Here is a 144,179-nt window from a genome sequence, read left to right on the forward strand (position 1 = left end):
TCTTGCACAAGATCTAACCACAGTCTTTCCCATCCTGGAAATTTCTCTCGACCATTGACAGAGTCCTGATAGGAATGCCAACTCTTAGGACGGTCAAGGAGTGATAGACTCACCATCCTCATCCGACAGTCACCCCCACATTTCCCAGCTCATCCTGGCATTGCGTGAACCTCGTGAGATACTGGGGCATACTGTCTCCATTCTTATACTTAATGTTTCTATGTTTTATCTCCTGCTTTGGAATTAAATACGAATTCCACCAGCACAAAAACTCAACCGCTTCCGATCTAAAATTCGTGAGAACAAAGTATTTCTTGTACAAAGATCGATTGTATGGGCATTCACCGGATATCTCACCTTACAAAAGAAGGATGAATCCAGAGGCTACCTGGCCCGATTACAGACTCTGCCTGAAGAAATAGAATTTAAACACTTCCTGAATAGTAGATCTGATGATCAATCCTTGCTTGATATCCTGTAAAAATCTCTTCTACAAATCAAGCAGCTGCGATACCATGTAGAAATTTTGAATAATATGACACATATTCAATGGAGATTATCTTGATCATGTACTATTGCAGAGTACATACACAATACATAAGCTCCTCTACATTGATCATCAATTTACAGAAGCAGAAAAATTCACAGGCGCACATAGAAGCATCAATCAAACTCATTAACACAGTATGTATCCCGGGGAAAGCATCTCGCTAAAAACCCCAACTATCAGTATATTATATTGATTGAATCATGTAACATTACAAAGTACAATTCTTATCACAAGCAATCCAGTACTAGCTCCACCTGTTACACACAATACAGCTAAGATCTGATCTCCAAATCTATTCCACTGCTTGCCTGCCTCCACTGCTCAATACCTGCTCAAGAACTGTTGAGAATGGCTCACCAAACTCGTATTTCACCTCCTAATAATCACTCACACTTTACTGAACGTGAGCAAAGGCTACAATACTAGGCAAATACGTGAGCAAACTCATTGGCACACTCAATCCCTTGATTATGCAAGATCTGGTGCACAACTATAGTCACAACTGATAGCAATCTGATTCTCTAACACCTGTCCCTGCTGAACTGAACATGCACTGACATGCAACTCAGTTCAATGATGTATTCTATAGTTGCATTATGAGTTAATAACTTGTGAATTAATTAATAACTAATTCACCCAACTCATCTCTAGTCTATTGATCAGTTAGACTAAATACAACCAGTTTAACAAAGCTAAATTGAACACAACTCCATCAACTGCACCTCCAGTCCACTAAACTCAACTCACTTGAGTTCTAACTGAAGTCCTGCATGCAAATATTAGTCATCCCATAGGTAACCACGTATTTCCCTCTGGGATCTGCATGTACCACATCCGTAGCTCATCCTAAAGTGCTCCAAGAGAATAAGATCAAGTTTATATTCCAAATATTATTATGAGACAATAATATTTGACTTTTCTATTTTTGACAGACAGTCTAAAAATAGACTTTGATCACTCAAACTGTGATCACTCACACTTTGATAAAAAATAGAAGTCCATCTATTTTTCCCAACTTGACCAATCATCCATAAACAACAACCTGCAATCCATAGACATGATCCATATGTCTAAAAATAGACATAGTCTAAAAATAGACTTGCATCAAAAATAGCCTGCGGGCCCACTTAGTGAAGGCGACTCTTTTCACTAAGCTCCATCATCTTGTTTCACTCTCAACAAGCATTTCTTGTTGCACACTTTTCAACACTCCCTCTCAACAGGAAAGGCTTCCTCTCAAACCCGATCGTGTAAATCTGGAATGTTCTCCATGCAACACATCTGGCCAGTCCACTTGCTCTGTCATCAAAGTCTCTGACTGCTATTGCCTCTGTCAACTCAAACTCTGCATCTCTGTGCTCTTTAGTATCTGACTGCTCTAGCCTCTGTCACTTTGATCTCTGACTGCATCCGTGCTGCTGCTGGTTCTATCTCCCAGCATTGCATCCGCACTGCACCTCCCAACTGACCTCCCTGTTGGGATATAAACACCCTATGATGCTGAAGCTCTACCTACCGCTGACAAGTGCTCCCTCTCTGACATCTGCGCTACTGCAACATCTCCATGCATCTTGCACCATTGCACACCTCTCTATGCCACCTAGCACTATGCAAAACACTTGTGCCTCTTGCATTGCTACAGCCTACTAGCTCAGCGTTGTCCTGGGATTCCCTGCACTGTCGCTCTCTCTGCCGCTCCATCCGCATCTGTCTCTACCCATTCAGTCAGTTCCTGCTACTACACATCAGGGCTCCCATAGCAAGGTCTCATCCAAGAGGTTGGGTACCTCAAGGATCCTACCCCTCCTCCTTGGGACAATCAATCCACATCACCCCACCTCCTACCTAGAGGTATGGCTGCATGTGATCCGTCAACCCACCTGGCTTGAAGTTTCCCCCTACTGGAGGTCTCTGGATGAGTAGATGTCTCTACCCGATCTTCTCTCAGCTTCCCCTGTTGTGGCTCCTCCACAATCTCCTTAAGCTGCTACACCAATCGTGGCTCCTCCACAACCGTCTGAGACTTCTTCTGGCTCTGCATGTTGAGAGGTAGTATACGCTCCCTCTCAACCACCAAGTCTCCATCAGTTGCCTCGCTGCTTAAGGCTTTGCATGCATCTTGAACCTGAAGAGCATACAGGTTCTTGACCCGTGAACCAATCTGCTTCACCTGTCTAGTGATGATGTGTCTAAGGAAAACCTTTGCCTTACTAAAGACCACATCATAGCCTCTGTCTTCCAACATCGTGATCGACACCAAGTTTCTCTTCAGTCCTGGTACATACTTGACATCGTTCAAGGTAAGGCGAGCTCCATGCTCCCTCTGAAAAATAACCATGCCTACACCTAAGACACTATACTTCTCATCATTACCCATCCCTATGAGTATCTGGAGATCTTTCTCCTCCAAAGTACTGAACAAACTTTTGTCACCGGTCATGTGGAAAGAAGCTCCACTGTCAAGAAACCAACCACTTCCCACCATGGATGAAACCATGCATGCGAAGAGTCTGAAGTCCAACTCAAACTGTGACGCAAGTGAGGCTGCCTCACCTTCAGATCCTTCCCCGGATCCCTTCTTGGACTTCTTCTTTGGGCAATTAGTAGCATAATGACCCAACTCATGACAACAAAAGCATCTCACCTTCGCCTTGTCAACCTTCTTCCCATCATTGGAAGAACTGTATTCGGAAGGAGAAACCTTCGCCTTTCCCTTCTTCGCCGTACTCGCTAAGGCACAGTTCTCCTCATCCTGCATGGATGAAGAACCATCTCTGGTGCTCCGTCTAATCTCCTCTTGCACAAGATTTGACCACAGTCTTTCCCATCCTGGCAAATTCTCCCGACCATTGATAGAGTCCTGATAGGAATGCCAACTCTTAGGAAGGTCAAGGAGTGCTAGACTCACCATCCTCATCCGAAAGTCACCCCCACACTTCCCAGCTCATCCCGGCATTGGTTGAACTTCGTTAGATACTGGGGCATACTATCTCCATTCTTACACTTAATGTTTCTAAGTTTTATCTCCTACTTTGGAATTAAATTTGAATTCCACCAGCACAAAAACTCAACTGCTTCCGATCTAAAATTCGTTGGAACAAAGTATTTCTTGTACAGAGATCGACTGTATGGGCATTCACCAGATATCTCACCTTACAAAAGAAGGATGAATCCAGAGGCTACCTGGCCTGATTACAGACTCTGCCTGAAGAAATAGAATGTAAACACTTCCTGAATAGTAGATCTGATGATCAATCCTCGCTTGATATCCTGTAAAAATATCTTCTACAAATCAAGCAGCTCCGATACCATGTAGAAATTTTGAATAATATGACACATATTCAATGGCGATTATCCTGATCATGTTCTATTGTGGAATACATACACAATACATAAGCTCCTCTACGTTGATCATCAATTTACAGAAGCAGAAACATTCACTGGCGCACATAGAAGCATCAATCAAACTCATTAACACAGTATGTATCCCGGGGAAAGCATCTCGCTAAAAACCCCAACTATCTGTATATTATATTGATTGAATCATGTAACATTACAAAGTACAATGCTTATCAGAAGCAATCTAGTACCAGCTCCACCTGTTACACACAATACAGCTAAGATCTGATCTCCAAATCTATTCCACTGCTTGCCTGCCTCCACTGCTCAATACCTGCTCAAGAATTGATGAGAATGGCTCACCAAACTCGTATTTCACCTAAAAATAATCACTCACACTTTGTTGGACGTGAGCAAAGGCTACAATACTAGGCAAATACGTGAGCAACCTCATTGGCACACTCAATCCCTTGATTGTGCAAGATCTGGTGCACAACTATAGTCACAACTGATAGCAATCTGATTCTCTAACACCTGTCCCTGCTGAACTGAACATGCACTGACATGCAACTGAGTTAGCTGATGTATTCTATAGTTGCATTATGAGTTAATAACTTGCGAATTAATTAATAACTAATTCACCCAACTCATCTCTAGTCTATTGATCAGTTAGACTAAATACAACCAGTTTAACAAAGCTAAACTAAACACAACTCCATCAACTGCACCTCTAGTCCACTAAACTCAACTCACTTGAGTTCTAACTGAAGTCCTACATGCAAATATTAGTCATCCCATAGGTAACCACGTATTTCCCTCTGGGATCTGCATGTACCAAATCCGTAGCTCATCCTGAAGTGCTCCAAGAGAATAAGATCAAGTTTATAGTCCAAATATTATTATGAGACAATAATCTTTGACTTTTCTATTTTTGACAGCCAGTCTAAAAATAGACTTTGATCACTCACACTGTGATCACTCACACTTTGATCAAAAATAGAAGTCCATCTATTTTTCCCAACTTGACCAATCATCCATAAACAGCAACTTGCAATCCATAGACCTGATCCATATGTCTAAAAATAGACTTGCGCCAAAAATAGCCTGCGGGCCCACTTAGTGAAGGCGACTCTTTTCACTAAGCTCCATCATCTTGTTGCACTCTCAACAAGCATTTCTTGTTGCACACTTTTCAACAGAAAGAATGAGTGTCAGTGAAGCAGATGATCTAGTTCCTGGGATTAGAACAATCCTATGCTCAATGAAGGGAGGCAAAAATTGGTCAAAGACACTAAAAGGTATGTTCCTTCGATAGGTTATTGTGTGTCAAATTGTAGAAGTAAAGGGGGTGCAGCTTTGATTTTGCAGATGTCATGGTCAAAAGTTGGCTTAAACATGAGCTCAGGTGAATCTGACTCAAGGCCAAAAGGTGAAAATGGTAAAAATGCATTGCAATAGTACAACTCAACATGAAGGAGCCTCTAGGGTATACAACCAAAATGAAGCGAAGAAGAAAAGAGGAATGAGTCTTCAGTGCATAAGTCATGGTGGAACTAAAGAGGACTCCTGAGCCTATTCAAATGAAGCAGCATGGGCAACAAATGTCAATGAGGTGCTAAATATTATGCCCATGAAAAAGATGGTTCTACCATCATGTCAAAGTTTAAAAAATCACTGAGTGAAGTTGGTTTACTAACGATGACATGATGGGATCAACCTTATGACAAATATATTGGTAGATGGAGGCTATTTATGTAAAATGCAATGGAAGAATGGCTTCCCTAATGTATATGCCAATAAGTAAATGATACGTGCCATGAAGGGTTAGCAGTCATGGAACCGACTTGAAATCTTCCAAGAAGCATCGAAAATGTCCTAAAAAACTACCTATCCTCGACAATTTGAGCTCCCAAGTTAAAAGATACATGAGAGGGAAAAAATCAAATCTTGAATTTTTTTTTGACATTTTCAAAGTCTATAAAATAGTTTTTTGACTCACCATTGTTACCATTTGAGTTGAGAGCACAAGGAGTGGAGAAAAAGAAGCAAGCTTGCCTTTTGCCAAATCTGACCCTTCAAATCTTCCCAAAATCACTAGGTAACCCCCAAACTTGTCTTGCATCAATTTGTGATTGTTTTGAAGAATTTTAATTAAAGTTTCACCGTTGAATTTATGTCAAAAGAATTTTCACAGTGTATATGCGGGTTGGCTATATGCAACCTGCATATACGCAGGCCCTAGATGTGACTGTGTATAAAATAGACTCGCGTATACGCCGTTTTGATTTCACAACAAAAAACTAATGGTCCAAACTTGTTTTTTTCTCAAGATGACGATCAGCTAGAGGGAAAGGGAACAAGCCACTATTGATGATGAGGTTATGAATGATCAACAACCTTGGATGCCTTAAGAGGATTCAGTTTGCTTAAATTTTTAAAAATGCCAAATATGAAGGAAAATACTTGCTTGCTTGAAATGCTCATTCACTACTGGAGCGTCGAGGATGACTCATTCATGATCATTGATCAAATGCCATTGAGGATAGAGATTGAAGATGTCTATTTCATCATAGGCCTTTCTCGGAGGGGAGAGATAGTACATTTTACGGGCCGATCATGAGGTAGCCTTTCTATTGAGGACTATGTGCATATATACTACCTAGACCATCCATAAAAGATTGGAAGCCAAATTACAATCAAACACGTAGAGAGTTTGTCATTGAGGATCATCCTGTTCACTGTAGCTAGAGTGAATGAATCAACCTCCTTACACCAGGCTTCATGACTCGCCATGAGCTTGGTTGTAGACTGTCTCACCACAGTATCTGATTGGTGTATGCCTCTTCTCACTAACTTGAAGAGCCAACTATCATCTATCGAAAAGGGCCAGACCAACAACTTTTAGTATGGAACTATTTTGTGCTCCTTCTATTTTGAGAAGGTCCTAGTGCTATGCCCTAGAGTATCAGTTCTAATCAGTAGCCCGCGAGATCCATAGATGGGCAGGTGGGTCGATCCGATGAAATGTCTAGGAGGTGGGGACATACTGCAGACAGCTTTTGATGATGATTTCTTCTCCTGGTGGGAGCAACAAATCATCACAGTGGATGATTACCCCTATGTCGGCTTGGACTTCCGGGGAGATCCTGATCTGGCATTACCACCAGGCACGACATGGGGAGATATAGGTAACAAATATTTTTGATTTTATGATTTTATGATTTTTATGATTTTTTTAAAATATGAAAATGAACTTAAAAATATTTTTGATGGGATTCAAATGACTAATGTAATGATCATATTCCAGATATTGGGCCAGTACGACCAGATGGATTCCCATGTCATGGATGTCACAGCCGAGGTGCTAAAGAGGCGGTTGTTGATATAGAGCGGGTCCTATATGCAATTCAGCAGAACTTGGTGAGATTGACTCATCAAGTACCGATGGTGGCGATAAAGGATTTCCCTGAGGATATGTAGTGTCCCGTGCCTAGAATGCCACGGGACTGGGTTCAGACTCTTAGACATGTGGCTAATGTTGTAGTCACATACTTGGTTGCTCATCCTCAGCTGGGTCATAGATAGTCTGGACATGATTATGGGCATTTGAGTCCCAATTTTTTTTATATTATTTTGGACACACCTATGTACACTCGAGATGTTTTATGAGATATATATACATATAGTTTCACTTTTTGATGTTTGATTTTATGTTGATGAATGAATGATGTGCCATCTAAAGCTTGATTAACAATAGAATCTGCTAACCAATTATGAGATCTCGGAATGCACAAATAAGTAATATAAACAAATGATCTTTACAACAACCGCACTCTTAAATATTGGTGATATATACATGGATCTCTAACCTGATAAATGTTATTTAAATGAGACACTATCAGCTGCAAATCAAGATATACTACTAATGAATCAATTCCATAAGAAATAGCTTTAGATAGTAGATTAATAACGACGGTATACTTAGCCATATTATTTGATGCATGACCAATGCATACTCCGCTTGACACCATCAACTGAGCTGATGGATGGTAGATCACCCAAGTTGTGGAAGCAAGGTTCTGAGTGTGCTGACGATCACCATCAGTGAATCCAAAATAGACCAAGTCATCCATCAACACCTGCCACAACAAATCAAAAAGTGTTGATATCAAAACTCTCGATGAGATATGTACAAAAAATACAAAATATACAAAGAAGTGATCTGAATTAGATCCATGAAGATTGTCAAAGTGCCATGACTGTATTAAGACAGGATAGACTTCAAATTTATGAACATAGAGCAATCAGGAAGACCTCTAAATAGTAGCAGATTGCAACCAACAAGGAGCAACGAGGACCTCAGTAAAAGCACGTTGACCGAGGCCCATGGAGTCTGTGTAAGAGGAAAAACTGGCCATTGGGAAGCCCAAATCAGAAAACAGAGGGCATTTATGATGTGCGATTAGCACTTAGCACTAATCGTGCATCACTGGCAAAACCCCTCGAGAAGGAAAAATCCCCAAAGCTCTCAATCGCATGGAAGCCGGGAAACCATGGGAAAGCGCTAAGGCGAAAGTCGGGTCCCATGCTCGAAAACTAGTGGTATATCAGGGGCACCCTTGGGCGGTAAATAGATTTGGAGGAAATGAGTGATTCCATTCAGCACCCAACACGTTACAGGCGGATGAGAGAGAAAACCACCACTCATCATGCGCTAACATTCGAGCGAGTCAACCACGCGAAAAGAGGGAATAATGTCGAATCTAGGGGCTCCAGATCTAACGGCGGAGATCGCGCCCGATGGAGGAACCAGATTTGAAAGGGGATTGAGCTATGGCATAAAAGAGTTTGAAGTTTGATTTGACGCTGAGATGGTGGGTGAGTCATACCACAGCGTAACTAGAAAACCAAACCGATGAGGAAGAGCTGGCGCAGTTCGTGAGAGGACAAGTGGCCACTCCCTGTGAGTCGTTGACAATGACGCAGAGACAGGGAACTCCAAGCAGGCAGCAATAGGTGATCCGACAGGGGTGGAAGAGGAAATGAACAGTCCAAGATAGATTGGCTTTAAAGCCATGAATAGACAGAGAATAGAGGACATCGAGAGGGGAAGAGAACGAAGATAGAGAAAAGAAGAGATTGTAAAGCAAGAAGCAGAAAGACAGAAGGTCGAGCTAACCTATAACATAAGGCAGCATCGAGTAGACAAAAAGCTTGAGAGGTTCAAGCAATCCCTGAGAGGATCTGTCAGGAATTGAGCATCACATTGGGCTTCTCCCATTAAAGACCAGAGAAGTCAAGATATGGTAAGGAAAAGATTCTATGCACTCTAAGTGGCTTGGGGGATCCAAGAACCACCCTACCAAATATTATCTATTTTAGGAGACTCAAATTGAGTTCCTCACTGTAAAAACTCTGCTCTTAAGACACAATAAAAGAAGGCCACCACCGAAAGTTGGACCAGAGACGTAGCCATGGAGGATAGGGTGAACTCCTTATTAAATTTGTTGTTTTCTTGCATTTTCTTACTGTGTTCCTCTTGCTATTTTCCATTCTTCCAATCTCTGTGTGTTTTGCAATCTAATTGATCCGTTGCCTAAAATAACATAGACACACACCAGCACATGAGTCTATAATACCTTCATTCAATAATTCTCTAACTGAGATCACTCAAGAGTGATTTTCAGATCAAGTGGTATCGGAGCTTTACGCTATTAAGGTTAGACAAGTTTGTGTTGATTTAGTTGTTGAATGCTAACTAGATCAAAGCTAAAATTAGGAGAAGGAGAGTTGGTCGAAACTAATCCTAGAATTGGGAGAGTCTATCCTCGGAAGACAATGTTAGAGGAAGGTTCTATAGGGCCAGACCCTCAATTCATATATATTTTCCTGGCCATAAAGTCCATGGTAGAGGAAATGTCTAAAGACTTTAGAAAACATAAGGATGAAGATTCATAAAGCTCTAAACAAGACAAAGGAGAAGATGAACCACATTTCCATGACCACTCGAAAAGCAAAGGGAAAGAGGAAAGCTTTATCACACCTCCTAATAGCTCTGTACGTAATAAAAAGTCATCTTTGATTAAGCTGGATGTTAAATTTGATTTACCTATATAAGATTGAGAGTTGAAGGCAGAAAAGCTAGACAATTGGATTATACAAAATGATGTTTATTGCAAAGTGCAGAATATCGACTCAGACAAGAGCAAGATTCAGCTGGCAAGCCTATGCCTTGGAGGCACTGCCTTGGTTTGGTGGGAAGGCAGAACCCAAGTTGACATCAAAACACATGGTAAGTCTATCTCTGTCTGGAGTGAATTTGTTTCTGCAATCAAAAAACAATTCTATCCATTGGCCTACATGCAGCAGGCTATGATGACTTTGAAAACTCTTCAATAGTTGAAAGGGAAAAGTGTGCAAGGGTACACTCAGGAATTTAGAAAGAGAGCATTGATTCTCGGAATCTCATTAGACTCACCTAAGACTCTGTTGAAGTACAATGGTGGTCTACATAGCTACATGAGGCACACCATCCTCATGTTTAATCCCACTAGTATAGATGAGGTATCTGTACAAGCTACTCATCTAGAAGCTAGAGGAAAGAATGGAAATCCAGAAGTTGGGGGATCATCCCAACCCACTGCAAGCAAGAAAAAGGAGAAAAGAAAGCAGAAGTGGAAAGCAGGGAAGGCTAACACTACATAGAAAAGAAAGGCTTCATGCATTCACTGTAAAAAGGATGGGCATTATGATGGAAATTGTTGGATTCTACATCCAAATTTGATACCTAAGAAGTTCGAGGGCAAGAAGAAGAAGATTGCTACAAATATTCAGAAAAAATTGGGGTTAGACTAAGGAGATGAAAGAACAATTGCAGCCACAGTTATAAAAGGTAAGAATTCTAAAGCATCTACTACCAATTCTGCACAATCTGTTATTGATGAAGAAAACGAGAGAAAAAGACATGAGCTTTTCCATATTCAAGTTGTTTCCAAACATCAAAAGATAGATACTTTGTTTGATAGTAGCTCACAAGTAAATTTAATTTTTGAAAAAATTGTGAAGAAGTTGGGATTAGAAACTACACCTCACAAGAAACCATACCCATTAGGATGGTTGAATGATAAAGCACAACTACAAGTGACTAGACAATGCAAACTCAAGTTTTCTTTTGGGTCAGCATTTGTGGATGAGGTTGAGTTAGACATAATTCCTTTGGATATATGTGGAATTGTTTTAGGAAGTCCTTACTTGTATGATAGGGAAGCTCTTTTCTATAGAGGTGAGAACATGTATCTACTTGTTAAAGATGCAATCAAATACTTTGTAAGATCTCATAACCTCAAGAACAATTATACTCTCATAAACTTAGGGCAGATGAAAAGAATGATAAATTCATGCAAACAATTCTTACTGATGGTTGTAAAGGAAAATAAACCTAATAGAACCAATGTATTTGAGGGTTGTAATGCTAAATAGCAAGCTGATTTAGAAAAGGTTGTTTCAGAGTATGATATCTTGTTTCAAAAACCTAAAGGTCTGCCACCCAAAAAGGAAATAGTACATGATATTATTTTGTATCAAGATGCTCCATTGCCTAACATTGGAATGTACAGGTTGTCTGATTTAGAGAATGCTGAAATCAAGAAGCAGGTCCAGGAGTTGCTCGAGAAAGGGTTCATTAGACCTAGCACATCACCATGTGGGTCACTAATCATTTTGGTGAGAAGAAAGATAGCGCATGGAGAATGTGCATCGATTACCAAGCAATGAATAAGATAACAATAAAAAATTGCTATCCCCTTCCTCGCATAGATGATATTTTAGATCAATTGAAAGAAGTTGTTTATTTCTCCAAGATAGACTTGCACAGTGGATACCATCAGGTCAGAGTTACAGAATAGGATGCATGGAAGACTGCTTTCAAAACAAAGTAGGGATTGTATGGGTGGCTGGTTATGCCTTTTGGTTTAACTAATGCTCTTGCTACTTTCATGAGATTAATGAATGATGTACTCAGACATTTTCTTGATGATTTTGTTATTATGTATCTGGATGACATTCTGATTTTTAGCAAAACATAGGAAGAACACTTAAAGCATGTTAAGCAGACACTAGATGTTTTGAAAAGAGAAAAAAATTATGTTAAACTCTCAAAATGTGAATTTGGAAAAACATCTCTGAATTATTTGGGTCACATAGTAGGGGTGGTGAATTGAAGATAGGTCCCTCTAAGGTGGAAGTCATTGTAAACTAACCTAAACCCAAATCTGCTATGGAAGTTAGAAGCTTCTTAGGAGTAGCACAATATTGGAGGAAGTTCATTTCTAACATTTCCTTAATTTCAACTCCCTTACATGCTTTAATAAGATTAAGCAAGGTGTTTCAGTGGGGAGGCAAACAACAATATGCCTTTGACACCTTGAAAGAAAAGATTAGTACAACACCTATACTAGCATTGCCTGATCTTCAAAGACTATTTGAGATCTAAATAGATGCCAGTGACTATTCCATGGGATCAGTGTTGACACAACACGGTAAACCTATATGTTATCATTCTGAGACTTTTAATCCTGCAGTAGTTAACTATCCAACATATGATAAAGAATTGTATGCATTAGTTCAGAGTGTGAAAAAGTGGAAACATTACTTATTGGGCAAAGAGACAGTAATACATACTGATCATCAGCCACTTCAATATCTACACTCCCAAACTAAGTTGCAGCAATCAAGACATTATAGATGGATGGGTTTTCTACAACAGTTTCATTTAGTCATCAGATATAAAAAGGGCATACACAATAAATTTGTAGACATGCTATCTAGACCGATTATAAATGCATCTACTATACTTAAGCATAATTCTATGCTACATGAGAGCTACATTGAACAATATGCTAAAGATATAGACTTTAAGGATGTATATGCAACTTTAAGTCAAGACACATGAGTAGAAGAATTAGATTATGATGTAAAGGACCGACTCTTATACAATTGTGGGAAGTTATGTATTCCACAAACTGAGAGAGTAAAGATAATTAGAGAAGCACACACTTCTTTGATATCAGGTCACTTCGGGGTAAGTAAAACAGTTACACAGCTGCAAATATTTTGTTATTGGCAAAAAATAAACAAGACAGTTTCTAGATATGTGAGAAGGTGTACTATGTGTGCTAAAAGCAAGCCCAACAATAGAAAACTAGGCTTGTACACTCCATTACCAGTTCCTTCTCACCCCTGGGAAAGTGTTTCCATGGATTTTGTTGGAGGATTGCCTAAATTTAGGAAAGGTCATGATTATCTATATGTTCTTGTGGATAGATTCAACAAAATGTGTATTTTGATACCTTGTAATAAACATATTACAGCTGACCAAACTACAAAACTATTTTTTGAACATGTATGGGTTCATTTTGGATTACCACTTCCATTGTATCTGATCGAGACACCCGATTTGTGGGGATGTTTTGGTCAAGTCTGTGGGAACTGATGGACACCAAATTGAAGAAAATAACATCTTTTCATCCACAAACTGATGGCCAAACAAAAGTACTCAACAAGACAGTGATCCAGTTGCTTAGAGGATATTGCTGCAAACATCCTAATCTTTGGGATGAACATTTGTGTTATGTGCAGAATGCTTACAATAGAGCAAAACATTCTTCTACCCAGAGATCTCCTTTTGAGACCTGTTTTGGTTTCACACCAAGGTCTCCTTTGGATTTTGTCTTTGGTAAAGATACCATAGTTGATGGACACAGTGACGTGGACAGGGAAACCAGCTTCATTGAACAGATCCAAGAGATCCACCAGGAAGTACAGGAACAACTGGAAAAGAGCTAAGCCAAATACAAGGCAAGGCATGACAAGCATCGGATGGAGCATAGTTTTCAAGTTGGTGACCAAGTCTGGCTGTATATCAGCAAAGACAAGATGCAAGGTGAACATAAAAACCTAAAGCCTATCAAGTATGGAGCTTTCAAGATACTTGAGAAGATTGGTGAAAATGCTTTTTTCCTTGATCTACCAACTTACATGCACATCTACTCAATTGTAAATGCATATTACTTGAGATTGTTTGAACCCTCTTTGATTGAGGATCCCGAAGAGTAGAGTCAATTGCCTTCTATTGATGACCTGCTACCTAAATATCTTAATGAATTATAGGAAGACATAGTTTTGGACAAGAAGGTGAGGATGACATGAAGAGGAGATGTTGAGTACCTCAGAGTAGGGCTAAAGGGTTCAAAGCTGAGCAGCGCAAAGTGGATAGAGATTGGGCAGGTGAGACAATTGTACGCTCACTTAGTCGATGCTTGAAAACCAATTTTTGGTTGTACAAAAGCTTTTTTAGTGGGAAGGCTGCGATCCGAATTGGATCTATGAAGATTATCAAAGTGCCATGACTATATTAAGATAGGACAGACTTCGAATTTATGAACACAGAGTGATCAGGAAGACCTCTGGATAGTGGCAGATTGCAGCAAGCAAGGAGCAATGACGACGTCAGTCAAAGCGCGCTGACCAAGGCCCATGGAGTCCACGCAGGAGGAAAAATTGGCCATTGGGAAGCTTGGATCAGGAAACAGAGGGCATTTCTGATGCACGATTAGTGCTTAGCACTAATCCCGCATCGCTAGGCAAAACCCCTCGAGAAGGAAAATGTCCCAAAACGCTTGGTCGCATGGAAGCCGGGAAACCGTGGGAAAGCGCTAAGGTGAAAGGTGGGTCCCGTGCTCCAAAACCAGTGGTATATCAGGGGCACCCTTGGGTGGTAAGCAGATTTGGAGAAAAACGAGCGATTCCATTCAAGGCCCGACGTGTGGCAGGAAGATGAGAGAGAAAACCACCACTCATCATGCGCTAATGGTTGAGCAAGTCAACCACATGAAATGAGAAAATAACATCGGATTTGGGTGCCCCAGATCTAATGGCGGAGATCATGCCTTATGAAGGAACCAAATTTGACAAGGGATTGAGCTGCGGAAAAAAGGAGTTTGAAGTCCAATTTGACGCTGAGATGGCGGGTGAGTCGTACCACGATGTAACTGTAAAATCGAACCGACGAGGAAGAGATGGCGTAGTTCATGAGATGACAAGTGGCCACTCCCTGTGAGCTGTTGACGATGACGGAGAGATAGGGAACTCCAAGCGAGCAGTAGTAGGCAATCCGACGAGGGCAGAAGAGGAAGTGAATAGTTAAAGAAAGATTGGCTTTAAAGCCATGAACAGAGAGAGAACAGAGGACAGTGAGAGGACAAGAGAACGAAGACAGAGAAAAGAAGAGACAGTAAAGCAAGAAGCAGAAAGACAAAAGGTCAAGCTGACTTGTAGCATAAGGCAGCATCGAGCAGACAGAAAGCTTGAGAGGTTCAAGCAATCCTTGAGAGGATCTATCGGGAATTGAGCACCACATTGGGATTTTCCCATTAAAGACCAAAGAGGTCAAGATCTGGTAAGGAAAAGAGTCTGTGCACTCTAAGTGGCTTGGGGGATCCAAGAACCACCCTACCAAATATTATCTATTTTAGGAGACTCAAATTGAGTTCCTCATTGTAAAAACTCTGCTTTAAAAAGACAATAAAAGAATGCCACCATTGAAAGCTGGACCAGAGACATAGCTCTGGAGGATAGGGCGAACACCTTATTAAATCTGTTATGTTCTTGCATTTACTTACTGTGTTCCTCTTACTGTTTTTCATTCTTCCAATGTCTGTGTATTTTGCAATTTGAGATCCGTTGCCTAAAATAACATAGACACACACTAGCACATGAGTCTGTAATACCTTCATTCAATAATTATTTAACTAAGATCACTCAAGAGTGATTTTCATATTAAGAAGCCATTTCATAATTGCTAAACAAAGTACTTCTTAAGGTAGATCCCATTTCGGGGCTCTGCCAACTTGTTCCCTTCGAAATCGACTAACTGATAAGCCCCTATCTAATGTCGTTAGTCTACGGCCACTATAATGTACTTGTGATTCGCTACTGAAGGCAGATTACAAGTAGTCAAATCAATACCCCACTAAGTAAAAGGATTGACAGTGATAACAGGGAAAAGAGAAGTTGGATGAATGCACATCTTCTGAGTATAGACTTGATAAGGATTGCAACGTTTGACCGCTTCAACATAATCTTTGAAGAGCGAAGGCCAAAATTAGTTGGCACGTAGGATACATTGGGTTGTAGCAAGCCTTGAAAGATGACCACCACAAGCTCCATTGTGGCAATCATTGAGTACAGACTCTACTTCCTCTAAGGTTAAACAATGCCTAAGGATTGAATCAACCCCTCAGTGATATAGCATATTACCAATGATGACATAGTTCTTAGCCAAGTGACGTAATTTTTGACATTCATCCTTAGAGAAAGTAGAGGGAAACTTCGAAGTCTGGAGATAGAAAATGATATCTCCATACCAGGGGTCTTGTGAAGAGATGAGGAATAGATGTTCATCAGGAAAACTTTCCTCATAAATGCTATCCTCCCCACAAGGCAGCTTGGAAATTAACTCCACAAAAACCAAATATTTCTTAGACTTGGGAGACAAGAACTCAAGATCGAATTCTTGTAAAATGATGATCCATCGATTGTATTTTCCCCAATCACTTGCCGACTAAGGAGAAAATGGAATGGATTGACTACCGCTAAGACAAAAGTTTTGCGTAGCAAGATATGATGGTGGAGCCACTGGATAGCATGGACAGTTGCCAAGGCTAACTTCTGAACAAGAGAATAGTGAATTTCAGGACCTACCAAGCCTCGGCTCAAGTAATAAACCACATTCTCAATGAGAGCATCATCTTCCTAAGTGAGAACCATACCAATGGTTGATTCTGCAGCTGTGAGATATAAAAGGAAATCCCTACCATAATCTAGTGGACTCAAAAGCGGGGCAGAGACCAATGCCTTTTCAAGGCATCAAAAAACCGTTGCGCAAAGTCATCCCATACAAATGGAACTCCTTTCCGTAGAAAATGTATAAACCCCTTAGTGATCTAGGCATAATTTTCTATAAACCTTCTTAAGAAATTAGCCTTCCCCTGAAGATTTTGAACTTGTCAAATAGAGGACGGGGGGGGCAACTGAATTATTGCCTCTACATTGAAGGGATCAACTTGAATCCCTTCAGTTGACACAATGAACCCTAATAACCAACCTGATGTAACCACGAAAGTGCGCTTATTGGGATTCAACCGGATCTTGTAGAATCGACATCATTCAAAGACTGATCAAAGATGACCAGGTTGATCGATTCTCTTTCGAGAATGAGCAACTAGATCGTCCATGTATGCTTCGATAATATGCTTGATGTCGTGGAAACCATATGACATGGCCCGTTGGAAGGTAGCTCCAAAATTTCTAAGACCAAAAGGCATATTTTTGTATGCAAAGGTACCCCATGGACATATAAAATCCATCTTATGTTGATCTTCAAGACGGATAGAGATCTGGTTATAGCTGGAAAATCTGTCCATGAAGGAGAAAATCTCATTACCCGCACATTCATCAATTATCTAATCAATAAATGGCATGGGGTGATTATCTTTGGGACAAGCTTTGTTTAGGTCTCTAAAATCAATGCATACACAGATTGTTCCTTACTTTTTATCAACTATAACTGGATTAGAAACCCAATCCGTAAGAGGAACATCGTATATAAAACTCACCTTGAGCAGCTTCTCTACTTCTGCTTTAATAGTTGCTGCATTCCTAGGATTGACCGAGCGAAGCTTCTGAAGAATTAGCCTGATGTTTTCATATGTCTTGATCTTATGTTGAACTATGGATGTATCAATACCAGGCATTTATTCATAAGACCAAGCGGATACATCTCGAAACTCTTTAAAAAGGTCAGTGTAAATCTGAGTTTCTTCAGGGGAACATTTGGCTTCAATGAAGAGAATCTTGATCACATTAGGGTTCCTAGAGATGTTTATAGGTATCATTTTTGAAATCACCGACATGTTATCTTCGACACGAATGTGTGCTGGAGCCAAATGATTCGATACCTTACAAACATCACTAGTAAACTACTCAGAAAACCTAGATTCAACTTCCTGCAATGGAGGAAGAAAATATGAATGATGGTGTAAGTCTTCCCAAGGTCAATCTACACTAGTCATTGCTTCTAAGATCGCTTCCTTTGATGGTAAAACTATATCTAAGTAGTTCATAGTGGAGGTAGAATCAAGGGTCCAAGCTGGGACCACATCACCATCTAACTCCTCCTCTGAGAAAGTAGTAGAATCGTTGTCTGAAGAGTTTTAAACTGATATCTAAGCTCTGCTATAGACATATGAAATTCCATTCCACCGACTTGTCCTTCGTCTAATGTGGTCGTAGGCAAAGGCAAGGTCCATGGGTCTGAAAAATAATGAGTTTAGAGGAACTCTTCCCGTGAAGACTCCTTGGATGATGAAATGACATTGATTCTAGCAATAGGAGAGGGAAAATCAAATGTACCCATCAATGAGGAATACATCCCAGCTCCCAGATTCTCAATAGGTAGACGAGGGTTATCCACGAAGGGAACAGTATAATTCGAAGTTGCTCGAGGATCAACTGGAGAATAATCCAATTGATCAACCTTAACAATTTCCCCTCATGAGGAAAGCAAATGACACAAAACAGAGTCGAAAAAACGACATCCATTTCATAGATCCAGTTCCATCCTAAGAGGATATTGTAATCTAGGTTAGCATCAATGACTTCTAATTCAACATTAATGACCTTTCCCCCAACACATATAGGAAAGGCTAGGATAATCCCATGTAGCCTATGAGAATGGCCATCAAATGTTGTCAGGAGGGTAGGTGAAGGAACAGCCGAAGGTGACCCAATGGCCTTCCAACATGACATCGACATTACACATGTGGAAGCTCCTTCATCCGCAACTCTTCTAAAAGTATTAATCTTTCGATAAGTAAACTTAATTTGAAAATCCGTATGATGAGGAAGTCGCTTTTTGACATTAAACATGTCAAAAGTGAGCATTAAAAAATTATTTGGATCAACTTCCCCTATAGCCGAAAGCAAAGCACTTCATTGAGCTAGACACAAGTAGAGGACCTCTAAAGCAGACATAGCACATGGGGTCTAGAAGCCAAATCCTCAACAGTGGAGTAATTCTGGGCAGCGCTAGCATTAGGGTTGATAGTCACATGTTTAGTGGAACCTTTTGGTATCCGAGGTATAGTCTCGACAGAGGGTCGCTCAATATGAAGTGGGTCGGTAGTTCCTGGAGTAGATTTGTCCTTGGGTGTTTCAGTTTCACCATAATCATGTGACCGAGTCACCACATTAACATGAAAACCCATCATGAAAACATTTGATGATTTATCCCCTTCCTGGTTTCCCCCTGCAGAGGTACCGGGATTTGAATTTGCGCCAGCAAGAAACTGCTGCCCTTGGGGAAAAGGGTTGGTTAATACATCTTGAGAGATAGAATACCCTTGGTACACTAACAAGCACTGGGCATCTTAAATTTTGGAGCAGAGATGAGTCAAATGTTCTCCTTTGCATAATTTTCATGGAAACTTAACTTGCTTTTTGGACTTCTTTCCACCCTCACCAACACTATTGCTAGGTTTGTTTGTGTTAGCCTTCCCATCTTGACTCTTCTTCTTGCCTCGTCCATTCTTCTTCCCATTGGAATTTTGATTTTCTTTGCGGTTAGAAGATTGGACACCATTAATGGAAGAGGGTTGAGAAGGTGAAGGGTTAGACAATGTGACCTAATTGGAAGGAGAAGTTTCTAAAGACAATTGCTGCAATTGGCTCAACAGGTTCACTGCATTGGTGTCTATCGATCCAATGATACCATCCACATGAGGACCTAGCTTCGATTTAGCTATATCAACCTTAGTCCTAGGAGCATCAGGCAAGATTTTCTAAAGGATCCCAGGCTAAGAGTAAATCAATTCTAACTGCTGGGCCTGAAAAATAGCTTGCTCTTCAGAGTAGACTCCGGACAGAGAGACAACCTTGGAGATGTCAGGTTGTAACAATTTCAAATATCATTCCAGATGGTATACAGGAGGAATTTCAACTTTAATGATCGTCTTTCTTTGTCTCCATTCTCGAATATGATATGAGATGTGAGTTGTCGTATCCTAATGGAAATTGGCCAGAAGATCAGTTCCGACATCATAACGGATGGACAACTAGAAGTGGTTCAGAAAAATGTTAGCCAAATTGGAAAAATATGTAAAGCTACCCCTTTGCAAATCTATATACCACTTGGCCAGATTACTAGTTAAGGTGCATTGAAAATGTCTTAACCTAATCAAGACATCGATAAGGGAGTTCAATGAGCACCATAAAGGAATGTGGTTACATGGTCACCAGGGTCTTCACCGCCCTTCCCCTCAAACTTAGGAATATCCAATGAGATTTTGGTTGGAATAGGGGGCCAAGCCGGAATGTATCTAATTAGATCATTGGTCAATTTCGTGAGATCTGGAAAATTCAGTGTTGCTAGAAAAGGAAGCCTAGGAGGATGTTAGGGATTCCACCCAGGTTGGGCGGAGTTCCCAAAGTTCTAAGAATATTGGTCTGGATTTTGAAAGTCACCGGGCTACCTGAAGTAACCAGCAGAACCCACTGAACCAAAAGGTGACCCTTGTGATCCAGGAAAACTCAGATTTCGACCAACTCTAGCCGAAAAACATCCAAAACGAGTGAAATTCCCTCCTAAAGCATTATAAGGAGTCGATAACCCCTGATAAGGATTCCAAGTGGTAGCTAAGGGAGGAATACTTCAGAATGAACTAACTTTGGAGTATGGCCTATTACCTTGTTGGTCGAAAAATGGACTCCGAGTTCCTATGCCACTAATCGCAGGGTTAGTCCAACCTTGAAAAGGTTTACTGCCTTGACATGTAGAACAGAAAGGCATAGATCCTATCGTTAGGTTGGAATGTGGTATATGACCACTTCCAAAAGTAAAACCATGAAATGAAGTCGATCCACTCATCATGGATGTGAAGGCACTGAATGGAATTGAAGGAATACCTTGTGAATGGATGCCAAATGGGAAAAATCGAGAAGTAGATGAAAAGGCTTGGGAACTTCCACTCATAGACGGAACAGAGGTAGACCCAACTAAAGATGTGCTAGCAATAGACCCAAATAAAGATGTAGAGGGGATGGAGATAGTACCTCCCCCTTGTATTGATGTTGGAGTCTGCATGGCTGTAGCACTCGTGGTAGATGCCATGCTCCCAACAGTGGCTAGCAAAGGGATGTGTATGTAATAACCTGGACTTGACAGTCTATGCATCAGATTCCCATCGTATAATAATACGTCTAGATGATCTGACAATAGAGGAGAATTCGTAGCCGCTAATGACTCTAGGAGTTCTTCTACCTCAATGTTATCTTCTGATTGAAAGAGAACTCGAGAAAGAATTGGGGTCTTCCTCTCTAGTTCTGTGAAAGTACCAGGCCTATCCTGAACACTAATGCCCCCAAGCGGAGGATCAATCCTCGATGCATTGGCTGCCACAGGGTGAAACCCACTGGAAATATTGTCTCTACGCCTTCTAGGAGAAGGCTCTAAACTTGGTGGTGAAATACCATGAAGTCTTCGAGACTATCTAAGTGATCGGTCAGCCACATTGAATTCTTATTAAGATATAATTAAAGAATCAAGAAAAATGAAAGCTAGGCCAACTAAGAGCACAAAACACATGCTAAAAAATGTCCCTAAAAGATATTAGTCAGTCAAACAGCTTTCAAGTATTTCCACTCCAGGTGATGACGACCAGACACCAAAATACAAGGAAGTGAAGTAGGGGCCTTCTAAAGATAGTTTGGGATACTGATGGCCCAGGCCTACCAGCAAAGGTATCAGAGGAAGCTACGCTGAAATCCAAACAACAGCGTGTGCCGGTGCAAGCCCCCCAGCTTCGCAAGGGTGCACTCCAGAAGTACTGCTAAGGGTGATACAACATTGACATCAGGTGCCATGCGATTCTCCTCCCCAACCACCTGTGTAGATCCATAGGAGAAGCAACTAAGGTTGCCAACTCATGTCAGAAGCCAGGTCGAACAGTCTTGAGGTAAGATCCGACAAGTAGGAGAGGGTGTATCTCTCTTCCTTATATTCAAAAACCCTTGTGCTTAACTCCCAGATCCAAAGATTTTCTCATCTCCCTAACACTATTGCATTTGCACTCCTTATTCAGACATCTATGTTTGACAGTTTAAAGTGGCCTTGCAGAGTTTTCTCTCCACTTGCCTAATCCAAGGCCCTAAATATCCTGAAACTTGTTGTGTCTAAACTGACAATATAAAAAAATTCTATTATATTTTATTTAGTGCTTGTTTTTAAATGGGCTATTCTTAAGTCAAGGGATAAATGAAAGTGAAACTTGTGGTGTTTATCGGCACAAAAGAAATTAATGAAAACCAAACTATATGCGAATGCGCTTGTTTCATTCTTCGATGAAAAGAAATTTCTACCAGGTTCTAAGAAACTTCTAAGAAAGTAATGAATTTCTCTTTTATTTTCATTCAAAAAGCTTCACACTCACAAAAACTAACAAAAACTATTAGATGCCCTAAGATATGCACAAACTATCCTAATGCAATTAGTATATGCTGATTCAAAGAACTTAGGATTACTCTAAAGCAAATAATGAAAGCAAATTGTTTATCACTTCTAATTAGCCACTTTGATGTTTAGATAGAATATAAGTTCCTAATGCTCATTTTCATCCAAACGATAAAAGAAAATCTTAAGACAAACAAAATGCACTTTCACTTGAAAAAAGAAACCAAATCAAAACAAGGCAAAATAAACAAAAAATAAAGTTTTTCAAGGAGTTTTCTTTTTCATAAAAGCAAAAACAACTTTTGAAAAGTGCTCCAAATACTATTGAAGAATTTGAGACTGAAAAATAGGCAACAAAACACTTTGCAAGTTATCAACTCCAAATGGGTGATAACTCAACAAAATAGGTGTTTCAAGATGTCCTCGAACGACCAAAAAGCAGCAAAAAAAAAACTTGGAGACAATGATCAAGAGACCAAGAAAGTCAACTTCAAAATCATCAATCAACAACTTTCAAAAAGTGAGAAAATCAAATGGCCACAAGATGCAGTTTTGACACAAAGCAAGAAGATCGCAAAGATAAAGTTTGTCACAAAGATTGAAACCAATCCTTTTTCTCTGGAAGACCAGAACAACCAAGATTACCAAAAAGAAATCTCGTGTGCTTAAACACAAATGATGACACTTGCTACAAAACAATACAAGACCAAAACTTTCTACAAGAGGAGAGAATTTGAAACCATAAACTTGCTGCAAAACGAAAGACTGATACCAAAACTTGACTGCTCACAAAACACTCAGACTATCAAACAAATCCTCTGAGACAGAAATACTTGAAAAAATCTTGGAAAATTAGGGTATACGCAACTCTGTCAATACACACTTTCATGTATACATGATTCAACCCAAAGAAACCTATGTATACACGAGTTCATATGGGGAAACTTATGTACATATGCTACTGTAACCTGGCAAACTGTGTATATAATAGTTCACAAGAAAAAGCAAAAAAGAGGTCTAAAGAAACTATTTAGACTTAAAGTCTAAGTTCCTACAGGAACAGACAAATTAGTTACACCAAGAAAATAAATGGTTGAGCCCTGATTAGCTTAAATTAACCCAAACTAAGAACAACAATATTGTTGTCCCCAGTGGAGTCGCTAATTCTGTTGAGGGATTATATGCCCTAGGGTTTTGCATCAACACCCCAGTAGAGTAGGGGTTATCAATAGTAAAAAACAAGCATTCCACACAACCATGATACATAAATAAGCAAACTATGTGAAGAGAGGTGCACCTGGGGGTCCTTCGTTTGGGTAGATTCATCCAGGGTCCAAACCGTCTAGGAGTTCCTCTCGATCCTTGAACTTGCAAAATAGACAATTCAAAGAACCATAGCCATATATAGACAAAGTATCATATAGAAACCAACTTCATAACTTATTGAAAAATGGTTAGTTATACATTGAAAGAATTATTCATATGTAAACCATAACAATAACATCATATGCATAAAGAATATTGATTTCGGGAACAAGACAAATGTTTCTTTATTGCAGATAACTAAAACAAAGCAAGGAATGATATCACCTGAATCTTCCTCTTGCTGGCTCCAAGAGGAACCATCCTCCAGGTCTATCCAATCCCAAGTCTTCAAAAGGCTTCTTCCATGACTCACAAAAGGATATCTCAACTAGTGAAATGACATCATAACTCAAGGGAACAAGGGTTTCCTATAGTGGGGGAAGTTCTAGAAGCATAGGGATCTTTAGACTAGATCAGGGATAATCTCAGCAGAGTAATTCTCTCTTTTCTCTCCTCCCTTAGGCCTTCCCATTGAAGCCTTTTTATGCTTCTCCCAAACTAGCTTTTTAGTTGGCAATTCATTAAGAACAGTTGGGCCACGGGCACTAATACATAATCAACAAGTAAAACGTGTAATCTCTGCCCGAAATTAAGGATATTTAACTTTTTTAAGTGTTTTAATATATATACGCGGGTTGGGTATACATGGACCCGCGTACAGATGCGTTTAGCTCAGGGCAATGTCACGTACATGGAGTAAAACATTTTTTTTTAAGTATTTGGACCAAGTCTGGAAGGACGGGTTTCCCTAGGCTAGAAATGCAGCATCACAAATATCAAGAGTGTGATTTGGAGTTATAACACCCAGTTTCCTTAGGATTGTAGTTACCATTAATCTGAATGCTTTCCACAATACTTGCTTTGACGAAGATAATGATGGGCATAGTATTTTAAAGATTTCCCAAGTTCCCTTTTGAATCCATAGCTTGGACAGTCATATGAATTGAGGGAACAATCTCAGGTGGTGCAAAAGCAAGTTTTTTACAGATGTCACGTCAGAATCAGATATCAAAACTAGATGGTGATAGTTTTCCCAAGGTCACTCTTTTAAACACATGATCTCTTGAGTAACTTCATTCGTAGGTAGGAATTTCATTGAGGAGATCGCTAGAAGGAGATGTGATGGGAGAGGTGTTGGAACCCTTGGCCATGACCAAAGTGATAGGAGAATTAGATGTAGATTGAATGGCTTGATAGGCAAATTTTACTCATGATAGCAGCATTTGTTCTCCATAAGATTTAATGTCTGAAGCAGCCACAAGTATCCCGAGATTGGTTGGGTCATGAGGAATAGTGGATACCATAGAAACTTTATGTGGAACCATGGGTGGTGGGAGAGGAAAAAAACCCATCAAGGAAGAACCCTTCAAAACACCATTGTTGATACTGACATAAGAGCTAGGTATGACATCCACTAAAGGTATGGTGTCGCTAGGTAGTAGGGAGTAATCTGGGGTGCAAAAGGACAGCTGCTCCACCATGACTATCCTTCCATCCAGTAGAAATAGGATGATGCGAAAGATAGTAGACACGATGGTAGTCATGGAATAAGTCCAAATATGACCCAAAGGAAGATTATAGTCGAGTTTTTGATCTATGACTTCAATGTCCATTATTACCATTTTCCCACTCCAAGTGATGGGGTATTCAGCAAGGTAACCTTTTGGAATGAATCTATGGCTATCAAATGGTTCAAGGGAATTCGATGGTAGAGAGAGGGTTGGAGAACCCAAGGCCAACTAACATGAAGTAGACATGATGCAGGTCGAAGTGCCTTTGTTAATGATAGTTCTATGTACCCCTCGTCCTTTCAAAAAAAATTTGCTTGAAATGCAAGCTGGTGTGAGAGGGGAGGTTTACACTTCTCCATGTTGAATATTGCAAGCATGGAATCCTGAAGGTCAACCGCACTAATAGTTGAAAGAAGATCTTTCCTTTGTTTTGGACAAGTTTTCAATACTTCAAGTGGAGACATAGTTGACGGTGCTTGTGCCAAATGTTCTACAATACTATAGTTCTTGGCAGCACATGCTAATACATTATGTGCTATGCGAAAAAGTTAATCTTTTGGAGGGTGAATTACCTGATCAGAAACTAGCCTTTCGATATCTAGATCATTGGGCGGAGGTGGGTTTGAACTCACCACCAAACACATTGTTTGCCATTAGCACTTGACTGATGTATGGAGGATTCATATCAATCAACGACTATCTTGTTTGTCCTATAAATGAAGAGGGAACCGTAATGCGCCTTACCAATATGTACATGTTGGGAACAGTGCCCCTAGAAATTTGAACATGGGGGTTGGAACTAAATAAAGGATTCCAACCAAAGGGGTTGTTGAAGGGAGCCATGCCAATAAAGCTATTTGGAGCGCTTGCTGAAGGTCCGAAAACATACACAGAAGGTGAATAAATTGGTATGTATCAGGTTCTGGTCATGTTGGGTGTAACTACGTTGCTCAAACTTGGAACAATTTGGATAGCAAGGTTTACCATTAGTGGTGTAGTATTAACTGTCGACTAGTGAAGTGAGGGTGGACTAAAATAGTCCACAAAAGCCCATGATCTGGTAGTCATTGATGGGATGGTGGGTGTAGGTAGAGTGCAAGACATATTAGGTACAAGTGCAACTTGAGTCAATGGTGGTCCCAATGGATTAGTGATAGGAGGATTATAAGGAGGTACAAAAGCTTTAGTAGAGAAATATTCTAGAAGTATTGAGTCTTGGGATGTATAGACTGATTTAATGTTAGATACTGGAGACTGATAACCTGAAGATGGGTAATCTAGCTCACCAAGGCTCGACGGATCCTCCACATTCAACGAAGGAAGACATTGTTTTCACCATGATTGACCACGAGGGCCATATGTAGCCACAGTGACTAATATATTTTGTCAAAAAGGTTTTATACTGATATTGATTATAGTCCTAGTGATTACCAAATCGCACCAATAAAAAAATTACTCTGAAAATTCAATCAACAAGAAGGGGATATGACAATGTCTGATAATCACCATTTCCTAGAGATGAAACCCAGTATCACAATGGATAAAAGAGAGAGTTGGCCAAATGTACATTTACGATTAGTCTTGAGCTTCACTTGAACCTCATATTAAGGGGCCAAGTACTCTTGTGAAGATGAGCACCCTCCCAAAAACCGAAGACAAAGTAGGTTCGTTTGTTTAGGTACATGGGTAGCCCGCCCAAGTCAACCTGTGTTCATCACTAAAAAGTATCTCCACTATGGTACATCAAATCATACACACTACTAAGGGGGACATGGTCACAGACAATACATTGTGTGGTTAGCATACCTGAGTCCCAACTCAGCTCTGATATCCCTAAAGCGATCCGCAATACATAGGATACCCAAAGTATATGTAATCAAAGGTGGCCTACCTTATTTCATATTCCAATGTTGTCTCGCATTTAGCTCCACTTTGACTAGAGTAGTCCTAGATAGTATGAGTGCAACATGATTTTCCCTATTTAACGACACTAGTCTCAATTTTATGATCTTGGGTAGTTAACTCACAAATTCCTATCCCAAGATCCTAGCCTAGACTAATATGTGTGTTTACTCAAAAAAGAGTTGTTGAATTATTTTATTACAAAATAAATTTTAAATGTACTTTGTTAATGTCTTCATAAGGGGTGTTGACGTATGGAGTTATCTGGGACTCTGACACAAACCATGCATAAAATGCTTTTAATTTCACTTCGATGAATGAGTTGTTTCTACAAGGAGAGGATCTTTTATACATCAATATGTACCATTTATGTAGTACAGTACAACACAAGCACAACTTGCAGACATGCAATGTTATCTAACAAGTTTTAAAACCAAATAAATGCAAAATCTAACAAACTAAGAAAAAAAGTATAAAAAATTGTCTCTTCTTTTTCTTGAAAAACATAAACATCTAAGATATTTTCCTAAAAAGATAAAATGCTCAAGAAATAGGAAGCCAAACAAAAATTCACAATTGCAGATCCTTGATCAAACTACATGCAGCTTCCCCAACCCATGAGTTCATAGAACTCGTTGTTTATCAAAATTTGGCTAGCAAACGCACTTCAGAAGAGGACATAGAGAGTTAGCGATTTCACTAATTCTCCGTCTGCAATCTAGCAGAGTGTCATAAAGCTCTAGTTACATTGTTGGGGTGCATTAGGGAGGAAAAAGCTCTAAAAGAGGTATTTTAGTGTAGAAATTTCACATGTAGAACAAACCGATATATGCAATGTCCTTAAGCATAATACTTGTTCTACTTCTACAAAAAATTAAGCGAAAGCATAATCAAATTCATGAGCAACATCAAGTAAAAACAAGAATAACTGATCAAGACAAATAATCACAGATAACACAAGATATATCCAAGGGAAAGCACCAGCATAAAACCCCAACCATGTATTATCAATCAAGTGGAAATACTCTTCACAATACAAAAAGAATCAACTCTCAAGCTATCCAATTCTCAATGAACTATGAAGATATGAAGATCTATCTCATGAACCAACCAAGCCCTATTTATATAGGCTTTACCTATTGTCCTTACACAATTTGCTTAGGAAATAATAACAAAAGCATATGCTATTAATTCCAAATGTACAAAATTAACCAATGGTCCAACTACGCAATTCTTGAGGACACTAGTTCCTCAACCATGCAAAAACTACTTACTAGAAATAGTTAAGCATCTGATAGTACATTGTCCCACATCTAATCTCAACTGGGTCTCTGATAGAACTGAAATTCAACAGTTATCCATGAGTGAATCCTCCATTATCTAAAATAATAGTTGTCACATGCATGCAAGCATTAACAAACTATATTTTATTATTTTAACAACTTGTTAAAATAATCTAATTGGACTTGACTAGTTAGAACTAAGTCAATTAATTCTCTCATTATAGAACTCATACTCATTCCCTCCATCAATGGAAGAAACTAAAGATAAATTCCTCAATCAGTGGGACAACTCATGTGCATGCTCACGAAGACTTTAAGTTCGAATTTCATCAACTAATTAACTCAACTGAATTAATTAATCAATAATTCCAACTGCTATTAAGACCAAAATTAATTTTACTTCCTATAGATAAACTAGGGACTACTATAAATAAGAAGGGACCTAGAAATGCTATTTTTAGAACTTTCTATTTTTAGCAGTTTCACCTCTCACCTAATGTGGCCAATGACCTCACTGGCCAAACTGCTATTTTTAGACATGCTATTTTTAGTAGGTCTAGTTTTAGCACATTCTAAATTTAACATTTCTTGTTGCAAATTTTTCAATACTCCCTCTCAACAAGAAAGGCTTTCTCTAGAACCCGATCCTATAACTCTGGAATGTTCTGCATGCAATACTTCTACCCGATCCACTTGCTCCAACAACACTTGGAACAAAAACACTCCCAACTGACCACTCTGTTGGGCTAGGAACATACTCTGATGTTGAAGCTCTACCTACTACTGACAAGTGCTCCCTCTCTGACATCTCCGCTACTGTAACATCTCCATGTGTCTCGTACCATTGCACACCTCTTTGTGCCACCTAGCACTATGCAAAACACTTGTGCTTCTCGCATTGCTATAGCCTCGTAGCTATGCGCTGTCTTTGGATTCTTTGCACTGTCACTCTCTCTGCTCCTCCATCCACATCTGTCTCTACCCAATTAGTTAGTTCCTACTACTGCACATCAGGGCTCCCGTAGCAACGTCTCATCCAAGAGGTTGGGTACCTTAAGGATCATGTCCCTCCTCCTTGGGATGATCAATCCACATCACCACACCTCCTACCTGGAGGTATGGCTTCATGCGATCCCTTTGCTCGCCTGGCTAGATGTTTCCCCCTACTGGAGGTCTCTGCATGAGTAGATGTCTCTACTCTATCTCCTCTCAACTTCCCCTATTGTGGCTACTCCACAACCTCCTGAAGTTACTGCACCAATCATGGCTCCTCCATAATCGTCTAAGACTTCTTCTGGCTCTGCATGTTGAGAGGTAATATACCCTCCCTCTCAACCACCAAGTCTCCATCAGTTGCCTTACTACTCAGGGCTTTGCATGCATCTTGAACCTCAAGACCATATAGGTTTTTGAATCATGAACCAATCTACTCCACCTGTCTAGTGATGATGTGTCTAAGGAAAAACTTTCCCTTAGTGAAGACTACATCATAGCCTTTGTCTTCCAACATCGCGATTGACACCAAGTTTCTCTTCATTCCTGGTACATACTTGACATTGGTCAAGGTAATTTGAGCACCATGCTCCCTCTGAAAAATAACTGTGCCTACACCTGAGACACTGTGCTTCTCATCATTACCCATCACTATGAGTATCTGGAGATCTTTCTCCTCCAAAGTATTGAACAAACTCTTATCGCCGGTCATGTGGAAAGAAGCTCCACTGTTAAGAAACCAATGACTTCCCACCATCGATGAAACCATGCATGCGAAGAGTGTGAAATCGAACTCAAACTGTGAAGTAAGTGCCTCACCTTCAGATCCTTCCCCAGATCCCTTCTTAGATTTCCTCCGTGGATAATTTGCAGCATAATGGCCCACCTCATGATAATGAAAGCATTGCACTTTCGATTTGTCAACCTTCTTCCCATCATTAGAAGAACTGGATTCAGAAAGAGAAACCTTCTCCTTCCCATTCTTCACCTTACTCACTAAGGCACAATTCTCCTCATCATGCATGGATGAAGAACTGTCTCTAGTGCTCCATCTGATCTCCTCCTGCATCAAATCCAACCATAGTCATTCCCAATCTGGTAGTTTCTCCCTTCCATTCACCAAGTCCTGGTAGCTATGCCAGCTCTTAGGAAGGCCAAGGAGTGCTAGACTCACCATATCCTCATCCGATGTCATGACCCCTACACTTGCAAGCTCATCCCTACATGTGATGAGCTTGGTCAGATACATAGAGATCGTCTCATCCCTTTCACACTTGATCTTTCGAAGTTTGTCCTTCAGTGCTAGCTTCCTCTGATCACTGCTATTCTGACATAAATCTTTCAATTTTTTCCATTTTGCATGTGGAGTCTCCTTCCCACAGAGGCTCGAGACAATGTGATCTCGCGCTCCCTCCAAGGGAATTCTCCTAGCTCTAGCCACACACTTCCTCCATTCCACCTGCTCAGTCTTGTCAGTAGGCTTAGGGATTTCTTGATCAATGAAATCCTTAAGGCCATTATCTTCCAAAAATACCTCCATGCGATCCTTCTAAGCTATATAGTTTGAGCTTCCATCAAGGGCATACTCAAGCCTCAAACCATAGAACGTCATTAATGAAATAGATGTGAAAAGAACTTGAGATCTATATGGACCGAATAATAAACTTTGAATTTCTCCTGCTAATATATTGTTCTTGCTTGATCACCTGTGCTATGATACCATGTATAAATTTCACCTGTAGAACAAACCGATATATGCAATGTCCTAAAGCATAATACTTGTTCTACTTCTACAAAACATTAAGGGAAAGCATAATCAAATTCATGAGCAACATGAAGTAGAAACAGGCATAGCTGATCAAGATAAATAATCACACATAATAGAAGATATATCTAGGGGAAAGCACCAGCATAAAACACCAACCATTTATTATCATTCAAGTGGAAATCCTCTTCACAATACAAAAACAATCAACTCTCAAGCTATCCTGTTCTTAATGAACTATGAAGATATGAAGATCTATCTCATGAACCAACCAAGCCCTATTTATATAGGCTTTAACTACGGTCCTTACGTATTTTTCTTAGGAAATAATAGCAAAAGCATATTCTATTAATTCCAAACATACCAAATTAACCAATGGTCCAACTATGCAATCCTTGAGGACACTAGTTCCTCAACCATGCAAAAACTACTTACTAGAAATAGTCAAGCATTTGATAGTACACTGTCCCACATCTGATCTCAACTAGGTCTCTGACAGAAATCACATGCAATAGATATCCATGAGTGAAATCTCAGTTATCTAAAATAATAGTTGTCACATGCATGCAAGCATTAACAAACTATATTTTATTATTTTAACAACATGTTAAAATAATCTAATTGGACTTGACTAGTTAGAACTAAGTCAATTGATTCTCTCATTATAGAACTCATACTCATTCCCTCAATCAGTGGAGAAAATTTAGGATAAATTCCTCAATCAGTGGGACAACTCATGTGCATGCTCACAAAGAATTCAAATTCGAATTTCCTTAACTAATTAACTCAACTGAATTAATTAATTAATATTTCCAACTGCTATTAATACCAAAATTAATTTTACTTCCTATAGAAAGACTAGGGATTGCTATAAATAGGAAGGGACCCAGAAATGCTATTTTTAGAACTTTCTATTTTTATAAGTTTCAACTCTCACTCAATGTGGCCAATGACCTCACTGGCCAAACTGCTATTTTTAGACATGCTATTTTTAGCAGGTCTATTTTTATCACATTCTAAATTTAATGTTTCTTGTTGCACATTTTTCAACATTTAGGATCAGATCAAAAGTTGAGCACTGTGAGTAGGGCATTGAATAGCCTTGAGTGGCCAGAAAGGGAACCAAGAAGTAAAAGAGGGCATGGAAGAAAGATAGATTTGGGAACTTGGAAGGAGAAAATTGGGAACTAAGTATAGTCCCTTACGAAGTTTCCAATTCTGATATACGGATTAATGCACAGGTGATTGTGGTGGAAATACCCTCAAGGATCTTCATAGGATCCTTGAGAGATAGATTAGATTAGCTGCAACTGGCACAAAGAGACATGTACATACCCATATAAATGAAATGATAATAAAAATAGGAAGGAAGAGTTTTACCTCAGATCTTGGTGTGATGTTGCTAGAAAAACCAAAGTAACAGAGTGGAAGACCTCTTAGCTACCTCCTCGATCAATACCTCCACATAGACAAGATGAGAAGTGTTACTTCATCATATAACCTTGATAATCAAAACAAGAATACATAATGATATCTAACTACACATATCAAGCTACTCATAATCAATGGTATTGCATAAGCATGTAAATAAGTCACAACATCAACACCATGGAGTAGACAACACAACTGCAGGTCTATATTAATGATAGGAAAGAGTGATTACAACCATTAGTTACATTAGTCTTCCCTTATTCCTCCATCTCCTCTCTCTCTCTCTCTCTTATTAACCTCCTGGTGACCAATTTCTAATGTAAAGCTTCAACAGTCAATAGGAAATGCTTTCAATTCTTACGACCTCCTTCACAACGCACCAAGCCTCAAATATATAGAATGAGAGGCTAAACCTCTCTAACCCTTGCATGCTTTCCCTTTGGAAAAATATGGGACATTAGACTCTGTTAGGAATAACAATATCCTCAAATAGGTCAAATCTGGATGTTTCCTACTTTTTGGGCTGACATATGAGTAAATAGTGGGATATTATTTAGTCAAACCACTGCTTTGACCTCAATAAAATCACCAAAGCTAACTAACACTACTCCTAAGGCAACAAAAGTCATTACCCTAGGGACTAACGCACCTGGTTCATGGTTCCAAAAACTTACTAAGCTCCTTGCTAGTTCATGGGGAGCATTACCGTGGGAAGAAAGACTGTGGACTTGGTCAATGTTTGAGCCAAACTACAGTTTTCCTCTAAGCTGATGAGGAGGTCATTTTCATGTATAACAATTATTGGGAACTATTAACTCCCTCTTAATCCCCACTTCTTTACAAAAGGAAATATGTTGATAATATGTTGTCATTGAAGGCAAAAAATAATAATTGATGAAGTTACCATTCATGGCAGAGAATAATAATTTATCGAAAATGAAACAAAGATTATGAGAGGTTTCAATGGATTTTTATCTAGATCAAAGGTACTACAATCAAAAAAGTAGTGAAGACTGCAATAAGAAGGAATATCAACACATGTATGGCCAAGGTAAATCTCAGATGTTTTCAAGGAGAATGGTGAATAAGGTAGAGGATATTTGGAGCCATTTATTGTATGGAATATCAATTCAATTGTATTTGAAACCAAAAATTGGCCTTCTGGATCACAAGTTAGAGCCAGTCAAAGAAGGGACTTCCAACGTCAAAGTTTCAGTGTTAAAGTGCTAGAGAAAGCTATGTTTTGTGGCAATGCTAAATGTGGTGGAACTACTTCCTAGAGAAGCTATCGAAATCGGAAAAATGGTAGACAATGAAGCAGCGATAAGCATTGTTATTTTCTCATGGTGGAGCCCTTACATAACACGTAATCCTAGCAACACTCCTCCCTGGAAGGTTCAAAGTTGAGCACATAAGAGAGTTGATCTGGATTTAAACATTAATGCAACAAATTACCGATATAACCATCAATACAAATATGTAGTATAAATAACACTTCATTTCATTAATATCTAATACTGAAATATGCTTACAAACATAATGGAAATAAGACTAGCTCAGGCGATGGTAGCTTATCTCTCAGAAGAGATGTGGCAACTACATGCCTGTGAACTATATTAAGATGAGGCTCAAAAGCCTATTTATTATTTATAAACAATTGAAAACTGTAAACATCCAAAAACCCAACCCTAGGAGATGAAGCACCAAACTATGGGCCCTATTTGGGTAGATTGGTACATCAAATTCTATGGGTCGTAGCTTTGGCATACGACCTCCATTTGATGTGTATAATACCTCGTCAGAAATTTATATACGATGAATACAAATTTTGAATGACCAACATCATTCATACAATAATGCTAGTCCTGCTTTTCCAAAAAAACATTGTTTAGGGCCTCAAAACGGCTCGAGAAGTTTAGGACCCGAAAAATTGCCAAAAATAGTAAATTGTATTTCGAACAAGGAAACTAAAAAAATGACAAAAATAATGGTGGGGGTTAAAGTGGAATACACGGGTGGCTACCACTATCCATATGGATCATTCCCCCCTCCTTAGGAAGAAATGGTCCTGATTGCATGAAGTTCCTCCAAGAGGTGAGGAAAATTCTGTTGAACTTGGTCCCTACTGAGCCACTTTCCGTGGTGAAGGAGTTGGCCAAATTTGAAAAATTGATGTAGTTGGATCCTTTGATTTAAGGTGTTCTTTATCTATGTGTCCATGACCCGATAATTTGTGGCTTGTTCCATTCAATTTGGATTTTACTCTGTAGGTGTGATTTGTTCTGCAATGTCTGATGTGTCTTGCAATGGTGGGAACTATGGTCTAGGGCGGTCCACATTGAACACTAGGCACAGGCCAAGGAAAGGGGGAATGTTGTGATCAAATACATTGTCTCCCACAATCTTGGTAATGGTGTAAGGACCATATCAAAGTGGGTTGAGTTTGTGACAGGCTCCGTTAAGGCGTTCCTTCAGCAATTGCAACCAGACATTGTCGCCCACCTGAAACTTGTGTGGCACTTGATGTTGATCATGTTGCTGCTTCTACTTGGCATTTGATTCTCTAGAATGTCATAGAACTACTAGTGTATATGTTGGATGTGATCAATGACTATGTTTTCCTGATCGGCTTTAGACTAGACATGATCCAAATCTTCCTGAGTAGTTGCAACTAGTATGGCCACAACAATAGGCCATAGAGGCTAGAATCTCAAACCCACCTAAAAAGGGTTGTTGCCAATCAAGCTATGGAGAGCCTGATTATATCTATGTTAGACATAGGGGAGGCTATCATCCCATGTGTGTGGATGCTTTGAGTTGTACATGCACAAAATGTGTATGATCATCTTGTTGACGACTTTTGTCTGGCCATGAGTTTGGGGATGGAAAGTTATGGAATTAGCTAATTTGCTGTCCAACATTGACCAGAGAGTGGACCAAAATGTTATGAGGAACTTGATGTCCTGATCTGTTACGATAGACTATGGGATCCAAACGTGTACCCTCACTTGTTCAAAGAATAATGTAGTAGTGGTTTCTACTATGATATTCTTCTTGCAGGCCACCATAATGGCCATTTTCAAGAATCTGTCAACAACCACAAAAACACAGTCATTTCCATGCTTAGTAGAAGGAATTCCCAACATGTAATCCATGGATATGGATTCCCAAGGTTTATTAGTGCTAGTAAACTAAGTATAGAGGACTTTCTTCTTGATGGTTGGTTTAGCAATGGCACAGGTAGTCCAGGATCTGATGTAATTCATGATATTGTGTCAAATATTTGGCCAATAGAAATATTTCTATTGTACTAACACCATTATCTCGACCCTGAAATGCCCAGCGGCCTGATGGTAGTCCACTTCGCAAATCATCTTCACATGCTCGCTTGAAGGAACACAAAGGTGTCTCAGGTGGAATAATAGGGCATCTTGGAGGTGAAAATATGGAACTTGCTGACCCTCCAAGAGTGTCGGGTATGTGTGGCTGAATTATGGTTTGATTTTGTAGAGAAGTGGCCAATCAGAAGTCTGGTGCCCACAAGAGTTGAGCATAGTGGTTAACACCATCATCGGTGGTTGGTTGAGGCAGTCTACAACATTATCGGTGTTTCCTTTCTTATACTTGATATTCGAATGGAACTGTTGCAGGTATGTGGACCACTTATGATAACAATCGTTATGATGACCATTTCCTTCCCCAAAATGTAATACCTCCATTGTCGATAGACATGCACAATGGAATACATCTCTTTGTCATAAGTGGGATACTTATGGACTGTTTGTAAAGGTGTCCCACTGTGATATGCCACTGGATGCCCCCATTGTGTAAGGATTGCCCCAATAGCATAGTCAGATACATCTGCCTCAATCTCAAATGACTGTTGCAAGTTTGATAATGTGAGGACTGGTGTAGAGCAGAGGTGATGTTTTAACTCTGTGAAGGCCTTCTGTTTTAGATTCAGACAAAAATAATTTTTCTTTCGCTCCTCCCTTGGTGAATTTACTCCAAGGCTAAATGATATGAGAGAATCCCAACACGAACGTGCAATAGAAATTGGTAAGACCCAGAACGATATGGAGCTCTGTTAGAGTGGCTGGGGCTAGCCAATCCTGAATGACTTGGATCTTAGCTGGATCCACAGGCACCCCCCATTCACCAATAATGTATGCATATACTAAACCATGGTCATGCCAAAAGTGCATTTCTCGAAATTGGCACACAACTTGTGTTGCTGCAGTGTTCGAAGAACCTGTTGGATGTGGTGGAGGTGCTCTTCCCAACTCTCGCTGAATATAACGATGTCATCCAAGTATACCACTACAAATGAGTTGGTGAATTTTTGTAATATATCATTCATCAACCTTGTTACATATCCATTTTGGCACATCACTCCCATCAGTACTATTGGGGCTCATCAAACCCCAATTCAGTTGCTACATGCCCTAGACAAGTCATCACTTTGAATGCCTCCTTCCTTAAGAGTTTCTTGGCATGAATCCCTCTAGAAATGCCTCCTTGAGGGACCAGCATAACCTCGGTCAGGGGAAAGTGCAGTTCAATGCAGGTAGGCCCATGTCAGGGTGCTTTTCAAAGCACTTAGACCCACTTTGACCTGCGCTAGGCGAGATTGAGTGAATTCCACATAGGGTTTTGGGAATATTCTTATCTTTTGGAACCATCTAGAAGATTCCCACACTTATCATCTCCTATGAGCTCGAAATTGGATAGGGAATGAGTTAAGTAACCTCTTATCCTCTCATCCCTTCCTCCATGGAAACTAACTCTAGGTTTGGAAGGCCATTCAATACCCTCATTTATGACCAAACCACCATCATTTTCCTATAAATTGAGCACTCATCTAAGTGATCAGGGGCTGGAATTTGAGAATTTGTAAGGAGATGTTATTAGTGTGGGGCTTGATATTGTAAACAAGTATTGTTATGCTACCAAACTATTGTGCTTTTCATGTGATTTGGTTGGATCCCAAGCTGGAAGAGTGACAATGGATCAGACTTCATGGTTGTAATTCTTCCTTCTACTTAACAAAGTTGTTTACACCTTTTCCCATATTCTTGTATTTATGTACGATGATTATATGTGTAAATGCTTCCGATTCCATTTGCTTATAGTAAATAGATCTCTTTATTTGATTGGTTTTCGTCCTTTGTTTATGATTGTAGGTACTTGTTGAGTGGATTAAGTTCGAGAAGGAGCGACGAGAGCCAAACAAAGGAGACAAAGGGAAAGTGAAATATAAAAAGTAGGTCCCTTCTCTTATTTATCTTCTATAGAGAAAGTTTAACTGCTTTAAATCTATTGTTCTAGGTGCATCTACCCACTTAGGGAAATTCTATTTATCCATAGATGTAAAATTCCACATAAAAATTGGCGACTCCGTTAGGGAATGATCATTGTGTCGGGTAGTTTAACTTCATCGTAGTACACCCCAGTATTTTTTACTTTCTTCCATTGGTCTTGCTTCAGCCTTTTTGAAGTGTTTTTTGGTAAAATGTGTGCTTGTAATCCCCTAGGATGGCCTCTCTGGAACCAACACAGGTCTAGTCAAGAGACAAAGCTCTGCAGAGCACCCCTGGCTTGAGGATAGTGCTCTGAGGTGCACTGTCTCCCACTCAAGCCTGCGTTGATCCTCCTTAGGTAAAAAATTCCTCCTTTGACTTGATTTTTCCCAAACTGCCTTCTGTTTCTACTTGCTCAATGACCAACGATGTTTGTCTCTCTGAAATGAGTTTGTGTTTCCTTTACCTGCCCTACTTTGGTCTTGATTGTTTAGTGTTTCTTAAATGATTTCTTTATCAATATCAATTCATTGTCAAAGTTAGTTTATAGTCGATTAGTCTTTGTTCAAATGAAAGTGTCGTAAAAGTCTTCATTTCATTCGAAACAAAACTGTCGTGAAGTCTTCATTCTTACAAAAACATTGTTTGATTGTATGTTCACTAGTTTCCATTTGTTCATCACAACATTAACGGAATTGAAAATAAAAAATTCCATTGTGCATTAAAAGAGTTTGTGTGTGCTCATAGGAATAGTTTAGGGAAATTGCATTAGATTTTTTCCTTGTTCTTTGATTACAAGGATCTGATTGCTCTATCCCTACTAGCTAAGGTTTTCATTATCAAAGTTGAATGAAAAGGATGCTTATCAGTTTAGTTTCATTCTAGGAATTAATAAAATACATCACATGGTGAACCTTTAAAGGAAAATTCTTAATCAATATCAACTTAAAATTAAAATCAATTAACATAATGGAGCATTTCCACCTAACACAAAGCATTTAAAGGTTCTAGGCTACAGATGTGTTCGAGAGTTGTAAAACATAGAATTTGTCACTAACTTGTATGCGATACATTCCAAGTGTGATACATCACTCCAAGTATGTGAGTATATCTTAGCTCATCCATGTACCTTCAAGTATATAGGGTGGTGTTACACTATGTAAAGTATAAAGGAATGCTCTCACTGTTTTGTTTCACATTAGACAACTCTAATAAGAATTTTTTGGTATATAAGGGAGGAAAACACTAGTTTCTATCCATGCTTAGGTAACCAAGTTAGCTTCCTTGTACACTGTGATATATCAAACACATCATTTAGACAGATTTCCTGCCCATACATCTCGGTTCACTGGGGGTATTCTGTAGTTCACAGCTGCTTGGTAAACCTTTTTGCCTAGCTTACACCTTTTTGTTTATTTCTTTTTTGTAATGAAATGAATCAGAAATCATGGAGGAAAATCAACCCTTACCTTGTCGTTCATGGAGAGTATTGAGTAAACCGCCTTTACCACCCCAAGCTACACCCATCCAGTCGAAGCAGCCTCATTTGATTGAATCTGGTACTTCACAAGAGTCTGGTTCTTCATTTGAATTACTAGAAACACCTATACGAGTAAGTACTGTGACCCCAGTTACTCCTACAATTACTGGTACATCTGTTACTGAAGTGGAATCTCCACATTGACCTAAGGAAACTAGAACTGAATCTAGTGAAACGGTAACCCAAGTTGTTCAACAACAAGGTGATTCTTAACCTGAAGTTGTTCAACAAAAAATTACTTCTGAACCTGAATTTGTTGAACCAGAAGTTAATACTGAACCTATCATTGTTACATCAGAAGTTACTTTTGAACGAGAAGTTGTTGAAGAAGTCCAACCTGAACTTATTCTTTTACTAGAACATTTGGATCTTGATGTTGAATAATCAGAAGTGGTTACCTTACAAGGAGAAGATCTATGGGTACATCCTCAAACATACGTAACTATCGAGACTTCCTCTTTATCTCAGGAACAAATACCAAAAATCTATTACAAACCTGATGGTGAAATTCTTCCACCTGGTTTGATTTCGATAGAAGAGGAACTTGACGTAGAATCACCCAAAGCTCCATTCCATTTTGGAACTAGAATTTATATGTATCCTTATACTCCTCATTTAATGCTCCTTTCGATCTTGATTACTTTCATACACTTGTCGATTCATTAGGAAATTTATTTGGACATTTGACTATGGCAAAGTCAACATCCCAGACTGTAGCATCTATTACGGCTATGGTAGAATCTTCTATCATGACCTCTTGATGTTTACTATGACTCCTGAGTCACACTTGTATGGTGTCCTATCCATCCCATTAGGTTACAAATCTTTATTAGGAACCCACTCAGGTGTTGCTTCTAGCCCTTGGTCTTCACCAATGTCCTCTATTGGAATTTTATTTGGTTCTTCATTAACGATTATCGAATAGCTAGACCCATCAATTTCACATCAATCTAGTTCATTTTGTTACCATCCTATGTATCTGCTTTAGACTAGACTACCCCCATACAAAGAACAATATGCACATTCTCCTTATCCTCCATTTTTTGGGGGGCAACCATATGTCGGTATCCTGTCATCCTGAGGTTAGCGTGGAATGATTGTCTGTATGTGGCAAACAACAATTCCCATTCAGCTGATGCTTGTGTATCCATCACAACCTATGCAATTTGTCTCATCCATACCTACAACATCTGTTGTTACATCTTTACCACAGTCACAAGGTCAGATTATTGTATCTCAACCTGTGAAAGCTGGCCCTTCAACCTCAGACCCCCAAGTTTGAGTTGTACTGATTCAGCGTTCTCAAGCATTTTTATAACAACCACTTGTGTCTGCAGTCCAACAACTTTAGGCTAGTTTACCTTTTACTCGAATGACTCAAACTTACATTGGTTTAGTGTATTCACAACCTGGTCAAGCTTACATTGGTGGGCAGCAACTGTTAAATCAACAACTGTTGTATCAAAAACAACAACAGTTGCTTCAACAACCTTGGCAACCCCAATATCAACAACAGCAATTCCAGCAATACCAACCTCAACTTGGACTTGTTCAACAAGCCTATGCTAGGTTTGGTCATAAACAAGTTTACCCAGGTCATGTTCAGCAAGCTTATGTTGGGTTTGGACAATAGAAAATGTATCCTGGTGCTCATCAACAACCATATGTCAGATTCACTCAACAAACTTACCCTTATCAAGGTTACCAACAAAATATGCCTTATGCTAGTATGCAAAGGCCTATTTCCCAGGAAATCCCATCTTACCCTAGACACGCTCAACCTGACGTCAATAGAAAATTTCCTTTCGTTGCGACACTTGAATTACCAGATCTAAACCAGCTCACCAATGACCCAATTCTTTATGCACCTTGGTGGCCAGTGATTCCTCATAAATTACCTTCTGATATTCCAAAATTCAATGGAAAACCTGGAGAAGATCCTTCAAGCCATGTCATGACTTTTCATTTATGGTGTTCATCAAACAACTTGAATGATGATTCAGTTAGACTATGTCTTTTCCAGAGAACGCTTACTAGTCCTGTTGTGAAGTGGCACATTGAGTTACCATGAGCTTATTTTGATAACTTCATTACCTTAGCTACCACGTTTTTAACCCACTTCCAGTTACCCATACAATATGAGACTAGAATGGAACTATTAAGCAACTTTAAACAAACTACTGCTACTCATATCTCTGATCATATTCATGGGTGGCATCGTCATCGTCAAATGGTTAAAACTTATGCTCCTTATTAGCTTTCAGTTGAGTGGTTTATAAAATCCTTTCTGCCATCTATCATTGATGATGTGGTGAAAGGTAGAGTTGTCACTAAAGAGCAATTAATTGCTTGTGCCTAATATTTGGACTTGATTTATACAAAGTCTGGAACACTCTATGACAAGATCCGGAATGCACCCCGACCAACTTTCACTATTACTCCTCCACCATAAAGTAAGGAATCGCATTCCAGTGATGGTGTGATTGGTTCTTTGAGCACACAAATGGCAAGTAGACCATATGGTCAAACACTTTCCATTTCCAATCAAACTACAAATGCACCTCATAACATTATTGCTTCTGAAATCAATGTCGTGTCATTTGCCAAAGGAAAGAATGAAAAGAAACCAGGAAGTAAGAAGAAGGAGAAGAACAAGAAGAAACAAATAATTTCCCTCAAGAGAAATAATCTGATTCCTCTCCTTCAGCTAGGAAACCTCGTTACCCATGTTTGATCTGTTATGGTGAGCATTTTATGTGAGATTGTCCTTAAGGCTCCGAAGTCTCAAAGCTTCTGAAGACTTCTTATACATCTGCGGTATTGACTGGTCCTTTTCCAAAACTGGAGACAAATATTCTTCCTACAAACCATGCTTCCACTTCCCACATGCTTTTGATATCCGCCTCTAACCCTAAAATTGAAGTTTTGGAGTCAGCACGAAGTTAATATTATGGAAGTCAATTGTTGTCATCGAATGACCTGGCTAATCAACCTAACTCTTCGACTGTGACTTTGACTGATCCTATTTCACCACCTATTGCACCAGAGTTAACAATAAAACCACCTAAGGGAGTTGTACATAAATAACATTTAACCCTCCAGCTCGAGTTGCACAGAATTATAACATAGTACAAGATTTGGCTCAGTCACCTTCTGTTATGTCGACAATCAAGGTGCTTCAAAACTATCCCTCCCAAAAGCAGGCTTTGTTCTCAATAATTGGTGGAATCAATCCAACTGATTCCAATCTTGTGGTTTCCAACCATGTGGGTTATATGCCATAGTTACCAGTGCAATTATCATTCTTGATTCAAGTAAATGCCTTGAATAAACTTGTTCATCAAACCATTATTGACGAGGGGGCATCTACTTGGATTATGTCTATGAATTACTAGAAAAAAATTGGCTCACTACCTTTGTCATGTTCACCAAAAACATTAAAATCTTTTGATAATCACACCCATATGCCTTGTGGAATATTGAGTAATCTGTAAATTGAACTAGGAGGCAAAACAGTCACTGCTGAAGTTGAGGTTGTTGACAGACCCCTTGACTACAACATTTTGCTAGGAAGACCATGGGTTTATGCTCTAGCTACTATCACTTCAACGTACTTTTGTACAATTGCATTCCGTCATAAGGGTGGAATCACAGTTATTGACCAACTAGCTTTCTTCGCCTCTAGTGCACAGGCTACTGGAAGCGTTCCCTTAGTACATGGACCCCTACTATCTTTTCAAAACATTGGTGTAGGTCTCTTCAAGGATCCTTCACTAATGGGTACTTTTTCACTACCATCACTATCCAATTTGATGGAAGTGGAAAAAGTTGAGACTTGCAACATGATATCTTCCACTCCATCTCACTTTTAAAGGAATATTACCAATATTTCTGAAGTTGATAGTAATAGTGAAATCATGCTACTAAGCCTTATTGAGCTTGTATAGCAATCAATCCTTCTGGCTTGTGCAGTGAACACAAATCCATATTCACCAATTGTATGGGTAGATAATTCATTAGAATATAGTACTTCCTCTGATCCATTTTCACGTATATTTTCTACTGTTGAAGGAATCATCCAATCAATGGTGATTGAAGAAGAACGATGGGAAGATTAACATCATCATTCCCATCTTCCAAATTACATAAAAGATTAGTCAAATGAGCTTAACCACTCTTTAGTTGTTGATTTCCTTTTGAATTTCGTTTTCATAGATACAATAGATTCCGAGTGAAACCTGTCAAATATCGAAGAAAGAATTTCTATCAATATTTCGACCAACCCTAACATTGTAGAAAACATTCATGTTGGAAAATCTTGTTTTCCATCAGAGCTTGATAATTACAGTGCCCTCTTTCGTGAATTTTGAGATATATTTGCATGGTCATATGAGCATATTCCAGGGATTGAAACTAGTATAGTTGAACATGAAATCAAATGGTATCTTGATGTTAAAACAGTACGAGAGCACCTCCAACCTGTTCATCCAAAGAATGTTGTTGCTATTAAAATAGAAGTTGAAAAACTTTTGCATGCTGGTTTCATTTACCTTGCTCCTCTCACTGATTGGGTTTCGAATATTGTTCCTGTCATGAAGAAACAAGGGACAATATGAGTGTGCGTTGATTATAGGGATGTTAATCAGGCTTGTCTAAAAGACAATTATCCCACTCCCTTTATTGACCAGATTATTGATGAATGTGCCAGATGTGAAATATTCTTATTCATGGATGGTTTTTCCAGCTATCATTAGATCGATATCCACCCAGAGGACCAATCTAAAACTTCTTTTATTTGTCCATGGGGCACATTCGCTTACATGAAACTGCCTTTTGGTTTGAAGAACGCAAGGAAACTTTTCAGAGGGAAATGAATGATGCCTTCCATGACATCAAATATATTGTTCAACCATACCTTGACAATTTACCTTCTCATTCATGAAAGCAGACTAATCACTCGAACATTTGAGAGCTAACAATGCCGACACTACAAAATACGACTCAATCCACACAAATGTGTGTTGTGTGTTGGCTCTGATCGTTTTGTTGTATTCGTAGTGTCTAAAGAAGGAATTCAACTCGACCCACTTAAGGTTTAGGGAATTCTTGAATTGCCTCCACCTTCAAATCTACTTCAGTTACAGAGACTCCAAGAGACGGCTAACATTCTCAGGAGGTTCATTCCCAATTATGTTGAAATGGCTAAAGGATTTACCCGTTTATTGAAAAGGGGATACACTTCCATTGGGATTAGGTTGTGCAAGCTTCAATTGATGCTCTTAAAGAGATCTTGATTAGAGCCTCATTAATGTATTCCCTGAATTATAAAAATGACTACTTCCTATATCGTACCACTTCAGATACAGCCATTGGAATGGTTTTAGTCCAAGAAGAACATGGGATTAAACATCTGATATATTATTTGAACTGCAATGTTAATGATACAGAAGTTAGGTCTAACTGTTTTTCAAGTTGTATAGAGATTTCACCACTATTTCTTACTCCGAAAGACCATTGTCATTTTGTATTGAAACCCTATGACATATATTTTGTCACGTTAGTTGCTGGGGGGAAAATACTTGAAATGGATAGTCATTTTACAGGAATTTAATTTGGAATTCATCAAATCCAATTCAAAGGAATCTCTTATTTTCGCTGAGCTTCTTTGCAGCCTTTCCTTAACTACCATTGATTCAACTTCAGAACCATGATTTTTAGATGAGTCTTCATTTCTGATTTCATAATCTGACCAATGGTATGGAGATGTACTGATTTATCTTGAGACCCAAAATTTCCAGCCTGATACCTCTCACTCGCAACAGTGATGTATCTGATACCAAACGAAAAATTATCTGATCATTGGCAAAACTCTTTATCATCGTGGTATCGATACAATTTTATGAAGGTGCCTCACTCATGAGGAAGCTGAGAAAGTTTTGAATCATTTCCATTCAAGTGCTTCTAGTGGACACTTATCTGGTTATGCTACTGCACGGAGAATTCTTCGTGCTAGTTACTTCTAGCCTTCCATATTCAAATATTGTATTGTTTCCGTTAGAAGCTATCATCCATGCCAGATCCATGACTGTAAAGATAGAATACCACCTGTACCATTGCATCCTATCATCGTTGTTGGACCATTCGCAAAATGGGGCATTGACTTCATGACATGTAACCCCACCTCAGTTGGGGGGCATGGGTATATTATAGTCATCATTGACTATTTCAGAAAATGGGCTAAGGCAATGCTGACATTAAACAATAGTGGCGAGATGGCTGCACTTTTCTTTTTCAACACGTGCTTGCCTTGTTTGGTGTACCACGTGCTATAGTTACAGATCATGGGTCACTTTTTCGTAATCACATGATGAGTGAGTTAACTACCAATTTAGGACTTTCACATGATAGTTCTACTCCTTATTATCCACAAGTGAATGGACAAGTTCAGGCCGTCAACAAAGTCCTGAAGAAAATGATTTAAAGAATGATAGAGGTTCATAAATGAAACTCGCATTTAATTGTGTACTCTACTTTGTGGACATATCGAACCTCGGTGAGGAATGTAACTGGATTCACACCTTTTCAATTGGTGTATGGTCTAGAGGAAATCTTTTTGATACAATGTGAAATTTCAACTCTCAAACTCGTGATTGATGTGTTACCCTACACTTCTGATGAAGAAACGTGTTTTTTAGATTCAACCTTCTGGATGAAACCTATAGTGAAGCCACATTGGCTAATGAAGCACATATGAAATGAATCAAGGCACAATACTATAGAAATTTCAAGCCTCGCATTTTCTCAGAAGGAGACCTGTTCTTGCTTTATGATTAAGAAGGTGATAAACTAGGAGCAGGGAAATTTGAACCACTATGGATGTGCCCTTACATTTTCAAGCATGTTCTCGCAAAAGGTGCCTACGAGTTGGTGGATTATGATGGAATTCTATTGTTGCAACCCTGAAATGGACTGTACTTCAAACATTACTATGCTTAATTGAGTGTAGTAAAATCACTGTATATATGCTTTAATTGCATGTGTCTCTCTTAGTGTGTCTTTTATAATTTTTTATGTGGTTAGGTAATCTGCTTTGCATTTGCTACAGATGTTGGAATCTTTTGAACCATTTGTTGGTTACGTTGGTGCTAGTCGTAGTATGCAGAACCTATCTTTTGTACCATGGGCCATTTTCTCTCCAAGTAGCGAGTTAGTGAGTTTCAAGGGATTTGTATTGGTCGCTCTATCAACAATATCGCTGAGGATAACACGTTGATTGACCTTCTCTTTGATGCCATTTCACTTGGCATTCACCGAATCATTGTCAGGCTGGACTCACAACTCGTCATACTTCAACTAACGAACATTTATACAATCTCAAACCCAAAAATTATTTGTATGTTCCTTAGAGTTCATATTTTGGAAAGACATTTTTAGTACATTCAATATCAACATATTTCCACAAACCTTAACACATTAACCAATTCATTAGTGAACTATGTGTTAAACAGACATTTGCAACACATGTAAAAGTAAATTTTCAATTCACATCATTAGTGGAATAGGATTGCACATAACCATATATAAAAAACTCTAAAAGTAAAATAGATAGATCTTCTAAAGTTTTAACAAAATTTTTGTCCAAGATATGTTTCGTCATTTGACCTAAAAACTCAAAATGCATGCAAAAATCATCCTATGTACATCTAATGATGCTCGTGATCACAGGTCATAGCCTGAGCTATCATGCACAAGAGCCGTATCCAATGGCAAGGAACACCAATATTATGGCATTGTAGCCTCATAGCTAACTCCTCAATCTAGACATCTAGAATACTGAGGGTCAATCCCTCTACATGATCCTGCAACTCTGCCAGTGTCTCAGCCAAATCCAAATCCTGGAGAACTACTCTACCAACATTTCTCTGTGCTGGTCCACCTTCCTCCTGTTGGTGTCTCATAAGTCGAACAGTACCAACATCTGCATGCATGAGAATCATTTTAGTTTAGTCTTAGAAACATAAAAACACCAAAACATGTATAAACTTAAAAATAAAAAAACATTTGGTCAAAAAACAATTTAACTATAGCATGCCATTAAGCACCTGCTGGTAGACTCAACTATGGATCTCCACAAAAATACATCCTTATGTATGGATGATCCTTGATGGAAATGTGTTGTCTATTGAACTAACTGAAGAATATAGTGGAAAATGTAATTGATGACTGACTAGCATGTCTAGCCATCAATTCGACCCACCTCTGCATCCATGGATCTCTAGGACCACCTACACCCAATGTTACATGGTGGACTTTCATCAATGCAATTATATCTAAGGTAAAAGAGATTAAGAGCGATCCATAGCTAAAATTATTGGTATTACCACTATTTCCCTTCGTTATCTTCTCTTTTAGTGAAGAAATTACTGCCTCACACCAGTTGAATAAAGCTCCCTCAAGACACTCAAGTGCATACTACATGTATGATCTATTCACCAGATGGAGCATCACACTACCTTCCAAGTTTGCAATGGTGAAAAGGATTGTTCCTAAAGGCAAATCACAAATATCTTTGATGATTATATTTCTGTCCTTCCCAGGCTATGTACTGGGCTGACAAAATTATCTAACATAGTCCCTCATTGATTCCCCTCCATGGGAGGAACGTGAAAGAGATATGGGGAACCACGTCTCGACAACCCTGTATGAAAGTAAACATCATCGATCATAATATGGACCACTTTGTCCCTTACGTGAAAAGCCTGATCTATTGGATCCAATGCATGAACTAGGAACTGCAATAGTTCTGATTGTTAACTCATTTTGGACAACCTGAAGTATTTGAGCAACCCATAGCTTTTGAGGGCCTCAAATATACTCGGATTATTTAGGGAAACCATGTATATTCTTCATGCTATCTTTCTCACCAGGTAATCGACATTCTGATCCGACGAAAGCCTTAAATCAAACCATAAGCTTAGTTAGGATCCTTTTCATGCAAAAAACTGGAGAAATTTTGGGCCAAATTGGTGAAACAAGTTTGTGAAACTCATGCAACGTAGCCCAGGCAAGGACATAGTGTCCTACAGTGTAGTTAGCCCTATGTCTAGGTCCTCCCCAACATAGTTTTCGACATGTGTTGATCCTAGCGTGATATTTCCTAACCCCAGGGGCCCTAAAAGCCCTAAAAAACTTACATGAAACTGTAAAATAATGACATGAAAGGAAAGAGGAGAGGTAGGTATCCTACCTGGTACGGATGGCATGAGAAATGATCCTAAGAATCTCTTGCAATCAGCTACTGAAGATTGAGGTAAAAAACAAGGTTAGAGCACAAATTGGATGGTAAATATCAAATGGTGAAAATAACATGGTAAATTCTTGTTTTATGTTTATTTCATGATCATTACATGAGTAAACTTTGGTATTTACCTATTTTTACCAATGAAATAGGCATGTTTAATCCATTTAGTGTTTGTTTGAGAAAATTTACAGCTGACTTAAATAATTTGACGTGCATGATCCTGAATTGTACATTGAACACAAAGCATACTTTTATCTCTTTTTCGAGCGTTTTTAAACATCAAAAAAGGAACCCCCTTGGAGTGATATTTAAGCTCTTTTCACACTCTCAAAATATGAAAATATTGTTGAGCACTTGTCCTTTTGAGCTTGTTAAAATATTGGAAACGACATCTACTGAATATAAGTTTAACCCTTTTCTCGACTGAGATAGATTATTTACAAAAAAGGAAGAGGTTGATCGAACATGGTCAATAGGTTCTCTCTTGTATTGCTTTATGCTTTTTTGGAATAGAGAGACAAATATACAAAAAAGAACTTGTGGAGTTTTCTTTTTGTCCCTTTTCAAACTCTCTAAACATGAAAAGGACCGAGTTATCATTGTTTTTAGACTCGTTAAAAAATCAAATAGCAACAAACGTGTCCATCATGACAAGACCAAGTTTCACCTCCTCTAGGCTTTTTGAAACATCACATAGTGATGGATTCACCTGAAGGGTGGAATTATACAACAAGCATATGTTATCCTCCTCAATCTTGATAAAAAATGAAGAGGTACTCTCTAGCAATAATTGGGGAAAATGAGAAAAGCGGTAAACCACTTTATGGCACCAAGTCACTCTTGAACATGACACTTTCACTTCATCACTATGACTATTTGGGTTGGGTTATTTGCTTGATGGTCATCATACCTCGGTCTATCATACCATCCATTACTTTGTTTTGGGTCAATGTTACCAACCCATTTAGTGTTGCTGACATGTTCAAGAGAATTCACTAAGTTAAATTCATTGTTTGCAATACTGATAACCCTTCATTTTCATGGCCACCATTTCTAAACCTTGTGTCGTCAGTAACATTCTGTCTCTGAAATCATTACGCTCGTTTCGTGTCATTAATGTGGGATACATAAAGGCCCTCCTGTGATGAGTTACCTCTTGTCAACATCAGCACATTATCCAAAAAGTTGAATTAGAAACACCCTTCTAGTACCTTGAGGCTTGCATACATCACTGGTAGGTTTTTCACTTCCAGCGATAGGTTGACATCACGTGGCTTCGACCGAAAGACTTTGTATGGTGTCTGACATCAAAAAATCCATTAACACAATGCAGAATGTACTATAGTACCTTGAGGATCATTATCATTATCAATGATTTCTCTCATGTATGTTAATGACTTAGATCATTGGTTGGTAATCAGATGATGTCTTCCCATGTTTGACTTTAGATCACATATTTGCATGGTTAGACTCGTATTTGAGTGAATGATTGAACGAGTTAGAAGACCCCAAATCTAGTTTCATCCATTCGGGTTGCGATTTCAGGAAATGTACCAAATCATCCGTACAATGGATTTACATTGATGGTCATCCTATTGTAGGTCTATATCTGTAGATGACCATCTATGTACTTGTAATGAAAGTTTATATGATGAGAATGGGTATGCCTTCCCTCAAAAATTCATGAAAAAAATTAAATATCATGATATTATGTATTGTAATTAATGTAGGTCACCATCCACTTTGGAACCTCCTCATCAAATCATAAAGAATAGAACTCAACACTAACATTTCTGACTTCATGCTTTAGGGGGAAACTATTATAGATACATTTGGGCACATCACTCCCATCATGTATATCAGTACTATTGGGGCTCATCAAACCCTAATTTAGTTGCTACATGCCCTAGACAAGTCATCACTTCGAATGCCCCCTTCCCTGAGAGTTTCTTGGCCTGAATCCATCTAGAAATTCCTACTTGATGGATTAGTGCAACATTGGTGAGGGGAAAGTGTGCTTCAGTATAGGTTGGCCCATGTCAAGGTGATTTTCAGAGCACTTAGGCCCACTTTGACCTGCACTGGGCGAGATTGAACAAAATCCACATAGGGTTCTCGAAATATTCTTATCTTTTGGAGCCATGTAGATGATTCCCACACTTATGATCTCCTATGAGCTCAAAATTGGATAGGGAATGAGTTAAGTAACCTCCTATCCTCTCATCCCCTCCTCCATGGAAACTAACTCTATGTTTGGAAGGCCATTCAATAGCCACATTTATGAACAAACCACGATCATTTGCCTTATAAATTGAGCACTCATCTAAATGATTAGGGGCTGGACTTTGAGAATTTGTAAGGAGATACTATTGGTGTGAGGTTTGAGATTGTAAACAAGTATTGTTATGTTGTCGAAGTATTTTTCTTTTGACGTGATGTTGGTTGGAACACATGCTGAAAGAGTAACAATGGATCGGACTTCATGGTTGTAATTCTTCCTTCTACTTAATAAAGTTGTTGACACCTTTTCCCATATTCTTGTCTTTATGTATGATGATTATATGTGTGAATGATTTTGATTCCATTTCCTTATAGTAGATAGGTATCATTCTTTGATTGGTTTTTGTCATCTGTTTATGATTGCAGGTACTTGTCGAGCAAGTTAAGATCGATAAGGAGTGACGAGAGCCAACCAAAGGAGACAGAGGGAAGGCAAAAGATAACAAGTTGGTCCCTTGTCTTATTTATTTTCAATAGAGAAAGGTTAAGTGCTTTAAATTTTTTGTTCTAGGTGTAGCTACCTACCTAGGGAAGTTGTGTTTATCCATAGGTGCAAAATTCCACATAACAAACCTCATGAGGGCTACAAGAGCATTCGTCAACCCGAAAGGCATAATAAACCATTCAAAAAGGCCCTCCTTGGCTTTGAAGGAAGTCCTCCACACATCAAAGGGTTCAATTGGTACCTGGTGATATATGGACTTTAAGTCCATCATGCTGAAATATTCCCCCCCTTCAGTTAGTCCAGAAGGTCATCAATCTGTAAGATTGGGTACCTATTTTAGAAAATGATCTTGTTCAAAGCCCAATAGTCAATACAGAGTCTTGAAGTCCCATCCTTCTTCTGTATGAACACAATCGGGCTCCCAGAGGGTAATCAAATCGGTTGTATGTGACCTTTCTACAGTAGCTCCTAAATTTTCCTCTTGATTTTGTCATTCTCTAGAATGGAGCACTGATAAATTGGTTCATTGGGAAATGATGCACCTTGGGTTAAATCGATGGAGTGCTTAACCTAATAGTGTAGAGGCACTCCTGTGTGGGAGGTGAATATGTTCTGGTACTCCTTCACGACCCTATCCATCTGTTGTTGTCGTGAGGAGGGGGATTGTCTAGTGGTCGTGGCCACCATATTCTTCTTTCCTTGAGGGCATATCATGAGGAAACAATTTTCCCGGTTTCAGAAATAAGCTTACTGCATTGGTTTGCAGTAACCAAAGAGATGGTGGTAGGTGGTGCTACCTTTAGTATCCTCGACAAATTATTTCCCAAAGTAACAATAACAGCGCGAGGCCTTGACTCATACACATCATGTTGCTTCTACAAGTATGGTTGGCCTAATAACACATCACAAACATCAAGAGGAGAAATGGCACATAATACCTCTCCATGAAGGGCTTGATGGTGTACGGAAGGTGACACTGTTGGCTTATGTGAAGATCTTTTCCTTGGTGGAGCCACCCAATGGTGTACGGTTGTGGGTGTGATGTGGTCAGTAAGCCCAGCCACTTCAATACCTCTACCGAAATGAGGTTCTTTTGGCTCTCGCTGTCAATAATGAACTGTAGCATGGAACCCTTTACCCACATCTTAGAGTGGAAGAGGCACTTCTCGTACTTTGGATCTTCAAAGTCCTCCTTTTGGATCATCCTAGTGGCAAGAGTGGCATCGGCCTCCACATCAATAATCTGCTTCCCTTTGTAATTCCCCTTGTCAGGTCCTGACTCAGAGTTGGAACATGCATCTGATTCCGAAGCCCTCAGCTCGACCACAAGTGACTGTTTCACTTGACACTCACTTGTGTTGTGAGTGGAGCTATTATGGAACTCACACCACTTTTTTGTGTCCTTCTTTAGCTTCGGTTTTGTTCTTAGCTTATGACTTTGGTGGGTTTTCCTAGACCACCCCACCTTAGCCTTTTCCTTTGTTCTGTGATTTGGGGGCACCTTTCCCTTAATTTGGATTCACAGATACAAAGCTTTGCTTCTTCTGTTTAAAATTCTTCTCGATCTTGATGGCATATCGATATGCCATACCTAGTGAGGATATGTCTTGGAACTCCATCTTGTCTTGGATGTACCTGTGCAGGCAACTTCAGTACTTTAGTACCAAATGTTTCTCAGAATCCTTGATACCCAACTTCGTGTGAAGGGTATGAAAAACATTGGTGAACTCGAGCACCTATTGGTCCCTTCCCTACCACAACGTTTTCAACTTTATGTATTTATCCTCATATCTCTCGAAAGGGTAGTACTACTGCTTGATGGCTTCCCAGAATGAATTATGAGTGGGTGTGGCTGAAAAAAGTGAGTTCCTACTTTTAGCCTTCTGCTCACACTATCTTTTCCACCAGTCCTTGACGTGGGGATGGATTTGAGAAGAGAACAATATAAGTGTGCGGATGTCAAAGTTTACTTGTAACTCAAAAGGAGTGGAGCCAGTAGAGTGGTTGTTGGATGTGGATCGTCGGTGGGCAACCGTTGAAAGATCTAGGAAAAGTTATCCATCTTCGCATTCCTTTGTTTCTTGAGGGCCTCCTATGTAATATTTTGATACGATCTCCTACCCCCTCATCTTTCCTTTCTTCCCCCATGGGTAGCCATTGGGTTTTGCAAGGTTGATCGTGCAAAGGTTCAACCAGATCCAACCCTAACTCCTTATATCCTGACCTTGTTAGGGACATGCAAAAAAAAATAGAGAAAGGGAAGACCTCTCTGATACCACTGATCCATATTTAAATAGGAACAAAAAATATTACAAATATAACCATACATACAAAGATGCATTAGAAATAACACTTCTTTTCAATAATATGAAATACTGAAATGTTGTTACAAACAGAATGGAAATATGACTAGCTCGGATGATGGTACCTTATCTCTTAGAACAAATGTGGTGTTTACATGCTTCTGAGCTATGTTACAATGAGCCTCAAAGGCCTATTTATTATTGAGAAATTATGGAAAACCCTAAACATCCAAAACCCTAACCCTAGGAGATGAAGCGCCAAACTGTGGTCCGTGTTTGGGTAAATTGCTACATCAATTTCCTGGGGTCGTAACTTTGGCATATGATCTATGTTTGATGCATACAATACTTCGTCAGAAATATCTATTCAAGGAATACAAATTTTGAATGGACAACATGAGCTAAGGACCCATTTTGGTGCTGGTTTTTCCAAGAAACTTCATTTAGGGCCTCAAAACGACTTCAGAAGTTCAAGAACCAAAAAACTGCCAGAACTAGTCAATTGTTCTACAAATAAGGAAACTGAAAAACTGACAAAAATAATGGTGGTGGTCCAAGTGGAATAGGTGTGTGGCTGCCAATGTCCTCCTGGATCAAGAAGACCTGTCATGGCATAGGCACCGAGAAGACGTGGCCCGACTACACGTAATGGAACGATTTATTATTGGCATAGTATATTAAAGTCGGAGGTCCCATTGCCAACTCATCCTAGTAGGTAGAACCCCAGAAGTCTGAAAAATGTGTGCAGGTGTTGATGCTTGGGATGAGGTAAGCTGGCCTTGGGAAGTCCTTCCAAGAAAGTAAATGTGTAGTGCAATTTATAATGGCCAGAGACAAGTAAGAGTTATCCATTTGTGGAAGACATTGAGGTATAAAAGGGCTTGAACTATGTTGTTTTTATTAAAAAAATTAACAAAGAAATTAGTTGCGAAACATAAAGGCCTCAGACCCCTTTTCTCTCTCCTCACTAAAAGACAGATGGTGAAACATGACTAGTTCATTGATGCCAAGGTCGATCATGACATAAACATGACATTGCAATATAGAATGAGGACATGTGGCAGGAAGACCTACTATCTTTGGGTACCCTAGAGGGCCATTTATAAGCGACATGTGTCACCACTTAGATGGCACCATGTAGTGTTGGTGACATCAACATGAAGGAAACTTAAAAGGTATTTCCTGGAAGAAAAAGCCCCAAATTGATTATCTGTAAGACAAAACCTAGAAGGTAAATCCGAAAAGGGAAAACTCAGAAGGGAACCCGTGGAAGGTAAATCTCGGAGGGAAAATCATGGATGACCCAGAAGGAAAATTATAGAAGGTAAATCTTGGATTCCCTAGAAGGAAAAAAAAAAGGTTTAAAGAGAGAAGTAGCTCAGATGATGGGCCAAAGAGAGAAGAAAAGTGTCGATAAGTAATGGAATGTAGACTTGGGGCAAGGTTTTGCAGTAGTTTCCTGTGTATTTTGAATGTGAATCTATAGTCCTTAATTCAAAGGATTTAGGCCTATGTTGAAGTTCTTTGGGCATATGAATGAATGAGTTGTTAACTAATTTTGGTGTTATCCACAATATTTCACTTGGGTGAGTTGACAACTTAAAACTTTCCATTTATACCAAATACACATTCAACACTAAAAATACAAAATCAAAGGAATGAATGAGTTGGTAGTTTAGATAAATCTATAGATTCTCTAAAAATAGAAGACATCTTCTAAAACTTGTAAAAATTCCATAGTAGCAAATTTAACTAGTTAAATTAAGGTTATCAAGAAAAAACATGTAAGGTGAGTTAGAATAATTGAAGATGAGATGCATATGACTCAATTGAATAGGAAAAAGGAAAAAAATAAGATAATCATGAAAGCAATGAAAGTGCAAGATAACTAAGTTAAATTACCAAAAATATTACTAGAATTATTTGTAAGCCAAATTCGAGCATCTAAGGAAAGACTATGGAAGGTTTTTGGTGCAACAAGATGCATAGTGTGGGTATGCATTAGAGGTGAATGAGAGACCAACATTGGTGTCTTAGAGGTGTTTTAGAAGGCAAAGAATCAATTGGTGATTGGTGTTTTGGTCAAAGGTTATTTTATGGTAAGGGTTAGGGTTTATGGTGTGAATGGTTGGTGATTTGATCAGTGATCAATGATTGTTGAAGGTGTTTAATGGTGGGTTTAGTGAGTAGTTGAGGTAAGATATTTATTTATTTGTGGAAGCTAATTGTCTATTGGTTTGAGTTTGAAATGGAGGAAATATGGATAAAAAAGGCTAGAAAGTGGTATCTTGCATTCCATGGGCAAGAAGCATTTTCAACAGTAGCTGATAAACGAACAGGTGAAAGAGTCCTTTTCAACAATAGCTGATAAATGAGCAGGGGTAGGTTTCCCTTTCAATGAAAACTAATAAAGAAGAAGGGGAAATAATCCATTCCTATGAAAATTGATAAATCTCATCTACTTCTTTATTAATAAATAACTATTTACATAATTAATTCAATATTATTCTTTGACTTTTATTCCATTTTTCCTCACCCAAACTAGAGAATCAAATTTTCACTTATGCCTCCTTACCCTATGTAGAAGCCCCATAGAGCCACCATAGCACATGACCCAAACACCTCCAACCTCTTCACTAACCTAACTCATCACCCAAGCTAGCACACCTGATCGAAACACTCTCCAAACAATAGATATAACAACTGGCTATGGGTAATTAATCATCACTCCTAAAATTTGATGGAAGGGGCCGTACATAAAGGCCAAGTAATTAAGCGCGTGGCAAAGGCGCATTCTGCAATGTAATCATTTGGGACACTTGTACCCTCATATGATCACCACTATTGGGGAATTCCATTTAGTTATTATTAAAATTATCATAAATTCTTTTTTATTTTTGATATGATATACTAATTTGGATTTATCATATATTTAGATAATTAGAATCTAAATGTGATTTAATTATAAAACAATTTGTTGAATAGATTTAATTCCTTATTTGGTTGATACACAATTAAATGAACCTATATTGATTCTTAATAATAATATTTTTATTATAATTATAATTATATATAATTAATGATTTCTTTGATATTATAATTATCAAAATAAATTATCATTATTTTTATTTATATGATAAAAAGGGCATGAATGTATATATGTGTGTGTATGTGAGTTTTTCATGTTTATATATAGAAGGGTTTTATTTATAATTATATGTTTACTCATTAAATTTAAAATGTATGTTTAATAATTAAATTTTAAATATATCTATTTTTTTAACTGTGGTAAATATTCGAATTCTTTCTACAAAGGAGTGCAAATTTATATATTAAATATTTTAGGTAAGTCTTTCACTATGGAGATTTAACCATAACCAAAAGTTCACTCTCCTTAGAGGGGCCTAAGATAGCATAATGTTCAAAAAAATCAAAAGGATTATACATATATTGAAAGATGGCTTAGATTAGTCATGAGGATAGAGTATGACACTAGAAAATAAAATAAGCATGAGCATAGCATAAGGTTATGCAAATTCATCCATGTACGTATTTGTAACTTGAATGGGGTCCTCATTGTCATTGGGAGTGCTACCTACTAAGAGAGGGATACCAGGGTGCCACTCCATGTAATCAAGGTGATAATATAGGTCCCTCATATAATCATACAAATTAAAGATAATTTTGAGGAAAACGGAACTCTTGATCCAAAATTTTGATATGATGGAAAATTTCTGTGAAGATTGCCAAGAAACATCTCAGGATTTCAGAAAGAGGTACTATACAGGTTTAACAAATTGAACCTATGGAAGGCATAAATTTTAACTTCTATAATAGAATGGGGAAACGAGAAAGAAAATAGGAAACTATTAATGAAGAGATTGACATGATGAACCCATGATTTTGGGTTGAAGTCCCGAATCCCACAAAAATTACACAGAAAGCTATAGGAAAAATAAGTCATGAAAATCATGGGTAACAAGTTGCACTTTTGGAGGGCGTAACTCCTAAGAAAAGTATTGTAATCGAGAAAATGGACAACCAATTGAGAGGTATTGGTGAGAAGCATATTATACTGGACTCAGAATTTGGATATCGGTAGTGATTTGGAAAATAATTTTCCCCTTCTAGCTACAGGAGTATAACAAGATCATGAAGACTTGTAACATGACTAGAATCACTAAAGAATGGGTTGAGTTGACTACTATGGATACTGAAAAGATGACTGTCATTGATATAAAGTACCTCAAAGAAGGAACTATTTTAGGATTATGATATTGAATGTGGCTATGCATGTCTAGGTAACAATCAGAGGGTTTTAAATGGTATATAATTAGATAAAATGATATCGAAAATGACATGAAAAAAATGTGGATACAAATATGATAAAAAAGTAAAACAAGATACACATGGATGGTGAAAGAATAAGAATAATGAGGAAAAACCACTGAATGAGACAACCATGCTATGGATTTTTCGATTTGCAATAAATTCAATGAGTGAATCTCTTTAACCTTCCCTTTATTAATTTTCCATGAAATATTAAACACAGTGCATGAACTTATGTGCTATATATATACATGTGTGTGATGTATCTATATGGATGAAGGTGATGTATGTATGAATGTTCAATGATTTGATGATGATTGACAACAATTTTCTCTACTTATTGTGAAGTAGCTATTTAAGAAGTTGATTCTATATCTGGTCTTCTACAATTTACAAATACTAATAGTTTATGCTATAAGAATTATGAATCCAGGGAATAGCATACATATGGATATAATATTGAGTTTATGGGCATGCTTTGTTTGTAATCATTTGTTAACATGATTGGCTACAAAATAGGCTTGTGTACAAGATTTAGATAAGGATATCATAGGTTTGTAATACGTATGGTCCATGGCAACAACTATTAGAAGGGTTGTGGTGGATTGCATAGAGGGACCTTATGTAGATGGTATACGAGTTTTATCACACAGAATAAGATAATATCAAATGTGTAACAATATTATAGTAGAATACATACTATTATAATATTTCAAACAAAATTTTACATGTGTTATGTTAGTATTTTGAGCACAATGGTAATTGGATGGGCTACCAAGCCTTGATTGGACTAAGGAAACATCAAAGTTTGAACACTATTTTGCATACAAGGACTTCATATTGAGGTTTGTAGAACTATGAGGAGGAAGATATTACTAGAGCTAGAATAATCACAAGTTAACAGTTACGAAAGGTGACTAGTTAGTTATAGTGATTATAATAGAATATTGAAAAGGACCTAAAAGAATAGGATACTAGTTGTAAAGTAGGGGGAGTGTCTCTTCCACTCACATATGTTGGTGAAGGGTTCACCGTTGTAGTTCATTGTTGATAGTGGGAGCCAAAAGAACCTCATTTATGTGGAGGTCATGAAACAGTTATTCCTACCAACCACACCACACCCACAGTCATACACCATCAGATGGCTTCACCAAGGATGAGATGTTCGTGTCAGCCAACAGTGTCATCTTGCCTACAACATCAAGCACTTCATGGATGAGGTACTATGTGATGTTGCTCATATTGAATTTTATGATGTATTATTAGGTCAGCCATACTTATGGAAGCATCATATTGTGTATGAGTCTAGGCCTCACATTATAATTATTATTTTGGAAAATAAGTTATACAAGGTATGAGAGGTTGCACTGCCTACCACCATCTCTTTCATCTCTGTTAAACAATGTAGTAAGATCATCTCATAGTAAGGGAAATTTGTTTCATGTTTTATTCTGTCTCAAGGTAAGGGGAATATTATGGCCACATCCATGGCCTGCAGGAAAGGATTCTCTATGCACCAGAAGCAGGCGGATAAGATCATGTAAGAATGTAATCACATCTTCTCCTCATCCACAAGGGGTGCCCTTACACTGTGAGGTCAGTCATTTGATTGATCTAAACCGTACAGTAGCTCTAGCCAATGGGTTGATATACCACTCATCCTTTATGGAAAATGAAGAGATGAAGTGCATATCCAGGAGCTACTATAAAAAGGGCACATATGACCAAAGTCCTCACCTTATGGGAACCTGATTGTACTTGTGCAGAAGAAGGGTGGGACTTGGAGGCTATGCATTGATCATCGGGCGCTAAACAATATAATTTTCCTACGAACCAATGACCTTATTAACTAGCTCAATTGGCACGAGTATTTCAACAAGATCAGTCTATAGTTTGGCTATCACCAGGTTCCAAAAGGGACTACAAATGTATGGAAGACCACCATAAAATTGAAGGAGGGCCTTTTTGAATGCTTGGTCATGCATTTTGGGTTGAAAAACTACCCTAGTACTTTTATGAGGTTGATGGATAACATGTTGTGGTCCTTCATTAAATAATTCATTTTTGTATATCTGGAAGACATTATTATCTTCAACAAGATTTAGGAAGAGCACTTGCAACACATTCGGCATGTCCTTCACACACTACAAGAACACAACTATGTGTTGACCTAGAGAAATGCACATTTGGTATGATTTAGGTCCAATATTTTGGTTATATCATAGATGAGCAAGGTGTGCATGCGCATCTCGCTAAGATCCAATTTATTCAGTGTTTTCCATCCTTGATCACTCTCATAGAGCTTCTGAGATTTTTGGGCTTTGCCAATTTTTGTCAGAGGTTCATTTTGGGATCCTCACATATCACTTGGCCCTCACATCAGTTACAAAGGGAGTGAAAGAAAGGTTTCTCAGTCTTAGTCCCAACAGAAGGAATTCATTGGGATGAAGCACCAGCATTTATTTTCAACTATATGTTGAAATTTGGTACCGGAGGACAGGTGGTTCCCTTAGGCTTTGATCTTTGGCCTAGGGAAAAGTGTCCAAAAGAATTTATTTTTTCTCCTAAAGTGACTTTATAATTTTTATAAAGTCAAATCTAGTTTAAAAGTGACTTTAAGTGATAAAGTTACTAAAGTCTAATTTTAAAGTGACTTTAATAAAGTCAATGTAAAATTAGAAGGGAAAAGTGACTTTGGAAATAAATGACTAAGTGGGTCTTTATTAAAGTGGGGTGAATTAAAAAATAGAAAGTGAGATTTAAATGAGCATTTTATCTCAGCCCTAGATCTCAATCTATTTTACACATTGGATTTAGGGATCACCCAAAAGTCACTTAGGGTTAGATTAAAGGAGGAAAAGGAGGAAAAGGTCATTCATTCTTTCATGAGCAGATTGGGAGAAGGAAAGAAAGAGAGCAAGGGAGATTTCTGGATAGGGAGGAGAAGGAGGCAGTAGCTTGGAACACATTCCAAGGAAGCATTCCAGCCAGTCCGTACGTCTGACTTAGCATACAGTGAAAGGAAGATTTTTGGGCACGATTTTCAAGAAGGTCGTACAACCGTTTGTACAAAAATCAAGGAGCAGAAATCTGAGTTTGCTGGAACAATTTTCAAGGAGGTCGTACAATAGATTTTCAAGGAGGTTGTACAGCGGTTTTTGGCACAGAAATTGAGGAAATCATACAGTAGAATATTTGGAAGCTTGCACGATTTTCTAGGCAGGCTGCACAGCAGAATTTAAGGCTAAAAATTGGCACAAAAATTGAGGAGTACGTACAGCGTTTATTGCTATTTAGATTTTGTTCTTTACAAGTTTTTCTAGTTGGCTGTGAGGCACGGAAAATGAAATAAGTTGTAAAAGTTTACTTGTTGATTTTTGCTGAATATTTCTCACTGTAAAAAGAATTTTTTAGAAATAAGGAACTCTCGAACTAGTTTTCCCCAAGAGTTGTAGGGGGTTTTTCCAGGGTCACCTTGATGAAAAATTATTGTGTTTAAATGTGTTAAACGGCTGTTTGTACCTGCTAATTTTTTTATTTCTGCATTTTCCAGCATTCTGTAAAATTTCCAAAATTTGTGTTTTCAGCAAAGTTTATTTTTCAGTTGTTGAATGTATGGATATGCGAAAGGGAATTTAACTATTTTGGAGAAATAAGGTGAAACTGAGAACCGAGGTGGGAAATGATAAATTTTTACATGGTATGATAGCTTGAGCACTGAAGTGCAGTTTGGGACAGCAAGGAGGAAATTACAACCTGCTAATTTTTCACTTAGAAAATTCCAGCAAGCTGATTTTTCACAAACAACAGTTTTATCTTTACTATAGTAGTGCTATTTTTCAGTTTTAGGACAACAGGATGTCATTGGGATTGAGGGTGGAGGATAGGCTGGATGGGCATACAAATTACAATGTTTGGAAGGAGAGAATGCAGAGTATCTTTGAGGAGGTAGAAGTCTGGGACATCATGGTGCATACCACACAGAACCCTGTTGTTGTGCCTACTGATGCTACTCAGTTGGCTGAGTATAATAAAAAGAACAAGGGTAAGAGACTGATTCTAGACAAGTCAAAGACCATTGCATTCCTCATGTCAAAGGAAAGAGAAATGTCCATGAGATGTGGACAGCATTGTCCAATCTTTACCAGAGTACCAATGAGAACCGGAAAATGGTCCTGAAGGAGAAGCTGAAGACCATTAAGATGGGCAATGATAGTGCAGCTGGATATCTCACAAAGATTACTAATGTGAGAGATGAGTTGGAAGCAGTTGGAGGGGACATTCCACCCACTAAGTTGGTGCAGATTGCAGTGAATGGCCTCCCCCGTTCATGGATGAACTTTGCTAATGCGGTTTGTGTACATGAGACCCTTCCCACATGGGAGAGGTTTTGGGATGATTGCATTCAGACAGAGATTAGGAAAAGTCAGCTTGGGGCAGCAAAGCTAGTTGAGCAAGATGAGGATGTAGCATTGTCGGCACGAGGAAAGAAAGGTAAAGGGAAGAAGCAGGCTTCCATAAGAAATGTTGGGGGCAAAAGCAAATGTAAAGGTAAACAGGGTAACACACAGAGGGACTATTCCAAGGTGAAGTGTTGGAATTGTCAAAAGATGGGACACTATGCAGTTGTGTGTGCGGAGAAGAAGAAGAAGAAGGGGAAGAACTGTTGGAAATAATACTGAGACGGGGGGGTGAATCAGTATTATCACATCAATTAAACTTTTTCATTTCCATATTCAGATTCATATATGCTACTTCCACAACTTCTTATGATTCAGTTAGTTGATCCTTAATGAGTGCATTAGAACATTATCAACCATATTAACAATAAACAGGTGCAGTAAAAATAGAACAAATCATCACACATAAGCCACACACATGAACACCATGATATAAGGTGGAAACCCAATGTGGGAGAAAACCACCTGCTGCAAGTCATCTCAATATTCTTCTTAATAAGAAAATCCTTTTACAATATTTATGTACTGGTGCAGTCTTATACCAGTACGCAGGCTTCTACCTGCAGAGAGTCTCTCCTGGAAGGGAGCTACAACCCCCATAGTTCTTGTACTAGCCAATCCATTTACTAGTACGCAGGCTGCTACCTGCTACAATGCTCCAAAGTTTTCAAATGCTACTGGAAGCGGGCTACCACCCCCTTAGCTCTTGTACTAGCTAAGATACTAGTACGTAGGTGCCGACCTACAATCTTCTCTCCTCCAGGTACCACGTTTCATACATTTTCAGATTGGATACTCCTGAAGCACAACACATAATCTGAAAGGCCACGTTTCATCCAATTTTCATACTGGACCCATTAATATCATTGAAGCACATAATCAATCAATCTTCTGAATCACCCAAACACCAGATCAATACATATACAAGGATAATATATGTGTTAGCACCCAGATCTAGTCCATCAGATCACATAAATATGAGTCATTATGATCCTGATCCAATATTAGTTCTCATCCATCAATACTGAAGCTAAACCCAATCAACCAAACAGGATATGCAGAATACTGGTACCTTTAAACTGTCATCAGAACCCATCAATAACCAGAACCACCTGTGACTTCAAATATCGTAGCTCAAATTGTATATGCTACTACAATGAACCAAACCTGCATATATACGCGCTTACACCAAAGCCAACCCACGTACAGATCTATAAATATTCAAACATGACTTGTAGCGATTTCAAACTTAAGTTATACCCAGTTTATATCATTTTCAATATACAGATCTAGAATAAGCATAATCAAATATAGAGATAGTTCATTTCAAACCATTTGATCCCGATCTATCCTTAGATCTTGTTCTCCATCAACCGGTGAGATCCCTCTTTCGCTCAGATCCAGATCTGCACCATAACCCAATCACAGTATTCCAGATCTAGCACTTTATCAGATATTCAATAATTCAGATGATGCTTTGTCAAATGATCTCCTTCCTCTTTTATAGCCTTAGTCCTTTCTCAATACCACGGTCCAAAACCATAGGATAAAAAAACTGTTGGACTAATACCATGAACCAACCATGAAAGTGCGTGAGATCAACACTTTTGGATGCAATACCACGAGCCAAAACCATAGGATCAAAACTGTCGAGCTAATACCATGAACCAACCATGAAAGTGCATGAGATCAACAATTTTGGATGCAATACGACGGGCCAAAACCATAGGATCAAAAACTGTCGAACTAATACCATAAACCAATACTTGGGATCAACACTTCTAACAAGGTACCATGGTCCAAAAGCATAGGTTCAAATACCAAGGACTAACTACCATGGACCAAAGGTAAGTTCTCCAACATATACGCGTTTTTCCTTGCATGAAAGTGCGTGAACTTTTTCTCTACATGCAATACCACGGACCAAAACCATAATAAACCAATACCACGAATCCAATACTTGGGATCAACACTTCTGACGAGGTACCATGGTCCAAAACCATAGGTTCAAATACCAAGGACTAACTACCATGGACCAAAGGTAAGTTCTCCAACATATACGCGCTTTTCCTTGCATGAAAGTGCGTGAACTTTTTCTCTACATGAAATAAACTTTTCTCTGCATAAAAGTACGTGAACTTTTCTCTACATGAAATAATTTTTTCTCTGCATAAAAGTGCGTGAACTTTTCTCTACATGAAATAAACTTTTCTCTGCATAAAAGTGCGTGAACTTTTCTCTACATGAAATAAACTTTTCTCTGCATAAAAGTGCGTGAACTTTTCTCTACATGAAATAAACTTTTCTCTGCATATAAGTGTGTGAAATTTTCTCTACATTATAATTTATTATCTGAGATGAGTGGGTTGCCATGAAGTAGAACATATGTATCATAATGCCAACAATCTCCCCCTTTGGACTTGATGGCAACAACAACCAATCACTCTCCCCCTTTGACATCAAGGGCAAAGGGCGAACCAAGATATTCTCTTTCCTAGAAAGGCATTCCGCTGTTCATACTCCCCCTGAGTACCTATTGAAATCTCTGAATGAGCTCCCCCTTTGTATATGCCAAGGTGTACCAATCTGTTCATGCTACATGCTGAAAGCTCTGCTCTTTCTGAAATGTGTTGTTCATGCTCCCCCTGACTGTAGGAAAGATCTTCAAAAGCTGTTCTTCAAGAAGAACCAAGACTTATACATCATGAAAGACCTTCCTATCACCAAAAGACTCAATACATACATCCATCGCCCAACCAAGTGGGGATGCATCAGAAATATGACAACCAAATAAATTACATCTTCATCCCAGGCATAGTGGGGAAACCAAAATAGGTCATTACATGACCTTGATATGACTGAAATATTTCATCAAATGACTACAATAGATAGAGACACACTATTACATCATGAGTCTTGATATGACCTTTACATCGAATGATATACATGACATTTATAACAGAGACCAAACACCTAAATAACATCATGATAAACATCAGCAACGACACTGTATGATCTGCTCCATAGCATCTGTCACCAGCAACTTGTATTAGTGCATGAATCATGAAGGTATGTCCATATCAACTCATCCTTTTGAACAGAATTCTGTATATACATAATCATTCTATCATATGTGAGAAACACCATAGCCATCCAGATCTGCATGGACCAAGTATCATCAATTGGGAATATCAATCAACATATGTATGAAACAACCTATCATCATATAGGTAAGAACTCATCATCATCATGTCTCCAACAATGCAACTTTGAATAATCATCCATGTATCCAGCCAACAATCCTCATCCATATATGTGCCAAGAACAATAGGAATCCTGCATCATAACTGTAATATATGATCTTTATGCATATGATGACAACAGCATATGAGTGACTCATCATCAAGTAAAGAAGATGTGAATTCAAGCTATGTACTTCTCCTTATCCTTATGAAGATCACAATGTAAGCACCATTAGAGGATCAACCACAAATCTGATCTAAATATCAACTATGAACAACTCATAACCATATCATAGCAAGATGAATCATTTATCCATATAAGCATCATCACCAAGGACTATTAACCATAATGCCAACAATGCATTAAAAGCATATGCTCCCCCTAAACCTGAGCCATCTGTTTACTGTTAGATCTGATCATGCATATATCAACAATAAGCATCAAGACATCATCATCAAGTTAGGATCAAACCCTTCTAAATATCTTAAAGTTACCTTGTTTCCTTCCTCTAGTTGGGCCTTATGTTTGGTAGCTTCTTCTTTGAAGTCACATTCCCTTTTGTTCAGTAGATCTTGTTGATCTTTGATTTTATCTGAGAGCCTTTTAAATTCTGCCTCTATTTGATATCTTTCTTGTTCACCCATAAGAGAAAATTCAGTTGTTTCGCTATCACTTTCATCTTTTCCAAATGGATAGATAGCAGGAACATTAGAGGATAGCAAATTCATACCTGATAGTTCATCTTCATTCTGAAATGATTCTGAATCTGATTCTGAATCTGAAGAGCTTCTTATACCTAATCCCCAATCGATTCTTCCACTGTCATAGTTCTTCTGAGATGTCTTCTTCTTCTTAGGTGCTTTCTTCTTAAGCTTCTTTCCCATAGTTCCATGGATCTCCTTCAAGCGATCAAGCTTCTACCAAAGGACCTTCTCTGATACCAATTGTTGGAAATAATACTGAGGGGGGTTGAATCAGTATTATCACATCAATTAAACTTTTTCATTTCCATATTCAGATTCATATATGCTACTTCCACAACTTATGATTCAGTTAGTTGATCGTTAATGAGTGCATTAGAACATTATCAACCATATTAACAGTAAATAGGTGCAGTAAAATAGAACAAATCATCACACATAAGCCACACACATGAACACCATGATATAAGGTGGAAACCCAATGTGGGAGAAAACCACCTGCTGCAAGTCATCTCAATATTCTTCTTAATAAGAAAATCCTTTTACAATATTTATGTACTGGTGAAGTCTTATACCAGTACGCAGGCTTCTACCTGCAGAGAGTCTCTCCTGAAAGGGAGCTACAACCCCCATAGGTCTTGTACTAGCCGATCCATTTACTAGTACGCAGGCTGCTACCTGCTACAATGCTCCAAAGTTTTCAACTACTACTGGAAGGGGGCTACCACCCCCTTAGCTCTTGTACTAGCTAAGATACTAGTACGTAGGCGCCGGCCTACAGTCTTCTCTCCTCTAGGTACCACGTTTCATACATTTTTAGACTGGATACTCCTGAAGCACAACACATAATCTGAAAGGCCACGTTTCATCCAATTTTCATACTCGACCCATTAATATCATTGAAGCACATAATCAATCAATCTTCTGAATCACCCAAATACTAGATCAATACATATACAAGGATAATATATGTGTTAGCACCCAGATCTAGTCCATCAGATCACATAAATATGAGTCATTATGTTCCTGATCCAATATTAGTTCTCATCCATCAATACTGAAGCTAAATCCAATCAACCAAACAGGATATGCAAAATACTAACACCTTTAAACTTTCATCAGAACCCATCAACAACCAGAACCACCTGTGACTTCAAATATCATAGCTCAAATTGTATACGCTACTACAATGAACCAAACCTGCATATATACACGCTTACACCAAAGCCAACCCACGTACAAATCTATAAATATTCAAACATGACTTGCAGTGATTTCAAACTTAAGTTATACCCAGTTCAGATCATTTTCAATATACAGATCTAGAATAAGCATAATCAAATATATAGAGATAGTTCATTTCAAACCATTCGATCCCGATATATCCTTAGATCTTGTTCTCCATCAGCCGGTGAGATCCCTCTTTTGCTCAGATCCAGATCTGCACCATAACCCAATGACAGTATTCCAGATCTAGCACTTTATCAGATATTCAATAATTCAGATGATGCTTTGTCAAATGATCTCCTTCCTCTTTTATAGCCTTAGTCCTTTCTCAATACCACGATCCAAAACCATAGGATCAAAAAACTGTTGGACTAATACCATGAACCAACCATGAAAGTGCGTGAGATCAACACTTTTGGATGCAATACCATGGAACAAAACCATAGGATCAAAAACTGTCGAACTAATACCATGAACCAACCATGAAAGTGCATGAGATCAACACTTTTGGATGCAATACCACGGGCCAAAACCATAGGATCAAAAATTGTCGAACTAATACCATGAACCAATACTTGGGATCAACACTTCTGACGAGGTACCATGGTCCAAAACCATAGGTTCAAATACCAAGGACTAACTACCATGGACCAAAGGTAAGTTCTCCAACATATATGCGCTTTTCCTTGCATGAAAGTGCGTGAACTTTTTCTCTACATGCAATACCACGGACCAAAACCATAATAAACCAATACCACGAACCCAATACTTGGGATCAACACTTCTGATGAGGTACCATGGTCCAAAACCATAGGTTCAAATACCAAGGACTAACTACCATGAACCAAAGGTAAGTTCTCCAACATATACACACTTTTCCTTGCATGAAAGTGCGTGAACTTTTTCTCTACATGAAATAAACTTTTCTCTGCATAAAAGTGCGTGAAATTTTCTCTACATGAAATAAACTTTTCTCTGCATAAAAGTGCGTGAACTTTTCTCTACATGAAATAAACTTTTCTCTGCATAAAAGTGCGTGAACTTTTCTCTACATGAAATAAACTTTTCTCTGCATATAAGTGTGTGAAATTTTCTCTACATTATAATTTATTATCTGAGATGAGTGGGTTGCCATCAAGTACAACATATGTATCATAATTCCAACAAGAACCATAGCATGGCAGCTTCAGCAGAGGTTGAGAACTTTATAGTTTGTTTTTACCGAGAGTTTGGGTTCACTGTGTATGAGTCCTCTAGTGCAGGATCACCTGCCACACAGGTTGAAAGGGAGCATGCTTTTCCCTCGATTAGGATAGCATCTTTGGGTATCTGGTATGTGTACAGTGAGGCTTCACGTCACATGACAGGAGTCCGTGAGTACTTCTCAAAGCCTCCAGAGATTGGCACTGATATAGGTAGTACTTGATGATGACAGAGTTGTTAGAGCAGTCGGTGTGGGGACACTGACATTTCAGAGGGAGTCCAAACCTCCCTTGAAGGTGTCAGATGTTCTTTATGTGCCAGGGATGAGGAAGAACCTCATATCCATCTCAGCTCTGGAGGACACAGGATATGAGGTACTGTTCAGGGCAGGACAGGTGTTGATGTATCCCAGGGGCACTCCAGCTGATTCAGCTAGAGTGATAGGTGCACGCCATGCAAAGGTGTACAAGTTTGCATTCCAGTCCCTTTTGGCATTGAGTAGTAGTACCAATAATAAAGCTAGCACTTCTGGCCTGTGTGAGATTTGGCACCGCAGGATGGGACATATGTATCATGGAGCCTTGAGGACCTTGCGGGAGATCACTAGAGGTGTGCCAGATTTCAGTACTGATCACTTTGATACTTGCAGAGGATGTGCGATGGGCAAGCTTGCCAAATCCCCTTTTCCTAGCAGTGACAGTAGAGCGATTCGGATACTTGATTTGATTCATTCTGATGTGAGTGGTCAGATGACTCGTGTTTCCTTGAGTGGATATGAGTACTATGTTTTATTCATTGATGATCACTCCAGGAGGACCTGCATTTATTTCTTGAAGATCAAGAGTGAGGTCTTCAAGCGGTTTCAGGAGTTTAGAGCTCTTGTGGAGACACAGACAGGTCAGAAGATCAAGTCCCTGAGGTCGGACAATGGGGCAGAGTACACCCTTAGAGAATTTTTTGACTGTTGTGCGGAGGCAGGCATTAGGAGGGAGTTCACTGTCCCTTACAACCCCTAGCAGAATAGGGTTGTGAAGAGGAAGAACAGATCCATCGTAGGGGCTGCCAAAGCCATGTTACATGATCAAGGGTTTCCATTGTTCTTGTGGGCAGAAGCCTGCAACAAAGCTGTTTATTTGCAGAATAGGAGTCTGCAATGTGCCTTGGGGCACATGACTCCAGAGGAGTCTTTTTTTGGGAAGAGTATGATATTGGTCATCTTCATATCTTTGGATGCATTACATACTCCTACATACCCAAGGAGAAGAGGACCATACTAGAGCCCACCACAGAGAAGGGTATCTTTGTGGGCTACAGTGAGACCTCAAAGGCCTTTCGGATTTACATTCTTGCACAGAGGAAAGTTGTTGTCAGGTGGGATGTGAAGTTCAAGGAGGACAGGGCCTTTAGGAGGTCATGGGAGTTAGAGTATCTGGATCAGCCAGACCCTCAATAGTAGTTGAGTCAGTCGCAGGGATCCAATGGGCAGGGATCAGGAGGATCCGGAGGTACATCTATGAGGATGTCAGGTCCATTAGTGAGCAGTGGCTTGCCGAGCTAGAGGGGTGGTGCTCCAGGGAGCATATAGAGCAGTTCACAGAGCAGTTCACTAGGGAGTCCACTGATGGACAGTTCACACGGTACCTCAAATTCTATAGGTTCAGGTGTAGGAAGGAGGAGAGTAGAGAAACATTCAGGAGTTCAGGCTCCTGATGGTGATGAGGAGGAGGAGTTTCATTCTCTAATGGGAGAAGTGCCCTTAGGGAAGAGGAAGCCCAAGTGGCTTCAAGACACCTTGAGAGATGCCACCACTGTTGCTGAGCCTAAGAGGCCGGTCAGAGAGAGTAGACCACCTGAGAGGTTTTGTAGCTATATGGCAATGGCTACCAGCATCCTTGACTCTGAGCCTTCTAACTATGAGGAGGCAGATAGCCAGTAGGTCTGGAGAGAGGCCATGCAGGAGGAGTATTCTTCAATCATGAGGAATGATGTTTGGGAGGTGGTGCTGAGGCCTAAGGGAAAATCCGTGGTTACTTCCAGATGGCTTTACAAGGTAAAGCATGCTGCAGATGGCAGCATTGAGAAATTCAAAGCGAGGTTTTTGACTAGAGGGTTCTCCCAAGTAGAGGGAGTTGATTATGAGGAGACCTTCGCTCCTGTGGCTTGATATACTTTGATCCACTCCATTATATCGATAGCAGCAGAAATGGGTTGGAAGATCCACCAAATGGATGTGAAGACTGCATTTCTCAATGGCTTCATACAAGAGGAGGTGTAAATTGAGAAGCCACAGGGCTTTGAGGTGCATGGGAAGGTGTTGTGGCCACCAACAACCCCCCTCCTTATTTAGTATAAGCAATAAGACTATGTAAGTGGGGACCCTTAGTCAAAAAATTGAAAAACTTAATTAGCGCTCATATATGTTACTCCTTAAGAAACATTGCATCGTGCAAAGAATGATAGGACATTTTCTTATGAGTCAAAATGATGAAATGCGAGATTGCGACATGAACTCCATCGCATCCTAGGCATTAAGAAAAGATCACGTTAGAAAACCTTAAAAAATGCCGATATGCGATATCGCATCTCGCATCTCGCAAAATTGCATGAAAGACACATAACGATTTAATGATTAAGCAATCTGCAATCTTGCGATACTGTGATCTGCGATCTTGTGATAGTGCGATCAAGCAATCTTGTGATGGCACAGCATGATGAAATTGCAGTAATGCGATACAGCAAAATGTGATACTGTGATGCAAATCGCAGAAACAGTCCATTGCAGATTTTCCTGGCTCAATATTCAAGGAATTTTTTTCCATAAACTAAGAACTGGTTACGCGCTTTAATGATAATTAATGTATTATATGCCAGTTGTTAATAAAATATTGTTTTGTGTTGTTTGAAGAGCCAGTTCACGTTAGGTGGTGTGTTTTTTGCATATCCGTAGCATTTAAAGATTTCCTGTCATTATTTATTATTATTACTCTCTCCTCACTTTTGAAATTCAGGAATGAAAAACAAAAGTTACACAAAGCGATGTGCAGAAGCTATGAGGAAAAAGGGTAGATCTCCAATGTTGAAAGACAGAGAAAAGACACCCTCATAAACAGATATCGCATGCAACAGAGCCGCAGATTCATAGGATGCTCCTGAGCCATCCATTACATATCTTTCATATACAGCCATGGTTGAATGAGTACTGAACGATGCTGATATCAACAAGCAGTTTAATGCTCAAGGTTAAGAGCTCACAAGGACATTAATTTTACAAATTTTGAAGCTATATACCCGATAAACATGAAGAGGTGCAAAAGGTGAAAAACGCATCAGAGAAGCCCAGATCAAAGAACGAAGGTAGTTTCCGATGCGCGATTAGCACCTAGCGCTAATCGCGCATCGCTGAGAAAATTGTTCAAGAAGGAAAGCCTCTAACTTCTCAGTCACCTGTAAGCCCGAGAAGTGCAAGAAAGCAATGGTAAAAAGCAAACTGGATATAGAAAGCTAAAGAAAAGGCAGAAGCAATCCAAAGGGTTAACCAAGTGAACTGAGATTATTGCTGGGCATACGCAGTAAGTCCACATAGTTAGACGATGACTCTTGAGTATATCATCAACTTTGCTGAGAAGATGGTGCCAACTCTTACTAATTCTGTTTGCTTAGCTCAACCAAAAGTGGAAGACAGTCAGCCGACTCTACCTAGGGAAATATGAAATGCTTGCAACATTAAGGAGAAAATGCAGAAATAGTTAGATATTAGATTTAATTTTTAGAAATAGTTTTGTTTTATTTTTTCTTAGAAAAAGGGCGATCATTTAAACCGTATCCTGAATCTATGTAATTAAGTTATTTAGTTAGTAGTATTTAAACCCTTCTCATGCATTTAGAGAAGGGTCCAGAAATTTATCAAAAACTTGTCCTCAGAACATGCACTTTTGCACCCTCAGAGGAGGTTTTCGTGAATGAATGGAACAGGATTTGTTGATGTTTGCATTTGATGTCTGCTACTGATGTTGCACTTCTGTATTCTTAGGGGATGTTAGAGCAAGGAGAGATAAATCATTGTCGCTTGAAGCTTATGAGTAGGACTAGTCATAAATGGTACTTTTATCTCTTGACCATTTCTGCTTATATGTTAAAGTGATATACAGTTTTTAGTTGTTTCTGTATTATTGCATGAATGCCTAAGTTATCATTTGGCACTTTTGTACAGTGATAGCTATTTATTTATGATTAATGTATGAATAGCTCATTATGCGATATGTTTTTCACAACTGTTTCGTCTAACTTTTTATGCGAAGTGGTTCATCTTTATTGATTTCTTTTCTTATAATAGATGAATGATATTTATTACCCATTGTTATTCGAAATCTTTTTATATTGCATGATAGAAGAATTACATCCCGGGTTAGTATAGACTTAGATGTTGCTGCTTATTAGATTACAATAGCATAGCATTAGATTACAATTAGAATTAGAATATCTTAATTAGGAATTGTTAGACCAGGAACATCAAATTCTACACACACACGCCCATAGATTGGGAAATTGGTCCCACATCCCCAGTCGGACCTGCTATACCAAATGGATAAGTAGCTACCAACCAAGGTCTGGATAGGGCGGGTATCCCCCTTGTTGTAGACCCGATTTTAGGGGCTTCAACATATTTGGCGCTAGAAGGAGGGCCAGAACTATGAATGGCAAGTAAATCTAAATCTGAATACAATTCTGAGAGTAAATCGCCCTCACCATCTCCCCCGACTTCTCCATTACACTTAAATCCAGAGTTAGAAGTCGCTCGAGTATCAACCACTACTACAAACCCTAACATTTCAGAACAATCTACTGTTGAACTTCCTGAAGTCGAATCTCTGATTCACAAACTTCAGCGATTTTCCATTTCTCCTCAAAGGTCTGATAAATCTCAAGGCAACGTGACTTCGCAATATAACCCTACTCATCCCCTGACTAGGCTATAGAGTGAAAAGTTTGGCTTTCAGCCAACCAAATTACCTCTTCCCACCAGGAAAAGAGCAAGGAAATCAACTAAAGAGTCCGACAGTGAGACTCTTTCGTCAACATCATCCATCTCAACTTCTTCACCGCGAAGTCAACCATCCACTCCACCACTTCAGATCATCATCCATCCATCCACTGGAACCCCCACAACTCTTCCTCAATCATCTACAATCATAGTATCCTCATCTTCCCAGCCACAGGGATCATCTTTTGCACTTTCCACTGTTAGTAGTATAGCAATGGCCCAGTCTCCATGGAATAACCCTGGGTCAGTCTTAATGCTTGCACCTTTGAGTCAAGTACCAGCCCATCCTGAGAAATGGTTGCCTAAATTTAATCCCGAGGCAGGCATGCTAGTAGAAGAGCACATAAACAACTTTATGCTATCCATTAATCTCAAGGGGGTTACTAATGAAGATGTTGTTTTTCGACTCTTTCCTTATACTCTGCAAGGAACAGCCGGATCATGGTATTTTTCATTACCCTCCGAATCTATCACTAGTTGGGATATCTTCCAGGAGCAATTCCTGACCAAGTTTGGTGATGACAGGTCTACGGCAACGTTAATCAATGACCTATCCAACCTTAGGGCTGAATCTAGAGAGCCTATCAAAGATTTCAATTTACGTTTTAATAAAATCCTAAACAAAATTCCTACTGCTTCCCAGCCCAGTGAAGAAGTACGAAGTGAATGGTATATCACCACTCTACCATCAAACATAGCAATCTTCATGGACAGGGCTAATAAAACAACCTTAGCTGAAAACATGAAAGAAGCAATAGCAGTAGAGAAACATATAATAGCCCTGGAAAAGAAATTCGCGATAGAGGAACGTAAATCCAAGAAAGTCACCTTCAAGGAAGACTCCAAGAAGAAACAAGAAAAAGATCCATTCGATTTGGAAGGATTGCAGAAATTTCTAAAGACCATGTCCACTTAAATGGTCGACATCAAAAAGCAAGTAGCAGAAACTTCTTCAAAAAAGTCCTATAGAGCTTTTAAAAGAGGCCCTTCAATGGATTCAAAGCCACCCAATGCTATTTCAAATGCTGAATCCGAAGAAGAGGAAGAGGAAATTGCCACTGAAGGGAAAACTGAAGAAGAGGTTGTGGAATTACAAGGAATGTGGGATTTCATCCTCCCACAAGAAGAAGATCAAGAAGTATTCCCAGATAGAACATGAAGCAAAAATCAGCTTGATCCTCCCCAAACTATCCCTAAGCCAAAGAGCGCAAACTCTACAATAAAGGATAAAGTCGCAACAAAGAAAACAACATCTAAAGTGACTCAAACCAGCCCAATCCAAACAGATGAATCAACTCCATCTAAAACACTGATCGTGTCGGATGAAATGGAGTAAAATATTATAGAAGATATGAAAAAGACTAGGGCCAACATCACCCTTTACAAACTGAGCAAGTTAAAGCATCAACAGAAGATAATGATGAAAGAATTATATGCTGTGCCAGTTCCACCTTTTCCTGCCGCTATACTTTCTCAAGCTTCTCATAACATGGGAAGACCTCCAACTAATGCGATCAATAAGATTGATCCAAATGACATCGCTCTAATTGGAGGAAGATCGAGATCTCATACTCCCTCGTTTCTCCTTACTTATGAAATTTTCAATAAAAATGTGCACAATTGTTTGGTAGATTCTGGTGCTTCATCCAATATTTTAGCAAAGTCCATATGTGTCAAGTTAAACGTTCAGCTGCAGAAATCCACTGTGCGCATAGTTCAGCTAGATCAATCTCAAGTCGAAGTGATTGGCGAACTAAATCAAGTAACCATAAGGTTGTCATCCAACCCAAAGGTATGTCAAGTTATTAAAATTTTAGTTGCTGATATTCCAGAATTCTATGGCTTAATTTTTAGCAGGGATTGGTCAGAAAAACTTCATGGATACTTCGTAACTCACTGGTCGCACATGTGGCTGCCATACAATGGTAAACCAAATCAAATAAAAGTTGAACGAGAATTACACCAGAAATACATAGTAATGGAGCTAGAGGGGGAAAATGAACCAGTAGCATATAACAGTAGCATTATTGGCAATTACTCGGTAGATTCTTTCATGAGAAATTTCAATGCTCATGCGTCACCCTGTTTAGAACACTCTGTTTTGTCCCAAGTCGAAAACTTTTCTCGAACTGATAGTTCAAAATGTATCAATTTTCTAGATAGTCCTGTAAATAAATCTTTGTTTTGGAAATTATTTTTTGATGGTTCTAGATCTAATGAAGGAGCAGGAGCACGATGTGTTCTGATTAGTCCAGAAGGAGATAAAATCATTCTAACATGCAAACTCGAATTTGATTGCACCAACAATACAACAGAATATGAGGCTTTGGTCCAAAGGTTGTATAAAGCAATCGGGTTAGACGTCAAGTATCTTCAAGTTTTCAAAGACTCTGAGATTGTGGTTAAACAGGTACGTAACACTATACATTGCTTATCAGGTCATTTAAAACATTATCAATCCTTAGTTCAAGATCTGACTGAGCATTTCGTAGCATTTAATATCTCTTCAATTCCCAGACTCCAAAACGCAAGTGCAGACCTTTTGGCTAACGTAGCTTCTAAGCTTATTCCTTCAGAAGATTTTAGTCCAGATAGATTCTCGATAGAATTAATCTTTAGACCATCCATTCCTTATAACATCACAAATTAGAGAGTATTCAATGACAATCCTGATATTGTAAATTTCCTCACATCTGAAGGATCCTACTCCAATCAAATAATTGACGATGACCAACATGATCGACAATTGCAACAAGATAGCACTAACAATGCTATAACTAAGTCGATAGTCAAGTTAGAAGACTTGTACGATTTGAAGGATCGATTTAAAAGGTCTACCAATTCAAAACTCCAAAGTTCAACCTTGGACTACGAATTAGTAAACCTAGGAACCGATGCCAAACCACAAAAAATTAATCTAGCTCTCGGCCTAGCACCTGAAGAAAAATTAGCGTATATTCGTCTTTTGAGACAATATAAAAATGTTTTTTCCTAGAATTATGATGAGCTTAAAACATACAACACTTCCATCATCCAACATACTATTCCCATGATCGATAATGAAAAACCTATCCAACAAAAGCTGAGAAAGATCCATCCCAATTTAGAAAATCAGATAAAAATTGAGCTTAATAAGTTATTGAAAGCCAGAATAATCTTTCCCATCAGACATTCCAAATGGGTGTCCAATATGGTACCTGTTAGAAAGAAAAATGGGGATATTAGGATCTACATTGACTTTTGAAACCTTAACAAGGCCTATCAAAAAGATAATTTTCCTTTACCACCTATGGAACAGATATTGCAGGCAGTGGCGGGCTCAGAATTAATGTCTTTCTTGGATGGATTTTCAGGATATAATCAAGTGTTGGTACATCCTGATGATAAATTGAAAACCACATTTAGAGCTAAATTGGGCACATATGCATATCGAAAGATGCCATTTGGTTTGATTAATGTTGGTGCCACATTTCAGAGAGCCATGGACATCGCATTCAAAGGTTTAGTCAATAAATCTATAGTAATTTATTTGGATGATATAACAGTGTATTCAAAGAAACGAAGCAACCATCTTAGATATTTGAAACAAATCTTCCAACGATGTTTAAGGTATGGAATTTCACTTAATCCAAAGAAATATTTTTTTGCATTAAGTGAAGGGAAACTTCTAGAATTCATAGTGTCAAAATCCGGTATTCACATCGATTCTCACAAAATCAAAGAGATTTCTGAAATATCTTTACCGCATAACAAAAAAGCCATGCAATCTTTCCTTGGTCAGATCAACTTTGTGAAAAGATTCGTTCCAGATTTTTCATGAATCGTTTCTCCTTTGCAAGCCATGATTAAAAAGAACTCAAATTTTAAATGGGGCCAAGATGAACATGAAGCATTCAACCTGATCAAACAAGCTATTATTAATGCTCCATCGTTAGCAACTCCAAATTTTTCAGAGCCTTTTATTTTATATAAATTTGCCTTGGATAGGTCATATGCTGTGATACTCACTTAAGCAAGTCAGGAAAAAGTGGAAGCCCCAATTGCGTTTTTCAGTTCAAATTTACAGGGTGTTGAATTAAATTATTCAGATGTGGAGAAAGAGGCTTATGCTGTTTTCAAAATGGTCAAATACTTCAGACCTTTCTTACTCAAAACCCATACTAAAATTATAGTACTGTTTCCAGCGGTAAGGAACCTTCTAGTACAGAAGGAAGTGGGTGAGAAAAGGGCCAATTGGGTTACTGTCTTACAGGAATATGACATTGAGATTAAACCAGCAAACATTGTAAGAGGTCAAGGCTTTTGAAAAATGTTGGCTGGAGCGTCGCAAATTTATGAAATTCCATCTGCAGAGGTACAAATGTACGAGGTAAGCCTAAACGATGCAGAGTCATTATACACTGATATCATTTATTATCTTAAGAATGGGTATGCTCCTTCACACCTCGATCATACTAAGAAAAGAGCTCTAAGGTTGAAAGCCAAACAATATCAGCTCATAAATGATATTCTTTTTAGAATAAATTATGATTATGTTCTTCTTAGGTGTCTTGAGAAATCTGAAGCTGAAAAAGTTTTGTAGGAACTCCACGATGGGCCAGCAGGCGGACACTATGCTGGAGATGCTACTGCACATAAAATCTTGCACGCAGGATATTACTGGCCCACGTTATTTAAAGACTCGCATAGTTACGTGAGGAAATGTCAAGTCTGCCAAACTACTGTTGGAAGACAAAAGAAGCCATCCTTGCCACTACAGTCGGTTAACATTGACCAACCTTTCAGTCAGTGGGGATTGGACATAATAGGTGAGATCATTCCTCACTCTTCTAAGCAGCATAGATACATCCTCACAGCAACAGATTATTTTACTAAGTGGGTAGAAGCAGTTCCACTCAAGATGGCTAATGCTGAAAATATCATTGAGTTCATAGATCAATTTATAATCACCAGGCTTGGATTGCCTTCCCCTTTAATGTTTGAAAATGCATCATACTTTTCTGGAAATGTAATGACTGAATTTGCACTTAAAAGAGGATTCAAACTTAAGTATTCAGCCAATTATTACCCACAAGGCAATGGGTTGGCTGAGTCCACAAATAAAAACCTAATCAAGATTATCAAAAGAACAGTTAACCAAAATCATAAAAATTGGCATAAGGCTTTCATATATGCTTTATGGGCAGACTGAATAACGCAAAAAGCTTCTATCAGCACTTTTCCCTTTAATTTAGCTTATGGGAAAGAAGTGGTTCTTCCGACTCATTTAGCAATTCCCTCTTTGTCTCTAGTTCAATACATTGATGAAGTACCCACTTCCTCCTTACAGCTACGACAAATGGAAATAATCAAATTAGAAGAACACCAAGAACAGGCTAGGAAAACGCACGCTCATCATCAAGCACTAGTAAAATCCTCTTTTAATTCAAACATAATGACCAGAAAAGATTTTCAGATGGGAGACTTAGTTTTAAAATGGGACAAGGCTCATGAAGAGAAAGGCAAACATACAAAATTTCGAAGAATGTGGCTTGGTCCTTTTCAAATTGTAGAAGTCATAGGTCCATCAACGTTTATGTTACAGGATTTAGCAGGTAAAAGAGACTCTTTGCCTGTTAATGGACAAATTCTCAAGAAATATTTTCCATAGAAGATTATTCTTCTATTTTTTGTAGAGTAGTTATTTTTCTTTTCATAATAAAACCAGTTGTGAGTAGTTACATTAGGCATTTATGAAAAAGACACTAATTCTCTTTCAGATTTTGAAAATTTCACTTGTATAAATAGCAAATATTTTGGAAAACTGATCTTTATTATTGATAGATACAGTTAAAGACTCTATCCCAGATATGATACTAGTTTCAACTTCAAAAACTTTGATGAAAACAATCTTTAGTGAAGAAATTGTTTTATCTCAGTACAATGAAAGGTATCAATAACAAAATAAAGGTTCTCTGTAGAACAGATGTTTCCAAAAAACTCTATTATTGTCATCCAGAACTATCTTAAGGAAACAATGACTTCCTCCCTACTAAAGAAATCACAACTTTCAGAGGAACAACCCAAGGATACACTTTATCTTGAAGAATAAGAGGTCTCATCATGGGCCGTCTTATCATAATCACAGATATTATAACTTGTTTACTTTGCCAATATTGTACACCACAACAGGTTAATGACTCAAGATTGTTGTAATCAAAAGACAAGGGGTCTCATCATGAGCCAGCTTGTTCAGCAAAGTTATAAATCAAGTGAATGACCGTGTCATAATTTGGCTACCAAACCAAGTCATTGTTCTTTAAGAATAAAAAAGAAAATCAAAGAAATAAGTGTGGATATGGATTTCTCTTTGAAAGTTGTAGGCTGCCTTAAGTAGGATACAAGATCATTACTGGGTAACATGTAACCCTGTCGAGGCTATAAATGCCTGCTGGCAGCAGAGGCTCTACCTACGACAAATGAGCATATTCAAAATTGGTTTACAGAGAAGACTTTGTTTTATCTTTACAAGACCAAGTAATGACTGATGTAAATACAAGGACTAGCCTGAGGAAGAAAATAATCAAAGTTGAAAATAGTTGAAACAAAATATCATTGACAGGTTAAAGCATAATGTACTTTATCTTTCCATAATAAAGTTTAATTTTCTGAAAAATTTTCTGTTTTGTAAGTTTAGAAAATTCAATAGAAAAATAGAGATAATTGGTTCTTCTAAGTGAATCGCCAATTGTTGTGGTCACCAACAACTCCCCTCTTTATTTAGTATTAGCAATAAGACTATGTAAGTGGGGACCCCTAGTCAAAAATTCAAAAAATTAATTAGTGCTCATATATGTTACTCCTTAAGAAACATCGCATCGCGCAGAGAATGATAGGACATTTTCTTATGAGTCAAAATGATGAAATGTGAGATTGCGGCGCGAACTCCATCGCATCGCAGGCATTAAGAAAAACTCACATTAGAAAACCTTAAAAAATGCCGATATGCGATATCGCATATCGCATCTCGCAAAATTACATGAAAGACACATAATGATTTAACGATTAAGTGATCTGCGATCTTGCGATACTGTGATCTATGATCTTGCGATAGTGCGATGAAGGAACCTTGCGATAGAACAACACGATGAAATTGTGGTAATGCGATACAACGAAATGCGATACTACGATGCAAATCGCAGAAACATTCCATCGCAGATTTTCCTGGCTCAATATTCAAGAAAAAGTTTTCCATAAACTAAGAACTGGTTACGCGCTTTAATGATAATTAATGTATTATATGCCAGTTGTTAATAAAATATGGTTTTGTGTTGTTCGAAGAGCCAGTTCACGTCAGGTGGCGTGTTTTTGCATATCCATAGCATTTAAAGCTTTCCTGTCATTATTTATTATTATTACTCTCTCCTCACTTGTGAACTGCAGGAACGAAAAACAAAAGTTACACAAAGCAATGTGCAGGAAGCTATGAGGAAAAAGGGTATATCTCCAATGTTTAAAGACAGAGAAAGGACGCCCTCATAAACAGATATCGCATGCAACAGAGCCGTAGATTCACAGGATGCTCCTGAGCCATCCATTACAGATCTTTCATATACAACAATGGTTGAATGAGTACTGAATGATGCTGATATCAACAGGCAGTTTAATGCTCAAGGTCAAGAGCTCACAAGGACATTATTTTTACAAATTTCGAAGCTTTATACCCGATAAGTATGAAGAGGCGCAAAAGGCAAAAAATGCATCAGAGAAGCCTGGATCAAAGAACGGAGGCAGTTTCTGATGCGCGATTAGCGCCTAGCACTAATCGCGCATCGCTGAGAAAATTGTTCGAGAAGGAAAGCCTCTAACTGCTCAGTCACCTGTAAGCCCGAGAAGTGCAAGAAAGCAATGGTAAAAAACAAACTGGAAATAGAAATCTAAAGAAAAGGCAGAAGCAATCCAAAGGGTTAACCAAGTGAACTGACATTATTACTGGGCATACGCAGTAAGTCCACATAGTCAGAGGATGACTCTCGAGTATATCATCGACTTTGCTGAGAAGATGGTGCCAGCTCTTACCAATTATGTTTTCTTACCTCAACCAAGAGCGGAAGACAGTCAGCCGACTCTACCCAGGCAAATACTGAATGCTTGCAACATTAAGGAGCCAATGCAGAAATAGTTAGATATTAGATTTAATTTTTAGAAATACTTTTGTTTTATTTATGCTTAGAAAAAGGGCGGTCTTTTAAACCGTATCCTGAATCTGTGTAATTAAGTTATTTAGTTAGTAGTATTTAAACCCTTCTCATGCATTTAGAGAAGGGTCCAGAAATTTATCAAAAACTTGTGCTCAGAACATGCACTTTTGCACCCTCAGAGGAGGTTTTGGTGAATGAATGGAACAGGATTTGTTGATGTTTGCATTTGATGTCTGCTATTGATGTTGCACTTCTTTACTCTTAGTGGATGTTAGAACAAGGAGAGATAAATCATTGTCGCTTGAAGCTTATGAGTAGGACTAGTCATAAATGGTATTTTTATCTCTTGACCATTTCTACTTATATGTTAAAGTGATATATAGTTTTTAGTTGTTTATGTATTAATGCATGAATGCCTGAGTTAATAGCTATTTATTTATGCTTAATGTATGAATAGCTCATTATACGATATGTTCTTCACAACTGTTTCGTCTAAATTTTTATGCGAAGTGGTTCATCTTTATTGATTTCCTTTCTTATAATAGCTGAATGATTTTTATTACCAGTTGTTATTTGAAATCTTTTTAGATCGCATAATAGAAGAATTACATGCCGGGTTAGTATAGACTTAGATGTTGCTACTTATTATATTACAATAGCATAGCATTAGATTACAATTAGAATTAGAATATCTTAATTAGGATCTGTTAGACCAGGAACATCAAATTCTACACACACACACTCATAGATTGGGAAACTGGTTCCATATCCCTAGTCGGACCCACTATACCAAATGGATAAGGAGCTATTAACCAAGGTCCAGACTAGGCCGGTATCCCCCTTGTTGTAGACCTGATTTTCGGGGCTTCAACAGAAGGAGTCCCATGTGTGCAGACTGAAGAAGGCCCTTTATGGCCTGAAGCAAGCTCCCAGAGCTTGGTACTCCAGGATAGATACATACTTGCAGGGGATGGGATTCACAAAGAGGGAGGCAGATCTGAACCTTTACTTTATTGTGATTGGTGAGGAGCCTCTCATTCTGGTGTTGTATGTGGATGACTTGGTCATTACAGGTGCATAGATACTCATAGAGCACTGCAAGAGAGATCTTGTGGTGGAGTTTGAGATGAAGGACATCGGCTTGATGCATTACCTTTTGGGTTTGGAGGTGTGGCAGGAGGAGGGGCATTTCTTCTTGGGGCAGGGGAAGTATATTATGGACATCCTTGGCAGATTCCACATGGAGGATTGTAAACCCATGTCGACACCGATGATCACCAACTAGAAGAAGCTTCATGCTTCGGATTCAGAGTTGGTGGATCCCACATTGTACAGTTAGATGATTGGTTCCTTGATGTATTTGGTCAACACTAGACCAGATATTTGTTTTGCAGTCAACACGATGAGTCAGTTTATGTGTGAGCCTAGGAAGGTTCACTGGGTGGCTGCAAAACACATTTTGCGGTACTTGCAGGGGACAGTGGATTATGGTTTGGACTGCAGGCAAGGGGATGGAGTGAGACTGACATGTTATACTGATTCTGATTGGGCAGGTTGTTCTTCTGATAGGAAGAGCACTTCAGGGTGCTGTTTTGGGTTGGGTTCAACAATAGTGTCATGGTTCAGTCGGAAGCAACAGTCAGTAGCATTGAGTTCAGCAGAAGCAGAGTATATGGCAGCCAGTCTAGCTAGTTGTGAGGCCATCTAGCTTTGCAAGATGTTGTTTGGCTTATTTGGTCAGCCGTTGAGACCTTCAGTGATTTACTGTGATAATCAGAGTTGCATTAAACTCATGGAGAATCCATCATTTCATGACAGGTCAAAGCATATGAGGATCAAATATCATTTCATCAGAGACTGTGTTCAGAAGGGCACTGTGAAGCTTGAGTATATTCTCACTGATGATCAGGTTGCAGATATTCTTACCAAATCCTTACCACGAGGCAAGCATGACTACTTCAGAGACAAGATGGGTGTGGTGAGTAACACCTTCCTCGGTAAGAGGGAGTGTTGAAGTTTGGTACCGGAGGGCAGGTGGTTCCCTCAGGCTTTGATCTTTGGCCTAGGAAAAAGTGTCCAAAAGAATTTATTTTTTCCCCTAAAGTGACTTTATAATTTTTATAAAGTCAAATCTAATTTAAAAGTGACTTTAAGTGAGAAAGTTACTAAAGTCTAATTTTAAAGTGCCTTTAATAAAGTCAATGTAAAATTAGAAGGGAAAAGTGACTTTGGAAATAAATGACTAAGTGGGTCTTTATTAAAGTGGGGTGAATTAAAAAATAGAAAGTGAGATTTAAATGAGCATTTAATCTCATCCCTAGATCTCAATCTATTTCAGCCATTGGATTTAGGGATCACCCAAAAGTCACTTAGGGTTAGATTAAAGGAGGAAAAGGAGGAAAAGGTCATTCATTCTTTCATGAGCAGATTGGGAGAAGGAAAGCAAGAGAGCAAGGGAGATTTTTGGATAGGGAGGAGAAGGAGGCAGTAGCTTGGCACACATTCCAAGGCAACATTCCATCAAGTCCGTACAGTTGAGTTAGCATACAGTGAAAGGCAGATTTTTGGGCACGATTTTCAAGGAGGCGATATAGCAGTTTGCACAGAAATCAAGGAGCAGAAATATGAGTTTGCTGGCATGATTTTCAAGGAGGCCGCACAAAAAATTTTCAAGGAGGTCGTACAACAGTTTTTGGCATAGAAATCGAGGAAATCATACAGTGGAATTTATGGCAGCTTGCACAATTTTCTAGGTAGGTCGTATATTAGAATTTAAGGCTGAAAATTAGCACAGAAATGAGGAGGATGTACAACATTTATTGTTGTTCAAATTTTTCTGTTTGTAAGTTTTTCCAGTTCACTGTGAGGCACGGAAAATGAGATAAGTTGTAAAAGTTTACTTGCTGATTTTTGCTGAATATTTCTCACTGTAAAAAGCATTTTTCAGAAATAAGGAGCTCTCGAACTAGTTTTTCCCAAGAGTTGTAGGGGGTTTCTCCAGAGTCACCTTGACCAAAAATTACTGTGTTTAAATGTGTTAAATGCCTGTTTGTACCTACTGATTTTTTTATTTTTGCATTTTCTAGCATTCTGTAAAATTTCCAGAATTTGTGTTTTCAACAAAATTTATTTTTCATTTGTTGAATGTGTGGATATGGGACAAGGCATTTAAATATTTTGGAGAAATACGGTGAAACTGAAAACCGGGGTGGGAAATGAGAAATTTTTACACTATACTTACATTTACAGAGTTGCAGCAACCATTTGAAATTGAGACAGATGCCTCCAACTATTCTATTGGTGCAATTCTACCTAACTGCATCGAGTGGCCTATCACTATGAGACAATTTCTAATTAAATTTTAAAGAACACCACCTATTATAAATAGATGTATTCTGTAATGAAGGCATCCCATCAGTGGAAACATTACATTATGGGGAAGGAAATGATCATCCACACAAATCACCAACCTCTTTGGATTATAGAGACACAAAGGAACTTGCAGAATGGTCACCATCATAAGTTGTCTACATATCTGCAATGATTCCACTTGAAAATTAAATACAAGAAGGCCACCACCAATCACTTTGGATATTTCCTTAGCCGTCCCATTTGTAGGACTAACTACTATTCTCAACTTTTGTGGCAATGAAACCTTTGTATGGTCGCAATTGTACAAGAATGATCCAACATTCGTGACCACATATCAAATTCTAGTGGATGGCATCAAAGTTCCATATTTCCATCTCCATGACACATTATTATACCACCTGGGATACCTTTTTGTTCCTTCAAGAAAGCATACCAAATCTATTTGGGAGGCACACTACAATCTAGTCTCAAGTAACTTTTGCGTGGAGAAAATTGTGGACATACTATAGACGTATTTTTATTATCAAAAACTTTTATAAGATGTTCGAAGACATATCGGATCCTACACTACTTGTGATATCACCAAGACAACCATCTAGAAGCTGGGCTTGTCCACTCCTCTACCTACTTCTATCTAGCCCCACGAATCTATCTCCATGGACTATTTATGAGGCCTCCCTTCTACTAAGCATGGTAATAACTATGTATTTGTGGTTGTGGGTAGATTTTCTAAGATGGCCATATTTTCATCTTACAAGAGGAGTATCAAAATACAGGACACTAAGCTCACCAAGTTGACTACATTCCATCTTGGGACTAATAGTGAGACAAAGTTCTTCAATAGGATGATAGTGCACATACTACACATGTACAACTGTAAGCATCTATGAACCTAGAATGAGAACCTTCCTTGTGTTAACCTCTGAACCTAGGGTAAGAGCCTTCCTTATGTGCATCTATGAACCTAGGATGAGAGCTTTCCTTATGTTGTCTCACTGTCCTCGACAAACCTATGATAAAGTCAATGGAAATGACCTCCCATTTCCACCCTGGAATTGGAATCAGCTATAGCATTCCGCCTAGATGCTTACACTCTACCTTCACCTACTGACAATCCAAGCACCTAGGCATAAACGTTGCCATGTCTCTCTTCAAATTTGGCCAATAACAAAATTTCTTCACTATTGTCACCATCTTCTGATAACCTTAGTGACCTAAATATGGTTTCGCATGAAATTCCCTCAATATCAACTTCTTGAGCTCATTACTATCTTGCACATATATCCTGTCCCTAAATATCACAAATTCATCTACCGTGAGACAATAGTGCACATCTTGTGAACTTGCATTTGTACCTACACCTATATCACTACATTTACCTTTACCCATACCACTACTTGTACCTCTCCCTATACATTTAATTTAGTGCAACTTGTGCACAATCTCTGCATACCTGTCATCTTCTTGGCCTACTTGCAAGATCCTACCATGCAAATCTGTCCAATAGGAGCTCATAACTATACTGTGATTTACCTACATCCACCTACTAAGGGAATATACCACCTTATTCTCTCTGCCTTGGATATCCCCGATCTCAAAGCTGAAATCATTGATCATGGGCAAGAACCGAGCCTACGTCCTATTCAAATTCAGTTGTTCAAATAGATACCACAAACAAATGTGATCACTCATCAATAAAAACCTCTTGCTAAGAATATAGTGCCTCCACATCCTTAATGCATGTATGATTGCTTCCACATCAAGATCATGTGTCAAGTAGTTATACTCGTGCTCATTTAGTTTCCATGACTCATAGTATACCACTTGTCCATCCTGCATAAGGACTGAACAATGTCCTCTCTTGAAAGCATCTGTAGTTACTACAAACTCTTTATCTACATCTACAATCTTTAACACTAGTGCATGTGTCAACAACTTCTTGAACTACCCAAAACTGGATGCACACTCCTCTGTCCATTCAAACCTCTTACCTTTCCTCTCCAATGATGTGATAGGAGATCCAATTTGTGAAAAAAGCTTGATGAACCTCCTTGTTAGGGTCCTATAATTTTTATAGGATTTCTTGATTACAGTTGAGCATTATTATATTTCAGATATTGTAAATAATATTCGATGTTGTAAATTATTTCCAAAAAAGGTCAAAACATTAAGAAAAATAAAAAAATATGCTTGCAAGATGAAATGCAGCATTGGAGGATAATTAAGTACATCTAGATTTAATTAATCACATCATTTAAACGTGATTAAATAAAACTACAATAAAAGCCTTAGTATTATAGTTTCATTTTGTTGTAAGGTTGAAAATAAAAAAAAGGGATTTTGTCACATGGGGTTAAATGGTTTGTTCCTTCCCACTCGTCGATCCTCTCGCTCCATAGATCGATGACTTGCATTATGTTTCGCCCACCCCTCACCATCCAAAACTTTACCATCTGGTGGGGGGGGGGGGGGGGGGGGGGGGGGGGGCGGTGTCTGAAATGGGTGGTATTCAAACCCACCGCCACAATAACGTGTCACCATTCCATGATTTTGTGACCCCCCTTTGCCGAAACCATTAACCACCTTTCCCCCTCCGAAAATTAGTTTCTTCCCCGACCAATACCATTGTTCTATCCACTTACCATGTCCCCATTTCATCACCTCTACCACTCGCATCACGTAACGTATCCTCTGCCCATTACTCCCATGCTAACATCCACTCACCATGTCTCTCCTCATCTCCCACTCCTATTAATCCAGCTAATCATATTTCCACCAACCATGTGCCTCCATGACACTCCACACCTGCACATCACATGTTTGTTTCATGGTCAGTTAAAAATATGTTTTTCCCTATGCAACACAGTAATTTCAAACATTGTTTATAGGCAACTAAGAACATATTTTCAAAAATTGAAAGAGGTTTTTTCTTCTAACATAGTTATTCACAAAAACCTCTCTCAGTTTTGTAACCATTATTATTTGGGAGATGCTAAGAATTCTTTGAATCCATATGTTCGAGAACTTTCCTATTTTAGCCACCTTTTTACAAAAACTATTGTGGATAATGAGGGATGAATATTGGGAAAGTGGAGAAGGTTTTTGTTCCCTAGATAATCAGATACAAAAATGTCTCTCGTTTTTGTAACAACTATTATGGTTTGGGATATTTGGATGAATCTTTGCAGTTATGCTTTCATGAATTTTCTTGTTTAGTCATATTTTTGTAGAATATATTCTCACCAATCAGAGATGACTCTTTTGAAACTGGATGATTTTTGTGTTCCTAACATGCCAAAGTACAATAACCTACTTCATATCTTACACAACTATTGGAGAATGATAGATACATTTACATATTTACAACCCATTTGTGAGACTGTGCAAAGTCCTGTTTTAGACATCTTTTTGTAGAGAATATTATGAACAAATGGAGATGAATTTTGGGAATTGGAGTGAGTCTTAACTCAAGAAAATATATATATACAATAACCTCTCTCACGTTTTATAGAAATAACTCAGATTGAGATAGAAAAATGGATGACTGGACCCTATTTTGGAGAATTTCGGGAGGAAAATGCTCAATGACGGTTAGCCACCTCATCAACTAAGAGTTGTAATCAAATTTGAATTTCTCTTCTTTGTCAACGTAAATCCATAATGATAGTGCCAAGTATATACATTAGTTTTGAATGTCCTACATTTTATTTCTATTTGGTTAAAACAGTTTAGGATATTTGTAAAAAGATCTTGAGATTTTTATCAAGATATTTTAGTTTAGAATTTGTATAAATACTTCATCATTTGAGGTAAGAAAGGGTTGGGGCTTGTATGAAGAAATCTATTTTCCAATGTAAAGATTCTCATTGAGCTCAAATGGACTGATAAATATTACAAAGACTCTACACAATATACTTCTATTGTGATATATTGGTGTTCTTTTCCTTAATGTAATTGTGTTTCCACTGTTATTCTTTGTATGTTTATCATCTGAAATCTAATTGTAAAACAAGATATGTGAAAAATAAGATATGTTTTTCAACACCTTATTTGGACTGCTTTTACAATTTGTATGTTTTCTTCTAAGTCTGATTGAAAATTTCTTAAATGCTTTTCAATCCCTATTGAAACACGCCTTTTCTCCATTCCATAATTCAATTTAAAGATCAAGTAAACATAGCTAACTTTCCCTGTAATTACTCCTTTGAACTTTTGGTGTAGTATCCAAATTTATTTGGTTCCATTTCCCAATGGGTTCCTCTTGATATTCCAAACAAACCATTTTCAAAATCAAACTCTTAGCCCAAAAACTAGCCTGAAAATACCAGTAAACAAATCTAAATCTCATAGAGAGATCCCCCTCTCAGTTTAGGAGGGCTAGATCCTCAACTTGAAAGTGGTTTTGATGTTGCCTCTATGGTTTTTTTCTTTAGCCTTGAAATTATGGAATGCTAAAACTCCTGTAATAACTTACTAACCCCATGAAAGATCTCAGCTCATTCACATTCCTGGGAGCTACCCACTCCATGATAGCTCTTACCTTTTATGGGTCCACTACTATGCCATCTTTGGAAACCACATGTCCAAAGTAGTGTACCTCAGTTTGGAAGAAATTTCACTTGTTGAGCTTAACATACCATTGATTCTCTATCAACAATAACAGAAGTATTGCTAAATGCTCAACATGCTCTTCTTCATTTTTAGAATATACCAATATATCATCAATGAACACAATAACAAACTTGTGCAAATATATACACAACAGACTATTCATCAAACACATAAAGGTAGCCAGAGAATTAGTTAAACCAAATGGAACCACAACAAACTGATGATGCCCATAATTGGTCGAGAAAATTGTCTTGTTGACGTCCTCTTCTTTAATGTGTATCAGATTATATATGGACCTCAGATCAATCTTCGAGAACATTGTTGCTCCCTCCAACTGATCGAACAAGTCATCAATCCTCGATAGCAGATACCTATTCTTGATGGTCACTTTGTGCAACTGACTATAATCAATGCATACCTTGAGAGTACCGTCCTTCTTCTTCACAACAAATACCAGTTTTCCCCATGGAGATACATTTGCCTAGTGTACCCCTTGTTAAGCATTTCCTTCGACTGCAGCTTCAACTTTACCAACTCAAGTGTACTCATCATGTACGGTGCCTTTGATGCCTAAGATGCCCCTGGCACCAACTCAATAGAAAATTTTACTTCCTTGTGAGGTGGAAACTCTAAAATATTTGTAGGAAATACATCCTAAAACTGATGTGGAACTGAGTACCTGCTCAAAGCATATGCATCCTCAACCTCCTTTCCTTTGTCACTAGAAATGTGCACTACAAATAACACACACCTTTTCCTCTTACTATGCTTGGGTTGCATAGTTTTCACCATTCTTAATGATGTTTATTTCTTATTACCCCACAAGACTCGTTTTCCCCCATTTTCATCCAAGCACTCAATGGATTTATCATAACAATCCACCTTGGTTCTATGAAGGTATAACTAATCCATTCCCAATGACATATTGTATTATCCCAACGGTAATACATTCAAATATTCTGATCTAGTGATACCATTCAAATCAAATCCAAAAGCTCTTACCCAATGATTAACTGACTTCTTTGTACATGTAGCCAACTACAATAACCAAGACTCTACATGCACTTACTTATTCAAACCAGACTTATCCATGAGGTTGGGATTAACATAACTATAATTAGAAATAGGGTCAATCAAAATAGAAACATCTTGATCAAAGAGCTTAGCATATATCTCAACGATACATTCCTAATGGTCTTCCTGTCTCTTATCCAATGTTGCATAGATCCTAGGAATACTCTGCCCAACATCTCCCACTACCTCTGCCTCTTGAGCATTGTAGATCTGTGTTTTACCACCCAGATACTCTGGAGAATCACTCCTACAATTCTCTCCTTGAGAATTCCAAAATTGTAGAGGCTTCCATCCTTCATCCTTATTCTTCTCCTTAGATCGATGTCCCTATCCTCTTTCAGATGCATTTAACCTCTTAGACTGTGTTACATTCACTTTATTACCTGCACCCTAAGGGCTTGCTCCCTTTTTGTACCATTTTCATTTGTTCCTCGCATTGCCTTTCCATTCTAGTTTATTTTTATATCTATGCTTTGATTTCTCATAATAATGTTTTAGCTTTCGGATCGCCTCCTCCAATGATCTAAGCTCATCAAACTCAATCCCGTCTTCAAACGAAATCTGTAATCAACTAGAGAATCTCTAAATGTTGGCCTTGTCCTCCTTGAGTTAAGGCACATACCTCAGTAGCTTTAAGAACCTGCTAGTTTAATCCTCATCTATCATCAATCCTATCACTAGCTCATAGAATTATTTTTCCCTCTAATCACAATATCTCTCTGATATGTAACTATTCTTGAATAGTCTCTCGAACTCATTCCAAAGCAAGTCCTACTCATGAATACCTCTGACATTATTCACATATTCCCACCAAATATCTTCTATACCTTTGAGACTAAATGTAGCTATTATGGCTTTCATGTTCTCTGAATAATCATGCAACCTAAAAAAATTCCTCATACCAAGAAACTATGCCTCTGCATCCTGTGATTTCTTCATCTCTCCATCAAATGTAGGTAGCGTGGCTTTCTTAAACTCATCAAGAAAATATTCCTTGTCACTCCTCCTGTAAGGATTATAATGATATTAATCATCATTCTTGTTAGAAGAACTAGACTAATACTTAAGTCCATCACCTCGCCTATCTGGAGTATCCAAGGACCTACCATATTGGATCGTGTTGTCTCTATCATACATGTACTTGCCATGAGACTAGTTTCCATATGCCCCGTTAGTTCTATCCTCCTACTCATGGCGAATACGAAGTATTCTCTATTGCTGCAATTCTGACAAACTCTAAAGTATCACTACATTTACCTCTTCTTGTTTCTCTTGTGCTAGTATGATTTTTTCATTGTCTACCTTACGACCCCTTATGACTTCCTTTAAGCTTCTAAGTGTATCTTCCAAATCAAAAGAATTCCCAACACCATGCTACTCATCTGATCCATAGGGTGAGTCTTAGGAATTATAGTTTACCATCTTTCTAGTCATCTTTGATATTTTACCAGTAAGGTATATCATGTCAGTTGAACCAAATCACAATAAACCAATGTAATTTAGCATAATATGGGGAGGAAACTTGATCTACAGGATCAAAAAATTAGCATAATACATGTATAATATAATCCTTACAACATATAGAAATATAAGACATAATAAACTAAACATATAACCATCATTCTAGCTGGAGTCTAGTCATCAATTCATGACCATATCAACTACACATACCATACTCTCATGCATGGAAAAAAAAACCACATCACGATAAACCTAACAAAACGTGAATACTAACGTGTGTAAACAACATACAATCAACCATACATTCATGACAACGCACTCCACAACAACACCAACAACTTCCCATGGCAGCATCACTACAACCATAACCCATACCGTACAAATGAAACAAGCACATAGTCTCACAACACAAGAAACGCATATGCAACCGACATTAATGCATAAAGAAAACATAGTCCATCTAGTCCAAGGGGTGAACCATGCTTTGATACCACTCTTTAACACCCTCCTCCCACACCTACCTAAGTAAACAACCAACTGGGGTAGACATGTGACAAGAAGTTACCTTGATATGATTTGACTCCCTATGTGTTAGTAACAAGAAGTGGAATGAGACGAACACATTGCACATACCTTCCACATTAGCAAACAAACTCCCAGGAGCCATCCCAACTACTTAGGTAACCATCCCCTAAGAACAACTAAGTTTCTAGAACATTAAATCGCGCTCCCTTGACATGGACAAGCATATGTTTAGGAGGCTCCAGACACTCCCACAACATGGGTATCCATGTGTCTCACGACTTTTCTCCTCAGACCTATGCTTGTGACTTTGGGATTTGTGCAAATTTTTTAGGCATAGAGCCTAGGTCACTGCCGAGAACTTAATTGCAGGTTCTTAACTAAATTATAACAAAAAATAATGATACAAATGCAATTACTTGAACAAGGAAATGACTGGACCCATACTTACCATGACAAGCATTTCATCAAACATGTTGCAAAATATGTAATCTATGGGCTTAAACAAGATATCTGAGCATAGGGTTCTCATACTTATGTGAGAATTGCTAAGAAACATGGTTTCCCTATATCATTAGTTGCATTATCATCTCTGAGGTTATAAATACATTTTTCATCACCAAATTGGTCTCTACCGAAGCCTTCTAGGGCTCTAGATTGTTTTTTCCAACCAAGACTCTAGGACTAGAAACTCAACCCATAGCTAATACAGGGCTCTAGAGCATTTTCCCTATTATCCCCTATAATGTCCAACGTTGAGGAGGAGATCAAAAGAGGTAACTTCAAACCGCTTGCAGTTTAGCAGCTAGCCCTGCTAAACCAAAGAGTGATCTCTCTAAGTATTTTTCAGCCAATGAATAGAAAAGACATGGATTTTGGGCTAGATGTAAAAGTTTTAGTTGAGCTTTTGAAAATTTAGGGCTTTTGGGTTGCTCGATGAGGAATGAGGAAATGCAATTAGGTAGGGTCTAAAAGTTTGCAGTAGTAGGCATAAAGAGGAGATAGATAACATTTTCTAGCGATGGATTTAAGAATTTGGTAAATGTACTGTAGGGTTTGGAAAGCTTATAATTTCATAATGAGCATGTATTACCATGAATTCATTAATCTAGAAGAAGAAATACACAGACATGATGTTCCACATAACCAGAGCTTTGAATGTAAATAATTCTGCCTATATAATAGTAATATAAATGACATGAGGAAAGAAAAACATGTTAAGAGAGATGGATTCACTCATAAGAAATAAATATATAAAGGAAAAGACATCATAAACTCACTGCTCATGTATTCCTGAAAAATAGCCACAATTACCGAGTCCTTGAATAACTGTGTGAAAGCATAAGATACAAGTGTTCTCCTTGGAACTCCAACCCTTCTCTTTGAATGAGAAATCATACATATATACTCAAACAAACAATTTCCCCACCTTTGAGGGTCAAATCCCTAAGTTGTGGAAAAATTTCCAAGAATCTCTCAACCAACAAGTGAGAGTGAGAAGGTAAAAAAAAACTCTTCTCTTAGACTTCCATTTGAGTTTTGCATCATTTATGAGGCCTAGTTAATCCTCAAAATAACCTATCATGCTAATCTATTTTATAATTACATCATCAACAATTCAAAATACTGAATTTACATCATTAAACAAATATTTGGAAAAGACATGCTGAGAAATAATACTATAGGAAAAAACGCAGTGCAATGAGGCAAAAGTGCAAAACCATCTTCCAAGAGGATTTTGGAGGCCTTCCCATACGGAAAAGTGAGAAATTGATAGTTCATTGGAAGGCTGTGAGTGTATTTTTGTCATTTGACTACTAAAATAAGTGTTTTGGACAATACATCAAGGATAAAAACATTTTTTCCGAAGTTCAATCCAAAAACATAGCATTTGTTTCAAAATAGTGGCAGAAAGTGATTTTTTGGTGTGATTTTGAGCATTTTCTCCCAATATGTCTACTATAAAGCTTGAAAATGTAGATATATGACATGTAGGGGTGATTATCTATCCAATCATATAAGGTTTTTTGTATTTTGATGGCTGAGTAAAAAGCGCAACATCAAGGTGTTGTGCTTATAGCAATGTGTCAAAATTTCTTGGTTTTCTCTAAACATAGGGCTCAAAGATGGAGATATATCGCTCTAACCATAAAGATTTTTAGAAAATGGAGATAATGTTTTGTAGATAACGATGTTTTTAAGAAAAAACTATCTCATTTTCTAGACATTAATTTCATTTGCTCGGAATCCGTGCCACACAATCATGACTAAAACAGGAAATTAACTTGAAATTTTTTGTTTTCTCACATAGGTCTCCAAGAAAGTTTCATATATCAAAATATATGATACCTGGGTAAACATTGAAGGAGGATGTTGTTCCTTGGTATATTATTGAAAAAATCCTCTTTGACTTTTGTCATGTTCATCTCCATTTGGTCAGAAACATGCTTTGAAGAAAAACCATCCCTATGTGCCTCAAATGACCTCTTGATGAGTTTGTGAGGAACTGATCTCTTTGATGTTATATGGCCAGGGAAAATTTTAAGAACCCCCCCTAAATTTATATATATAATAAATGGGCGAATCTCCATGGTATATAGGAAAATTGGAAGGCGATTTTAACAATAATATAATATGTATATATAATTTTTTGGCGAATCTCTCCCCAGACATGGCAAATATTTTACTCAATTATAAAATCTTGTGTTTATTGAATACACAAATGAAATCATTGCATTTCTTTAAAATATCTTTTGAAATCAAAATTACCGAAATTACATATCGATAACCTAGTGGGTGTAGGATAAAATTCACGTGTGTCATTCACAGAAAGCATGAGAAAAAACCTAATACTATATATAAAACCAAGAAAAATTCAAATTCATCACTTCTAGGGACCTCGTAACCACCCTGCCAATACACAAGTATGTTCCCATTTGTAGTTAGAAAAATTACCCAAATTACAATCTATTTACTCCAGCATATGTTGGAAAGTTATAGAAGGATGACTAGTGTAATCAATCCATTCCTTTTAACCCTGGATTTGTTTCAATTTAAAACATAAGTATACAAATATACTTGTCCAATGTCTATGCTTTAACCATTCACCTTAAGATGTTTTTACAATATAATTTCGTAAGTCTATTTAATATCTTCATTATCATAAAAACCAACCGATATCCATCTTAACTCCACATCTACCACTCTTAGGGGGATGAAATCTATTTATCCCTCTGAGCACTTGGTAGACCCATAATTAAGATGGATCTAAGATGATAGAATTTCCCCTTTAAATAGTCTATGCTCACGTGAATACCATGGTATTACCATGGGTTAATACCATGGGTTATCATAAACCTGGAGCTTAAAAATTACTATTAGTAATTTATAAAAGTTAATAAAATTAATAGTTGATTTTTATTTTATTTTTTATTTTAACCAAGCCCCGAGAGGGATCAAATATTTTTTCACTCTATGCTACTTTGCATATCACGATACTTGATACCTCTCGGGGTTAGTAGATCCAGAGTAAAGATGGATCTATGCTGGTTTAATTCCCCCATTTAAATAGGCTGCATTCCAGGTGAATACCATGGTTCAATACCATGTGCCATTTTGGTGAATACCATGGGTCAATACAATGTGCCATTTTTATTTTTATTAATAATAATGTTTTTTTGCATGGTATTAATAACAATCTAGTCCATGGTATTTGTCCCATAGTATTTTTCCCATAGGTTTCACCTAAATATAACGCATTTTTTGAATGTTCTTAAATATAAGGTGATTTATGGGGTAAATATAAAAAATTATTTTATTTGTTTACCATACCTCTCGTTTATTTATATTTTTATTAATTTACCATACCTCTTTTACAAATATGGTATTTGGCCCATAGGATTCATTTAAATAAAATCTCTTTCTTGAGGCTTCATAAATAGAACTAGGGTTATGGACTAAATATAAAAAGAGGTTTTATTTATTTACCATACGTCTAGTTTATTTATATTTTTATTTATTTACCATACCTTTTGCGTAAGTATAAAAAGACATTTTATTTATTTACCCTACCTCCACTTTACTTATATTTTTATTTGTTTACACCCTTGCATGTATATAAGGTGACTTATGGAGTAAATATAAAAAATGTTTTATTTATTTACCATACCTCTCATTTATTTATATTTTTATTAATTTACCATACCTCTTTTATAAATATGGTATTTGTGTCTTTGGCCCATAGGATTCACTTAAATAAAACCTATTCTTGAAACTAGGCGAATGGATTCACTTAAATAAAACCTATTCTTGAAAATGGGCGAATGGAAGGTTGTAACTCCTAATTTCAAGGGCTAAATTTACCTTTTTTACCCTCTCCCTTAAATAAGGTGGGCTATTTGAGGTGATTTGTAAAAATGTATTCTGATACAAAATATTCGCCCACTAAAAATTTAAAACCCCTTAATTTCGCCAAAGGGCGAACATTCGAAATTATCCTTGTATATGGCTCAACCCTTGAGACATGTACTTCAGTATTTCACTTCTTATTTTCACTATGTGTGGTCTCTTATACCAAGTTGAAACCCTAGATCACTAGGAGGAAGAATTAGGGTTTAGTTTTGGGAAAACATGGGATTTTCATAGTTGTGAGGAAATTTAGGGAAACGAAAGGGAGAGGGAAATGGAAACGATATAGGAAAATTTGAGGGGATATTGAGGGATGTTAGGGAACTAAGGAAAGTGTCACTTTAGAATTTGGGTGAGGGGAAGGGTTTCAAATAAGAGAAACACACTCCAATGGTTTAGAAAGTGTACTCTGTCTAGGGTTTAGGTGGAAATGATGGAATTTGAGGATAGGTTTGATGGAGGGTGTTTAGGAAGGTGTAATTAGGATATAAAAAGGTGTATTAATAGTTGGACACAATTTTTAACCACAATTAACCATGGAAATCATGAAATCAGGAAGAATGTTTTCAAAACCCTAGGAGTGGGAAATGAAGCATTGCAATCACAATTAAGAGAACTAAGAGATTATTGAGCTTCATGAGAGATCACCAACCTATATTTTCTACACCATAACCTAAATATAATGGAGGAAATCACTCCAAAGAGGTTTGCATACTTGGAATGAAAACGTAGCAGTTGTGAGGATTTATGAATGAGATGAATTTTTTATGACCTAATGGTGACACTGAGCTGAATGAGGACCATGATGATATGATTGACATGATGATCATGAAATTTCAATGATGGCACATCAAAATGAGTGATGGAAATGATCAGAACATGAAAATTTTGAAAGGAGCAACAATAGGCCTAGACGGACTAGGTAGTGACCAAATTGTTTATTTTGAAAACTTAATGAAATGATAGAAATTTTGATTTTGAGACCCTAACAAATAACCTTGTAAAATCATATTTGATCATTGGTGACTAGCTGGACTAACAGACACTAACCTTGGCTCCAGTTGGGGATGGAAGCTCCTTGGAGGTGTCATGAACATCGTAGACCAGGTAGCCTTATTCGTTAGGCATGGAGTCAAAATACAAGAGAACAACCTCAAACTGAAAACTAACTAACGAACTAACTTTGACAAACAATAAACAAAATAAAGTGCTTGAATTTACTTATGGCAGGATGTAATGAACCTCATTAGCCTACCTATGAAAATACCTTATAGGCCCCATAAATTTAAAATTTTTGTCTTGATTACAATTAAAATTTCACAGTCATCATGAGTCCAGTGAGCCAAGGATCATAACCACATTGACATATCAAGGTAGAGAATCATATACCCTGAGTGTAATATCACATGCTCTCCTAAAATTCAACCCTTACAACTACTATAATATCTTGATGCAATGTTCCATGCAACATTAATAGAACATTTCCCTACATCTATTTTCAATAGAATGGGCATGCATCCTACTTCATGCATAATCAAAGCTACTACTATCTTATCTATTATGACGATGCAATAATACCTACACCATCGTTAAATAGTACCAAGATGAGGTGTTTAGATTTAGTTGTCAAAGTTTATAATTCAAATTAACCACTTACGATTTCATACACTTAATATGTTCTATTATTACATCATAATGAAATAAGAACATAATAATAATAATAATCCATCATTTTCATCATAAATATTACTCTTAAGCAATAGAAAGAATGAATATTGAACCTTATTGAGTGTACATAGTATAGATCTTCTCACCATCATGGACTATTTTGTTAATGGCATTATACCATCTGTTATGCATCTAGCCACCACTATCTGCCATGTTAACTAGAGACTTTATATAACATTAAATAAATACTCTGATCCATTAAAATGATCATTACCTTTAGATTCATCGGATATTACACACATACACATCCATAAAATCAGATTAATTACAATAATACAGATAGAAGCATCAATAGATAAATTATGCCATGCAAGTACAAAGGTGGAATACATCAGGGAAAGCAACTAAGCTTATAGTACACCTTATTGCATGCATTAAATAACATGAAGATCTAGCTTCATGATTTCAGACTTAGAACCAAAATCATTTATCAGGTATAATTACCATTTTCGAGCTTCTTAAGCATGGTCAAAGGAATAGTGATATGCACATCAAGCCACAATGGATGCAATCATTTCTTAAGGAAATATTAACATAGGTAATATATATATGAATAATGGTCACATGCCAATTTCTACCATGAATGGGTCATAGAACTGTTACCCACCGAACATGCTTCTACAATTAACTTAACACTTGAATGCAACCTGCATAATAAATACATTATTCCGTAATAAGGATAAAATAAACCATCATTATATCTGAGCTAACGGATTTTAATATTAGAACATGTAAGGATTAACAAAAAACACATACCATGCAAGTGAATCTCATGACGTTAGAGGAAAACATCATTAAATCTATTAATACATAAGCATATACTATTCATCAAGCATTCTCATGGCAAAGAAAACTTAAGAACTCTTCTTGTAAAGAAAATGGAACTATAACAAAGAGAGAGTAAGAATCATCATACATCCATTCCACGCATCTGACACCAACTAAAACCTCACTTGGAGGGAGGAGGACCAGCACCCAGCCATGACACTTATGATTCCCCCCAAGTCGAAGATCTTGCCAAGGATCAACTATTCTCCAATGGTTAATGCACTAGGTATTTAATACCCTCTTTCATGATTTAGTTACCATTAGTGGCATCTCGCTTTTATGGACTTTTCCATTTTCCTCGGTATTTTTCAAAAAAATCTCATCTTTATCTCCCATGAGGCTTTTCATCATAAAATCTTGCCTTTATATCCCATAAATATTTTATATCCGATGGATATTTATCTACCATCCATCCGATGGATTTGAAATCCATCCAAGATTATCTAGAATCACATCTAGAAGCTTTATCAAGAAAAATTGATCTCTATCCCATTCCTCATGGAATATGGAAAGCATCTCCTCTCTCTTGGTCCTCCACCCTCCAAGTGATTTATTTTATTAATTGATTTAATAACATATTTTCTTTTCATATTACATATCACCTAACTTTCCCTAGCTTAGGTTTATAATAGTTTAACACACAAGGAAGGGATGTTGCATACTCCCCCCCTTAAATTTTACACTATCCTTAGTGTATCACTACATCATGTCCTCGTTCATAGGTAGATGGTTTTTGAATACACAGCTCTCATGGCACTGCCATCTGATGCAATTTTTCCGATGTACATCGGCCACAAGGAGTGGTCCCAACATCTCTCCTCCCAAAGCTACATCAGTCTCAAGGAGTGCTCTCCTTTCATAGCTACCTGTAATATTTTTCAAACCATTTGGGAGAATTTATAGATGAAAATGTTTAACTATGATAAATATCATAATTTGTTACTTAATATTATTAAAGAAGCTATTGCTTATCGTATATTTTATCTGAAGAATGCATGTTATCTTCTTGCATTCTTTCAAGACTTTGTGTTCTTGTCGAACACCTGCTTCTTGTAGTCCCTCTACATACAATACATTAGTTAACATATTTTTCCACATTAACATGCCTGCAAGGTCATAACATATTAGTTCACATAACAATATATATTCATCGTAATTGTATGTATGCCAAAATGTATTTAACCATAGTTACTTATACCAAACTTAATTTCCTTCTTCTGGGTAACCTCTAGGTTTGTTTACCTAGTGAGACATCTATCCAATGACTATATGCATACCTGCATACAAGGTATGTTATATACACCAATACAAATTTCAATTTTCAACCTTGTAGCATATGTAGTAATACCGTCCCATATTTACTTTTGTACATAGTCCATCTGTGGTACAACCTACAATACCATCCTCATGGTATCACTTGCATGACATAAACTTTATCCACATATTTTTCCGCCATGTTAGTATTATACCAACATTCATTTAACTTTAATTGTGTTCAGTTTACAAGGAGTTTTTATTATCATGGTTCATCTATGTAATTAAGAAATGTTTATGTTAAGTGTAAATCAATTTGAGATTTCATGTGGTTACAATATCAGTCACATATTATTGTATTCATGCATATTTTCAACTTAATAATACCTTATTAATGTTCTAAAGCAGACTATTAACTCATGGATTTTGAAGTTTAATATTCATCACATCATTAATTCATCTCGTATGTTTTACTATTTCACTTTTTATGCCTCAACAACCTGTTGGCCATGCATAATTTTGTGTAGTTATACATTAAAGTTTTTACTATTTTTAATCCTACACTCCTTTTAGTTGTAAGTGTTTATGATCTCAGGGTATTTACATGTTAGATCATCCTTAACATTAAATCACCCTTTAGCAAAAGATCAATTATCTATTTTATGAATTCTTGTTTGAATTACGCAAAATTTCCATATGTTGTCTAGCCACCTTATTAATAATCCAATAAGAGATCCTCTAAAAATTGCTTGGTACAAATTATGATATCAATCTATTTAAATTGATTGTTAAATATCATTTAGCAAACTGAGTGGTCCATACCATTTGTTCTACTTCATTAATTACTATGGTTTACACTGAAGGATACTTATAGGTTCTATTATGCATATCCATCGAAGGATGCATATGTTCTGGAAATTTGTTAAAGTTAATTTTCCCCTTAACCATACATTCTTCCAACCGAGGAATGAATATTATTGTAAAAAGATGCATTAATCACATGATTATTTTGAATAAAAATTTGTATAGGTTATTAAACATAATAATGAGTTATTCATGCATACTTTTCCTGTTATTTTTTGCACATAACAACACATTCATGTATGCTAGAAAAATATAACATCAATATTATTTTTTCAGGAAACTCAAATCCCCTGCATGGAGGAAAAAAATAACAAATTTATACATGCTATGCATATTTTTAAACATTGATAGCAGTATAACATTGATTCTACAAGTCACAACTATGCCCAACATCTAAGAAACAAATCATACAGTCTATCACAACATAAGAACAACTCCAGACTACTTTACCAATATAATCATTAAGTTAATTACACTCTCTCCTTCTATAGAACATACTCCCCTTTAATAGGCATTGGGGTAACCAACATCTTTATGATTGTTGAGCAATGACTTTTACTTTCTTTCAACATGTAAGAGACTATCAATACCAGAATTCATGAGGAAGTTCTTACATGGAAGATTTGTATGACTCATTACTATGCAACTATACTATACCATTTGATAAATACAATATTCTTACAAGTCTATAATACTGCACACACATGTGCTTGCATGGTAAATTCATATAACTCATTAATATGCATGGATATTAAGCATGTTCCTCTCCAACATGTTTATCTTAATGACTACTTAACCAGACTATGGTAACAACATGTAAAACTATCCATGAGAAGGCATAGGTATATATATACAACAATTAAGCCCGGATATGACCATGGACTTCCTCCATTATATAATCCTCCTTTCAGGTATTAGGTGAGATTTGTTTTTATTCACCAATCCTTATTTAAATCTCTTACCTAATATAGTTTTCCACATGGTTCCTCAACCAGTACATGTTATGGTTTGTGTTAGAGGTTTTAAGCAAAAACTTTCTAATTTCTCTTCATCATTCATATATGTATTTTACCGTCACTTGAGAAACCACAATCTCCACATGCTCAAATATGACTAATTTGGAGATTTACATGAAAAATAATCCTGCTAAGATAACCTAGATTTCCTTTGCTCATTTATGGAAATCATTATACATAAGGATTTAATGCATAAATATTTGTCTAGTTATCTATTAGAAGCATACTATGTTCCATACTAAACATAGTGATGATCAAGTTCCTATTTGAAAGAGGTCTCACACATATACATTCAAAATATAAACATTTCTTCTTATACATCATCATCCATGCAAATGCTATCATGAGTGGGATATCTCTAATGAGTGGGACAACTCTATGGCCCAAGCAATAACAATTACCTACTATGCCACTCACCACTAGCTCTAATGTTTGATGGAATAGAGATACATGCTCTTTATATCTTTAACATTGTTCATGAAAACCTTTTTCATTGAATAACACCTTACTAGGGTTTATATAATTATCCTTTTATTTAGTCAATTCCCTTTACAACACTTGTAGGGGTGTCAATTTTCTTGTATTGTAGTTTTCGTAACATGATGACTATATCATTAACTTCATACATTGATATGCACTACTTAGAATAATATATTTCACTCCCAACTTTAAATTTTCTGGAAGGACAAGGATATTTCCTTGGTGAAACTTGAACCCTAATGAGAAATTGAATAATACCCCACATTTATTTTATTTTTTTAAAGTTTGAATGAACTCTAGATCAGTGTTGAGAGTTCGTACAGTGGAAAATGGACAGATATGACTAAAAGGTGAATAATTTTGCACCTTCTCATCTTCTGCATGAAAAAAATATGAAGACTTCTGAATTTTGACATCTACACCTTCCCTACCAATTTTTTTTTTAATTAAGTTTAAAAACTACTTGGCTGGTCATATCATTAATAATTTAAAAACAACCTTTATCATTGAAGTCGACTCGAGAATAATGGAGAGGCGTGGGGCAAGTCAAACAATGGCATAATATTTCAGGACGAGAACGATATTTGTTGTTGCATTGCTGGCACTTGCAATATACGTGGGCACAAACTGATTTCAACTGAGAATGAATGCCCACTTCCCCAACTTTATACCATATGCAGTCAAATCCCCACCATGGTCATAGCTTTCTTATCTAAAGGAGAAGCAAAAAGAACTCCAAAATTCTAAGATCAAGTTCCCGGGACGAGAGAGCATCGCCTTCGACCCTCAGCATAAAGGACCTTACTCTAGTGTAGCCGATGGCCAGGCCATCTTCTGGAATGGTTAAAAATGGTTGGAATTCATTGTAATTAAGGATTGTTAGGATGAAACATGAACAACTAAATTCTTAACTTCCACTTTAATGGCCATCTTAATTAACAACGTTCGGTGATTTTTTTTATTATCATGTTGGTTTGAGTACAAAGTATATTTTACCATGACTATGCCACTTAGCATTGTTCCATCACTTTAAAGACTTGTGATCTTTCCTGCTATGATAATTACAAATCCAGTAGCTGCTTAAATTAATATATACGTATACTTGAAACTGAGAATGCAGACTTAGGGAGGGAAACCGCTAGTGCGTCTCCTCCATTACATGCATCAAATGAGTTCTTTATTTTGGTTTTACAGACCTAATTTTCATTTTGGAATTTGTATTCGTACATTCTCCCACAGATGCCCTGTTGTTTCGAATTTTAGTGGACTCTTTAGTTTAAAAATAAACAAAACGAAACCTACATCGTTAGTTCCATCACGTCGCTCATTTAACCTCTACGACTATCATGATTTCTATAGCTGATTAGGTGTAAATTCGTTGGAATCCCATTCCACATCACAGCCTATTCTACCAATGACAAACATATCTACAGCTGAAACTTGGTTGTGTAAACACTAATGGTGCGTCGACATTTACTGCATGCATATGTCGATAATGATTTACAATCTACCACGTGTGCTTCTATACCCATTTTTTTAACATGATCCTCCCACACGCACACACACACATAGATATATATGTGTGTGTATATATATAGACATATATATATATATATATATATATATATATATATATATATATATATATATATATATATATATATCAATCTCATTCAAGGAAAAAAATAGCAATCAAAACAGGACTTTCCCACTACTATTCATAGATGATAGAGAACCAAGCTTGCTCGCCTTTTGTATCAATGGATAGAGCACGTAGTTGGGATCAACATTATCTCCAGAATTTTTTTCTAAGTTCATTGCATGGATGATGCTGAGCATCAATCACTCTATCCATTCCAACTCTTTCAACTCCTCTATGTTTTTCGCAAGAATAATATGGATAACTTAATCTGACTGAGGGGCTAGATAATCCTTATCCCGACATCCTCATCTCACTATAAACAACAAGAAACAACTGATGTCTCTAGATTTTCCCCAATGTTTCAATGGAGACAGCATCGTTGGCTTGTGACCAACTCACTTGCCTCCAAATTGGTTATAAAGCAGGTACCCGCAGTATTGTGACCCTTTTTCTAGGAGTTTCAGCATGTATTATTGTTTATTCATAAAGCATGCTCCATAGCCACCCAAAGCAACATGTATACAAAGCCTATAGAAAAACCACTAGTGCGTCTCCTCCATTGCATGCATCAAATGAGTTTTTTGTTTCTGTCTTTTTGATCCGGATTTAAACAGGAACGCAACAAATTATAGAGATAACCATATACACAAAGATGCAGCGGAAATAATACTTCATTTCATTAATGGAAAATACTGAAATATGCTTACAACCAGAAATGGAAATAAACCAGCTAGGGCGATGGTAGGTTATCTCTGAGAAGAGATGTGATGGCTACATGCCTCTGAACTGTGTTACAATGAGGCTCGAAGGCCTATTTATTGTTGAGAAATAATGGAAAACCCTTAACATTCCAAAACCTAACCCTAGGAGATGAAACGCCAAACTGTGGGCCCCGTTTGGGGTAAATTGGTACATCAACTTCCCGGGGTCGTAACTTTGGCATATGATCTCCGTTTGACGCATACAATAGCTCGTTAGAAAGATCTATCCGAGCACTATCATTGTTGGGACGGGAAACATCGATCCATTCCATGGACCCATGTTGCCCTCGGATTCCCCAAAAAACGTCGTTTAGGGCCTCAAAATGGCTCCGGAAGTTCAGGACCCGAAAAACTGCTAAAAATAGTAAGTTGTGCTACAATTAAGGAAACTGAAAATGCTGAGAAAGACAATGGTGGGGGTCCAGGTGGACTTGGTAGGTGGTCACCAATATCCACCTGGATCATTCCGCCCCCCTTAGGAAGCAATGGTCCCCATTGCGTTGAGCTCCTCCATGAGATGAGGAAACTTTTGCTGAACTTGTTCCCTGGTGAGCCACTTGCCCTGCTGAAGGAGTTGGCCTGCTTTGACAACTCGATACAGTTGGATATTCTATTGGCGAGTGTTCTTGATCTGTGTGTCCATGATCCGATCAGTTGCAGCTTGTTCCATGCAATCTGGATTTAATTCTGTGGGTTTGAGCTGTTCTGCAATGTCGGATGTGTCTAGCAATGGTGGAAAGTATGGCCGAAGGCGGTCCACATTGAACACTGGGTGCAGGCCAAGGAATGGGGGAATGCTAAGCTCAAATGCATTGTCTCCCATAGCCTTAGTAATGGTGTAAGGACCATATCAGAGTGGTCTCAATTTCCGATAGGCTCCAGTAAGGCGTTCCTTTTGCAAATGCAACCAGACTTTGTCGCCCACCTGAAACTTGTGTGGCACCCGATGTTGATCATGTCGCTGCTTGTACTTGGCATTTGATTTCTCAAGAATGTCATGGACTTGCTGGCGAATATGTTGGATGCGCTCAATGAAGCTGGTGGCCTTATCTGTTTCGGACTGGACATGAGCTGAATTCATGTGAGTAGCTGCAAGTGGCATGGCCACATCAATGGGGCATAGTGGTTGGAATCCCAAACCCACCTGAAAAGGGCTATGGCCAGTGGAGCTGTGAAGAGCTCGGTTGTAGCTGTGCTGAACATAGGGGAGGCTCTCGTCCCATGTGCGTGGATGCTTTGAGTTATACATGCGCAGAATGTGCACAATCATCCTATTGACAACCTCTGTCTGGCCATCAGTTTGAGGATGGAAGGCTGTGGACTTCGTGAGTTTGGTGTCCAGCATTGACCAGAGACTGGACCAAAATGTGCTGAGAAACCGACTGTCCCGATCTGAGATGATAGACTGTGGGATCCCAAAGTGCACCCACACTCGTTCAAAGAAGAGTTTAGCAGTGGCTTCTGCTGTGATATTCTTCTTGCAGGCCGCCATAATGGCCATCTTCGAGAACCTGTCGACGACCACAAAAACACAGTCATTTCCATGCTTAGTGGAAGGAAGGCCTGACATGTAATCCATGGAGATGGATTCCCAAGGTCGACTAGGGGTAGGCAACGGGGTATAGAGGCTATGCTTCTTAATGGTCGGTTTGGCAATGGCACAGGCAGTACATGATCGGATGTACTTCCCAACATCCTGTCGAAGATTCGGCCAATAGAAATAATTTTGCAGTACTGCCACTGTTTTCTCGACCCCGAAATGCCCAGCAGCCCGACTGTAGTGTGCTTCCCAAATCATCTTGGCACGCTCGCTTGAAGGAACACAAAGGTGACCGAGGTGGCATAATAGGGCATCCTGGAGGTGAAAATCTGCAACATGCCGACCCTCCAAGAGTGTCTGGTATGTGTGGCCGAATTCTGGGTCGCTTTTGTAGAGAAGTGGCCAATCAGAAGTCTCGTGCCCACAAGAGTTGAGCACGGTGGTTAACGCCATGATCGGTGGTCGACTGAGGCAATCTGCAACATTATTGGTGCTGCCCTTCTTATACTTGATATTCAAGTGGAACTGTTGCAGGTATGTAGACCACTTCTGATGGCGATCATTCTGCAATTTCCCTTGGGTCTGTATGAACTGCAGGGGTCGGTGGTCTGTGTGGATGACCGTTTCCTTCCCCAAAATGTAATGCTTCCATTGTCGGCAGGCCTGTACAATGGAATACATCTCTTTATCATAAGTGGGGTACTTCCGGACTGTGTCTGAAAGTGTTTCACTGTGATATGCCACTGGATGTCCATGTTGAGTAAGGACTGCCCCAATAGCATAGTCAGAGGCATCTGTCTCGACCTCAAATGGTTGTTGTAAATCTGGTAACGCGAGCACTGGTGCCGTGCAGAGGCGATCCTTCAACTCCATGAATGCCTTCTGTTGAGATTCAGACCAAAAGAATTTTGCTTTCGCCCCTCCCTTGGTGACTTGACTCAAGGGCCAAGAAATATGAGAAAACCCCAACACAAACCTGCGGTAGAAGTTGGCAAGACCTAGAAAGCTGCGGAGCTCTGTTAGAGTGGTTGGAGAGGGCCAATCCCGAATGACTTGGATCTTGGCTGGATCGACATGCACCCCCTGTTCATCAATGATGTATCCCAGATACTGAACCTGGGTCATGCCAAAAGTGCATTTCTCCAAATTGGCACATAGCTTGTGTTGCCGCAGTGTTTGGAGAACCTGTCGGATGTGGTGGAGGTGCTCTTCCCAACTCTGGCTGAAGATCAGAATGTCATCCAAGTATACTACTACAAAGGAGTTGGTGAATGGCCGCAAGATGTCATCCATTAGCCTCATAAAGGTTGCAGGAGCATTCGTCAATCCGAAAGGCATGACCAACCATTCGAAGAGGCCCTCCTTGGATTTGAAGGCAGTCTTCCACACATCAGAGGGTTCGATTGGTACCTGGTGATATCCTGACTTCAGATCGATCTTGCTGAAATATTTCGCCCCCTTTAGTTGGTCTAGGAGGTCATCAATCCGCGGGATCGGGTACCTATTACGGACAGTGATCTTGTTCAGCGCCGATAGTCAATACAGAGTCTCCACGTCCCATCCTTCTTCTGTACCAACATGATCGGGCTCCCACAGGGCAATGAACTCGGACGGATGTGACCTTTCTGCAGGAGCTCCTGAATCTGCCTCTTGATTTCATCGTTCTCCAGAACGGAGCGCCGATAAATTGGTCCATTGGGTAGCGGCGCACCTGGGGTCAGATCGATGGAGTGCTTGACTTGACAGTGCAGAGGAACCCCTGCCGGGGAGGTGAAGATGTCCTCGTACTCCTCCACAATCTTGTCCATCTGTAGTTGTCGTGCAGAGGGACCCCGTTTGGAGGCCGCGGCCACTGTCTTCTTCTTTCCTTGAGGGCGTATCATCAGGAAAACAAATTTCCTGGTTTTGGAAATGATCTTACTGCATTGTTTTGCAGTAATCAAAGAGATGGCGGTAGGTGGTGCTACCTCTGGTATCCTGAACAACTTATTTCCCAATGTAATAATAACAGCACGGGGCCTTGATTCATACACAGCATGTCGCTTCCACAAGTATGGTTGTCCTAGTAATACATCACAAACTTCAAGGGGAGCAATGTCACACAATACCTCATCCGTGAAGGGCTTGATGTTGTATGGAAGGCGACACTGCTGGCTCACGCGAAGATCTCGTCCTTGGTGAAGCCACCCAATGGTGTATGGTTGTGGATGTGCTGTGGTCGGTAAGCCCAACCGCTTCACGACCTCTGCCGAAATGAGGTTCTTTTGACTCCCGCTATCAACAATGAACTGTATCGGGGAGCCCTTTACCCACATCTGGGAGTGGAAGAGACGCTCCTCCTCCTCTGGATCTTCGGGTTCATTTTTCTGGATCTTTGCGGTAGCAACAGTGGCGCTGGGATCCGCATCAATGATTTGCTTCCCTTTTTCATACCCCTTATCGGGTTCTGACTCAGAGTCGGAACATGCATCTGATTCTGAAACCTTTAGCTCAGCCACCAGTGACTGCTTGGCCCGACACTCACTTGTGTTGTGAGTGGAGCTCTTATGGAACTCGCACCATTTCCAGTGTCCTTTCTCGGCTTCGCGGCACTGTTCTTTGCTTGCAGCTTCGGCTGGTTGTCTTGGGCTGTCCCGCCTTGGCTTTGTCCTTTGTTCTGTGGTTTAGGGGCACCTTTCCCCTGCTTTGGATTCGCAGATCCAAAGTCTCGCTTCTTTTGTTTAAACTTCTGCTCGACCTTGACGGCATATCGGTATGCTGCGTCGAGCGAGGGGATGTTTAGGAATTGTATTTCTTCCTGGATGTACTTGTGCAGGCAGCCACGGTATTTGAGTATCAAATGTTGCTCCGAATCCTTGATACCCAACTTTGTGCGAAGGGTATGGAAAAGATTGGTGAACTCCGGCACGTCTTGGTCCCTTCCCTGCCGCAGCGTGGTCCACTTTATGTATTCATCCTCATAGCTTCCGACAGGGTAGTACTGCTCCTTGATGGCATCCCGGAACGAATCCCAGGTGGGTGCGGCTGAAAATAGTGAGCCAGTACTTTCATCCTTCTGCTCGCAGTAGGTTTCCCACCAGTCCTTGACGTGGGGGGCTGCTTTGAGAAGAGCAAAAACAATCTTTTCCCGACTCGAAAATTCATGAACAGAAAAATAACCCTCTAGCAGATTTAACCATTTATCTACGGCATTTGCGTCTATCTGACCCTCGAATATGGGGATTTCAAAATTAACTTGTACCTTAAAGGGTGTGGCATTTCCAGAGTAGCTGCTGGAAGCCGATGCGTTGCTTCTGGGTAGCCGCTGAAGGATCTGGGCAAAACTGTCCATCATCGCGTTCCGTTGTCGCTCGAGGGCTTCTTCGAGCAAGATTTTGATGGGATCTCCTGCCCCCTCGTCTTTCTTCTCGTCCGCCATGGGAGGCCGTCGGGATTTGCGAGGCTGGTCTTGCAAAGGTTCAACCAGTTCAAGCCCTAACTCCTTATATCCCGACCTTGTTGGGGACATGCAAAGAAAAACAGAGAAAAAGCAGACCGCTCTGATACCATTGATCCGGATTTAAACAGGAACGCAACAAATTACAGAGATAACCATATACACAAAGATGCAGCGGAAATAATACTTCATTTCATTAATGGAAAATACTGAAATATGCTTACAACCAGAAATGGAAATAAACCAGCTAGGGCGATGGTAGCTTATCTCTGAGAAGAGATGTGATGGCTACATGCCTCTGAATTGTGTTACAATGAGGCTCGAAGGCCTATTTATTGTTGAGAAACAATGGAAAACCCTTAACATTCCAAAACCTAACCCTAGGAGATGAAACGCCAAACTGTGGGCCCCGTTTGGGGTAAATTGGTACATCAACTTCCCGGGGTCGTAACTTTGGCATATGATCTCCGTTTGAGGCATACAATAGCTCGTTAGAAAGATCTATCCGAGCACTATCATTGTTGGAATGGGCAACATCAGTCCATTTCATGGACCCATGTTGACCTCGGATTCCCCAAAAAACGTCGTTTAGGGCCTCAAAACGGCTCCAGAAGTTCAGGACCCGAAAAACTGCTAAAAATAGTAAGTTGTGCTACAATTAAGGAAACTGAAAATGCTGAGAAAGACAATGGTGGGGGTCCAGGTGGACTTGGCAGGTGGCCACCAATATCCACCTGGATCACTTTTGGACCCATTTTTCATTCTCGAATTTGTATTCGTACATTCTCCCACACATGCCTTGTTGTTTAATGTTTGAGTGAACTCTTTAGCTAAAAAGTAAACAAATCAAAACCTAGATCGTTAATTCCATCACGTCACATGTTTAACCTCTATGACTATCATGATTTCCATAGCTGATTAGGTGGAAACACGTTGGAATCCCATTCCACATCACAGCCTATTCTACCAATGACAAGACAAATCTATAGCTAAAACTTTGGAGTGCAAACACTAATGGTGTGTCGACATTCAATGCATGCATATGTCGATAATGATATACAACCTACCATGTGTGCTTGTGTACACATTTCTTTTACACGATCCTCCCACACACACACACACACATATATATGTGTGTGTGTGTTATATATATGTATATATATATATATATATATATATATAACTATATATATATATATATATGTATGTATGTATGTATGTATATGTATGTATGTATGTATGTATATATCGATCTCATTCAGGAAAAGCAACACCGATAGAAACAGGACTTTCCCACTACTATTCATAGAGGATAGAGAACCAAGCTCGCTCGCTTTTTGTATCAATGGATAGAGCATGTACTTGGGATCAACATTATCTCCATAATTTTTGTCTAAGTTCATTACATGGATGATACTAAGCGTCGATCACTCTATCCATTGCAACTCTTTCGAGTCCTCTATTTTTTTCACAAGAATAATATGGATAACCTAATCTTACTAAGGGGCTAGATAATCCTTATCCCGACATCTTCATCTCACTATAAACAACAAGAAACAACTGATATTTTTGGATTTTCCGCAATGTTTCCATGGAAACAGCATCATTGGCTTGTGACCAACTCACTTGCCTCCAAATTGGTTATAAAATAGGAACTCGTAGTATTGGGACCCTTTTTTCTAGGAGTTTTGACATGTATTATTGTTTATTCATAAATCATGCTCCACAGGCACCCCAAGCGATGTTTATACAAAGCCTATAGAAAAACCACTAGTGCGTCTCCTCCGTTGCATGCATCAAATGAGTTCTTTATTTTTGTTTTTCAGACCTACATTTCATTCTGGAATTCGTATCTGTACATTCTCCCACACATGACCTGTTGTTTCTAGTTTGAGTGGACTCTTTAGTTGAAAAATAAAGAAATCAAAACCTACATCGTTAGTTCCATCATGTCACTCATTTAACCTCTATGACTATCACGATTTCCATAGTTGATTAGGTGGAAACTCGTTGGAATCCAATTCCACATCACAGCCTATTCTGCAAATGACAAGACATATCTACAGCTGAAACATGGAGGTGCAAACACTAATGGTGCGTTGACATTTATTACATGCATATGTCGATAATGATTTACAGCCTACTGCATGTGCTTGTGTACCCATTTTTTTTAACATGATCCTCCCACACACACAGATATATATATATATATATATATATATATATATATATATATATATTATCGATCTCATTCAGGAAAAACAACACCAATCGAAACAGGACTTTCCCACTACTATTGATAGAGGATAGAGAACCAAGCTCACTCGCTTTTTGCATCAATGGAGAGAGCATGTAGTTGGGATCAACATTATCTCCAAAAGAAATTTCTAAGTTCGTTGCATGAATGATGCTAAGCGTTGATCACTCTATCCATTCCATCTCTTTCGACTCCTTTATGTTTTTTGCAAGAATAATATGGATAACTTAATCTGACTGAGGGTTTGGATAATCCTTATCCCGACGTCTTCATCTCACTATAAACAACAAGAGAAAACTGATGTTTTGGGATTTTGTTCAATGTTTCCATGGAAACAACATCGTTGGCTTGTGACCAACTCACTTGCCTCCAAATTGGTTATAAAGCAGGAACTCGTAGTATTGAGACCCCTTTTCTAGGATTTTCAGCATGCATTGTTGTTTATTCATAAAGCATGCTCCATAGCCACCCAAGCGACATTTATACAAAACCTACAGAAAACCACTATTTTTTTCGACCTTGCATGGGAATAAAACATGCCATTGTAGATGTGATTGAGCTTATCTAGTTTTATCAACATATTCATGTTTATTCATAAATCATTCTCCATAGCCACCCCAAGTGGATTTTATCCAAATCCTTCAGGATGACCACTATTACATTCAACAACCACAAGAGAATATTCCGTCAATCATTCTGATTGGGTAACCTATGGTTTCACATCCTCACCATCTTCATGGGAGCATAGACAACGATTTGCACCACTCAAGGATAAACGACGTTATGTGTGGGAAAAAACCAATTTCCCATCATACATGACCGCAGTCGAATACTATAGAATGGCTTGGTAACGATTTGAGCCCCAAAGAAATAGAGTGATTTGTAAACTGACATGGCCAAGCATGGGTTCCATCAATCGATGAAGTGACGTACCCAATTGGTTTTTTTCCATTGTTATTGATAGTTTTCACGTAGAATTAGAAGCTTAATTCAAGATCATGAACTCCCTTAAGTGTACTGCACAAATAATATCCATTCTAGAATCATTTGCATAACTTGGTGCTTACGTATTGAGAGCTTTTCTATTGGCTGATGACTAGACTATAAACTAGGCTCACTTGAGAGTTGGTCAACTTCAATAATATCTTTGGTTTATAAAATATAATGATAATCTAATAACCCTCGATAGAAACTCGAGAGCATGAAATCACTTTTTAATTATAAGAAATCCATGTTTATTTACCCTGATATCAATTTTGTGGAAAACATTGGTCAAACTGACCTAATAGTAAATTATTTTACCCCTATGGTCTTTCAAGAATTTGTGTATCCATACACAATTTAAATAAAGTCAACCTCTTCTCATAATGCATGGGACTCTCCACTAAATTTAATTTCTTGATACAATTAAACTATTATACATATGTTAATGATTCCTCCATAAACTATGTTATTATTTGGATTTAAACTTAAGGAATCATAATTTCCTTTAATAACTAGAAACCAATACGACCCTAGCATCTTCTAAGATCCAAGATTCAATTTTTACCTTTATGGATCTGGTTTATTTTTCCTATAGAGATTTTATAATTAAAACCCGTTAAGGAAACCCTATGGAGGTGGATGAGTCCACAAGCCTTAGTGTTTGAACCTATGGCTCTGATACCATTTGTAATGAACCTCCTTAGCACACCGAGGAAAATAGCCTCTAGGCCCCACAGATTTAAGATTTTTGTCTTGATTACAATTAAGATTACACAATCATCACGAGTTTAGTGAATGAAGGATCATGACCACGGTCAAATATCATGGTAGAGAATCATATACCCTAGGTGTATATCACATGCTCTCTTCAACTACTATAATGTCTTCATGCAATATTCCATACAACTTTAATAGAACATTTCCATACATCTATTTTCAATAGCACAGGCATGCATCGTCCTTAACCAGTACTGGGATGAGGGTGTTTAGATTCAATTGTTACAGTTTATAATTCAAATCAACCACTTACGTTTTCATACAATTAATATGTTCTACTGTTACATCATAATGCAATGAGAACATATGCGTAATAATAATCCATCATTTTCATCATAAAGTTTACTCTTAAGCAATAGAAAGAATGAAGATTGAACCTTATTGAGTATGCATACCATAGATATTCTGACCATCATGAACTATTCTGTTAATGGCATTGTACCATCTATTCTGCATGAAGCCACCACTATCTCTCGTGTTAACTAGAGACTTTATATAGCATTACATACATACTCTGGTCCTTTAAATTGATGATTACCTTTAGATTCACCTCATATTACACACATCCACATGCAAAAAATGAGATTAATTACATGAATACATATAGAAGCATCAATATATAAATTATTCCATGCAAGTACATAAGTGGAATATATCAAGGAAATAAACTTAGCTTATAGTACCTTATTGCATGGATTAAATAACATGAATATCACGCTTCACACTTTAAGACTTAGAATGAAAATAATTTATCATGTATAGTTACCATTTTCCAACTTCTTAAGAATGGTCAAAGGAATACTCATATGGACATAAAGCCACAATGGATGCAATCATTTCATAATGAAACATTAACATGGGTAATCTATTTATGAATAATGGTCACATGCCAATTTCTACTATGAATGGGTCCTAGAAGTGTTACCCATTGAACATGATTATAGAGTTAACTTCACACTAGAATACAACTTGGAAAATAAATTCATTATTCCATAATAGAGATAAATTCAACCATCATTATATCTCAACTAATTGATTTTAATCTTATAACACGTAAAGATTAACAAAAAACACATACCATGCAAGTGAATCTCATGAGACTAGAGGGAAACATTATTAAATCTTGGATTTCAAGCATCTGTGGTTCATTTCTTTTAATTTGAATCTCAGAGTATCCACAGTAATCATATTTGTCAATGTTTGAAATCCCAATAGGGATCCATCATCATTAAATCTATTAATACATAATCATATACTATTCATCAAGCATTGTCATGGATATAACAAAGAGAGAGTAAGAATCATCATACAACCATTCCATGCACCTCATACCAACTAAAACCTCACTTGGAGGGAGGAGCACCAACACCTAGCCATGAATCACCTTTGATTCCCCTCGAGCTGAAGATATTCCCAAGGATCAATTGTCCTCAATTGGTCAATGCATTCAATATTCAATACCCTCTTTCATGATTTAGTTACCATGGCGACATCCCTCTTTTATGGATTTTTCCATTTACTTAGGTATTTTTCGGAAAATCTCGTCTTTATCTCCCATGAGGCTTTTCCTCATAAAATCTTGCCTTTATATTCTGCAAAGGTTTTATGTCTGATGGATCTTTATTTCCCGTCCATCCGATGGATCTGCAATCCATCGAAGCTTATATAGAATTACATCTAGAATATTTATCATGAAAGATTTATTTCTATCCCATTCCTCATCATACTTGGAAAGCATCTCCTCTCTCTCGATGCTCCACCCTTCAAGCGATTTATTTTATTAATTTATTTAATAACAAATTTGATTTTCATATTACATATCACCTAGCTTACCTCAGCTTAGTTTTAGAATAGTTTAACACACAAGGGAGGATATAACACCTAGCTTTAACTTAGCTTAGGTTTACAATAATTTGGTACATAAGGGAGGGGTGTTACATAGGGAACCATTGGATCTGAGGGCCTTCACCTCGGGCCTCAAATCCTTATGGTAACCACCCACCTTATGAAGATATATGTATACAATCATGTGAAATGATCCCTCCAGTGTAACCAATCCAGTAGATGGCTACCTACTTGAATTCTACTTGTACTTTCCTTGAGCAGTTAGAACAAACAAAACATAGGAAACTCCAAGTGTCCACTGAAGATGTGCTCATGATCCATAAATACAAGAAATCCCATCTTCCCCGTTAATTGTCACAAATGAGTGTAACGATCTTTAAAAATATGGAATGTTACCTTGTCTTTAAATCCAACAAAAATACAAGTATTAATTTCATTTTGATATGAAAGAACACTTGGCTCTTGATCCATAGGAAGGTAAAGGGAAGTATGAATTTCGGCTACCTAAGTGTTGGTTGTAAATTCCTCAAGTATGATAAACTTTGATTCTATCTCTAGAATATTGTCTATCTCAGACTCACACTCTTCTAATTCATAGTATAAATCATCCTTGAAAAGAAAACATTCTTCAATATTTATTAAACATGATTTTTCAGGATTAGATCTATTCCATATTCAAACAGAGTAGAAAACTGAGTCTTATAGAAATCGACATTGGCTTGGTGATTTTCATTTTCAAGATCAGTAGTAAGCCTTTCTCTATTTTGATCCTAGTCTATTTCATCCATGGAGGAAGTTTTTGATACTTGTTGGGAGGAAAAATCATAAAGGACTTCTAATATTTCTTCTTCCATACATTCTTCATCCCCATACAAATTTTCAAGAAATTTAGTGAATTTTTCAGAAATTTCACAACATCTATCCATCATTGATAAGGAAAAATTGTAGCTTTAATAATGTCGAAATAAAACTGAATGAAAATCCTTTAGAAAATATAAACTAGCATACGGTAGACTCTCATACCATTTCCTCGCTATTTCCTCCAAGCTAACCATGACTATCTTCATCAGAAAATCTTCAGGAAGATTAGTCTTTAATCTGTGAATATGAAAATGAAATTTGACCAAATTCAAACTAACATCTTCTCCATCCTGACCTTTAAACTTTGGTAGCCCTGTTTTCCAATCTATACAAGGAATATGGTCTGAAATACTAGGAATATGACCTCGATTCATAGGAGCATACCTTGGAGCAGTTGAATCCATCTTGAAAATAGTTAAATAACCAAGAAGTTATTCAAACTACCAGTTTTTTAAAAATGAAGTCACCATGAAAATTCTAAACCTTTGGATTCATTGGCACTGGAGTCACCACGTGAAAAATGAACAACCTTTCCTAGGTCTGATCACTATTCACCATCAACAATCAGATCTAATCCTTGTCATTATTTCCTAGGGAAGATAGGATATTTCGTTCTCGGACAATGACGATAAAATGTTATCCCCTACAATGTCCCATGATGAGGGGGAGATCAAAAGAGGTAACTTCAAACCACTTACAGTTGAGCAGCTAGCCTTGATAGACCAAAGAGGAATCTCTCTAAGGATTTCTTAGTCAATGGATGGAATAGAAATGGATTTTAGGCTAGATGTAAAAGTTTTAGTCTATTTTTTGACAATTTAGGGATTTTGGGTTGCTCAACTAGTGACGAGGAAAGGTAATTAGGTCAAGGTCTCAACGTTTGTAGTAGGAGGCATAAAGAAGAGAAAGATATTAGTGTCCTGTGATGGATTTAAGATTTTAGTCAATGTAGTGTAGGGTTTGAAAATCTTAGAAGGTCATATTGAGCATGTATTACCATGAATTCATTAATCTAGAAGAAGAAATACACAAACATGATTTTCCACATAAACAAAGATTTGAATGTAGAGAATTATGCCTATATATCTGTAAGGAAAATCACATGAGGAGAGAAAAACATGTTAGGAGAGATGGATTCATTCATAATAAACTGATATAGAAAGAAAAAAACATCATAAACTCACTTCTCATGTATTCCTAAAAAATAGTTGCAACTGCTCCTTGATTAACTGTGTGAAAGCGTAAGATACAAGTCCTCTCCTCTCAAGTTCAATTGTTCTCTCTGAATGAGAAATGATACATATAGGCTCAAAAAAATATTTTCCCCACCTTTAGGGTCGAATCCCTAAGTTTTGGAATTGTCTCCAAGAATCTGTCAACCAACAAGTGAGAGTGAGAAGGTCAAAATAAAACTCTTCTCTTAGACATTGATTTGAGGTTTTCTTCATTTATGAGGCTTAATTAGTCATCAAAAAAACATATGATGCTAATTTATTTCATAATTACATCATCAAGACTTAAAAATACTGAAATTACATCATCAAGAAAATATTTGGTGAAGACATGCTGAGAAAGATTGTTACAGGAAAAAGCGTTGCGCATTCATGCAAAAATGCAACACATTGATGCAAAAGTGCAGTGCCATGTTGCAGGAGGATTTTGGAGGCCTTTCCATGCTCCAAATTAAGAACATCATAGTTTATTAGAATGTTTCGAGTGTCTAGTTGTCATTTGACTACTCAAGCAAGTTATTTGGACATGCTAGGTAGGAGAAAAACTGATTTTCCCAAGGTCACTCGCAAAACGTAGCGCCTTCTTCAAAATAGTGGTAGAAAGTTATTTTTTGACATGCTTTTGAGCATTTTCTCCTAATTTGTCTACTAAAAATCTTGAAAAAGTGGATAGCTGGCATTTATGGGTTATTATCTATCCAATCATATAAAGGTTTTGGCGTTCGGATGGTTGAGGAAAAAGCGCAGGACTAAGGCGCTACGCTTACAACACTCTGTCAAAATTTATTCATTTTCTGCAAAAATAGGGCTCAAGGATGGAGATATATCTCTTAACCATAAATATTTTTGGAAAACTGAGAAAGGTTTTTGTAGATAAGTATTATTTGAAGCAAAAAACATCTCTCATTTTTTGGAAATTAATTTTTCATTTCTCGTACTCCTTGCCACAAAATCATGGCTAAAACGGGAAATTAACGTGAGATTTTTTTATTTTTTGACATAGGTCTCCAACAAAGTTGAATATCTCCCAATATATGATACTTGTATAAAACATGAAGGACATTGTTTTTACTTGGTATATTATTGACAAAAAACTCTTCCACTTTTGTCAAGTTCATCTCCATTTGGTTAGAAACATACTTTCAAGAAAAACCATCCCTATGTGTCGAAAATGACCTCTTTATGAGTTTGTGAGGCACTAATCTGTTTGATGCTAGATGGCTCAAATCTTGAGACATGTCCTCCATTATTGTACTTCTTATTTTCATTTTGTGTGGTATTTTCTTCCAAGGTGAAACCATAGCTCAATAGGAAGAATAATTCGAGTTTAGTTTTTGGAAAAGAGGGGATTTTGATAGCTGTGAGGAAATTTAGGGAAATGGAAAAATTCTAAGAAAATTTGGTGGGATAGTGATGGAGGTTAGCGAACTAAGGAAAGTAGAAATTTAGAATTTGGTTGGGGGAGAAGGGTTTCAAACAAGAGAAACACAGTCCTATGGTTTAGAAAGTGTGCTCAGTCTAGGGTTTAGGTGGAAATGATGGAATTTGATTAATGGTTTGATGGAGGGTGTTTAGGAAGGTGTAATGAGGATAGAAAAAGGTGTATGAATAGTAGGACACAAGTTTTAATAGCACTTAACCATGGAAATCATGAAATCTCGAAGACTATTTTCAAAACCCTAGGAGAGAGAAATGAAGCATTGTAATCACAACTAAGAGAAGTAAGAGATTATTGAGCTTCATGATAGACCACAAACCTATATTTGCTGCAACATAACTTGAATATAATGGAATAAATAACTGCAAATAGGCTTGCAGACTTGGAATGAAAATGTAGCAGCTGTGAGGATCTATGAATGAGATGACAAATTTTTATGACTTTCACCCTAATGACCTGATGGTGATAGCGAGCTTAATGATGACCATGATGATATGACTGAGATTATCATGATGACCTTTCAATTATGGCACATCCAACTCACTGATGGCAATGACCGGAACATGAGAATTTTGAGAGGAGCAGCAATAGACCTAGACACACTATGGAGTGACAAAAATTTTATTTTGAAAACCTAATGAAGTCATAAAAAATTGACTTTGAGACCCTTAAAAAAACCTTGTAATAGAGTATTTGATCACTAGTGACTCGCTAGACTAAGAGGCACTAACATGTCCAACCAAGGCTCTAGGACTAGTAACTCAACCCACGAAGTGCTCCAAGGCATTTTTCAAGGACTAGTAACTCAGCCCAAGTTGTTACAATGCTCCAGAGAATTTCTCCAACAAAGGCTCCAGGAATTAGTAACTCAAACCAAGCTAAAGGAAACATGAGAACCAACCAGAAAACAAAGAAATGAACCCAAAACACCATGGTTATCCAAGAAATGTCAAGGCTAGGAGAATCCATTTTCAATCAAGGAAAACCTTAATGCCAATGACATATCATGACCAACAAATTAGATGCATATGCGATACATGCCAAACAGAGTGATGAAAACATACATGCAACTCGATATCCGCAAGAAAAACTCATTGCAACTTCCTATCCTGATGTCCTCTTGCACATATTTTTTTCCAACATTCAACTTGGAATAAGTGTCCCATCAAGTAATGCTATTATTTTTCCTTTATTAACTTTTATTACATAGAATTTTCACCAAGGTTGTTACACTGTCACATGGGTGCCTAGTCATATGAGAACTCCACTATGGTTGGTAACTGATGTAAGTGGTTATTAACTTGCCAATGTACGATGGTCCTAGTAAAGAGGGAAAATGTGCAACAAAGGTGCACCCACACCAATACCTTGCTTGTTGAGACCCATGGCAAGGGAACCATATTTTAGGGATAATCATTTTAGGTGAAAGGAAAGAGTTGTAGCACTGTTGGAGGACACACCACACTGCATAGGCTCTTGAAGAGACCTTGAAATATAAAATAAGATCTTTGTATTTTAATAACAAAGGTAAGATACTAAGGCTGAGAAGAAATGAAAAACTAGACAAAAATGTTGTAGCAACTCAAAAAAATTGCACAACATTGATGCTACCATCCACCTAAGAGAAGGAATTGAATATTTCAAGAAAAGAGTAGATATGTTCCTTTGTGTTTTTCATCAAGAAAGTAGAACAAGTTTTCACAAACCCACATTCATTATTGAAGATAAACGAAAACATTCAAAAAAATTGTTCTTCTATGGTCTGAGAGAATAACTGTACTTTTCCCAATGACGTTCTCCAAGCCCCAAGATAAACAAATTGGAGACTTCAAATAATAGAAGTGTATGAGGCTATGTGATGAAGAGTAACTAGTTATTTCTTTAATTTGTGTTTTTCTCTAGATATTCTATGTAAAATGGAGAAGATCAGTTTAAACAAGGTGGCCGTGAACAATTTTGTGCATGCATAAGAGAGTCGGAAAATAGTTTTTGGAGCTCAACCTTTGCCTGTGATGGTGAATATTGCATGTGGGTGGAGTACATTGAAACACCATGTATTTTCATAGTCATTAGTATCAAATACCATTGGCATTTGTATAGCATCACGCTTAGTGTAAACAAGTTGCATGAATCACACTAAAGAGTAGGGGTTCCTGCGAAAGTGAGATTTGTGCCTGAAGCCACTACTCACATCTTTCGTAAGGAGTAACATTGAATTCTTCATTTGGTTTCATGTGAAAATATGTGTTAATATGCTGCTAAGTTTGGAAATTTTGGAGTTGCCACATTCAATAAGCTAAGTGATAGATATTTCCCTCTGGATTTGAAAATGGTATTTATTGAATAATTTGGTGGAGCATGGTATTCCTTTCATAAATTGAAGTCACAGTAAAAGAAGCCTCTAGAACTAATTGAGGCACATTTTTAGTCAAAACCATTTTAGGGCTTTACTCTTTTTTTTTTTCCATAATGGCTAGAATCAATGATTTGTTAGAGTTATTAAACACACTAATGGTCTGATCTGGACTTAAACAAGAACGCAACAAATTACAGAGATAACCATATGTTGGAAATAATACTGAGAGGGGGGGGGGGTGAATCAGTATTATCTAATTCTTTTAATAAATCTTCTTTATTTGTTCTTTGAATTATTTTTGCATGTGAGTACCATAAAATAATGAGCATGAACAAAGAAAATAGATAGTCACACCAAAGAACACAAGATGTAAGGTGGAAACCCAATGTGGGTGAAAACCACCTGCTACAATATGTCTCTATCTTCTTTCAAATTAGAAACTCCTTTTACAATGGTTTTGTACTGGTGCAGTCCTTTACTAGTACGCAGGCTGCAACCTGCAGAGAGCTACAACTCTCTCTCGTTTTCCAGTCTCTCCTGGAAGGGAGCTACAACCCCCTACTTCTTTTCTTACAAGGACCACTTTTCATAAATTTTCAAACTGGATCCATAAGCATCAAATGATCATCAAGTATAAGAGAATCACCCAGTCAACTGTAGTAACCAGATCAATAATAATAGGACCAAACCCAGAACACAGCAATGATAAACAAAGATTTTAAGAGAAGTAAGCACCCTGCTCAACTGCTCACCTGCTTACGTAAGCACCCTGCTCAACTGCTTGCCTGCTTACCGTACGCACCCTGCTCAACTGCTTGCCTGCTTACAGTACGCACCCTGCTCAACTGCTCGCCTGCTTACGTACGCACCCTGCTCAACTACTCGCCTGCGTACCTCGCTCTGAGTCCATTGAACTGCCTGCGGACCTCTGCACCTGCAACCCTTCTGTGCCTGCGTATGTACGCACCTGCAACCCTTCTGTGTCTGCGTATGTACGCACCTGCAACCCTTCTGTGCCTGCGTATGTACGCACCTGCAACCCTTCTGTGCCTGCGTATGTATGCACCCGAAACGCTTCGTTCCTGTGTATGTACGCACTTTTCTCTAACTATACCTGCGTACCTTCGGGCATAAATGATTTCAAGACTTCAGAAATAACCCAGACAGTCAGATCTACAGATCTGAACATGCGCCGAAGAGATCTCAATCCATCAGTAGATTCGCCTTATTTAGATCTAGACATACTCCCAAGAGATCATAATATTTCAGATCTAGCCCTCATAAGATATTCAACCAAAAACATGCTCAAGCCAAATGATCTCCTTTGCTTTATATAGGAAAGCTCTTCCTTAAATCATGGATCAATACCACGGGCCGACACCATAATAACACAATACCGTCGGCTAAATACCAAGAGTAAAACATAAGAAAACCCCACATGTGAATTTCTTTGCCTTGAAATGTATGCACTGGGGGTACGCACCTCCTGAACGGGATAACTGCGGGTATGTACGCACTTTATGTAACACTGACCTTCGTGTACGCACCTTATGTAAGGTGTACCTGCGTACCCCTTATTTTATTCAATATTTGATAGCTGATCATAAATCTCTGCTGCTGACTTGAAGTACTGTGATCTATCACCTGAATGGGTTGCCATCAAGGACAACACTTTAGCCATAATGCCAACAATCTCCCCCTTTGGACTTGATGGCAACCTCAAAACTTCAGCTTCATTCTCCCCCTTTGACATCAAGGGCAAAGGGTTATGCTCCCCCTAAGAACATGCTCCCCCTGAATATGAACCAGATCTGCAACAAAGAACCATAATCCACCATGAAAGAGATAGAGACATATTGCAGCTACTTCCAAGATCTCCTTCTGCACATCCTCCATAATGCCAACAATGCATTATATGCTCCCCCTGAACCTGTACCATCAATGAGAAGAGGTTCAGCAATAAGATGATGCATCAACAAACCCCAGCTTTTGCCTGAGGTATTCAAAAGTGTCCCTGGGCAATGGTTTGGTGAGAATATCAGCAACTTGTTCCTTAGAAGGAACATACTCCAACTTGACCTTCTGTTCAAGCACTTGTTCCCAGAGAAAATGATACTTGATTGGTATGTGCTTGGTTTTTGAATGCATAACCGGATTCTTTGAGATGCTGATTGCACTTGTGTTATCACATAAGATGGGGATAGGTGGTGTACAAGTGATTTGAAAATCCTGCAAAGTCTGCATCATCCAAAGGAGTTGGGTGCAACAAGATGCAGCAGCAACATATTCCGCTTCAGCTGTAGACAAGGCAATCGAACTCTATTTCTTGCTGAACCAAGATACCAGTCTGGAACCCATAAAGAATGCACCACCACTTGTGCTTTTCCTGTCATCCACGCTTCCGGACCAATCTGCATTTGTATAAGCATGAAGTGTAAGATCTGTATCTCTAGGATACCATAAGCCATAATTTTGAGTCCCTTGAAGATATTTGAAAATTCTCTTCACTACCTGAAGATGAGTCTCCTTCGGATTTGCCTGAAATCTTCCAACTATTCCAACTGCATGCATGATGTCCGGTCGGGTACCTGTCAAATAAAGTAAACTTCCAATCATAGATCTGTAGGTTGGTTGATGTACTGCTGCAGATTCATCATTTTCACTGAGGCTACATCCTGTGACCATGGGTGTACATACTGGTTTTGCATCTTCCATACCATATTTCTTCAAAATCTGTTTGAGATACTTGGTTTGAGATAAAAAGATTCCTCCTTCTTTTTGTTGGATTTGCAAACCAAGGAAATATGTCAGTTCTCCTAGCAAGGACATTTCAAATTCTTTCTGCATGACCAAGGCAAAGCTTTGACTCATAGCTTCTTCATTGCTCCCAAAAATAATGTCATCTACATACACAACAAGTATTAGCAATTTGTCATTTTCAACTTTTATATAAAGATTGCTATCTGCTGATCCTTTTGAAAAGCCTTGTTGATGAAGATATTTGTCCAAACGGTAGTACCAAGCCCTTGGAGCTTGTTTGAGACCATAGAGAGCCTTTTTCAATCTGCATACAAGATTTGGATCATTTCCAAGAATGAACCCATCTGGCTGTTCAATGTACACTTCTTCTTCCAAGTCTCCATTCAGAAAGGCTGATTTCACGTCCATTTGAAATACTTTGAAGTTTTGAAAACTTGAGAGAGCAAGGAACATTCGGATGGCCTCAAGTCTTGCAACAGGAGCAAAGGTTTCTTCAAAGTCTATTCCTTCTTGCTGCGCATACCCTTTACAAACAAGTCTGGCTTTGTTTCTAATTACTTCTCCATTTTCATTCAATTTATTTTTGAAGACCCATTTTGTTCCGATAACATTCTTATCTTTTGGTCTAGGAACCAGCTCCCAAGTGTTGTTCTTTTCGATCTGCTCAAGTTCTTCATCCATTGCTTTCACCAAACATTCATCTTTGCATGCCTCTTTCACATTTTGTGGTTCAGTAGAGGAGAGTAATGCCAAATAGCTTGAAGCTTCTGCAACTGTTCTTCTTGTTTGTACACCTGCTTCTTTCTGCCCCATAATCTGAGATTCTGGATGATTCTTCTGAACATATCTGGATGGAGTCTTTTCTTCTATTCTTGTTTGCTCCTCTGGTTCTTCTTGAGGTTCTTCTTGAGGTTCTTCTTCTTCATCATTCTGTCATTGGGGGTAGCCTTCATCTTCTTCGATGTCTTCATGATGTACTTGCCTAGGAATGTATCCCTTCTCATCAACCACTACATCAATGCTGTCAACAATTCTGCCAAGTCTTTTATTGTAGCATTTGTATGCTTTGCTATGTGGAGAGTAACCAAGAAGAATGCCTTCATCTGCTCTAGGTTCAAGTTTGCCAAGCTGCTCATCAGTATTCTTGATATAGCATTTGCTCCCAAAGATTTTGAAGTGCTTTACCGAAGGAGTCCTACCACTCCAGAGCTCATGAGGAGTTTGAGTGCTGTTCACCCAGGCATTTGTTTTGTTGAGAATAACAACTGCAGCATGTGCAGCTTCACCCCAGAAAGTTGCGGGAGTTCCTGACTCATCAAGCATAGCACGAGCCATTTGTTGGATTGTTCTGTTCATTCTTTCCACAACTCCATTTTGCTGAGGAGTTCTTGTTGTAGAGAATTCTCTTCTTATCCCATGTTCTTCACAGAAATCGAAAAATTCATTTGAAGTAAATTCCCCACCTCTGTCAGATCTGAGGCACTTAATTTTGTGACCTGATTCATTTTCAACCAAGGCTTTGAAGGATTTGAATTTTTCAAATGCTTCATCTTTGTGCTTCATAAGTCCTAACCAGACAAACCTGGAGAAATCGTCAATGAATAATATCAAGTATTCTTCTCCTCGAGGTGTTCTTTTCCTGAAAGGACCGCATGTATCTGTATGTACTAGCTCAAGAGGCATGCTAGTTGATCCTTCTTTCTCTGGAAAGTTAGTTCTGGTTTGTTTTCCAAACTGACATGATTTGCATATGGTGTTGTCAGGAATTTTGATATCTGGAAGATCGCGAACTGCCTGATATTTGCATGCTTTCCTTATTTGTGAAAAGCTTAGATGTCCCAACCTCCGATGCCATAACCAGTGCTCATCATCCTTTCTCAGATAGCATTGTTGTTGTCCTTCTTCAAATATGTACAGATTATTTGGAGTTCTTTTGCCTTTGATCACTGTTTTACCTGTATCAAGATCACGAACAAGACATCCATTTGATCTGAATATAACCTCGGTTCTTTGATCACACATCTGGCTGACACTTAGAAGATTATGCTTCAATCCATCAACATACAAAAAATTTCCAGCCTTGACCTTTTCTTTTAACTGAGCAATGCCTTTTCCTTTTATAGTTGCAGGAGTATCATTTCCAAAAGAGACTTTCTTTCCTTTTTCTAGAGCAGAATATGACTCAAGTTTTTCTTTATCACCTGTCATATGCTTCGAACATCCACTGTCAATGTACCATAGATTTTCCTGTCCCTCTGCATAAAAAGCTATCCCACATCTTTCTGTTTGTGGTTCCTTTATTCTCCATGTTTTGGTGCTTGAGGCTTGTTCCTTTTTCTGCTGAAACCTGCTCCTGCATTCAGAGTCTTCATGACCAAAGTTATTGCAAATAGAACATTCAACTTCATTTTCAAGAACCGAAAATTTGTTATAGGTCCTTTTTGTAATCCCGGTCATACTTCTTTGTTTTTGAGCTTCCCTAGTCATGATCGTTTTATATGCAACACATTGAGCTGCTTTGTGACCAAAGTTATGGCAAGAAAAGCATTGTCCATTGAAGAAACTTCTGCGGTTATCGAATCTACCAGCCAATTGATTGTAATTTCTATTGTCATCTATTCTTGAACCAAATTGAGAAGATTTTACCTGTGGCTGGTTGTAGCTTTTGTTCACTCTTAAGATGGATTGCCCCTGATAGTTTCTGTTTGTAATTCGTCCCTGCTTTACCTGATGATCTTCATTGTGCTTTTGCTCATTTCTTCTTGCTGCATCAAGATAACTTTTTGAGGTGGATGCTTGAGAAGTTTCTCCATTATAGCCCAGACCTGTCTTGTTTATTGGAGACCGCTGCACATTGATAATCTCATCCAAAGTTTCAGATCCTTTGACAAACTTGAGATTAATAGCTTTTGTTTTCTCAATCTCTTTTCTAAGACCAACAATTTCACCTTCTAATTTTTCAAGATGTTTTTCCTTTTCATCAATTTGAAATTGTAGAGTATCAATGATCATGTTCTTTTCTTCTATACATCTCTTGAGTCTAGTAATTTCATCATAAAGTTTATCCACATCTATAGCATCCATATAATCATCATCTTCAAATGCCATTAACAACTTATATTCATTACCTTGTTCATCTTCATCACTGTTTGATAGACCATCACTATCTTCATGAGTGTAGTAGCTTTTCTTATTTGCATTCTGTTTCTTGTTCCATCTAGCAAGTTCCTTTCCTTTATCCTTATAAGGACATTTTGCAGCATAATGACCTACTCTTCCACAAGCAAAGCATTTAAAAGGTAACTTACCTCTGAACCTTCCAGAACCCCTTTGAAGATTTCTGACAAAATTTGATTCTTCTTCCTCTTCTTCTGGGACGTGGCTCGCTTCATAATGATCTCCTTTGCCCGATGCCTTGAAAGCAGCTTCTCTTCTGTCTGATGGACCTCCCTTTCTCATTTCATAAGCAGTTAGAATTCCATGTAGCTGCTCGACATAGTAAGAATTCGTAGATTTTCCTTTTCTTGTATTGCAGATACTTTAGATTCAAACTTGGGGGACAATGATCTTAGAACCTTTTCAACCACAATAACCTCTTTTATTTATTCACCCAAATTTTTCATACAGTTAACAACCTCATCTACCCGAAGAAAATAGTTAGCCACACTTTCATCATTATACATTTTGAGAGTCTCATACTGAATTCCGAGAGTTTGAAGTTTAGCACGCTTTACCTGTTCATCTCCTTCATAGCTCGTGACAATTTTGTCCCATATCTCTTTTGCGGATTTATAGTGCATTACCTTCATGAATTCTGATTGAGATATACATCCTAATAGAGTACTAACTGCTTTCGCATTTGTTTCATACTTCTTTTTCTCGGCTGCATCTGTAGGAGTAGCTGAAGGAAAAGCGTAGCCTGTCTCTACGATGTCCCAAACTTCTGTACCAAGAGATTGAAGATAGGCAGTAACTCTTACCTTCCAATAGTTGAAGTTTGTCCCATCAAAAACCGGTGGCCTGATTGATTCTTCTCTCTCGTAGTTGCTCATGATGAATGATCTACCTTCAAGCGATCAAGCTTCTCTGAAGGACCTGCTCTGATACCAATTGTTGGAAATAATACTGAGAGGGGGGGGTGAATCAGTATTATCTAATTCTTTTATTAAATCTTCTTTATTTGTTCTTTGAATTATTTTTGCATGTCGGTACCATAAAATAATGAGCATGAACAAAGAAAACAGATAGTCACACCAAAGAACACAAGATGTAAGGTGGAAACCCAATGTGGGTGAAAACCACCTGCTGCAATATCTCTCTATCTTCTTTCAAATTAGAAACTCCTTTTACAATGGTTTTGTACTGGTGCAGTCCTTTACTAGTACGCAGGCTGGAACCTGCAGAGAGCTACAACTCTCTCTCGTTTTCCAGTCTCTCCTGGAAGGGAGCTACAACTCGCTACTTCTTTTCTTACAAGGACCACTTTTCATAAATTTTCAAACTGGATCCATAAGCATCAAATGATCATCAAGTATAAGAGAATCACCCAGTCGATTGTAGTAACCAGATCAACAATAATAGGACCAAACCTAGAACACAGCAATGATAAACAAAGATTTTAAGAGAAGTAAGCACCCTGCTCAACTGCTCGCCTACTTACGTAAGCACCCTGCTCAACTGCTTGCCTGCTTACCGTACGCACCCTGCTCAACTGCTTGCCTGCTTACAGTACGCACCCTGCTCAACTGCTTGCCTGCTTACGTACGCACCCTGCTCAACTGCTCGCCTGCGTACGTCGCTCTGAGTCCATTGAACTTCCTGCAGACCTCCGCACCTGCAACCCTTCTATGCCTGCGTATGTACGCACCTGCAACCCTTCTGTGCCTGCGTATGTATGCACCTGCAACCCTTCTATGCCTGCGTATGTACGCACCTGCAACCCTTCTGTGCCTGCGTATGTACGCACCCAAAACGCTTCGTTCTTGCGTATGTACGCACTTTTCTCTCACCGTACCTGCGTACCTTCAGGCATAAATGATTTCAAGACTTCAGAAATAACCCAGACAGTCAGATCTACAGATCTGAACATGCGCCGAAGAGATCTCAATCCATCAGTAGATTCGCCTTATTTAGATCTAGACATACTCCCAAGAGATCATAATATTTCAGATCTATCCCTCATAAGATATTCAACCAAAAACATGCTCAAGCGAAATGATCTCCTTTGCTTTATATAGGAAAGCTCTTCCTTAAATCATGGATCAATACCACGAGCCGACACCATAATAACACAATACCGTCGGCTAAATACCAAGAGTAAAACATAAGAAAACCCCACATGTGAAATTCTTTGCCTTGAAATGTGTGCACTGGGGGTACGCACCTCCTGAACGGGATAACTGCGGGTATGTACGCACTTTATGTAACACTGACCTGCGTGTACGCACCTTATGTAAGGTGTACCTGCGTACCCCTTATTTTCTTCAATATTTTATAGCTGATCATCAATCTCTGCTGCTGACTTGAAGTACTGTGATCTATCACCTGAATGGGTTGCCATCAAGGACAACACTTTAGCCATAATGCCAACACCATAAACACAGATATGCAGCGGAAATAATACTTCATTTCATTAATGTAAAATATTGAAATATGCTTACAAACAGTAATGGAAATAAACTAGCTAGGGCGATGGTAGCTTATCTCTGAGAAGAGATGTGGTGGCTACATGCCTCTGAAATGTGTTACAATGAGGCTCCAAGGCCTATTTATTGTTGAGAAACAATGAAAAACCCTTAACATTCCAAAACCTAACCCTAAAAGATGAAACGCCAAACTGTGGGCCCCATTTGGGTAAATTGGTACACCAACTTCCTGGGGTCGTAACTTTGGCATACAATCTCCGTTTGACACGTACAATAGCTCGTTAGAAAGATCTATCCGAGCACTACCACTTTGGGAGGGAACATGGGTCCATGGACCCATGTTTCCCCAGAGTTCCAAAAAAACATCGTTTAGGGCCTCAAAACGGCTCTGGAAGTTCAGGACCCGAAAAAACTGCTAAAAATAGTAAGTTGTGCTACAATTAAGGAAACTGAAAATGCTGAGATAAACAATGGTGGGGGTCCAGGTGGACTTGGCAGGTGGCCACCAATATCCACCTAGATCATTCCTCCCCCCTTAGGAAGCAATGGTCCCCATTGCATTGAGTTCCTCCATGAGATGAGGAAACTTTTGCTGAACTTGTTCCCTAGTGAGCCACTTGCCCTGGTGAAGGAGTTGGCCTACTTTGACAACTCGATAAAGTTGGATATTCTGTTGGCGAGTGTTCTTGATCTGTGTGTCCATCATCCGATCAGTTGTAGCTTGTTCCATGCAATCTGGATTTAATTCTGTGGATGTGAGTTGTTCTGCAATGTCGGATGTGTCTAGCAATGGTGGAAAGTATGGCCGAAGGCGGTCCACATTGAACACTGGGTGCAGGGGGAATGCTGAGCTCAAATGCATTGTCTCCCATAGCCTTAGTAATGGTGTAAGGACCATATCGGAGTGGTCTCAGTTTCCGATAGGCTCCAGTAAGGCATTCCTTTTGCAAATGCAACCAGACTTTGTCGTCCACCTGGAAATTGTGTGGCACCCGATGTTGATCATGTCGCTGCTTGTACTTGGCATTTGATTTCTGCAGAATTTCATGGACCTGCTGGCGAATATGTTGGATGCACTCAATGAAGCTGGTGGCCTTATCTGTTTCGGACTGGACATGAGCTGAATTTATCTGAGTAGCTGCAAGTGGCATGGCCACATCAATGGGGCATAGTGGTTGGAATCCCAAACCCACCTGAAAAGGGCTATGGAGAGTGGAGCTATGAAGAGCTCGGTTGTAGCTGTGCTGAACATAGGGGAGGCTCTCGTCCCATGTGCATGGATGCTTTGAGTTATACATCCGTAGAATGTGCACAATCATCCTATTGACAACCTCTGTCTGGCCATCAGTTTGAGGATGGAAGGCTGTGGACTTCGTGAGTTTGGTGTCCAGCATTGACCAGATATTGGACCAAAATGTGCTGAGGAACCGACTGTCCCGATCTGAGATGATAGACTGTGGGATCCCAAAGTGCACCCACACTCATTCAAAGAAGAGTTTAGTAGTGGCTTCTGCTGTGATATTCTTCTTGCAGGCCGCCATAATGGCTGTTACACAGTAATTTGTCACCATTGGTCACCGTCCCTGTTACCCCTTTCCCGTACTTTGGAGGACTCATTCCGGGACCTGTGAGCAGTGACATAGCTTAAAAACACTTGCATTATGTTCCCCTAAGTATGGACTTCATGTGCCCTGAAGACACCTCCTACAAAATATCCCTGAAAAGTGCCCTTTTTCCATTAGCGCGGGTCCACAGTATACTACCCATGCCAATAAGGGAGATCCTCAAAAGAAGGCGCGATCATTGGCGCTCTGTCTCAGAGTAATACCCGCGCCAACCAAGTTTGGAAAAGATTTTTAACAAACGCGCGCCCAGATGTTTTTTCCCTTCATGTCATTACGTCTTTTCAGGATAAAGCTCATCTTCTAGATATCGAGAGTCATCATCTATCCACAGCGGCTTTTTGGAGATAATGCCAATCCATAATGGGTGTCTTGATTCATTGTATTTTCTTCCCCTTCTCCATCTATAAAAGTCTGTCCTCATGCACTTGACAAGCTAGTTTTTGGAGTAATGCTAGTTGTGATAACGCTTGTCTTGAGTGATAGTAAGAGTCTTGAAGCATAGGGAGGTTATGCTGCCGGAAGTCTGAGAGAGAGAAGGTCTATTGCAAGACATACATAGCTGCTCGCCCAGCCAGAGGAGAGGTTCAACGTCAGAACCTTGGTTGTATCTTTCTCTGTTGATTATTCATTAATAAACGACTATCATTATGGTTCCGATCTTACTGTTCATTATGATAATGTTTGATCTATTTCCTTTCTGACTGATATATAGTTGTATTTTAGTGGATTTTATGCTTGTATTCGCTTTGTTCTTTGCATGTGCAGGTATCCATTCACGAGGATCGTGAGGATCGTGACCTGCCGAAGCAAGGGAACGGGAGTATCAACTCTTCTACGACATTAGTGTTGGACTCCAGGTTGGTTCTCATAATCCACTTTCAGTTTGCAACTAGGAACTTGCATGGTAGCGTGAATTGATTGTTGCTAGACCCATTTTGGGCTAGTGGGATCGCCTCTGTCCGCAGAGGGGATTTACCTCTCCAACAATTTGGCGACTCCACTGGGGAGGAGCTATTTTTTGTTTGATTCATAAACCTTGGACGGAGCCTAAAGTACGGCCAGGCAGCCTTTGAAACGCTATTGCTTTGCATTAGCGAAGTAGATCAACGCCTACTTCAGTCAATCTCCGGTTTGGTTTACGAACTGAACAGCTTGGAGTTTGTCTTGTATTTTGGTTTTCTCTTGCTTGCTTGCGTAAATAAGCTTTCTGGGTCAGTTTTAAAGTTGTTTCTTGCTGTTTGATCTGTCTGAATACTGTCGACTAGACCCTGGACTGCTTGTTTTATTTTTTAGACCAGCAAACTTTATTAGCGCGTTTTTCTGCCTGACAGTCGCGCCAGTTGGCGCATGTTGCACAAAAGCAACTCGTGCTAATTCCTTAATAGCGCTAGTTACAGGATAACAGTCGCGCCAGTCCTGTGAACTTTTCCAGTCTGTTTGTTGGAAGCCTTTTTAAACTCAGATTTTTGTCTTTTTACATCCTTTTCAGTTACTAGAGTGTGTCAGAACTCTGCTTGACTGGTTTTTTACCTTTATCCTTCGAGTGTTTGCCTATTTCCATCGATTTTATATCCCAGCCCTAGAGCATCTAGTGGCTTTGTATATCGAGCCTTCCATGGGAGTTTTTGGTTCTTTGATTGTCCAGTCAACTTTTTGGTTGTTTTCCACACTTGTCTAGTGGTTGTTAAAACTTATCATTCTGTGCTTCGAGCAATTCACCTCTACCTCGTTTGCATTTCGCTTGACTTCGTTTGATCTTAGATCACATGGTTCATTGAGGTCTTTGTGATTCTCCTTGTTTTGACAGTTTTTCTTGGTGTTTCAGACTTGGTTCTATTTGCATTGAGTGAAATTTGTCTGTTTACACTTGTTAATATCTCTCAAGATTTGTTTAAGTGCATTATGCCATTTTAAAAGAAAAAAAACAAATGATCTTTTTGCATTATATTAGTTAAAATTTATTGTTATTGGCAATTAGTCACTTTTAAAAAAGAAAAGAAAAAAGTTTCATTTATTGCTATTAGCTGCATTAGGATCTTTGTTGATTGTTTGATAATCATTTTCTTTGTTTGAAAAATCTCAACTCTTCTGTAGTTAGCATTCATTGAACAGAATGATATATTTTGGCATATAGTTTGCATTTAGGAATTTCTGAGAGATCACATACGGTAGGACCTAAAAACTGAAACCTAATTGAAGATCAACTGTAAAATAAACTGAATGAATCTAATAACGCATTGGAACCTAACGCATACATTCTAGAGGTCTAGGCTAGAGACATGTTCTGGCGTCGTTAAACCTAGTCACTGTTGTTTCACATTACGGTTGGGTGATTCCTCCTCTTGTGACTCGATAGTGGTCTAGCACGGACTGAGCTCCCACGTACCGTCACATATATAGGGGAGACCCCACTAGGTTATTATCCTTTATCCACAGGAAGCCGTGTCTGCCGCCTTACAAGCCATAATGCACTGAACACAGCATTCGGGAAGATTCACTGCCATACGGGAAGTCCTTGATTTTCATCTGATTGCCAAGGTGTATAAGCAGTTTTACGGATTGTTTGGTAAACCCTTTGCCTAGAGTCTCCAGAGTAGTCACTTTTGATCCTTTTCGGACTCCTTAAAAGAAAAGGTGCCAGTGAGCGTCTTGTCACTTCGTGCTCATTAAACATTCGAAGGAGACTAGAGTCACCTTTTTGTCCTTTTATCGACTCTTAAAACATGAAAAGGTCAAGTTGTGTCTTTGCGTCTTAAAATTTATTCGGCCACGATACACATTTACCCAGTTAGATTTTGTTTGCGTTAGTTTGAGTAGGGTTTAGTCTCGTTAGATTCCCTAGGATTTTGTGAAGTTTCATCCTAGCAGAATTACCAATTTCGTCTTCCGAGATACCGGTTGTGAGTACAACTCTTTCTGTTGTTCCGAGTATACAACCAATTAGTTCTCGTGATCCAGGCGATGAGACTTACGAGTTTCATTGGAACCCTATTTGGGAACCTTCTGAGGACAATATCCCTTTTTGGGAATACACTTCTCCTCATGTTCCAGCCCCACCAGTTTCTTCCGACATGGAGGACGTATCCCCTACTTCGACTGACGAATCCGTTGCGACGAGCGGTGAAATTCCCACCGCAATGGAACCTACGCTTGTTAGTATCACTCCTACGACTGGGAACCTACCTCTAGGCTATAAAGCACTAAGAGATGTTATGCCCTCTGGAACTCCTTTCACGGGTTCTATTTGGTCACAACTCGCTTTTCCCACCATGGAGCCTTTTACTCCGCAAAGTCGCAGTACGTCTGTCACCTCAATCACAACCGCTCCAACAGTATGTCTGGCTTCTTCGACTCCTATTTTTAGTCGTCCTTCGGCTTCTTTATTCGGAGTCTTCGATCCTACATCAAACGTCCCACCAGAGGGGCCATACGATTGATATTTGCCGTCTCAACCGATTGTTGAGATTTCAGTTCCGTTGTCAATTGATTGGGGCTCCACCTCTTTTCATGGTGGCCAAGTATCGTCTGCGCAATCCCCAAGACCACCTCATCAAGACCAGCAAGGGCAATCCTTCCACGAAAACCCTTTTGCCGCTGGTGGTCTATTTTTTCCTTCTTTTGTTCAGCCTTCTGGTAACTCAGGTCAATCTTCTGTTCAACAAGCCCAACCTAGTATCCAGCAAGGTTATCCTACTGGACAAATTGGTCAATCATATGTTAACCCAAACCAACCCAATGTCCAGTATGGTCCAATATCTGGACAAGCTGCTCAACCACATGGTCAGCCCACCGTCCAGTATAGTCAACCTTCTGGGCAAGTCGGTCAACCTCAAATCCAATCAGGCCAACCAACTGCCCAACCCACTCAGCCATCTGGTCCTTTAGGACAACCTTCACCTGTGCAACAACAACTCCACTCCCAATAGGTACAACCTCCTGGGCAGGGAGGCCAACCTCAATATCAACAAGGTTATCCTTTTGGCCAGATAGCCCAACCTACAGGACATCCTTCTGGCACTGCTCAACCTGGTTTTTTGCCCCAGGCTGGACCCCAGACCCCATCTGGTCTTCAAATGCAAGCTAGAGTTCAATCCCAACTAGTCTATCCAACTCAGCATGTTTCTCAAACTCAGTTTGGAGTCCAGCCACCGTATGGTTACCAGCAACCTCAAGGGCAACCTTTGTTTGCCCCATATCAAAATTATCAACAACCGCAGGTGAATCCTTATCAGAATTATCCGCAACCATATGGTGCTCCTGCAGGACCGTTTGGTAATCCATGGAACGCTGGGGGGCAGAACCCAAATCCCTACGGACAAAACCCTATGGGGCCAAATCCGTCCGGACCAAGCCCTTGGGGGCAACCGCCAGTTGGTTGGAACCCTGGTGTTCCATCCCACCAGTAGCCCTAGATGTCCTTCAATCCTCAATTACCTTTCTTAGCGACTTTAGAATTACCGGATGTGTCCAAACTGACAAATGATCCTATTCTCCATAGTCCATATTGGCCTCTGGTTCCAACAAAAATTCCTGGTGACTGTCCAAAATTCGATGGTAAAGCTAATGAAGATCCACAAGCTCATGTCATGACTTATCACCTATGGTGTTCATCTAATTCATGGCTTGATGATTCAATTCGGCTTCGTCTTTTTCAAAGGACTCTCACTAGATCTGCCGCTAAGTGGTATATTGAGCTCAATTGCGAATCCTTTCAAGATTTCAACTCGTTGGCTATGGCATTTCTCACTCATTTTCAGTTGCCCATTCGATATGAAACGGGTACACACCTCCTCACATCCTTAAGACAGACAACGGCTACGCATATCTCTGATCATATCCATGAATGGAGACGGCGTAGACGTATGATCAAATTTTGGATTCCCGACCAACTTCTTACCGATTGGTTTACGACTTCGTTTGTTCCTCCAATAGCTCGGGACATTGCCATGGGGGCATGTGTCACTGAAGAGCAAGCTATCGCGTGCACTCAATACCTTGACTTGGTTTATTCACAGTCAGGTACATTGTATGATTATTTGCCTGACGCCCCGAGACCAGGGACATCCAAAGCCCCGCCAACACCAACTGTTGATGGTATTATTGGTTCTGTTAATTCATCCTCGAAGAAAAATTCCGCGAACCCTGGGAAGCAAAAATCACCTGCTTCGAATGAACACACTTCTCAGGTAACACCCACTTCGAATATTACTTCCAAGGTCAATGCCGTCCAGTCCACCACGGCAGACAAAGCCTCGAAAGGAAAGAAGAAAGGGAAAGCGAAGAATAAACCAGATCAACCTAAACAGGACTCCCCTAAACCTCCGCCCGAGGACGGTGCCAAGCGCAAACCCAAGTATCCTTGTCTTATATGTGATGAAGATCACTATACCAAAGACTGCCCTAGGCGGTCCGAAGTTAGTCGTTTGTTGAAAGGCGCTCCCGGGACTCCTGCGGTGCTCAAAGAACCCTTTCCCTCACAACAAACTCAAAAAACTCAAATGGTGGTTGACCCCTCTCAACCTCCCTCTTCCTTCGGTTGTCAAGTGTTTATGGCTGGAATGATACCTGTCAATATCAATACTCAAACAAAAGATTATCCATCATCTGTCGGAAAAGAGCCTGAGGTCCCCTCCAGTGCTCCTCCGTTCAGTTTAGGCCCACTCCACATCGAGAGACCTACTACTGAGACGCCTCTTCGACCCCCTCCAAAAGGAGTACTCCGGAAATCTTCTTACAACCCAAATGCTCGTGCTGCATAGCACTACAATATCTTTGAGGACTTAGCTCAGACTCCGTCGGCTATGTCCGCTTTAGAAGTTATCCAGAGCTGCCCTTCTCAGAGGAAGTCCTTGCTATCCGCTATCGATGGCATAGACCCGGCCAACTCGGATTTAATTACTTTTGACTTAGAACGCCATACGCAGAGACTGCCTCCCCAAATCGCATTCCTTATACAGGTTATTATTGATTCCAAAACGATTCATCGTACAATCATTGATGAAGGTGCTTCTACTTGCATCATGTCTGTTGCCTGTTGGAAAGCTATTGGATCTCCAACGCTGAGCCAGTCTCCCACAACCTTGGAAGCTTTTGATGGAAGAGCATCTCGTCCTTATGGTATACTCCAACGTTTGCCCATCTCTTTGGAAGGGAAGACGGTCGAAATGGAAGTTGAAGTTGTTGATGCTACTCTTACCTACAACCTCCTTCTCGGACATAGCTGGATCTACGCGATGAAAGCTGTAGCTTCATCTTTGTTTCGTATCATCCATTTCCCTCATCAAGGGAAGATTGTTACCGTAGACCAGCTATCCTTCTTCGCTTCCTCTTCTGAAGGCAACATCCCTTTTGTGGACCATACCTCGAAATTATCTGAGAGTCTGGGAGCCAGACTTTTCAAAGATCCCGCCCTTATGGGTGTTTTTCCGCTCCCACCTCCTAACGTCGCTTCCGTCAATATGATTACTACTTGTTCTGATCCGTGGATCCTCCCTCCCACCGACCAAGTAGATTCTTGGGGCGACCAGATGCCGTTGAGTCCTGCCGAACTCAACTATGTTGAAATTATTGCTGCATCGGCTCCCTCTTCTGAACTTGCTCCTTTGAGCAAGGTTCTCCACTCATTCACTCCATCCTCAGGGCTTGTAGGTGAGACTTCTTCGGATCCTTTAAAAGAAACATTCCCTTCCGACGAAGCCATTATTGAGACTATGTCTCTCGAGGAACTTCCTTGGCATGATTCTCACCATCGTTCCTCGTTTCTCCCTGCCCCTCAAGATATTCTCACTTGCCTTGAGCGGTTTTCTCCTTGTCTCCCATTACAAACACCTATTCAAATTTATCAGGTGTCTTCTGAAGGGAATATGGCAAACATTACGCAAACCCAGCCCATCGACATCTCTGTGAAACCAGGGATTGTCGAGCATCTTCACATTGGAGTCACTTGTACTCCGGAGAAGATTCAACTTTATTCCAATCTTTTTCTCGAATTTCGTGACGTCTTTGCATGGTCATATGAAGAAATGCCCGGCATTGATCCTAGCATAGTGGTGCATGAGATAATCACGTACCCGGGTGCTAAGCCTGTTCGTCAACGTTTACGCCCTGTACACCCCCGAAAGGCTGCAGCTATTAAGGCCGAAGTCGAGAAGCTTCTTAAAGCCGGTTTTATTTATCCTATCCCGCTCATAGATTGGGTTTCCAATATCATACCTGTGAATAAAAAGCAGGGAACAATCCGTGTTTGTGTCGATTATCGTGATATAAATCGGGCCTATCCTAAAGATAATTTTCCCACACCATTCATTGATCAAATTATTGACGACTGTGCCGGAAGTGAAATGTACTCTTTTATGGACGGTTTTTCTGGATATAACCAGATCAATATTGCTCCCGCTGATCAACACAAAACCGCCTTTATCTGTCCATGGGGCACTTTTGCCTATAAGAAGCTCTCGTTCAGTCTCAAAAATGCCGGTGCTACCTTCCAACGTTCAATGTCCTATGCTTTTCATGACATTTGACACATTGTACAGCCATACCTGGATGATCTTCCAGCTCATTTAGCCAAACGACAGGACCACCCTACTCAGCTTCGCGAGATCTTTCTTCGCTGTCGATACTACCGAATTCGACTTAATCCTCACAAATGTGTCTTCTGCGTTGAATCCGGCCGTCTTCTCAGGTTTGTCATCTCCCGAGAGGGCATCCGTTTGGATCCCCTTAAAGTCGAGGCTATAGTGAATCTTCCTCCCCCTGCTTCTCTACAGCAATTGCAAAGCTTGCAGGGTAAAGAAAATTTTCTACGACGTTTCGTTCCAAACTATGCCGAGGTGGCCAAAGGTTTCACACGATTACTCAAGCGTGATGTCCCTTTTCATTGGGATACCATTTCTCAGGAATCTTTTGAGCATCTCAAGGGTCTCCTTGTTTCTTCTCCATTGCTCCGTCCTCTGAACTATTATCGTGACTACACCCTGTATTTGGTTGCCGCTGACACCACTATCGGCATGGTTCTTGTTCAAACTGACGATGATGACACTGAGCATGTTATCTATTATCTCAGCCACAATCTTTTAGATACGGAAACTCGATATGCTTATGTCGAGAAGTTGGCTTTGGCCGTCGTTTGTGTTGTCCAACGTTTCCGTCATTATATTCTGCTACGCACTACCACCGTGATTTCTAATTGCAACCCCATGACGTATATTTTGTCACACCAGTTGCTGGGGGGCAAGTACTCAAAGTGGATTGTTATCCTCCAAGAGTTCGAATTGGAATTTACCACTGCCAAGTCCAAGAAATCCCTTGTATTTGCTGAGTTAATTTGCTCTTTGCCATCTTCTTCCCCGACCTCTCACGTAGAGGATCAAGTTCCGGATGACACTTTATTTCTCATCAACACCCTCGATCCCTGGTATGGAGATATCATTATATATCTGCAAACGTCCTCCGTTCGCCCTGGCGTATCCAAAGGCGCTCAGGGAAGGATTCGTCATCAGTCTCAACCATATCGTATCATTGGGGATACACTCTATCGCCTTGACACCGACTCTGTTCTTCGCCGATGTCTAACTCTCGAGGAAGTTGAGCGTGTCTTAAATGATTGCCACTCTAGTGCCTGTGGTGGTCACATGTCCGGATATGCTACTGCCCAAAAAATCCTCCGCGCTGGCTACTTTTGGCCCTCTATCTTTAAGGATTGCATTCTTGTCGTCCGTTCTTGTCATGAGTGCCAGATATACCAGCGGAAGATGCGAGCGCCTCCTGCTCCATTGCACCCTGTTGTCACCGTTGGCCCTTTTGCAAAATGGGGCATTGATTATATGACCTGTAACCCTCGCTCGGCCGGGGGGCATGGGTTTATTATCGTTGCCGTCGATTACTTTACTAAATGGGCCGAGGCGATGCCTACATTAACTGAAGACGGTCACACAGCAGTGCAATTTTTATTTAACCATGTTATCTCGCAATTCGGTGTCCCTCAAACCATCGTCACTGATCACGGGAAGCATTTCTGTAATCATATGATGTCGGAATTAACAACCCAGCTAGGCTTGCAGCACGATAGTTCAACTCCATACTACCCTCAGTCCAATGGCCAAGTTGAAGCTATCAATAAGATTTTGGTTACAATGCTTCAGCGTACCGTTGGCATGCATAAGTCTAACTGGCATTTGATGTTGTTCCCTGCCTTGTGGGCCTACCGAACCTCCGTGAAGGATGCCACTGGTTTCACTCCATTTCAACTAGTTTATGGACTAGAGGCTACCCTTCCAATCGAATGTGAAATCCCTTCATTAAAATTGGCTGTCGAGCTACTTCCCAACACTACTCCGTTAGAAGAACGCCTTCTTTACCTGGAACGGCTAGATGAGACCCGTCGCTTGGCCTCTTTGGCCATCGAAACGCAAAAGAAGCGAGTCAAGACTCACTTCGATCAGACTGTACATCCACGTTCTTTTGTTGAGGGAGATTTAGTCCTGCTCTACGATCAGGCAAAAGATAAGCTAGGAGCAGGAAAGCTCGAGCCTATGTGGCTAGGCCCTTACATTGTCAAGAAAGTTTTGCAAAAAGGGGCCTACGAGCTAATTGATTATGAAGGGAACCCTCTTGGGAAGCCTCGAAACGGGCTGTATTTGAAAAAGTACTATGCATGATGCTCGTACATTTTATTTTGTACATACATGTACTCTAGCAAGTGTGTTGTGTGTATGTGTGTCAGTTTTAAAGGCGTAACTGCCACTTATTGTGTCTTTCGCTTCTTGTGTAGATGTCTGATGCACCTTATGTTGGTTTTGCTGATGGTGCCTGCCGTAGTACTCGCAACTTGTCCTCTGCGGCGTGGGTGATCTATGATCCTCATGGCGAGCCGATAGATTTTCAAGGTGTGTGTTTGCGTCGTACCACTAACAATGTCGCTGAATATTGTGCTGTAATCGAGCTACTTGCTGAAGCAATTAATCTCGGCATTCGTGCATTGGTAGTGAACCTGGACTCCCAACTTGTCGTCCACCAGCTCAACGGGCAATATTCCGTCAGAGATCATCGCATTCTAAGGTTGTATTTACGTGTGAGATTGTTAGAAAGGAACTTTGATTTTATCACATATCAGCATATTCCACGACAACTAAACACATTATCTGATGCATTGGCTAATCATGTATTAGATAGAAATTTGCGTAATTTGTAACCAAAGAATTATACAAGCAAGCACACGAAAGCACAATAATAAACCATAGGCATATGTATATATATATGTGTGTATCATAATGTTTGCACCGTGCATGTTACATAGTCCAAAATAAATAATACATGTTCAAATCTCATATGGCCGCAGACAACATGTCTCTCAAAAATATGCAAAAATGAAACCTAGGCGTCTAATCACGGTGATGCTCATGATAGCATGTCACCGCTCGCACCAAACGTCTCAGCAGATGGTGGATGCGAGTTGGTACTCCCACTGTGTGCCTCTGGTACGCGAAGGGCACATCCGCCAACCTAGCATAGTCTGGAATCCCTCGAGTGAGTGCCTCAAGGTTCTGTACTAGCTCATCACCCACACCACCCTCTACCTGAGTGTCAGCTGTGGGTTGTACCCTCCGTGCTATGTGAGACAGATCAGCTGGTTGCTCTACACCAACATCTGCATACATATATATAGCTGTTGTCAGAGACAGGCATGTATTACAAAAAAAATTAAATACATCAAAAACATCAAAAACACAAAGAGTTCTTACCAAGCTCCTCATCCCAGTCTTCTCCCACAGGCAATGGGAGATCTGGGTCTCCAGTAAAATCGGTGCCCGCATAGGGCCAGTCCTCTATAACGATCATCTGGTGACGGAGCCATATGAAGAACTCGGGCCTCCAGGCCATCTGCTGGCCCCCTCCTCCTCTGGGCATGAGTGCTGCCCATCGAGCCAACCTCGGTTCCCGTGGCACTGGATCTGCCACTATACCTCCCTGAATCCGGAAAATCGGCAGTCGCTCCAAGAAGAAGGATACCACAATCGATCCATACCTGAACTGTTTGTTGCCTCCATGCTTACACTTCGTAAGCTGTCTCTTGATGTTAAGGGTCACAGCTGTGGCCCAGTCAAACAGAGTAGGATGGAGACACTCGGTTGCCAGCAGTAAATGATTC

This window comes from Pinus tabuliformis, chromosome J (genome assembly GCF_031772625.1).
Source record: "Pinus tabuliformis cultivar Carrire ecotype Pingquan chromosome J, CPIR1, whole genome shotgun sequence".
Lineage (NCBI taxonomy): Eukaryota > Viridiplantae > Streptophyta > Pinopsida > Pinales > Pinaceae > Pinus > Pinus tabuliformis.